Genomic DNA, 144,179 nt, shown 5'->3' on the forward strand with positions numbered 1-144,179 from the left:
TAGAGTTTTTCATGTCAAAACCTTTGCCTGATTTTCATGCCGCATTCTCCATCGAGAAAATGCGTCTTAAATTAACTTACTTTACAGTTTACTAGTAGTTCAGATGGATTTCGTCAAAACGCAAAGGCAATGTGTATGGTAGGCTTACTTCTGGTTTGTTCTGCATACTCCTGCATTCTGCAAAGGATTGGACATAAGATTAGAGGAAGAAGAAAGGATAGTTTCATTTAGTTTTGTGGGGTCATAATGCGAGATTTAATCTCAAATGGATGGCACGGTGGAGTTCATTCGAGACTGAGTGATGGTGCGAAGAAAAGAAAAATATGAATTTCACGCCTGATCCAGCGAGTGGTAATGTTCCACTTCATACTATGAATATGAAAGACCATGTTGATCCAGAGTAGGTTTCGTATCGCAAGATTTTGTAACATTTTAAGGAAACACTTCAGACTTTGTGCTTTGAAGATCGTTTATTTTTTATGGCACCCCAACAAAACACAAGTATTCGAATGAGCTGACTAATTCTAACACGGGTTCTTTTCATGTGTGTTATGTAGACAAACCGAGTTAACGATACGGAAAGATTGTTCTGTTTTAGATTTTATTATACTACGTCTGTATCGCTAGGTTGGAATCGGTATTCGTATCAATACAATCTATCAAAGTATGTTTGAGTACAGTACAAATGCGAAAGAAAGTAAAAAACAAAACAAAACACACGTACTCATTAAAAGTTTGTGATTTTGCTGTTTTTTAATCCCGTAAACACATGATCATTGATAACAGGCCTATCTATGCCGACTGGTTGGTGCATCAAACGTTGACAGAAAAATGGTTTCGCGCTGATCGAGATCTTTTAATGATTTATTGTTTGCATTAGGCCTACTATTTAATTATGCAAATAATGCTTTTCATCATGAATCAAATGGTGGATTGTGGATTTATTCGTATTGCACAAGGAGACTATAGTTCTAGCCATCGATTAACCATACACAGCCCAGTCGCTGTACATGGTACGTCGCTGTTTTCGCATAGCGTAATGTTTCAGCGTCTGGTCGGGCTAGCCATCGATAAGAATTATCAACAGAATTTATTACCAATTCCAGATTAAAAGACAAAAAAAACACAACAACAACAAAGTTGTCGATCGCAAACTGAAAAGTTGTTGCCTTGAACTAAGTTAAGTAGCTTGTATACGCTTTTTTTTTGGGGGGGGGGGGGAGGGAGGGGTTTGAGGGATGATTGCACAGTCGGGCCTCTGGGACGAAGGCTACACCTGGAAGAACGTCGATGAAACAGAACCGGCGGAACCGGAGGGGATGTGGTTTGCCACACCCCTTTTTTTTTTTTTTTTTTTTTTTTAATTGCACCACTGTACATATCTAGGAATATATATAGGTGTCACCATTTTGGCCCACTTTTTTTTTAAAACCCCGGAAGTAGCACTGAAAGAAAAAAAAAAATAGCATGGAACCTTTGAGCTGGTTAGGGCCTTTGTTTTTGCGTTGAAGACCTCTTTTGTTTTTTTGCTTGTTTTTTTGCTTGTCAGCTGACGACACCCAGAAGTAGCGCCAGAAGTTGCGCTGAAGGCCTTTTTGTTTTTGTTTTTTGTTTTTGCTTTGTTTGTTTGCTTGCTTTTTGGCTTGTTAACTAGCTCATGAAACCCGGAAGTGCCCCCCTTTTTTTTGAAAACGTGGCGCCGGCCATGTTGAAGCATTAAAAACAAGGAACATAAGTGGTACATAACAACCATCGTGATGTGTGGATAGGGCCTATAGGCCGACAGAATTAGCCTTGTACAGTAGGCCCTATAGTCTAAAGATGCACTTGGGGTATGACATGATCTTGAAATAGTCATGCCGTGAAGCAGTGAATGTTCCGCAGGCCGTGACTGACTTTAGAGGCCTCGATCATTTGGCCCACCCACATTGTAAGTCCTAAACGCAGCGCAATCTTCTTTGTATTTATAATGATAGGCCTATTGTTTCACCAAGTGAATAGGCCTGTAGGCCTACACAAAAGTAATGTCTTTAAAGCTGAAAAGTTATTTATCTCAATAAGCATCTACCACATTCGGATAGGCCCTATTATACTTGCCCTAGTGATTACTATTAAATTGCATATCGGGTGATGCAAAGGGCCGATATCATGCTTAGGCCTACACGGGGGTCAGGGTCATTTTTGGTAGGCCTATACTACCCCCTAATCTTGTAAGGACCTCTGGTGTTTTCACCCACTGACAGAGCTATAGGTACATAGGCCCTACATAAACTGTAGGCCTACCCTACTGAAACAAAAATAGGGCCTAGGTGGTCGATGGAAAAAAAAATGAATGAATAAATAAAAGTTATTGTTGTTGTTGTTGTTCTGAATAAAACTGATGCCCTCAACGGTATACAGCGGCTCGTATAATATTTACCAGAAAGCATGTCGAGAGCGGACGTTCAAAGAGAAAGTAGGGCTGGTTTTCCCTGCGGAAACCGACATTGAACGTGTGGTAGTAGTATAAACTAGAATAGCTCAGCCACTCTCCCTTGTGTGTCTCATCTAAACTCGAGAAAGTTATACATGTAGGACACCTACGCCATTCACTAAGCACTGCTCACAACGATTATTATGTTCTTATGACCTGATCGGGGGACCAGATAGACACGACGTGATGGGCGTTTGTGGGGGCATGCCGGAATGCTTTAAAGGGATCGTACAGTTTTGGTTGACACCTAATTTCAGGTTTCTAACATTTTTTGGTGAGATATTGAGGAACCTCTTATGAAATATGAATGAGCATGTAATTCTATGAGGAATTCAACGTTTATTTGATGAAAATTGGTTTTGAAATGACCGTCAGATATCCAAAAAAGAGCGATTCTAATAAAGTGTGGGACCTACACTTTATTACGATCGCTTTGTTTTACTTTGTTTTTGGATGTGTCAGTCATTCCAAACCTGATTTTCATCAAATAAACTTTGAATTCATCTTGAAGTGGTATGCTCTGTACTATATCATAAGCGTTTTCTTGGTATCTCGGAAAAAGTTAGAAGCCCAATTCTCATCTCCACCAATACTGTATACCATCCCTTTAAATCTTTTATACTAACTGCCGGTTTGAGTCTCAAGTATTCGAAATGAGAACGAGGCCGGACGGGGGTCTGATAGAAACATACCTGTAAGACGATCTCTTCAAGATAAAGAAAGTCGATTAAGGAGTCAAATATAGCAATCGGAATGTACTCTCTAAAAAAAGTAAAATCGAGTGAAAATTTTCGAATTTCGAGTAAAATTGGAGTGAATTTTGAGTGAAAAAGCTCATTTTCACTCATTTTGGAGTGACGTCAGGGATCACTCCAAAATCTTCGAGTGATCCCTGACGTCACTCCAAAATGAGTGAAAATGAGCATTTTCACTCAAAATTCACTCCAATTTCACTCGAAATTCACTCTTTTTTGTATTCACTCTTTTTAGAGTGAAAATTTTCACTCGATTTTTTTAGAGAGTATAGGCGTGCCAATTTGGATCTCATGTAATGGAAATATTAAACACATTTTTTTTTGGGTATGGACCATCTACCAAAGCATACATGACTTTCATCTGTTGCAAGAGCCATCGAAAAGACGAGATGATTCCCGTCCTTTGCATAATATACTTTTTTTTTTTTCGATTTCGAGGAGGCGAGATCCGAGATCCGAGATCGCGTCTTCTCAATATCTCAGATCATTCTGAGGAGGTTTAAAGAAGGCAAGGCCGGTATAAAGGTGCCTTTATTGTGGTCTTTTCTTCTCGACCTAAACTCTTTAGTTCGAGAAAGCAAGGGGCAAGTCATGGAATTCCGTCTTCTAGACCTCTATTTGAGGTTGCGAGAAGGCGAGATTCGAGAACTCGACGTATAGAGTTGTTAAGACGTCGAGAAGAAAAGCATAATCGTTTTATCTATCTTTCTTGCCTTCCCGCAACCCAAGAGGTTTATACAAGACGAGATCCCGTCCTTTTTAATTAGAGAACGGATATTTTGTTATATAAAATGTAATGAACACGGACAAGCAGAAATAAACTCTATACTGAACCGAAATGAAGATATCATCTTTATCTTCATCTTCATCATCATCTTCATCGTCATCTTAATCTTCATTTTCATCTTCGCGCCTTCCGAAATCTTCGAAAAGATCGAGGGGAGCGAGAGGAATAATAGTTGTTGTTTATCTTGTTTTCTCTGATAAATGTGGCTTTCAGTAAGCTTCCGCGATACTCAAGAAAAGCACAAAAGAAGGTGTGACATTAATCAAGGAAGTATGCAAATTCGTTTATTTTTTTTTTTTTGCTCCACACCAAAGACACTGAGGCATGGTATATCTTCATAATGCTGTTACAAAGGAAAATATCATGGTTCAAAAAGATAGTGTGTATTATATAGGGCCTACAGGAGAAAATGTGAGAGAAGGGAAAGAATGAAAAGAAAGAGGACAACGAGACTTTTTTAAAGATACTGTGCTTTTGTTGTTGTTGTTCTTGTTGTTCTTGTTCTTGTTAAAACGATGCCCTCAACGGCAGCAGCTTGTATAACGTCGACCAGAGAGCAAAACGGATTTTATGACTGGTTTTCCCTGCGGAAACCGAATTTCCTGTTATGTGGTAAACATTCCACCCTCCCTTTTATCACGCGTCTCATCAGAACTCGAGAAAGTTTCGCCTTACACTAAATGTGCACTGCTCACATACGTTTGTCTGACCTGAGCATGTCATGGGCGTTTATGGGGGCAGCTTCGAGTGTTAGCTTTAAACATAGCCATTGTCTTCATCTTTTATATGCTCTATCTGCCAGTTTGAGTCTCGAAAATATAAAATGAAAAAAAAAAAGGAGGAAGGAGGGGGTGGGTTTATAGAAACGGACTGAAGATAAAGAAAGTCGATTAAACTTCTTGACGGAATCAAATGTTGTGTGGGAGTTTACTTTCGGAATATCAAACGTGCCAATTTGGATCTCATGATTATGGAATATGAAAATTGTTGCGTCACCAGTGGATAACCGTGCCGTAATACGGCACCGGTGAATAACAAGTTAATGAGGTGAGTTCTTCAACATTTTTCTCCTTTGAATATTCCTTTGGCTCACAGGCAAAGACTCAATAAGTGAGCTTTGTATAACTGCGATCATTCATGGTCGGGCATCGTCGTCCGTCGCGGGCCGAGCGTCGTGCATGAGTGTAAACTTTACACCTTTTCATCTTCTCCTTGAAACCTCATGACGAATTTTTCACCAAACTTGGCAGGTAGCTTCCCTATTATAGGGAGATAAGTTCTCAAGTTGTCCAGATGGGCACCACCCCCCCCCCCCTTATAGGGCCGCGGGGGGAGGGGGGATGCGACAAACCTCCCAAGAATCTTCAAGAATCTTCAAGAATCTTCTCTTTATCGAACCAGAAGACAGCGATATAGAGCTGAGTTTAATGCCACGAGTATAAGTACACTGATGACTGTAGTGTATGATCACAGTTTCAAGTTTGTTGAACGTGGATCCATAAGGGTGCTCCCTTGTGGCCCTATCAAAAATTAAGGGGTCCAAATTGGAGCCTATGTATAATTTTCATTTTCTTGAAAAAGCAAGGTCGATTTTCACCAAACTTGGCAGGTGTCATCACCAGAGTGTAGAAAATGATATGTGCTGGCAATGGGCACAATTTGGGGCCCCTCATGGGCACAATGCCCCTCCCTCCCCCCGGGGGAGGGGGAGAGAAAGCCTCAAAGTACATGGCAATCTTTACAAAATCTTCTTATTTTATGTTACCATACCTTGACTTGTTTCTATACGACTTCATGGACTCACTGAAGAACAGCCTTTGGCTGAAGTGAGTGACCGTGTCGAAAGAAAATAAACTGAAACTGAAATTGAACTTTATAACCAGGAGTGAATAAGCTAAGTTAGTGCTGTGAACTAGATTGGTGACTGCAGTTTTAAGTCTGATAATGTCTACAAGCATTGTCTTTTTAGTGGGTCCCTCCAGTTTTCGATGTTTTGCGTAATGTTATCGTCTGTATCACTTCAGTCAATCAATTTTCATTACAACGTATTTGTTACCCCAAGGTTCCACAATTATAATGTTTTCTCAATTTACTTTGTTTTGATTATTCCACCATATTCTCTGTCACCAAAGAAAATGAAATGTTTATGTTCTTTTCGAAAAATGAAATAAAGTTTGAATTGAAGTTTGAATTGAATGTTCACCTCAGTTCCGGGGATGAGTCCGGAGATCGATTTGGGGGGACTAAATAGGGGCCTACTATATTCAATTTTTTTTTGAATACATGGTCAATTTTGTCACTTTGAACTTGTGGGCATTGAGTATCATTAATACGGTTACAGATATTTAAAGGACTACAGAATCCTCAGAGAATAAAAACAAAGTGTGATATAAACCAGAAAAAATATATCGCCATCATGAGCAAAACGTTCATAGTGCAACATGCTTTCAATGTTTATAACGGTCGAGCCAGGGGTCGAGCGCGGACGGAATTGTGGGTCAGTATGGGGGCCGAGTCGAGTTTTCTCAATAATGTGGCACTCATAGGCTTCTGTATCATAAAAGGAAATAAAGAAGAGGTGACAATAGATGAGGAAATTGGCTAGATAAACTGTATACCGATGCCCCCTCAATATATAATAAACAACGGGACCCTCCGCAACGATAACTTAAAAAGATAGTGAATCAATCCAAATACAATTTCAGGGTATAGGTCCTATGAAAATTACCCACGTGTTACAGAAAATATCATCCGCGATTTGCTTCAGTGGTCATAGAGAAATGAGGATTTTTGTAAAACATGTCAGGAATCCCTTCCCTCCAAGTTCTGTCCATTGTGTTCACATATTGTGCACTTCCAAGAGCATCCACTGCTTAACTTCGAAGAAACAGACCTACAAAGTATATGACATGCTTTACAAAGATCCACATTTTGCTGTGAACTCTTGACTAAATAATATGGGATTTTCTGCATAATATAGGTAAGATGTTATTCGTTTAGACCCTAAAATAGCATTCAGACAGTTTAATCACATTGTAAATTATCAATGCCAAAATCCGATTGTATTTTGTTTTTTGACGGGGGCATGCTGTATTTTTTCCACACTGACACTGACAATTGTATAGGCACGATAATCTTCATAATATTGTTCGTTTGTTTCCTGGTACATACAAGGGAATATAGAAGGTTCAGAATGATAGCGTGGCATGATAAGAGGGGAATATAAAGTGAGAGGAGGAAAAGAAGAAGAAAAAGAAAAGGAGGAGGAGAAGGAACCGAGGAGGAGGAGAATTACAAGAAGAAAAAGAAAGAGGACAAAGGAGAATTAGAAGAAAGAGGAGAGGCCCGGAGAAAGAAACACGCTGCACAATAAAACAGCTTGAAAGAATGCATTTTTTTTCCGATGTGTTCAGAGACATAAGTTTTCGGTGTTATATCAAGACATTTTTAGTAATAAAACATCTACAAAGGCATTTAATTAAACATTAAAAAAGGTCAGCTCTTGCTTTGTTCTCATGTTTGTAATTGGCGCAAGAAAAAATAAACAGATTTGAGCACAATAAACGGTGAAGGGAAAAAATAATATCATATCTTTATAAGACAAAGATAGCGACAAACAACGAAGAGTTTGAGAATTATCACATTCATTTATGAGAAAACATCACTCCCGTAGTGCAGTATGAAAAGTAGTGAGAAAAAAATAAAGAGGAAGAAAGGAATAATGACGGACGATACATACAAATTGTCAATTTTGAATTGGGAGGTAGACCTATAAGCTCATTGTGATATTTTTGATATTTGTTTTTATCCCATTTATTTACGAGTTCTTTATACGTATAGCATAAGAGAGCAATATATGAACACAGCCCATCATAATTATATTATGCACATCGCCTGCTCGTTGAACTAATAAGTTCAGACGATCAGGGGATGTATGTGGTTTAAATAATCCCAGAAAAAAAAATGTGACGCATCGTCATTGCACATTTCAGTATTAAAAATCAAACAAACATACACAAACACACTATAGTTTTTAATGATTCTTTATTCCAATTTCGTTCTGTGAGACAGGATTCACATTCACACACACAAAAAAACAAAACATTGTACATCACAAAGACAAACGACATTATACAAAAACATTGTCAAATCTTACGGATCTTATCCTACATTCATGACTCGATCTGATTAATAACTAATTCCGGTTTTTTTTTAAAGTACACGATATTGTCGCAAACTGTCCAAAACTGGGGACACGATGTAGTTTGCTCAAAGCAGTTGAGCACATTTCGCCACTTGTTTCTGAAAAATTGATTTTTCTTTCTTGCGATAAACTTATCAGCTGAAACTGAAAAAACAACCATCAGAGTTAACTTCAGCTCAGCAAGTACAATAAAAATAAATAAACAGACACCATATTATAAGTGAAAATTTAAAACGCACATGACGTACACAAAGACAATTTAAGATGTTGTTTCAAAGTTCCCTTGGGTCTTTGACTTGGAGATGTTATATAACAGGCAAATTATATTTTCCTTGCCTATTTGAGTAGCTATCAGGGCATCCAAGCGCTCTGTTGATGCCCCCCCCCCCGCAAAAAAAAAAATGAATAAATGATTTGTTTTTCTCTGAATCCATCTGTTGTCCTATCATACGCATTGTGATGGTTTTCACCTCAAGAGGGCAGTACACTTCAAGGCCAAACTTTAAATCGTTGACAACCTTTGAACGGATTGTCGGACTTTCCTCAAACTTTCTCTGATGTGTTGTCTGCATTGGCTGAATCTTCAAGCACATTAAATGTTGCGGGAAACTTCCCGTTTCTATGTACTATTGACCTCGTGGAGAAGATGGTAGCAATATATCACACGCCTCATTCAGTGACACCAAACAGCAAGAAAGCTATATATGCATCAAACTTGTATGAGGAAACAACAACCAATTTGATTCCTCGATCTCGAGTGCCTTGTCTGCAGCTGTATATAAGCTTCACACCACATGGGTTTCTTCGAACGAATCATGCATACATTAATTTGCATAATACATATTTCTTTGAATGAATCATGCATACAATTATATAATTTGCACAATGTATATTCATGAAAGTACCCATCGTTGAATGCACATTACAGGTTATATTGTGTGGGAGAATGTCTATACCATTTTCTTCAATATTCGTTATCGTTTTTGTTATCTTTCTTTCTTTGTTTTTTTTTCGATTTGCATTGATGAGAAATGTGTTACTTGTATTTTATTATCAGCATCACTGACTAGCTGTTTCTGATGTGCGCAACGTCTCACTCAGTCTCGTATTAGATTATGATCACGTGACAGGTACACGTATTACGATTATTCTTCAAAAAGCATGCACGTATTAATATACAGGACGCAAGGTTGGCATGGCTGGAAGAGATCAGATAGATAAACGTGTAATTAATGGTTTGCCTCATGCTAAACTCGCTCATCATCAAGACCGTCGCTGCCTTCCCCACAGATTCTTCCACGCAGATTAAATTCCTTTCGTCTCGATATACATTGGAGAAAGATTCAATGGAAGTCGTTAAGGTCATCAATGTATAAAAAAAAGAAATAGAATTTCACTGAAATCGAAAGAGTTTGATTAAGAAAATATCATTTAAGCATATTTTTATTTAGAGAGAAATATAACCTTTGTCCTCTAAAACGTGTTCTAAATTTTTTGTTCAATTCTGTATTGTATAAAGTGCATAAGAACAATTCAGGGGTTTTGAAATAATGTGCACTACGGTCAGATGTCTTGAATGACATAATGTATTTCAAATCATATCCATTGACCGTAAAGTGAGCGCGAATCACGGTGTTCATGGTTTGAGAATGCATTCATTATTTGTATGCTACCATAATATTTCGCAAGCGTACACTGCAAACAAATAAAAACAGAACAAAACAAAATCAATGCTAGATTTAACACTGCGTGTGTAAAATCCAACACAAACCAGTGCCAATACAGGATCACACACAGACAGGTGTAGAAAGTGTGTTGTCATGGTGTTGAAAAGTGTTCACCTGGCACTTAATTCGTGGTGTTAATTTGACAGTAGCTTGTTATGTTTTTGACACTGCGCTGGTGCTAATTCAACAATGACACTGTATGGTGTTGATTTGATATTCCTGGCATGCCTGGTGTTAATTTCAATGGTATAACGCCCATCAGTGTGAATAGGAGATAAAATCCTCTGGTGTTATCCTGCGGTGTAAATGTATTCAGATTTTTTTTTTTCCCCTCGAAGATCAAGTATTTCATCGGGAAGTTCTTGTTCGTCTCGTTGAAATTCAACATCAACAAGACGAATAGGAACTAAATGCCTGTTGGAAAAGTTTTATATTTTGAATATTTGAATATTTATATGCCCGTGTACGTTTCGATTGTAACACCACACAATAGCACCGGAAATTTAGCACCAGCTCAGAGTTTCATATTTAACTCCCAACTTTTTTGCACTGTTAGGGTTGTGTGTGTGTGTGTGTGTGTGTGTGTGTGTGTGTGTGTGTGTGTGTTTAAGAATTAGATACTTTCTTCACTCAAATTTGTTTGGGTCAATATGAAATACAGAACTCTTTTAGTACACTTATTCACATAATATGAATAATGGGAAGTCAATATTGCAATACTGGTGGTAAAACACAATCATGACAATAAACAAAAAGCGATTCCTAGATAGTCAAACTAAAAAATGAAATCAGAAAAAAAAATGTCGTAATTACACGTTATCATAATAACAAATAAACAAACGAAACTTTAGGATAGACCGTAATAACATTGAATAATACAAGACTTAGTGTGACATGAGTCAATAATATAAAGACGAAGATTCATAATTAAAAATATAGACAGGATATGAAACTATATATTTACTAGTATGCCATCCGGGGAATGGGAAGTTAAGTTTATTTGAAGTGAGTTTATTTCCACATCATTCATTATTAAAAACAATAATAACATTGGTCATACAAAAAGAAGAAGAAGGAGAAGATACGAACATAATCAATGATAGTGGAGGAATCACATTTAAGAAGCAGACAGTCAGAGGCGTATTCAAAGTGATGCCCTGAATAAAGCAACACGGGTTTGATTTACAAAGAAACATTGTCAGTCACAATCATGTTTAAAATATAGGAAATACTAGTAGTAATGAAGGGTACAGAAAAAGGAATAGAATCAATCGAGATATCTAATATCAATCTCGTAAATAAGTTGCACTGAATTTCAAGTTTATCAAACAATTAATATTTCTAGAATATAATCTCTTGAACTGATTTAAAGACTTGCCTTACTTTCCTGAATTTTATGAATCATTCCAAAGGATTGAGCCATTATAAAAATTGGAAGATTGTCATACCGGCAATCCCTATAATATTAACACGATTATACTCAAAACCACAATTTTTCCGTCGCACAAAGCTTCTTGCAACATACTAATGTTAGTCAGGTATCTCTTGTGCCATAGAAGGGGATTTTCCGAAAAACAAAACAAAACAAAACCAACAGCAACCGACTGAAGCACGGGACGTTCAATCAGCTCAGATTGCTGTCATGACTGAAAACATATAAAAGGTTCTGTTGCAGGACTAACTGTGCGATAAATTGCTGTATATTATAATATACAGTACACAGTCACGACGGTTAGCTGCAGCGAAAGAGACCTCGGCCGCGAGTTTATACATCGGATATGGACGTGCGTGTATCAGGGACGAGGGTTCAGTGGATATACGGCTCGCCGCTCATGCTGCTTCTAATCTGTAAGTTTGAATTTATATTCGTTCTGCTTTCCTGCAGCTAACGAAAATGTTTATGTATAACTTTTGATAGTGTGCTCTGTCTTTCTTTAGTAATTTGATTTGTCATGAAAGAAAGATATTATTCAGCGGGTGCGATTTGTCATATTGCCATCTACTAGTATGTGTGTTGATATATACATGTATAACATCCGGTAAAATTGACTATACGCCGCACAGTGAGGTCACAAATCCTACGCCGAATCTTATACCGTAGCAATCTGAAGAAGGGTCTACGAACAAAGCAGACCAATCATTAAAATAATATGACAGAAACCAAATAAAGTCATTTAGGACTTGGTTTGACATACTATTAGTAAATCTAGTATGGGGCCTATATGAATATAGGGGCGCTGTAAAATAGTGGATAAGACTCCAGACTAGCGGTAAGTCTTCAAATTAGCGGTAAATTTTATAATCCTTGATGCTGATTGGCTGTGACGCCTAATTTTGACGGTAGTTACCATTGAAATTCAACGGTAAGTTTTATGCAACGGGCCACAGGGGTCTCGGTTGCATAAAAGTTACAATTATGGTAACTTTGCCATCCAATGGTAACTACCATGGCAACAATACTCAACAGCCAATCAAAATCAAGAATTCCATGGAAGTTATACCATTGGATGGCAAAGTTACCATAGAACTTTTATGCAACGGGCCCCAGACTCCCAATCGGAGGACCCGAGTTCGATTCCCGCCAACATGACGTCCATGCATGTGCAAGATGGTAACCCATTCACCATGTCCCTCAGCCGACCTAAGTTCAACTTAGAGTTCAAGTTAGAGTCCTCGTACGCCACCTACGATCGTTTCTAAAACATCGTCCTACTGTTCAGCATTTGCGTACGTCGTTAAAGTAATAAAACAGAACGTATATTCAATACACTTCATAAAACCGTCTGTCTGAGCTAGTGTAAAAGGTTCGTGGTGGACTAGGCCTGTCCGATGTTATGATGGACAATCGTGCCAGTGTGCAGATTCTTAAGTTACTGATTATTGGAAGCAGCATTTTATCATTAAATCGTGACGTCAGGCAGTACCAGTTAATATCATTCTAATGCGACTGCGGGAAAAGAACATTCTATCACATCAGTTTTGGAGACCAAGCATAAGCCCAGCCAGGTTTCTAAGGAAGAGATAGCGGAATGTGTTATTGTTACCATATTCCATGAATAAGAACCCGTGGTCAACGGCCGTCATGTGCATCAGCGTCTGCATAATACTGAGCCTACTTTGTGAGTTCTGGTAGTTTGTAATTTTCTGTTCGAGGTTAGTTACTAAGATATATATATATATATATATATATATATATATATATATATATATATATATATATAATATTATATATGTATATTATATATATATGTATATTATATATATATATATATATATATATATACCATATATATATATATACCATATATATATATATACCATATATGTAATCTTGCATGTACGTGCAAGAAAATGTTGTGACCACTTCAAAACTTTCAGGTGGTGGAGACAATCATTATAGGCCTATATACTCTCCAAAAATATCGAGTGAAAATTTTAACTCTTGAAGGAGTGAATAACAGAAAAGAGTGAATTTTGAGTGAAAATATTCATTTTCACTCATTCTAGAGTGAACTTAGGGATCACTCGAAGGCTTTGGAGTGATCCCTGAGGTTACTCTAAAATGAGTGAAAAATGAACATTTTCATTCAAAATTCACTCCAAATTTTACTCTAAATTCACTCTTTTATGTTATTCATTCCTTCAAGAGTGAACATTTTCTCTTTTGGAGATTATAATATGTAGGCCCAAGAAAGTCTAATATTCCACTATGCCTTTTTACAGAATATTGTTTTTTGTAAAGTCATGATGTTACACTTAGTATATCTGGCAATGGCACACTTTGTCATTCTGTGTCTTTGTTTGTATAATACATATCCTGATGAAGGTCTAAAATGGCCGAAAGCTTGAGAACAAAATAAAGGAAAGAGAAAGATATAGCTTTAAGTCTAGACCAGTGGAATATAAACAGTGTCTTACGCCTATTTCATATTATTTCATATATAAAATCATATACTAGTATACTAAAACGATAAATGCTAGCACATCAATAACCTTTGTAATGGTTGAGAAGATAACGTTGCCAATGAATCAAATCCATGCACCTAAGGTATGTCTTTTTTTCCTCAGATTTTGCATATTTTCCCCTTTGAACCTGAGGATTCCTTGCCATTTACTAGTATATAGGCCTACTTAACGCGTAGCTATATAATGATCGGATGAATATGAATATGAATTATGTGTCCGTTCCTACTGATTTCCAGTTTATAGAAAGATATTGTTTCGTAGTCGACATTGCTCTCCATCATGGCATTTATAGCAGGAGTTACACGGTTCCTCACGCCTCGCTAGATCTACGTACTGGAGCATCGCTTTAAACTTTATGATGCTTTAGATAGATAACACGTATTTCTTTTCACCGTCCCAACATCATTTCTTGTACCGGTATACGAAAAGTTGACCTAGAAAAGGTATATTTCCATGCTTTTTTAAATTTTGTGATATTCTTCTGTAAATGCGCAATGTCGTGTCAATCTATAATCATGCCATCGTTGGCATATTGATTATTATCCTTAAAAGCAGTTTCATATCACCAGTATTATTATAGGCCCTGATTTTTGTTTATGAAAAAGTTTGCAATTTTCAGTCTTTCTGTAAAATTTGTAATAACAAATTTAAAAACGAACAAAAAAAAAGCAGAAATGCTCAAATCTTGAAGAAGACACGAATCCAATACCAAATCTTCAGCAATTCAACATTTCGCCTATCAACTCTAAAACCTGTGTGCAGATGCATGATTTGATCGCCACAATGCTAAACATATCATCACCTTATGAATAATGTGAATACACCAGAAGAATCCCTAGCTCCCCAAACAGATAGTGTAATTAGAAACGTTATCACGTTGTGCCATATGCAGAGTCGCCAGTGAAAGATAAAGAAACAGCAAAGTCAAGGGAAAGTCCTAGATTGTGATGATATCATGTTCCTTTTCATGAAAATGAAAAAATCAGAGAAGCAGATCAATAAAAATTATGGTAAGATTATTAAAACAAAAAGTTCATGTAAAAGATAACAGAGCAAGGTAGCAGCTCTCCGTTTTGTTTCGTACGTGCAATTTCACTTATTTCAATTTTCAGAAATATTATGGGCATGCACAGACAAAACTTGTCTGGTGAGGGGGACATGCAAAAACGTAGCCCTTTAATGATTATTCAACAAGAAAATGTCTTAAAAGAAGCACTTCCTCAGAAGTATAAGAATGAATATTAGTGTTTTTTCCCATTTACCGAACGGAGAACTGCATGAAAAGTGAATAAGAAACTATTCGTCTATTCAGCGATAGGCGAACAGGGCATTGAGTTGGCTCAGAGGTATATAAGCGTTTGCCTCACGATCCAAAGGACCCGGGGTCGATTACCGAGTTCCACTGAGCAATGTTATGTGTATACCTCTAGTAAGAGGTAAAATACTGTCCCTCGGATAGGACATAAAAAGATGGAGGTCCCGTGTATCAGTATAGAGAGAGTCACAACTCATGCACGCAAAAGATCCCGCTTCATTTATTTCATCGCAAAGAGCAGGGTGTTTAACCTATATGAGTAACCGAACCGCCAGAAACCGCCCGTCTGGCGTCTTCCTAAAACACCCGAATTGCAGCACGTTGGCCTTTTTTTTAATACTTTTATGCTTTACCATTTTTATTGCTTTCATATAGAAATACGCAATTTTAAAGAGGTTAAAGGACAACAAAAGTGTGTCAGCATCATTTCTTGACACACAATTCTCTTGAAGTCTTACAGGCTTCCAAATTACTGTAACATAACATATTACCAAGACAAAAATAAACATGTTGTGAGCTATTTCGCATTATGGTATGTAATATATATTTAGAAAACTGTCAAAATGAGAGTAATATTGCTGTACCTTAATAGTACGGATTTTTCAATATTATTGCTGAAGGGTTAACCCGGTGAAGTGGTCCCGCCTATAATATTGCAGCTGAATAATATGGGATATCCAGCAATCTTCTCCGACTGAAACAAACAAACAAAGAAACAAACAAAAACATGCATGACAACAACAGTGAGCTATGATCATCTCGTTAAAAAAAAAATGAACAGCCAAAGTTGATACGAGGAAAAATGGAGGGAATTGAGAGGGGAGACGAAAAAAAGTAATGTATACTCTCTAAAAAAAATCGAGGGAAAATTTTCACTCTTAAAGGAGTGAATACAAAAAAAGAGAGAATTTAGAGTGAAATTGGAGTAAATTTTGAGTGAAAATGTTCATTTTCACTCGTTTTAGAGTGACGTCAAGGATCACTCCAAAATCTTCGAGTGATCCCTGAGGTCACTCCAAATGGTTGAATTCACTCTTTTTTGTATTCACTCCTTTAAGAGTGAATATTTTCACTCGATTTTTTTTAGAGAGGTGGTTGGGCTGTAGCCAGCAGCAGCATGTATTGGTATATGAGCAGTATTTAGCATACAGTTTTTCATCATGAAATAACCCATTCATCGCAACTATCATAGGGTGACACCACATTTTCTTTGCTCCTGCGACAATAATTATTCCTCCAGTCTACTTTCCCCCAAGGATTAATAGGGGTAGAATAAGGGTTGTGATGTAGGGCTTTAAGTTGAGTTTGATGTGAGGATTAGGATTAGGTTTAGCTTTATGTTTGTGGGTAGAATCTATGTTTGGCTTTTTCAGTGTATGTGTGTATATATATATATATATATATATATATATATATATATATATTATACGTATTCATGGGAGCAATATTGTCGCAGGACCAAATGTCATGGAACCGCAAACAGGTTTCCGTCAAGTCCAGTGTACAAGAGAAAGGACGTGTCAGGAGGCCGGAAGAGAGAGAGAGAGAGAAGGGGGGGGGGGGGGGTGGTCGGAAACAAAAACAGACTGTGGGTGTACCTGCATTCGTGATTGCACATTGAACAGTATAGCATAATTATGTTTAAACGAGACAAAAGGCCGAGGACTACTGAACAGAAATGAAACTTCATTGAACCAGCATAAACAATGCGATGAATATAAAGTAATTTCGTCACCAAACACAATCATTATTTCTAACCTACGCATGATACGCCCTTTTTCGTTAAATGACATTTAGAATACTTTAAGGATTTACTCTATTTGTTCTACGTGTGTATAATTGTTCCGTTCCTTCCTTTAGTTAAATGAAAATTGTTATAAGGCATGTTATGTTCAGAGGCCGTTGTCCAAGTCAAGCGTTTTGCTTATTGATAGCGGTCTCCTCCACCTGTACACGTAAAGATCTGAAATGATATCTATGTACAATTTCACATGATTATGTATTTGTAATGCGATATTTTGTCTATATTTTCGTGACTAGTGAATAATATGTTCGATATTGTCATACTTATCTTCTGTTACGTACAAGTGAAGAAATAAAGCTTACTGAAACTGAAACTGAACTGGAAAAAAAAACACACACACAAACAAAAACATAAAAAGACGAAAAAAGTTCACTCTATGGGCCAAGGTCACATTACCCATATAATATGAATGAATGACAGTTTCAATTACATTTTCAGCCTCATCATATTATTTTACGGGTTATTTTTATCCTCTTACAGGGTCATTCTTTGTTTTTGTTCACTCGATAGTCAGGATACGATGAGTTTGGGTCTTTGCTCTTTTTCTATGCGCTCCACAAGGACGGGCCACGGATAGACAACCAGTGGAGTGAGACGATAAACGGACGGGAAAACTTATCAGTGTTCATGTATAGGGGTCACAACAAATCATTAGTGTGTGATAGCGGTATAAATAAATAAATGAATGAATGAATGAATGATGAAGTAAATAAAAAAATAAATACGTATACGATAATAATTAAAAAAAAAGAAAAAAAAAAGGTCTGCAATGAGCACGACCGGCTCCACGTTTTCAAAAGTGGGGGCCCGCTTCCGGGTTTCGGCCTTCCCTCGCTCAAAGGTTTCATTCTATTCTTTCACTTCCGGGGTAAAAAAAAAGAAAAAAAAAAGGTGTGTGTGTGTGTGTGGGGGGGGGGGGGGTAAAGTGGTGACACCCTATGTACTCCTTTGTATACGGGTGCAAAAAAAGCCCTCTGCCCCCACCCCCTTACGAGGGCATACAGATGTGACAAGTCTCTAGCTATGACTGTATGATATCTGAAAATGGTTTTCATCAAGTGGGGTTCATCTTACAGCAACTGAGGATCCTTTACTTGTGACGGAAGAGTAACGGAAGTGCTACAGGAGCATAAAGTTCGTCATCCGCAGATTGCGACATGATGCGTGAAGAATATTGTGCAATGACCGAATCGATGTTTGTGTTCGGGTTTGACAAATTTGCAATGAGAGAATGATGACAACATCGAACTGATTTTATGAGAGTAGTGCAGAAGAGGATTCCGAATTATATAGACAACGACGTCTGTATCAAGACTCGTGATTTGGTGTATATGCGTAAAGTGAGAACATGTTCGTGTGTAGAATTGAGAGAAGGTGGGGGGGGGGGGGAGGTTGTAGCCCCTATATAGGGCCTACCCTCGTAACCCCACCGTCACACCAGTTTCTTTTTACTTTGTTGAATACGTGTATCTGAATAACTAATCCGATGGCATGTCATGAATTAATGTCAGTATATTTACTCCCGTTTAGTTTCGTGTTACGTGCATGGTTACTGGATAGCATAGTTGAGTAAAATCCTCCATATTTCCCTGAGGAACAGAGAATTTCTGTTGTTTTTATCATGATTATAATAATTATATACGGTTTTTATTTTAGAGACAGACCCAAGAAGTAACGATATCATATCATGATAAATTTGATTGTTGCGTTTACACCCCCTTCATGAACTATGCTCCTGCCCATAGCAAATGCGTTGTATTTTGCGATGGGGAAAAAAATCATAATTCATATAGTATATGGTTGATATTTATAGGCACTATTTAATACAAACATTCGTGAAACTTCTGCCTCTCGTAAAGTTAGTTGTATATGCGCCAGCTAAACTGGTTGTAAACAGTGAAGGAACTTCCTGAATGCTGGCTGAAGGGGGAAAATATTCACAAAATGCACGGATGACAAACACATGCAGGGGCCCGAATTCACGAAGGTGGTACAGTCTTTGTCCATGGTTCAAACATGGACAAAGACCGCAGTTTATATGGGACGCCAAGTGTCGCATGGCCTAGTCCTTCGTCACAAAATCAGTCATTTCGTCGACGAAATAACCACGACACGAAATAGTTCATTCGACACTATTGGCGCTCCATACCAAACCCCAACTGCGTGAATTCGGCCAGGATGTCATGCATGCACTCCATCTGCTATTTAGATTTGAAATTCATCAGTGGTATTTTATATAGTGTAATATGAAAAGAGATTTATTTCACTGTCATTGATTTGTAATTTGATTCGAGAAAAATAGAAGAAAGTGGGAAATAAATCTAACTTTGCTTAGCCTCAACTCAAGTCGCGTAAAACACGATGCAATTAAATACGAGTACTTTTCTTCTATATGTCTCCGCAGCGGTTGGTGGCGTCCTAGCACAGACGGGTTCAGAGAGCGATGTGACACTCAAGTGGGGTCAGAGGTACACCTTCCGGTGTCTACCTGTGGAGGACCAAGGCAAATATCATTGGAACGAGTCGATTTTTACGTGGACAAGTACCAGTGAGTATACAAATAATGAATCTTTAATGGGTGCAATGGACAGAATATTTCATGAGGTGAAAGATGAAAATTAATGATCCATTCAACGAGGCGCAGCGGAGTTGAATGGATTAAACATTTCATCTTTCACCGAATGAAATATTCTGTCCATTGCAAGAATGAAAAACATTTATTATTTGTTTTATATAACGCCTACAACAGATCCTTGTCATTTGCTGCTTTAGAAACAAGAGAAAATCTGAGATCGCGAGACTGCCCATAATAATTAAATGAGCGCTTTACACTATCACGCGCGCTGTCGCATACACACACTGCAAACGCAAGCGCGTTTTGACAACACGCATGTGTGCCGGGTAGCGTTTTTTTTTAAGACGGCACAGATTGGGGCATGGCGCGTGTTAAACCTATGGGAAAAACGTTGGGTTAGGGTTTTTGGTTATGGTTATGGTTATGGTTAGGGTTGGGGTTAGGGTTAGGGTTAGGGTTAGGGTTAGGGTTAGGGTTAGGGTTAGGATTAGGATTAGGGTTAGGTTTAGGGATAGGGTCCCCGATAGATTTTTAGTTTCCCCAATCTGTGCCGTCTAAAAAAAACACGCTGCCGGGTATCAGCGAGCGTGCAATGGAGCAAATCGTATGGACCCAAACTTGCATGGTGAATGGAGCCACAATTACACGGATGATGATGTCATAGTGAAATGGGCCGAATGATCAATTTCAAACAACCAATCACAATCTCTTCAGACGTTATATAAAAATAGCATAAAGACTCACTCCGTGGCGGTTTTGATTCTAGTAGGATTGTATTCATTACTGTTAACTTTATATCGAGTAGGAAGAAAAGTCGATAGGTCCTAATTCTCGCAACGAGACAAGCTAAGTTGTGAAATCTATTGAACGCCCAACTATAGGGCAAGAAAACAACAATGAGGAGAAAGTCTATGTATGTGCTAACCTTTATCAGGCAGAAATATATATCTGTTTTGTTTTGTTTTTGAACAAAAAGAGAAGAAATCTTATAGAGGAGCACAAGATAGACAGATCATTCTCACAACTCACCTCATCGTCTTCAAGGACTCGAGAAGACGAGATCCTCGATTATAATGATTATATTTATGAAGATTTCCTTTCAAAAAGGTGCTAAATCCACTTTTAATGGTATAAGGAAAAAAAAACAACTCGATTTTTATTTCACAAGCTTCTAACTGGTTTCATGCAATGAATGTATGTCCCATAAATTGTTTAGGCCTTCCCCATTTAGGATTAAGGAAAATGTGCCTATCTACGAGTCCTTCAGTGATTTTTGAAAAAGTAATGTTTTGGGAGGTTGTTGTGGATTTGGCACCTTTTGCACAGCATGTAAATGTTGTTTCGGCAACTGGTTCCTGTGAGTTGATGTGTATTTTTCTGGGACAATTTGTTATCTGTATACACATTCTCCACGTGTTTTCTATATCTCTCCAACGAATTCATATCCATTATACAGAAATGAAATATGTCACAGCTAATCACATAATATAGGCCTATGTGGGTAGTCTGGAAAGCTATAACAGGCAGCAAAGCTGGTCAGCCTGGCATTACTCCGGGTCAAAGTGCAGTCAAACATGCACACTGCGTGGTTTCTGATTGGATCCCCCCTGGATTTAGCATCTGCTAGAACAAAACAGAAATGGATTTTAGAACATTTTGGAACAAAACTCATTTTCATCGCCTGATTTCTCCATTTTCTCACAAGAATGTCAATACTTTTAAGAGTTTACTGTATGCATGCATGGGACTACTAGAAATGAAGGCATTTCTATTAAAAAAACCAAGACAAATGTGATGAAAAATAGATTTAGCGCCTATTGGAAAGGAACTTTTCATATCTTATCTCATCGCCTTCTTGGAGCATAGAAGTGGAGACGGTGAGATCTTATATTTCGGACCCGAAAATGTCGAGAATAAGACGAGGAATAATCATTATCTCGACTTCTGTTAAGGGCCCACACTTATAAATGGGGAGCATAATACTCACGTGTACGCGTGTTCGCATACAATTAGCCTCACATATTATTTTTTTAATTGTTGCTAACTTATTACGTGCAGAATGCAATAGTATAGTGACACCAGTATAATTATGACCTCTTACTCATTCAGAATGATATAATTGTGACAAGCCTGTCAACGTTCCACAGTAGTTTTGATTGTGACATGTGTTAAGTTTTACCTCGCATTGATTGTGAATCATTCCATATTTCCACATCTCCTCTATCCGCACTCCCCCCCCCCCCCACCTCTCGCTCCCTTTCAACAGATGGCGCACATCGTACGTTGTTAGTAAACGCGTTCCCGAGAGAACCTGATGTGAAGGAGTACCTGCCCGAACTTTGGGACTTCAACAGGACAAACGCGGAGCTTGTCTTGCTGAAGGCCGATCATAGGAACACGGGCTCCCTGACCTGTCAATATGGTCTCCACGGCTATCCAGATACTGAAAGAGAAACGAACTACAGCGTTAACGTAGTCGGTGAGTTTACGTCAGAACTAACTGAACATCACTATGTTATACTCGACGAACTAAATATATATTTGAGAGACGCAGCAAATGAGCACGTCGTTGGGGTGGACGTATCTGAGTACTCAAAAACTGATAATTAAGCAATTAGGCCTACATGATTATGCTCTTTATTACCTCTTTTTCTTCTTCACATAATTCACATACAGTGTTAATTAGATTATTATTACAAACGACATCATTTTTGCCGCAAGTACAGATACGTAATATAGGCCTATCATAATTATGTCTACACTTTTAAGGACTGCCATATACTTTGGCGAAAGAACACATGGTGATAGATTATTACGTTTTCCTTTTCAAATGTTTGTATACTCAAGAAATATTATTGGACCCGTTACAATTCCCGGCACCACTCTCCTAAAAAAAGCTTTCTATCACATCAATGCAATTACGTTCCATTTTCATCCGACAGAAAGTAACATTAAATACATAAGACGAGGTCTACACACTTTGACAAAGTATATGCTATCTCAACAATTTGTAAGAAGTAAAAATCACGAAGCATAATACGGAGTAAATTTACAAATAAGTGGAACGAGAAAAAAAAAAAAGGATTCATACCTTACAAGAATGACCAAAATATGAATTCATGTACCGGTACATCATAGCAATGGAAGAGAATGATCCTCCTCTGACATGCCAATTCAAGTCGACTTTAATGAAATGATTAAAATCAAACAGGGCAGTGATGTTTGACATTAATTTGACAACCCAGCGATTGTGGATTAAAATAAGAACTATATAGTGTGAAGTCATCATGTGGCCCATCGTTACATTTAGCGGTGCTTATCGAGAATAGAATGTTTCCCATTGCAGCTAAATGTGATAGCTGAAGTCGATAACGTCTGTAGTAATTTGCGCACATTCTCCGATGTTCCTGTTTCTTTTTGTTTCCACATCACAGACGGACCACTTGCGATCTTTTGTGACGGAAGGTCCAACGAGTCTACTCCGTGCAACACCGCTACCCTCCCGACTGGTACCGTGAAAGTAAACTTCACGTGCGCGAAGTATGGCGCGAGTAATTACAGCCAGCTTAGTCTGCGCGCCACCGTGACAGACGGGAGAGGGACGGTACGTGAGGTGTCGGAACTGCAGAATGAGACAAATGAAGACAAATCGTCGTCCGTTAGTATGAAGTTCGAGGTCGCCATGGACGGGAAGCAAGTCGAAGTCTCGTGCTCGCTGGTAGACAACGGCAGGGAAGTGGAAAACGCAATAATATCAATATCACGTGAGTAGTAGTTGGCATATAGTGTTAGGGACCGGAAAGTTGCGTCACAACCTGATGGGTATATAGGCACTATAGCAAACATAATCACTTATCAGTCTAGTCTGCGTCAGAGCGGTTATCGCCGTGGTGTAAGATTTTTCGTTTGTTAACTGTCGAAAATGCATTGTGCGATGTAAACTGGAGAACCTCTCAGAAGCTCTCATCAAAGGCCTTTAGCATTGTGCTCCAGAAATTGTCCGAAAATGGCGCCTGCTGATGATCATATCCGCAGTTTAATACCAGATAGTGAAGTTAGTTGCAATTTTAATCAACAGTGAGCCGATTTCTATTGCAGTCGGCAACAGTTTCCATTAGGCCTATTGTTTTTAAGCACAAAAGACGAAAACGGAGGCATTTTTGTTTCTATTATTTTTTCAATTGTAAGTTTGTCACTTAAAAGGGACATTAATTTCATGGCACACCCAACTTCGCTTGCATTGCAGTTTTCATCGGTTATTGCTCGCAGAAAGGCTAACGGGTGATGATGATAATGATGATAGAAAATCAAGGAATAATAACGCGTGTAATTACGAGATGATTATGTTGATTTACCTTGGATAGATAGGCTTATGAAACACACAAAGAAAATGTTCTTATCGAGTGTCAATGTCTTAAGTGTGGAGTCAGTGACATATTTGTTTATTAAAATCCCAGATTAAAACAAAAGGATGCATAACCCTTGGTACTCTAAGGCTCGTTAGGGTCACGTGACGAAGATGGCTACGTCACAATCCCGATCGAAGGCCATATCGGATGACTGGAGGCTAATCTGCAGATCTCGTGCAGCCGTTTAATAATTATGAAGTAGCAGATCCTGCAACAGATACATTTAAAACAATGCTTGTAATACACCTCCTTACTTTTAAAGAGGATACCCGGTCCAAACATGATAGTCTGATGAAAAAAAGTAAAATCTTAAGAGTTCAACTGTAAAACTTTAACTGAATTTGGATGAAAAATAAGGAAGTTATGACACTTTGAAGTTTTGCTTATTTCTGGAGAATAGTTCTTTTACATTATATATGAATATGCAAATGAGTGAGCTAACCATGTCATACCCTCATAATTTCCCATTGATTGTGTACAAAAAAAAATGCCAAAAAATTCAATGTTTCTGTAATTGAAGTCTGAAACATGACGTTCTTCCTGGTTGAATAACTTCAAAATATAAATCAGTTAGTGGATGAGGATTTGGGCCTCGGGCATAATTGCGTTTCAACGAAAAACTGGAAATTTCAAAATTTTATGTACGAACTATTATAATATTGGCATTATGGTAAGTTGTGAGGGAACGACATGTTCTCACTTTTCGTTTGCATACTCATATTGACTGTTCAAGAACTGTTCCCCCCCCCCCAAAAAAAAAAAATAGCAAAACTTCAAAATGTCATAACTTTCTTATTTTCCATCCGATTTCAATCAAATTTATACTGTTGAACTCGTATTATTTTATTCTTTCTTATCAGACTAACTCGTATTTGGACAGAATTTCCCCTTTAAGCTGCATGGAACCTTGAAAGAAGCACAGGACATTCCTGCCCCCTTGCTTACAGTATGTTTTATTTAAGTATTATTATAATAAATCACGTTGAATTATCAGATGAAACTGCATGGCTCACCGTAGCAAAATGTTTTCCTTAATTTCTAAATCAATGTATCATAACTGGCTATCATCTTGTATCCCGCAGGGACGGGACGGGACACCGGTGCAAGAAGGGCTGGCATAGTAGCTGGGACGACTGTGTCCTCGTTCGTATTCATCGCTGCCGTCCTCGTTATCGCATTCCTCTTGTACAGAAAAAAGGATAATTAGTTATTGTTCATGAGGAGACTGCAAATTACAAGCTTTGTTTTTAGTAATCTTCCTTATTTTCAATAATTTTAGTTTGGTATATATACTCGAGGCCATAGTATTTATTGTCAGTTCGCAGCATTTTTCTTTGTTACGACATTGTACTGATAATCGTGTTATACTCTATGTATGTAAATGTTTAGTGCTGTTGGAAATGAAGATGATAATGAAAAAAAATGAATGAATAAAGGTCGACATTCCATAGACATGTCCAAATGAAGATGAAAGTCCAACAAGCATCGATTTACACTGTCTAATGAACCAATAATTTGTATATGATTATTATGTATGCCGTATAATTGAATGTGTATGTTACTATATGGACGCCTACTTGCATGATACAATCCCATGCAATATAATTGGCATTTTCCTACATTATACATGAACAATATTTGCACCGCATTCCGCATTTAGACTATTTCACTGCCGCGGATTAGAATTATTTGTTATATTCTTCATCCCTTCGAAGAATTATTTTGCTGATCTGTATAATCGGACTGAATAAACTGTACAGAGTACTGTAAAATGTATACAATACATTGGACCAAAGATCTTCACAAAAATGAACTTAGAAAGAGTGAAAATCAATTACTTTCGTGATGTCATCTGCCCCATAGCCTTTGCATATGAAACTTTATCAGGTGTTTTGCACTTGTTTGTTGTTTGTTGTTGTTTGAACTTACGTTTAGCCATTAAACAGAGGGCGGTTGTACATGCATGCATACACGTACTGACACTATAGCTTGAACTCAGGTATAGCATTAAATTTAGCACTTGAATATAGTAACTCGATGGTAGCGTTCTGTCCTGTTAGTTTTCTTTGGTGCAATCATGGACATAAGTACACACATGGACATTTTGTCGTTCGTTAATCAATTCATGCGCCCGTGTTTGTCAAAAGTATCATAAAACATTTTTACACATGTTTTCTTGCTTTGATCTCATCATCACCGCCGTTAACCGGCCTTTGATAGAAACAGGACGCTGCACTGAGAAACCTAATAAGTACATGCGCAGAAGTACTTTTCTTAAATTAATAAAAATGTTTGTGTACTACAAGTAGCGTATATTATAGGTCCTATACATTGGGAAATCATGACTCGAGCAATTCTATTTGCGAAATGCACGTATCCTTTACAAGAGAAAGCAAATATTTGAAAAGGTTGATCGTGATTTTGTAATCTAGTTTTCCTCATTTTTGCACATTGTTTCACAGTAAACATGGACAGTTACCTTAGACGACATGTTTGTCTTAGCACTTCGCAACATTACATACGTGTCCACAAGACAGTGTCCACTTCAGTTGCTACCAATTTTGTGACAGAAAGTTTATCATATTTTCAGGTTTGCTGCTCCTCATACCTATCATTGATGTTTATTCAAATGCATTCGAGTCTGAAGAGGCACCTCAGCCAAATAAGACGGAAAATAGTAAGGTAAATGGTTCTTTTGTTAGTGACGATGCACGATTGCGCAATTATTGTCAATGTCCAAACATAGATTTGAATGTAGTCATTAAGAGGGACATGATTAGGTGGCGGCGATGATGATGTGATCAAAGAAAGTTATGTGTGTAGGTCCATTGTTTAAAAGTGGGTTAGCGGAGCTGATTTTGTGGGGCTTTTACTCAACGATTATGACTTTACGGTGTTTATTATAGCAAGGTAAATAGTCATCACACGACTCGTCGCCGAGATAATGGAGACTTCAAAATAAATTTACGATATAATGTCACTCCAGCGAATAATGAATAATCAATTTCAGTGCCCTATGTATAGTCCAGAATGAAACCTTTCTGTGCCCGAGACTTCAAACAGTGTGTGTAATAATTATTTCACTGTGGGGTTTATTTCGTGCCAAGTGGTTCTTGAATCACACAAAGGGGTAAGACAATATAGGGATGAAGAAAACCTGCTTTGTAGTTGAAGTCTATTCAACTTTCGAGTTGACTTTGTTAAACTGGCGAAGCTATGTGAAATAGACAGCACCGTGAGGGGTATATAGAGTAACAAGAAGTGTTCGTTTAATTTCCTTGTGCTAAATACTAGTAGGTATATCTTTGAACATTAGAAATTTGTAAAGTGCGTATGTAAGATAGAAAAGATGCTATATGTATAGATACTGTAAGTTATCTATTATTAGTGTAATTTCTTTGTACTTAAATCTTTGTGTAAAAGAAATCAATTTGTAAAGCGCGTATAGGATTGAAAACATCAATTTTTTATCATAGGCTACATTATAAGCACAAGTTATCAATCATTAATATGTTATGATTCTAAAAAAGAACAGGTACTAAAAAAGCGGAACGTCATTTATCTCAAATTGTTGACGTGTTTAGGGACGCCAAAAAGCAAATCACAAGAAGTATTAAATGATACCGTAACTCCACAAGCTGACAAGTGTGTTTGTTTGCACTCAAAGCTTGGTTCAAAATTCCGTTTTTGTGAAGTGATCATCCGAGAAGTTAGTCGTATATTAACATCAAATAATTGTGTTTTTGTGTTTCAACGAGTAAGTACTGATGAATTTATAAATCAAAGAGTCAGAATTTGTCAATAATGGACAGAAATTTGATATAACATTATGTGAATATTGCACTACGTTCGAACTTATACCGACCAAAGCTATGGATGGAAAATCATTATGTGAAATGTCTTCACTTTGTAAAATGAATGGTTCAAAGCGTCCACGCGTTACAGGCCAAACACAGATGAGGCGACAAAAGAACTAACAACAGCGAAATAAAGGGGGATTCCAGGGCAGTTGAACGATAGTCTGAAAAGGAAAGAGTAGGGCCTAACAATTTCGTAACACATTGAAAATTTGATCAAAATCGAATTAAAGATAAGGGAGTTATGACATTTTTAATTTTCGTCATTTTATGCAAATAGTGAAGCGATGATGACTGTCATCCCTCACAACGTGCCATATTGTTCGTATATAAAATTTTGATATTCCAATAATTGTTCATTCAAACGCAATTTCTTTCTTCCAGTTTGAAATCTCGGTCTGCCTCAAATGCCAAATCCTGCTATACGAGATTAGATCGCGAGACCAGTTAACTCCATTTATGTCAATTTTGAGATATTTGCGATTTCAGCTCCTTTAACACTGTTTAAAAGACGGACAAAGAAAGAAAATGATGAGAAAACATAAAACTTTACTAATATTCCTTTTTATGCAACAAGTGAGATATCGATGGAAATATTTAATTTTGCTCTGATGATGGACTCATATTTGAAATTTTTAAAAAATGGCGCTTATCCCGCTTTGCATTGAAGCTCTTCAAATCGTGGAACCTCGTTATACAGAGCTCAGATAATCTAACAAAACCCTCTTATGACGAGGTGGCTTGTCGATGAAGGTGTCAACTCTATAGTCTTTGTTTTTGTATAACCCTGATGTAATTAGAAACCGGAAGATCAGAAAGTACATGTCATGGTTTTTAGGTCTTTGGTACAACATAAAAAGCTTCCCCTGGATCCGGGCCGTATGATAATGTGTATGTATGGTATACTATGGAAAATGTGAAAAAAAAAATGGTGTATGGGGTTTTAAATAATAATCATAAATATTGTCGGTCTTCTTCCAAACAAGCCAAAAGGGCCTTTAACCACTGCCACTGTATGCAAAGACCCTTAACGCCATGTACTCTGTATACAATTAGTGCCCTTTTAGCATAACAGTGGAAGTTCTTTAAGGCCCTTTTGGCATAAGGCCGACGATAGATACACTTTTGCAGCAATAAAGTTTATGTGCCTTTGAATAGCTCGGATTTTCATTGTGTAGGCCTATATAATTCTGAGAGCATAACTACATTGCTTTTACAAGACATCCTAGTACGTAATTGTAAAGACACCTCGAACACTCCTCAAATACTATTGTGTATGCTTTCTTTAGTAATTAGAGTTAGGAAATAGTGTCATGAGAGTGATAATATGGGGCCTTTGTCGCCGCAGGAACTTTCATTGTGATGGAATGGACTTCCCCAATACATTCGAACCTTTAGTACATCATTTGAATCTTTCAAGATCCAACTTGTTCAATCTAGTTTATTTTAGAATGTTTCGTTTGCTTTTTTAAAAAAATGATCCTACCCTGCGTCTTTCATTTCGTTTCTATTTTTTTTTTTTTTGTGGAGCTGATGTGGTGAAGATATCTTAAGCATCTTGTTGTGTTGAGTTGGCGCGTTATGAATAATGAATGGTCAATTATTGAAATCAAGATACTGAAGTTGGGACGCCTCTGTCCAATATACGTATATAGATTTATATATGTATCTCTGTAGGGAACAAGCATTTATAAGCGATCATCACTCTTTGTACGTTCATGAAGGTGTATGCAGATGTGTGTACTTACTGCCTTGCCCATTTTATTGAAAGGGTCAACAGACATTAAAACGATCAGTATACCGAATTCCTGAGTTCATGAGGTCTATTGTTTGTTTGTTTGTTTGTTGTTTTGGAGCTGTTACTACTGATGTTGCTGTTGTTCTTCTTTTTAGTATTATCGTTATGATAATAATGATAATAATAATAATGATAATAATAATTATTATTATTATTGTTATTATCATTATTATCATTATTATTTTGATTATGATTATGATGATGATGATTACTATTACTGTGGTTGTTGCTGTTGTTGATGAAGAACAAACTGGCAAAATCTCATTTATATATTAAGAGTCCAACCTCGATTATCCGACCATCTCTTCCCAACGTTTCTCTGTTTAAATCCGGAAACCTCCAAGCAGTGAAGACAGACACACACACACACACACACACACACACACACACACACACACACAAAGTTATTTCAAACATGATTGAAACTCCTATACAGAACTCACTCAATTTACCTGCGATATTCCCTTCAGAAACATGTTGTACAGTTAATAAGTACTCATATAATTATGTTTCAATAATTGATGACTTTGATTTTAAGTAGGCTAGCATATATTACACTATTGTTGCGTTTAACATTATACCTACGTACACTTGTTAGTTACCGGGGTCGGCAGCCTATATACTTACAATACTGGTGTACAGGCATTCATAGATATTCTTTCTCCTACATGCGACCAAATCGCTTACCCGGACAAAAGGTCCCGACATGATGGCGCCATAACGGAGTTGGATTGTACGTGTATACTCATGCTTCGTCGAGTACGTTCCGCGAACCTTCTCAAACTTTCCATACAGTTATCACTTTAGAAAAACAGCAATATCCAAACAGCTCTGGCGAGTACGTACCACGATTCACCTTCTTGAACTTTCCATACAGTTATCACTTACGACAAACAGCAAAAACCGAACAGCTTTGGCGAGTACGTACCACGAACCTTCTTGAACTTTCCATACAGTCATCACTCTAGAAAAACAACAAAAACAAAACAGCTTTGGCGAGTACATACCACGAACATTCTTGAACTTCCCATACAATTATCACTCTAAACACAACAAAAACCAAACAGCAGCAGCAGTAACGTACAACACGCAAACACAGACATAATCACTGTCCATCCAACCCACACCCACACACACACACACACACACACACACACACACACACACACACACACAGAATAACAATGTACATGTATTACAAACATGAGCTACAACACCATTAGAATTGTGATTGCACTGTTTATTACGAGTATTTGTTTCTGATAGAATTTTTGTTACATAATGCATACAAAAAATAAGAGAATACACCATTCACTTCATTTTGTCACATGAAGTTGGTATATACCAGATGCGTTGCAAGCTTCACATTTGAAGCAATTTCTAGGGAACTTACAAACATGGTCGATACACAAGAGCGAACACAAAGATAAAAACAAAACAAAACAAAAACAACAGAAATCCACCAGATAGCCTCGCTTCAAGACACCATGAACATCAAGTACATTAAGATTTCCAGAGAAAATGGTTCCACATACGACAGGTATTTCGGTCCGCCATATACATGACAAGGACAATACTGCGGCATTCTTCTTTGAGTCATATTCTACATGTAGAAAACGCAGCTTTCGAATTGTCTGGAGGGAACAAAAATAAACCTCTCTTTCTTTCTACAAAATGTACAGCAAGACGGTCGTATCTTCACCACACTGGCTAAGGTTAAACTCCCTCCTTACACGTGCTCGCATTGGCATAGTTGAAGAGAATAGAATAGTGAAGCTCATGTGGTTCTCATTGTCCTATCATACAAGGCCCAAGATATATAAACTGACAATACCATGAGCAGGCAAAAGACATGAAATCTTCTATTGGAAAACCCTTCACTTTTGAGAGATTACAATCGCTCGTAAATTATTTTCCTAACTACAGGAAAGAGAGGGATGTATTAGAGAGAAAAAAAGAGAAGAAATGCTATTGCAAGCTGGTGCCGAGAGGTTGAGTTTGGAGTCAAAATATGTCTTTCTAACTACAGTTACTTGCATCATGCAGTCTTGTTTTCATGCAGTGAATACGTTCAATTGATACAATATTTACAAGCCAACTAAATATATACTACTACAGTATAATGCTCTTTTTCATTTCATAACAAAGGCATCTATAAAACATACAGGCAGATTCTGCAAAGATTTTCTGAGGAAGATGTGGGGCCTCCTCTGCTCTCCCCCCCCCCCCCCCCCCCCAAAAAAAAAATAGCAACATGAAATAACACACTGGTTCATTTTTGCACCAATTTATTAAACTTTTGGAGGGAGATTTGTATTAATCCGAGCAGTTACCAATCTATACATAATAATGATCTGTTCACATTGATATCTACACATCATTTGGTTGCATATGCATGTATATAAAATATATATGTATATGTATACACATATATGTATACATATAATTCATTAAAAAGAGTGAGATACTTATAGTTTCTGGTAGTTACAAAAACAATGCACGGGCTTCAGACTGCACATTGCAAGACTGTCATGTCTCTTCTCTATACAACAATGCTATATACCAGTGGTTTCATGTTTGACGTGAAAAGTCCAACATAAATGTCCTGCTGTTCATCAGAACCAATCACTCTGTTTTAAGTTTTGCAAGGGCACATTAACCACATGGGAGACCTGTGACCTGGTAACTGAACAGGACATGGCCTATTCCGCCACATGGTTCACCTATGATGATGATCCAAATAAGGAAATGTGTCGTTGGTATATCGTGTGAGCACTTTCACAAGTTTTCAGCAGAGCAGCTGGGTAGTTCTATTACATTAATTTTGTTCCTGCTTCCACGAAAAAGCTGCATGCGAAACCAAGCATAAATTCTACCAGGGAGGTCTCGCCTCCCTGATTCTACCCATTAACATAACCCTATTCCTATAAACCCTAATATTAATCCTCGCATCAAACTAAACATAATCCCCTATCACAACCCTAACCTTAGCCCTAGATGCAAGTCTTTGGAGCACATAATAAGACCGGAGAAATTGTTGGAAGAGCAAATGTTGTGTCAGTGGGACACAAACACATAAAAGTAGCACAGTGGGGTCATGTGGAAAGGCATTAGTGAAAATCGAGTGGAAATTATTTCTGCAAAAGACCATCAATAGATGGTGAGAGTAAGATGTTACACATGTCCATAAAAAAGGGAAAAAATAAAAATAAAAATAAAAATGACCGACACTAAATTTTTAATGGGATCAACCTTAGGGCTATGAAATGTTCCTTTTTTTGTTCTTTCTTTCTTTCTTTCTTTCTTTCTTTCTTTCTTTCTTTCTTTCCTGTCGATCTCAATTCAAGACTTAGATCTGCCACATGATGAGGAGGATATAGATCATGTCCCTGAATGACTCTAAAATTTGATCAGAATTCTCCTCAAAACTCTTTTGGTTCTGAAAAAAAAACCAAACCAAACCCTGCTGTCCATCTTGATCTTGCTCCTAGACTTTTGAGTTGACTCAGCACATCACGGTCGGACTTGCCAAGTTCCGCTGCAGAGTGTACAATGCATTGTGCAACACCCCCATACAGTAGTAGGGGATTCCCCCTCTGGGCTTTTGACACATTCTACAGTTAACTTTTCCTTATTTTTCTGTACATTGTATGAGGTACATGTATTCAATGATCAGCAATAGCCCAAAATTTGTTGTATGAAATCCTCGCTGGCATGTTATCATTACAAAGCCTGTTAAAACTTGTTCACTGTCAATTCTTTCCTGCTTCTTCTCATTTCTTTTTTCCCTTCTGGCCTATTTCTAATTGCTCTCTCCCTCTCTCTCTCTCTTCATGTTCTTTCTTTTTTTTTTTTTTTGGTGGGGGGGGGGGTAGTGGGAAGAGACGTGTGAGGAAAAAATCTAACTGTGGTTTTCTTGTCTCATGCAGACACAAACTTCCTTAACTTTAACTGAAGTCTGTATGATGACATTGCTCCCAATTTAGATTCCTCTGCAGTTAAGCATATATTAATTCACACTATCATTTTGTCTTAAATTGATGTTATTCACCATTAAAAAAAAAACAGCTCTTAATCTTTACATCAGCACAACTCTTGCTGCAACTAATGCAAACATAAACATATCATATAAACCATTTGAATTCCCGGTGTTCACATTCCTGATATATTGTTTAAGATTGCCCTTTCTTGTCATCCATTCTAGTGTACAGGGTCAAGATCGTACAATGTTGGGAATGTTTACATGCAAAGATTCTAAATGCACACACAAACACATAGAATCTAAAAAGTAGTAATGATAATATCACACTAGCACAGTTCCAGAGACGGCGGCGTTGACCATGTGGAAATCAGAGGCTGGGCAGATTGTAGGAAGGCGTATGGGAGTCCAACCATCCAACACAACAGAGAGTAGAAAATGGACAATATTAATGATGCTGATGATGATGAGGATGATTAAAGACAATTCTCAGGCTATCGAGAGGTTTCTGAACCCACTGGTTATTATCTGATTCTCTCATCTTAACCAATTAAATGAAGTCACCATGGCATGTCAAAAGAAAGGCGATTCCATTTGTTATAGCGCTGTTATAGCGCTTTTCCAACTCTCTGAACATTTGGCGTTTTTGAGATACAACATTTTGTGGCCCCAACAGCGATATTTAGATATATCTATATTGTAATCTGAATCTATTACCTGTTCACTTGATTTCTCAAAAAGAAAAAAAAAATGTTGCTATGGTGACTGGTATGCCTCAGCAATAATGCAAGATTCTCCTAATAGACCTATAGTACAACATCTTGATAATGTGTGATGACAGTTTCACATAAATGGCACAATCGTAAAATGACAGGTTTTTCACAAATGTGTTGAATGTTCACTTTCCTTGAACTAGGTTTAATTGGATGGATGGCTATGTATACTGCCTAACAGCACAGATATTTTGGGATTTGAGGATCTTTACTTGACTTTTGACCCTGTTATAAGTCTATGCATTTAGTAACTTTCAAGGTATGGAGAAAAAGTGTAATTTCAGTATCAAATAGTAAAATTTTTGCATTTCAACTTGGTCTTTGACCCCGGACCTATGACCCTATGACCCGAAAATTCCCAAAAGAATCACTGTCAGGTAGAAATTGACCTCTGACCTCTGCTCTTGACCTCATGACTAGAAACTCTCTCTGGAGAATCTTTATTTGGTATTACATGTATACACCAAGTTTCAAGAAAAAACTTTCAGCATTGTATAGATATGGGAAAATGGTAAAATTTTGAGCATTCGCCTTCGACCTTTTGACCTTTGATCTTGAGCATGAGTACCCAAAAGTTGATAGGCACAACTTTGTCCACTCGTGCATTAAATACATACCAAGTCACATTAGGATACCTCAAACGTTTTTTTTAGTTACGCTGTCCACAAAATTCATCACAGCCGGACGGAAGGACGGACAACCTAAAAACATTATGCCTCCAGCGACACTTCGTGGCGGAGGCATAAAAAAAATACATATTGTATCTTGGAAAGAAAGAGGCAAGGACAGATACAGTACAGTTAGTTGAACTTGGAATGAATGATGTACTCTCCATCTTAAAATTAATTGACGAGAGGGAATACCCACATGTGGTATCCCTTTGTGAATGGTGCACATTCCACAGCACAAACACGGTACAAGAATAGTTCTATCCCAGGCATAGTGCCAATCTTTCTCCTTCTTCTTTCTCATTCTTCTCTCTCTGCTGTGTGTGTGTGTGTGTGTGTGTGCAGGCATGGTTGTCCAGGCGTACTTGTGTGCCTGCAGTGTGTGTGTGTGTGTGAGTGATCGTGTTTGACTTTTTTCTGGGGACCTACTCCCACAAGCATCTGCTTTTACAAGGTTCCCCGCACATATTCTTAATCATCCAATATGAGTGTAACACACTTGAGACTGATTTACAAATTCAAGGTGTAATGTATCAAATATCATTAGTGTAGTTTCTGAATTTAACAAAATATGTGTTACTTTCATTGATCTCTGTGAATGTATATTACAAATACAACACTGTTTAATTTGTGTGAAAACTTCATAACAAATGAAATCTTTCTTAGGTCCCTTTAACAGCCCGACAACTTTCCACAAAGACATCATGACGTGAGTCAGAATTGCAAATGCATTGCATGAGAACTGGATGCGTCATCACCGCAGCTTACCGCATACAGGAATGTTGCACCATCTGTATGTCATCAGTGCAGCTATGCCACACGTAAGTATATTCATGATGGAAAGAGACAAGAATTGTTCGCAGAGATCAACGAGGGAGAGAGGAAGAACAGAAGGAAGGAAGGAAGGGAGGAAAGAAGGAAGGAAGGGAGATGACGAAGGAAGAGAGAGATGGTAGAAGGGAAAGAATGAGATAAAATGAGAAGGCTACAGTTTGCCTTACCAAAACTTCATTATTTGAAATTGGTATTCTGACAGTTTGATATCCCAAAGGTTCATTATTTGGAATCGGTATTCCGAAGGTTTGATATTCTCAAGCTTTGTAATTCTCCAAATGAAATAAGGTTTATTATCCTGAAGGTACCTTTAATCTGAATATGAAAGAAGGTCATTATTTTAAAGGTTCATTAATCCAAATAAGAAAAAAGGTTTGCCATTCTGAAGATTTGTTGATAGAAAACTGAAATAGGGTTTGCAGTTTCAAAGATTCATTTGTATGGACTTTTTTTTTTTTTACTAACAAACCTTTGGAATATCACACCTCATTTCAATTTTGAACTAACAAACCTTTGGAATGAGAAACCTTCAGAATAAGGCCACAACTGTTTGGTTTAACAAACCCTATTCATTTTCAGTTTAGCAAGCATCTACGGTGTAGGTATACATACAGAATTTGTGTGCTTCAGTGTCAAAAACTTTCGCAGTGACAAACCTTATTTGACTTTCGGATCAACAAACCTTTGGAAAATCACCGGAGAGAATTTGGGAGAAAGAAAAATGGAGGGGGAAGGGGGGAGAAAGAGGTGCCCTGGGTAAATGGCTTTTGACAAGACAAGTCATAACAAAAGACAGCCAGCGTAATAACTGGAACCACCAGACGAAACCGGTCGATATTTGCCCGTGCTTGCAAATCACAACACACATTCAGAGAGGCATTTTCCTGTGTTGTTGTATTGCTGAAATGGTTGTTCAACACATTACATTCCTGATCTGGTAATGGTGGCAGCTCATCTACTGTCCCAGTCAGTTTTCATTCGGATGTTGCGTGTGGCGATAATCACTTGCGCAAGTCTGTCAGCTGACGCAGCTACTGTATTGTCTGCACGTGATTTTGTTAAGGCTCTGAGATACGGTGACTGAATGAGTATCGAGCTGCTCGCAGAAAAACATCCCCCCCCCCCCCTTAACACCAGGGAAGAGGGTCCAGGGATCCATGTAGTGTTTCTGTCCTCCAAAAAAGGGGCTCTCCAGGGCCTGCCGGTGTGTGTCTTCCGGGGGGCCATCTTATTGGGCGTTGCTCTTGAACTCGTCAAAGATGTAAGCAGGAATGTGAGACTCGACCATCTGCAGCAGTATGAAAGAAACGATGAAATGCAATCACTAGATGCTCCTTCGAATTTCCTTGTGGCACAGACAAATAAAATCATGATGTGCACACAAATTTCTTTGCAAAACATTATATCACTACAAAACTTTAGAAGCAGGGATGTTGGTGATGATATTACAGTGATAACACAACAAAAACAACAATAATGACAATGATGATGATGATAATAATAATAATAATAATAATGATAATGATAATAATAATAATGATAATAATAATAATAATAATAACAATGATAATGATAATAATGAAAAAATAATAATCATAATAATGATGATAATAATGACAATAATAATAATAATAATAATAATAATAATAATAATAATAATAATAATAATAATAATAAAATCAATATCATGATCATAACCATAGTAAAAATCATCACAGTGCACTGTTTTGAGTATCCACATGTGATTCTAATGGTCTTGCACAAAAATCCAATTTTTTTTTCATTCTTTTCTACAAATTATGTTTAACATCTAAACATGCCTACAATTTACACAAGCCTTCTGTAATACGTGCTTCAATCACAGGCACCAAAGTACCTCGGCAGGGCTTGAACCCTAAACCTTCTCAAGAACAGTGCAGCACCTGCAATTGTAAATCCAATTATAACTTCTATGACAAGACACATCAAAGTGGTAGGCTATGATATGACAACTGGTACCAACCTGTCTAGGCAAAGAGGCGTAGTGGACAAAGTCATCCAGGAAGGCAAGAATGCACACCACCTCCTGGGGAAGCTCAGAGGATCGGCCACTGCGGGACAAACAGACAAACAGACAAGTCAGTCAGACAGACGTAGAGCCGAGATGAACAGGCACACGAGAAACAGGTATACACAGTCGGAATAGAAAGTGAGAGATTAAGAGGTAGACATGTAGACAGATACAAAAGTGTAGACTGGTGTACAGATAGGAGAAAAAAAAAAGACACACAGATTGACCGACAGACAGGCATGAGGGAAAGAAAGAGACACATACATTGACAGACAAACAGATATACAAACAGGAAAGAAAGAGAAAGATATACAGGTAAACAGACTGACGGCAGATGGGTATATATGCAGGCTTGAGAGAAAGAGAGAGACATACAGAATGAAACATAGACAGACAGACAGACAGATATAGTACGTATAGACAGGAAAGAATAGAAGTGAGGGTGCATTCCAGCATTCAAAAGCAAACCAAAGCGAGCCAAACCAAAATACCGCACTGTGCCAGATATGGAGTGTTTGAATTCTCTGTGGATAAAGCATACCTCATGAGTTATTTTTAGAGGAGGTTACACATTTTGCAGGAAGACGGTCATTCATGTGGTGCACTTTAACTAATTACAGATGTCCTAAACAAAGAGAATGAACTCTTTGCTATTACGACATATGTGCATGTTACGCGCATTCTTCAAATGCAAACTTTTGGTACCCTTTTGGTACCATTTTGGAGTGCACTGGGAAGTGCTTCACTTTTAACTCAGTTTGGTTCGGTATGGTATACTTTAGGGGTGTTCAAGAGCTCCTCTGGTGCGGGTTCCGTACGGTTCGGTTTGGTCTGGGAGAGTGCTGGAACACACCCATAATCACACACACATATGGACAGACAGACAGGTATACAGACAGGAGAGAAAGTGAGAGATGAACATACAGACAGGTATAGGCCTACAGGCAACAGGAAAAAAAGACAAACAGAATGACAGACAGACATGAAAGAAAGAGAGACACAGTCACGAACACATTGACAGACAGATGTAGACAGGATAGAAAGTGAAAGACAAACATCCTGACAGACAGACAAGATAGAAAGAGAGAGATACATAAATTGAGAGACATACATGTACAGGCAGACAGACAGGAGGGAGAGAGGTTAGACACACAGACTGACAGCTAGACAGATAGACAGACAAGATGGACAGGAAGAACAGAGGAGACAACAAGGGGACATATATAGATAAATATACTGTTAGAATAGAAAGTGAGGGACAAACAGACAGACATGCATACAGACAGGATAGAATGAGGGAGACACACAGGTTGACAGACAAACAGAAAGACAGACAGGTATATAGACAGGAAAGAAAGAGACAGACAGACGGATTCATAGCCAGGACAAAAAACCACACTCAATGATGCTACAATTGCATACTTTAGCAATGCGCACTGTGTAGGGCTCACCAGTCAGTTATGAACACACACTCAATCACTTACAGTGTATTTACTGTAAAACAAGTTTATGTTCAGTACAGTGTAGTTCAGAACACACATCTTTGGACATCTTGGCTTTTTCAAAAGCAAGTTTAAAATGTACATTAGCGGACTGGTATTTACCCATAAGGGTAACTGAAAAATAGTTCATAGAACCACTTTATAAAGTGAATAATGAACAGAGTTATATAGTTTGGAACAATAATGGAGAAGCAGACCACTCTAGGGTATTAACAATGTTGTACAACGTACACTCGGCTGTGCCTTGTGCATGTTACACCATTTTAAAGGCATAATTTACCATTTGCAGATGAAACAAAAACCCAGCTTGAGTGCTTCAAAATAATTCTAAAATGTGAGTTTGGGATAGAAACAACCAATGTAAAGATTTAAATCAGTATAATCAATGTGAGGTATTGTTAAATGCACAAAATGTGAACAATAGATATAATAAAAATGTTTCGAGACTGAAACCATCTACAATTATGGTTTAAAGAGAAAAATACAGATATCTCCTTACGTTTTTGGCTTTATTGCATAATTTTTATATGATAGGATATTTTATGATACAACTGACCCACACATATGCATCAAATGTGATATTTCACTCTTCAGACATTTTCAAAATCCCTGCTCCCATTGGTAAACAGTATCTTTAAATATTCTCGAATGCACTTCATCTCCACTAATAATGCTCTCTCACCTACAAGGTATGATTTATTTATACAATATGTTTCTTGTACATGGGAAACAAACCCCATCATTAGTACACTTTACAATTATGTACCACTGAACTTTGAGAATCACATAATATAACCATTTCAACATCTATGTTCTGCATTCGCAGTTATCACAATTATGGAACAAATCACACAATGCTTCAGCTATCATTCAAACCCTCTTTTCTATAAAAATACATCAATGTCATGGTGCCAAAATTTTATTTTACTTGGAGAACAAACTACATCACTGGCATATTTTTCAACTGAACTTTGAGAATTACATGATAGTGACATACATACTCGTTTTAATCCTTTATATCTACTATTTCTTTATAACGATCCTTACCACTATTACCAGTAGAAAAAAAACTAAAAAAGGAAAGAACGACGAACCAAGATAACATTACACATTCTAAACTCATGTGAAATACAGTTTGTGGTGCTCCATTGAGATAACAACTTGGAAATCAAGGAAATGCAAAGACCATCTACGTGTATCATGTGCTACCCATAATTACTTCATACACCTGCAATCTTGGGGAATATCCCAAACACATATCATTACCTCCGCCAAGGGAGGAAGAGGTTAAGTGATCATCGGCGTTGGTTTGTTTGTTTGTAAAATAACTCAAAAATTTGTGTGCAGATTAGAATGAAATTTGCATAAAAAGTCAATAATGACATAAAGAACAGGTCATTCAATTTTGGTAGTGATCCAGGAATTTTTATGGATTTTTGAAGGATTTTTAATCTTTTGGCATATAAGGTCAACGAACGTAGGGTTCAAGCTGTGCATACTACATTTTGTACATAAAGGTTTACATGCGTGCACTTAAGCACGTGCTCTGCTCGGGCAAGACGCTGTGCAATGAAGGAAACAAAAGGCTTCTATTTGGAAAATTGCATGCGTGTGACGGTGGAAATGAGGTGCTGGCTTGGCGGAGGTCTGCGCTCTCCGACTACTTTTCTAGTATTGTACTATTTCATTACTGGGTATGCTCTAAGTTGTAATATTCTCCTTCGGTGCTGTTTAGATAATCATGTTACATTCATTACTTTATAACCAGAAATTTTCCTGTGCATGAAACTTTCCCAAATTTTGCGAGGAGCCAAGATTTGTGAAATTAACTCGCACACACAAGTTTTTGTCTACACATGCACTGAATGCAAGTGCTACTGCGCAAAAGTTTCACACCATGAAGAAGGCTATCGACTCCAATTTACGAAAGTTTCATACCGCGAATGTTTTCAGTTTACGTTACTGTATGATGTCATTCAATTTACTACATGCTGGCTCAGGGCCAGGCTACGCTCGAAACAGGTACAAGTTTCAATAATGCATTAATAACTCTGAGCACTGTATTACTAATCATTTAACTATCCTTTCTTTCTTCATCATTGCGGTGACTGTCATAGCTCAATACATTAGCGCTTTGATCAAAAATAGGACAATCATGATTACAAAATGTACCAAGAACTTCCCACTGCACTGTTCAGGCCAGCTCTTGGGGATGAACCAAAGTTAGGGGGTGAAAAAACAATTTCATGCTACCCACAGTTGCCCCACTAAAACTGTGTGCCCACACAATATTGGAATTCCCCGGCAGTGTTGAAGTGTCTATTAGAATTACGGCGTGAGAGTACTTAAAAGTTTGCAGCAGTCCTTCTTAAAGACTTTTGAAGTCTGTGACTTGATTGTTAACAGGTTGAGGCTTAGTCAGCTCATATCACGCTGAACTTGTAAATCATTTCTCTTCCATAATCACAGCTGTCTCTACTTATTAGCATCAGCATCGCAATCAAAACCAGAATGCTCATAATAATGGTTTGTACATAGTTTTTTTTCTTTTTTTTAACCATTGGCCCGAATTCACGAAAGTGGTACAAATGAAACCATGGTTTAAACCATGGTCAAAAACCATGGAGAGCCAAGTGTCGCACGGAATATATATTTATTACAAAATCAGTCATTTTATCGATGAAATGATTATTTCATTAACGAAAATGGTCATTTTGTCGACGACATGACCAATTTCGTAACGAAATATTCCGTGCGACACTTGGCGCTCCATGGTTTGTGTCCATGGTTTTAAGCATGGTTTCATTTGTACCACCTTTGTGAATTCGGGCCATTGGGTTTGATAGCCATGAGTGGATATATGAGTGGATATTTTCGCATGAGTAATTTTACACACTCAGATGAAATCTTTGAATTGAATTGAGTTGATGGTGGTGCTTTTTTAATTTCGCGGAATCAGGTCATCATACATTGTATACTGGTACATTTGTACATTAATCTTCGCTCTAGCTTCTGGATGCACAAAAATTTCCAGGCAGTAAGCGAAAAATGTCCACTTTAACAGTATATTTTTGTCATTTCTTTGTTCATTTGCCAAATCAGGAATCCTATTAGCATACGTAGAATGATAACAACTAAAAGACACTGATATCATTCAGGGAACACATGTACATGTACATGTACCTGTAGAACCAAAATGACATGGGATGGTCCATAAACAGCACTGTCATCAGGGCAGGCCAACTGTTCTACCATGGGATGCATGGATACACACATAAATGAAATAGACATACACATGTACACCCCCCCCCCCCCCCCCCCACACACACACACACACACAAACAAAGCAAAAAACAACAACATACACAAACACAATCACACACACAAGGCACATAGAGTGATTTATGAGCCGTGATAGTGGTTTCACTTTTGTTCTAAGACCTCAAATAAGTGGCAGGTCACGTGGAATTGTGGGATTATATCAGTGTTAATTTTAAAGGCACTATTTATCATTTGCAGATCAAACAAAAACTCAGCTTTAGTGCTTCAAACTAGTTTTAAAATGTGAGCTACGGATAGAAACAACCAATGTAAAAATGTTTATCACTATAATCAATATAAAGTTTTGTTAATTACACAAAATGTGCACAATAATTATAATAGAAATGTTTCTAAACTAAACCGTCTACTCAGTTATGGTTTAATGAGAAAAATAGTGATATCTCCCTTATATTTTAGGCTTTATTGCAAAATTTTTATATGTTACTCTGTAGGATGTTTTGTGATGCACCTAACCTAGTATACATTATGCACCATATGTGATAGCTTGAACATGTTTGAAATCACTGCTCCCAATGGTAAACAATACCTTTAAAGGAAGTAGGCAAAGTTCATGGATTGAGAGATGACCGAATTGTGCAATGCTGTACCAGTGTAGGAAAGGATGTGTCTAGAGTGTGCCACACATGCACATCATACCATGCCATGCCACAAATATAATACAGCCTACAGTGTACAAATTGTAGATAGTATTTGGATGTTGTGCTTTTGTAAACTATTTACATTAACATTAAAGTTGGTTATAGGTTTGTATTTTTTCTTCTTGTATCAAAAAAAAAAATACAAAGAATATAAAATTGGGTATCTAGATAAACATGTATCAGTGGAAAAGTGAGTAAAGAAAATGGGATTTCATCAGAATTCAAACCCAATACCTTCGGATTGCTAGTCCGGTGCTCTACCAAATGAGCTATAGAAAGCCCTAGTGCAGTGTTTGTCCCAAAACCCTAATTCTCAATGCTCGTGTGGTCAGAAGCTGTAGCAATGTGTGTGTGTGTGTGTGTGTGTGTGTGTGTGTGTGTGTGTGTGTGTGTGTGTGTGTGCGTGTGTGTGTGTGTGTGTGTGTGTGTGTGTGTGTGTGTGTGTGTGTGTGTGTGTGTGTGTGTGTGCGTGTGTGTGTGTGTGTGTGTGTGTGTGTGTGCGTGCATGACACTATAGAACATCACATCTAGAGCATTTTGGCGTTGAGAGTATTGCGAGGTCAAAGGTTTTCCAGAGAATTTTTTTTTTGTCTCGTTGAGTTTTTTATTTCTGTTTTTTTTTTTTACCCTGGGCCGAACTACATGCAAGCCCGTCTATGTAAACACATAAAAAGAATTTTTAATGAAATTCGTGTCTAGCTCTAGTCTTTGGGCAAGCTGTCCCCAAAGTGAATACTTTGTAATACGGTGTAATGCTTTGTGTGGTTGGCACTAGGATGAAATTAAGGGAGCAGACTTAAGACATGGATTAGCAGTGGAAGCTGCAAACCAAGAGGCTCTGCCACTTTTTGAGAACTCACCCAGCCGCTGTGGACTCCACCAGGGACCGGACGTACTGCCCGAGCAGGGCCAGGAACTGGTCTGTGTTCTCCGAGTGGAACTGCTTCAGGAGGGACAGGGTCCCGACGATGAAGGGCGGGCCGTCGATGGGGTCCTTGGGTAGCTTGCCAATGATGCTCCCTGATCGGGTTTTAACGAAAGGGATGATAAATGATGTTCTCACTTTCAATGACACTACCTACAGGTATAATCCCTCTCCAACTAGCACTCAGTATCCCTAAAAATCTATTACCCCATTGAGAATGAGCTGATTTCACTAAAACAAACATTTCCCACAGACACTTGCTCAACTACATGTATACTAGGACCTCGTCTTTAATGGGTCAAAACAAAACATAGGGACAAACATAAGGACAATTGTACATGTACATGTCATTCCTGGATACAATGGGGAAAAAACAACAAGGACAATACAAAACATGCCTCCTGTGCAGAAACTGCCACTAGTTGAGCAAGACGTTAAAAAGCAAACAAACAAAACAGTGAAGGGCTTCAATAAATTTGGACTAAAGAGTCAGGAAGACCTCTCGTGTACTGTACACATTGGCAAGTTGTAACCCTTTCTGTGGCAGGGACTTTGGACAGTGTGTATACTTGCAATGGAATATTCTGTGCCAATCTGCACTCAATGCACGCAAAGGGTTAACAAAATCATGGGAAGCCATTTGCAAAGGGATTTCATTTTGACATACTGTATACTGAGAGTGTGAAATAGAGCTGCAAAGGTTTGCTGTATAATAATCTCACACCACTGGGCTCTCTTGGTTGGATTGAAGTGAAATAATACTCCATGTGAGTGAAAATGAAAAGCGTGGCCTTAGACTATTAAATCAGGGTAAAGTTTCATTAAAATCAGATGAAAATGAGAAGATGGTTTTCGGAAGTTTCACGTGTGCAGAGAAGAGTGGTATCAGTCAAGGACACACATTGCAAATGTGGAAATTTTCATGTAGTGTTTGACTTTGGAAAATGTTTTGCTTTGAGATTCTAGAGCAGGAATAAAACTATTCATTTGTTTGTACAACACAGTGTACATTTTTTTTTCTGAGTGAATTCACTATAATAAGTACATGTAGCGATTGGACTGTAATTAAAACAAACACAATTCATCTATACTTGACTGAGCAACAAATCTGGTAGTTGTGCACAAGTTGCCACTTTTACATTATATGAGGTGATACTGTATACTGTTCATCTCAAACTCTATATGTAGTTGTAATAATTTTGTAAAATTCCTGTCTTAAAAGGGAGACCTGTGACAAATATTACATCATTGGCAAACACTAATATTAATAACTCCACATACCAACCAATAGGAGAATAGTAAGATCATGACACCATCGTGTCCACAAGCAACTTGGGCATGCGACTATAACTGATGTCGCAAGTTTGTGAAAACATATTTGACATTGTCATATCTCAGCTTTTAATACTTTTCTGTCTGATTTCTGTAAAAATTGTAGTTTTGCCGTAAACTTCCCCCGAAGAGCAAACAGGATGTAAAGCCACTTTTTTAAAAAGATTTCCTGTCACTTCCTGAGGCTTGTCATCACGGCCGAAGTCTGCTGATAATACGAAAGCAAGTCTATTGACAGAAGCTACATGTACCTTTGACCTTTGACCTTGGGTGGACTCACCTACTGTCTTGACGTACTGGAGCTTGGGCAATTGGGAGACGACAAAGAGGAAGGTGAAGAGGGAGAAGTAGGGCAACCTCTTGGTGGTGATGTAGATCTGAGAAGGAGAGGAAAAAAGGTAATTAAAAACGTTTCAACATTCAACATTTCAACATTTCAACGTTTCAATAAAACAACCTTGAGCAGCATTCACACACACAAAAGAGACATCGGTTTTTACATCATGACATGTATCAATTTGCCACTGTTCACACACGGCCCAGAGAAAAAATCACTTGGCTACAGATGAAGAATCTTTAAAGAAGCTTTGAAGAAGCTTTGAAAGACTGCACACGCCTAATAAACAGTGACAGGAGCGTGGACCTACACAATTGCACATGTACAAGTACATGTAGTGTGGTGAGTTGCATCATGGAATGTTTATTTTAACCCGTTGAGGATGAGTCCCGAGTAAACTCAAGCCGGTGTCTAAGGGAAATGTGTGTTGTAGCAAAATCAGCCCATCCTCAACGGGCTATAAATGGTTCATTGTGCAAATGGCGATAATACAGTGAGACCTCACCTTGGCTAGGGGATTTCCAATCCCAGCGCACTCCAGGTACGAGGAGAGCTCGTACATGAGGGGGTTGTCTTCCTTGGGATAGGGTCGGGTGGGGTCCTGGTAGTGGACCTCCACATCCGTCATCAGGCTCCTGTATGCATAGAGGAGGGTACATGATTATGTAACAGTACCCATTATTCTTCTTTCTCTCCCCTTTCCTCCCTTCTTTCTCTGTCTTTCTGTCCCCCCCCCCCTTTCTCTTTCTCTATCTGCCCCACCCTCTCTCTCTGTCCATCATCACTACCACTCTCAATCTCTCATCATCTACTGTATAATCTGTTATTTTTGCGAGGGCTTAGTTTTCGCATTTTTCGTGAATCACGGTTGGATCGTGAATTCAACACCATGCAAAAATGTCTCCATGCGCTAGGGTAATAGTGCATTTACGATAGCGTCTGCATCATTTCGCCAAAACAACATCTTGCAAAAGATGTCTATGACCTTCTCATTTGCAAAAATATCTGTATATGCAAAAACAACATTGTATACAGTATTCCTGAGCAGGTTTAGGCTAAATTCCATAGTTACCAAATGCACACTATTCCTTCTGGCACACGAAAAGACACGTACATCATTTGTTTTACAGAACAGTAACAAAATTTTGCCTGATTTCTTCTTTTTTTTAAATCATATTTCTGACAAACTGCAAGACTTTTTTTTTTTGGCTTGCCATAGATGAAACCATGCACCAGTAATTACAGATGCATGAAAATTGTTACTAATGCATGGTACTGATACATGGCTAGCCGTCTCTTGCCAAGCATGCGAACACGGGCTACTTGTTATTACTGTATGAATGGCAAGCCATCTCTTGCTACATGTACTGTATGTGTGCGAACACTTGCTATTAAAGTGTGTGAACTCTTTGTTACAAGTACACGTACACCCATTAAAGGGGGCATATAATTTTGGTGTGAGACCTACATCCCACTTCAGGTTTCTAATATTTTTGGTGAGATAATGAGAAACCTCTCATGATATATGAAAGAGCGTGTAATTCCAAGAGGGATTCAATGTTTATTTGAAGAAAATCGGCTTTAAAATGGCTGTGATATCCAAAAAAGAGCATTCCTAATAAAAAGCGGTACCCACCTTTTATTAGGATCGCTTTGTTTTACTTTGTTTTTGGATGTCGCAGCAATTCCACGACTGATTGTCATCTAACAAACTTTGAATTCCTCTTAAAATGGTATGCTCTGTACTATTTCATTTAAGTGGTTTCTTGGTATCTCACAAAAAGTTAAAAGCCCCATTCTCATCTCCACCAATACTATACAATCCCTTTAAAACATGCATACTGTGTCTATTGCCAGTAATCAAGCATGTTGCCACTAAAAATTGATATATGGCTCATGAAAAATGGTTTGTAGGATTTATTCAACATGTTCAAAAATATTTCTTGTCATGTCTGATTCGTTTTGTCTGATTGTCTCTCTTGTTCTCTCTAGGGCTGCGTTTATCATCTTTCCCATGTTTGAAACACATTTCAATACCGACTAACCACATCGAGACGCATTTTGGATTGCGTTTCATCTCGAGTTGTTGCATCGTAATACCTCTATCATGAGTCAATAGAGGGAGAGACTTTGTCACTATTCAGCCCCATTGAGCAGTTTGACCCGAGCAGAGATGCGGAGTCGGCAGTGGTTGGTGTGGGCGGGTCCAAGCTACAAAAACATTTTTAAAAGACTTTGCGATAATCATTTCCAAAGAAACGCATTCATGTAGCTCAGATGCATTTGCGATCGCACATTGTTTGGCGTTTCACAAAGGCGTTACTAACCCCATATTGAAAACAGCTTTGCACTCATCATCTGCCAAAATCTCCCTGAGGGTTGTTTGGAAACCCTACTTCTATGCCAGAAGTCAGGTGATACCCCCCCCCCCCACATCCCGGTCTTTCTTTCACACACTCTCCAGTACACCTCATCAGCAGCCTTTGTCTGTCTATCTCTGTTCATCTTTGCAACCAGGCTAGACGACAGGTACACATGTATTTGCTCTTTCAATGTCAAATGGTTTCTTGCAGCATCGGCCCTTACTCCCCATAAAAGAGGAAGCAACAAATTTTGTATTGTCATTGAAGATCAGATTACAAGAGTGCAGTGACAAGGCAATTATCAAAACATGAAAATATCCCCCCCCCAAAAAAAAAAAGGGGGGAAAAAAGGAAGTCACATCGCACGCAAGCTCAACATGCAGGAGCAACAGGAGGCGATCACATGTTCAAAGGGTCGATAAATAATGAAAACTTTAACTGTCTGTAGGAAGTTTTTGAGGCCTTGAAGGGAAATGTTAGCAGACTGAAAAATGTGAGACATGGTGCATGGGTGACTAAGCATTTTATAGGCCCGACAGAATCACATAACATGAATATCCTGATTTGTAGATTTAAATGATGTTTCTATGAAAGGCCCTACAGAATCGCATAACATTAATATCCTGATTGTAGATTTAAATGATGTTTCTATCATGGAATGCGCCTTTGGGTTTATGGTATGTCAGTTCAAGTGTATGAATGTGTGTCACACACACACACACACATACTGCTATAGCTTCTGACCACACGAGCATTGAGATTTAAGGGTTTCTGGGACGAACACTGAACTAGGGCTTTCTATAGCTCAGTCGGTAGAGCACAGGGCTAGCAATCATGAGGTCTCGGGTTCGAATCCTGATGGAATCCCATTTTCTTTGCTCATTTTTCCATTAATGAATTATATTCATTTCTGGTCAGTTTCCCACTGTTTGCGTTTGTTCATGTAATTTCAGCAACTCTCCAATACTTGGGAAAAGATGCCCCAAAGCACTACAACATCAGCACTCAATCAAACCATGGACCTATAACAAAACCAAGTTCATCACTCCAATGTGTTTGTGTGTGAATCAAGATGTGTTGCTCATTGAAATGATAGAGTTTTATCAAGCCCTTGACTTGAGAAGTGATTTTCTAATATCATCTTTTGTATTCGTGGACTTCCTTTTCAGGCAAGTGAAATTCATGCTCGGGCAAGTGTTCTGCAACAACTTGAAAATCTGCTTGCCCAACTGAGCAAATGGTAAAAAAAAAAATTACAGTTTTGCAGCACCCTGAACAAGTACATGTATGAATACAGTACAACACTACTTGCTACTAAAGATAACTTTGACCAATCAATACATACTTGAAACTGGTCATAAACTTCACTTGAAGGAGAGCAATACAGAGCTGTATGTGTAGGCAATGCTGATGCATGATGAATTGTATTGATTCATTATACCCTAATTATCACTTGCAACGTGTATGTGGTCAAGGAGTATCCAAAACATGCACTTGGATACCACCACAACAAATCTTCCGAGCCAAGATTCTGTCGATGACACCATCTGCCCATCACCGCTACACCAGTAATTTGATTAACAAAAGACATTGGATCGCACCTTCTCCTATTTAAACTGAGCATGACTTGCAAGTTTTTCACACTACTTAAAGATTCTGTTTACCTTTGGGAGCAGTGATTTCAAAAAATGTTCACGATATCACATTTGATGCATACGCATACAATTTGTAGGTCTGTTGTATGACAAAATATCCTACCATATAAGATTTTTGCAATATAGCCTAAACTATAAAGAGATGTCGGTATTTGTCTAATTAAACCATAACTGGAGAGGTTTAGTCTGGAAACATTTTAATTATAACTACTGTTCACATTTTGCGTCTTTAACAATAGTTACATGTAACTTCGATTATACGGACTCAAATTTTTACAGTGGTTGTTTCTATCCCTAACTCTCCTTTTGGAACTATCTTAAAGCACTAATGCTGGGTTTTTGTTTCTTCTGCAAAAGGTCTATTATGCCTTTAAATGTGACTATTAACAAAAGATACCGTATGCAAACTTGCAACTTACATTGTATGCTCAGCTTCACATGGGGAAAGGTGCATTCCGATGTCTTATGCTAATCAAATTGGTACTGGACACGGCATTGACTGACCAACGGTGTCATTGACAGAATCTTGGTTTGGAAGTTATTGTGTGTGTGTGTGCATGTGTGTATCCAAGTAATGTAAAGAAAAACAACAGAAATATTATTACCTCCGCCAAGGGAGAAGGGTATGTTTTCGTTACCATTGGCTTGTTGATTTGTTTGTTTGTTTGTTTGTTTGTCCCTGTGCAAAATAACTCAAAAAGTAGTTAATGGATTTGGATGAAACTTACAAGAAAGGTTGAGAATGACACAAGTAACAGATGATTAAATTTCGGTAGTGATCCGAAAATTTGGGGGGAATTTATGAAGGATTTTTGATATTTTGACAGGTAGGGTCAATGAACTTGGGAGTTCAAGCTGCGCATTTTTGAGGTTTTCAAATGGGCACTGAAGTGCATGTTCTAGTTTCTGCTAGGGTGAGGCGCGCCGCGCAGCTGAGGGTTTATGACGTACGTATTCTATATTGCGAAATCGGGCGATTTTTCAGCATATATACCTATGGGTGGAAATCACTGATCTCTATGGAAGAGCCCAAAGATCTTTTCCCCAGTGGTGGAGAGGAGAAAAATCTCTTTGGGAAGAGCAAGATCATCAGTGGAAAGTAGCTGTTTGGTGGAGGTCTGCGCTCTCAGAGTCCTTTTCTAGTTATAAAATATGTTTGGGTTTAATGCATTACAATGGGATGTCTATTAAACATTCATTTATATGCTTTGAAATCATGCTTGACACAGCTCTATTGTAGCTGCAAGATGAAGTTTGGAGAGGAAGAACGCATTTCACATTTCACTGCAATACAAGCTATTTTTCATTCACATTTAAAAAAAAAAATGAAATACAAATTGGTTTTAATAGGAAAGAAGTTAATGTTTTAAACCTGAAATTCTGGTCCTTCCTCATATACTGTACAATGTGAAAATTCGAAATGATATGAAAATTATGTCTTCATAAAAACTAAAGAATATTTTTCATGATGTGCACATTTGTGTATTTTATACTTTTTGATCTTTTCATCTGGGATACTGTGATCTTTCAAATAAAGTGCTCCACAAAAGCATGTTCCAGCATGTTTTCAACTTTTTGCTGTTGAAATTACCAGTTTTACACTGCATTTTGATTCTCTGCTCCAATTCTCGGTATCACCAAAACCTAGGTGCCGTGCGCAGAGCAGCTTTTTAGATGCATTATGGGATAGCTCACGGGACAAACTTGCCCCAGTTTTGGCTGCACATGCACTCAGATCACGCTCTGTCTTTCTTCAGAGGTATTTTTTGTTGAAGATTTCTTCGCCTCCCATCGTGTGGCCAGCATATTGAAGCTTTGCAGTAGTGAACCATGACTCTAGTGACCGCAAATCAGTAAAACTTAGAAACTTCTAAACTCTTTTAAGCTGAATTATAGCCAAATAAGAAAGGGGGAACAACGGAAAAGCAGACAAATAACTCTGTTGAATCGTATGGGAACTGCGACTCGCGTGAGACAACCGGAAGCAAACAAGGGCATCAAGGAATCCCACAGTGCATCTGTGACAGAGCTCTTCAGCGAGCACAAAAATTTTCTGCGCATTGGCGATACCAAGAATTCATTATAGACATCATATTCATTTTTGCCACCACATTGAAAGAGAGAGCAAACTGCAGCTGGGGAAAATTTTATTGTGATGTGAGAGTGCTAGTCCAGAGAGTAAAAGTTGTATCTCCCTCTGTAACACCTCCCTGGATATACTGTATACGCTATATATTTCGCGGGGGTTTTATTTTCGCGAATTTCGCGAGTCGGGAGCTATTCGCGAAATTAACAACACGCAAAAATATTACCTTCCAAAATGAATCCCTTGCCTTGATGATACGAACATTTTCAGTACTAGTATACCATGTCACGGCTTACCGAACAGACCATACTGGCTAAGCTTGTTTATGCACGTCCACGTCTACTTACGAATACTGTAGAGAGCCAATCCATTATCGCAAGGGGACCACTCGTCAGAAATCTAGCGCGATGGACTTAACCACTTCAAAAATGTTGAATTCTAACTTACTAGTTCGCATAGTTTGGTAAGTTTTTTTTTTCATGCAGTGTATAACTAGTATCATTCTTATTTGCTAGTAAGTTGAAAATTCACACTTTCTTTGCCACTTCATATTTTCTCTGGTCCCCCAATCGCGAATTTAACCACTCGCGAAAATGTGTGACAGCGGTAATTCGCGAAAATTTATGTACGCGAAAATTATAGCGTATACAGTACTGTATACACCGAAATATTTTGCGAGGTTTTTATTTTTGCGAATTTCGCGAAACAGGTGCTCTTCGCGAAATTAAAGACATGCGAAAATATTGACTCTGATCCCGATGTGGATGTGACGTATGCATGTACTCTTCTCCGTTCAGTACAAGACTCCACAATCGCGAATTTAACAACTCGCAAAATCGTCGATAATTCCCAATTTCGTGAAAATTTAGACTCGCGAAATAAATAGCGTACATGTGTATACAGTACAATGTAGATTATCCCAAACTATAATGGAAAGAAAGCACACACTCCAGAAAAGTGTGTAACACTCCAGAAAAGTGTGTACTACTAATAAGAAAAGAGGCTTTGAAGTTTAGGGTCTATTCAAGCGCTTTAATCTCACCAAGCTGTGCTCTGTGCAATGAACAGGCTATCAAAACACTAAACAAATGAACAAACAAACAACAACAACAACAAACCAACCAACCACACAAAAGCAGGATGTTAACCTCTATAGCAACAACAGCGAAGAACTTATCAGATGAAGCAGAAATTTTACACACTCTTATCAGCATATTCTATTCATGACTAATACTAATTTCCACAGCAGCAGCATCATCCCTTCAAAAGTTATTTGGAGAGTTGAAAGTGAAGAGTATGCAAAGGGTTTCTGAGGAATGAAAAGGATCAGATCAGGCCTCTAAGACATAGTGTACCTAATCACAATATTCTACACAAGAAAAGGTGTTCTTGAAAAACAGCAAAAAAAAACCAAAAACAAAACAAAACAAAAAACAACCCACAAAATTCCATTGGGTTTATGTTCAGAAGTTTTAGAATAAAGTTAAAGAAGAATCACTCTTTCATAGAATGTAAAACAACCTCAAGATTGACTGGGCTGAACTCATTGCACCTATAATTTTGAGTCCTAACGTAGAATCCGGGCATGCAACTTTTTGTTGATTTTGCGATGCACAGTCACATCAGTTTTCGCCAAGTAACCCACGGTCGGGGTATCATAAATCGTATCGTACAGCTCTGGTTGAGACCTAATTTCAGGTTTCTAACATTTTTAGGTGAGATAATGAGAAATCTCATATGAAATATGAAAGAGCATGCAATTTTATGAGGAATTCAATGTTTATCTGATAAAAATTGGTTTTGAAATGGCCCAGATATCCAAAAAAGAACGATTCTAGTAAAGTGTGGGACCCACACTTTGGAACGATCGCTTTGTTTTACTTTGTTTTTGGATGTTTCAGTTATTCCAAACCCGATTTTCATCAAATAAACTTTGAATTCCTCTTAAAACGGTAGGCTCTGTACTATATCATAAGTGTTTTTTTGGTATCTTGCAAAAATTTAAAAGCCTAATTCTCATCTCAACCAAAACTGTACTATCCCTTTAATTGCATTGCATGGGTCCCTTTAACCCTAAAAAGACTGGGGGGGGGCCTAAAAGGCCCCCCCTCGACATTTCGCGCGATTACTCTGCAACACCCAATGCTCTCACCGCGATGCTCTATGACTATTTTCTTTCGAGTTTCCCGCACATTTTGACACCAAATTTGTGATGCCCGGGGGTACGGTTCTGAAGTTACATAACTTTTTGTACATGCTCGCGAGACCAAAAATGGCTCAAAAATGTGATTTTGTGTACAAAGTCAATACAAATTGAGTTTTTTCACATTGTTTATATAAATATGCTTATTTTTACTCTCAATGGCTAAAATTAATTTGTTTTAGTAGAATTATGCTTCAAAAAGGGTCTGCCACAAATTTTGCTGGAAAAAACAACAAAAATAAAAGGTCGAAAAAACAAAGAAATACATAAGAAATTCATAAAACAATAAAATAAATAAGAAATCAATTTTGATACCGAATTTTTTTTCAAGTACATTTGCTAAGAATGCCACAAAGAATATTTAGACCAAAAATGAGCACTTTTGGAGCTTTATTTACTGATTTAGATCAAAAAGTCTGATTTCTCGCATAAATTAGCTTAATTAATCAAAATAAAATAAAAGAAGACCATTTTGGAAAATTTAAATATACGATCTTGTAGATTACATCGCACACTACCATTGTGCAAATTTCCGCGGCGATCGCGCGATCCACGGCCGAGATCTTAAGGGGGGGCCCTTTAGGCCCCCCCCCCAGTCTTTCGAGCTACCAAAATAGCCCAGTCTTTTCAGGGTTAAGATCGCCACATCTTACTTCACAGCCAACTTCCTTTTGCACCTGGATATTGCATCACATGATAATGACGCCATTAGTCATAGATTTGTCTTTTTCACGCCCAGTATCTCTACCTCATAATGAGTTACACCCCCTAACTCTCTCTTCCTCCATAAATATGCAAATTGTGTTTGTTTGTTTGTTTATTTCTAGGGGTGCAATGATTTAAAAACCCTCTTCTTCTTTCCTCACATGCCATCACTTCATAATGCTATGATAGTTTGACGTAAAGGATAAAGCTAAATTTCGTTTTAAAATTGCCGTGTTGTACTTCACAGCCAACTTCCTATTGCATCTGGAATGTACATTACATGACAATGGTGCCATTAGTCATAGATTGTCTTTTTCACACACACACTATCTATACCTCATGATGAGTCACACCCCCTACGTAACTCTCTCTTCCTCCCATAAACATGCAAATTGTGTTTGTTTGTTTGTTTGTTTGTTTCGGGGGGGGGGGGGGGTTACTGATTCAAAAACCTATTCTTCTTTCCTCACATGTCATTACTTCACAATGCTATGATAGTTTGATGTAAAGGATAACGCTAAATTTCATTAAATTATATTAATTAGAAAGAGAAATTCAGGGAAGAAAGTGTACAATTAAGAGCATTTTCAAACAGTCAACTTGAATGCCCTTTTGTGTGGCGCTTCCTTAAAGGTACATACACGTACAATGCGGTGCCAAGATTTGGCTCTGAAAGATATGAAAATGTTTCGAAGACAATCTTCATCAGATGTGTATTTTGAGTCAGATCCTGAAGAAAATTTATACACTGTAGTTGCCTCAGACCTTCAAACACATGGGGGATTTCTTTGACGTAAACTACAATATGATGCAAACACCAAAAAGTGTTTAATGAGGGTATACAATGTACATGTATCAACACTTGCATGCTGTAATTGGCAAAACCAATGCTCATTCACTGTACAACATTGCTGGCACTGGAACATTGACACAATGACACAGAAACTAGTTCACTGACACTATACAGTGTAGTACTCTTGACTACACACATGATACACCTGACACAAACACACTATTAAACAGTCAGCTTAGAAAAAAACAAAACAAAACAAAAACTGACATGTGCACCCACTGACCAACATACATATTTTATGTGTGCAATGTACATGCAGAGACTCCAACCCCAAGCACCTTCTGATCTGGAGATTCTCCCACCTGAAACCCCTAGCAAACGGGAGACTCCAACTTGATGTGTGCAAAGTACACATCACGAGCACGAAGTTCCTTGCGGTCTAGGGTTCTAGATGCTCTCTCGAGCTATCTAAGGCGTATTTTTCAACATACAATGAAATTAAGTAAAAAATCATTTAAAGCGGGAGAAATTAAATCTCAAGCGGGAGAACGGGAGATTCTGCAAAAATGGGCTTTCGGCGGGAGATCTCCCATTGAAAGCGGGAGAGTTGGAGTCTCTGTACATGTACACTGTACACTGATACCACCACACTACATTCAATGCTGTCAATTCAATGCTTTCTACACCAGCACTGTTACAGGGACACAAAGGTGTACAGAAGTGTACTCACTTGTTCATGGTCTCCAGTGCTCCGGCCAGAAATTTGGAGTCAAACTTGCAGGAGAAGTTCAACTCATTGGCAATCATGCGCCTCAGCAGCTGCATCTGACCAACCTAATACATAAAAAAAAGCATGCAAAATAATTTCACCTCATACTGTAACGACGTTGAAATGCATCAATTTTGCAAATGAGGTACAGTGTACTAGTAGCCAAACGTTGGTCTCACGTACATCAAGAAGGAAAAAGAGAAATCAAATATAAGTTAGAATCTCTCTCTTTTTTTTTCATAATTGACGACGAGATACACTATTTTCAACCAGGTTTGACATAAAAAACAACAACATAAGAATGATTGTATTGAAGGGTGCATGTACGATGGAAATTGACATGTACAACACTTCATGGGGAAAAGTTAGAATTTCTTACTACACGTATTAGTACAGAGCAAAAGGGGGGGGGGGGATGATCTTGTGTGTGATATCACAGAATTGCCAAATTGTGACTGATTGATCATAACTGCAGACTCTCAAAACTTTCTGATTTTTCATCAGAAGTTGCTCAAACATTCACTGTCCTGTAGCCCTAATTTTTCTGCTTCTTTTCACACAAAGTACCATTTCATTGGCTAAGAACTAGAAGGCCATTACTGCAAGTTTTTTTTTTTTTTTTTTTGGGGGGGGGGGGGTATTGAGTTACACTGGTATCCCATTGTAGAGCTCAATATCCTTTACATTATGGTTTCATCTTAAAATTATTTCAAATTTCAGTATTAATGTTAAAGGCGAAGGCTAGTAACCGATCAGTGGGAATCAGTGGAAATGTTGGGAGATGATTGTTCCAATCCTTATGGGATTCATTCAAGAGTTCATTATATATCTATTGTTGTGTGAAAATGATTTGCTTCAGAACGGTCTCATATTCAAGTAATGTGCAGATTAATGCTCTGTCACTGACCAGGGACGCTAACCTGGAAGCATTAAACTGCACATTACTTGAATATGAGACCATTCTGAAGCAAATCATTTTCACACAACAATAGATATACAATGAACTCTTGAATGAATCCCATAAGGATTGGAACAATCATCTCCCAGCATTTTCACTGATTCCCACTGATCAGTTACTAGCCTTCCCCTTTAAAAATCAAAACCACAAGGGCACTATTTGGAACAACATTTTTATACATTGTAAATCCATCCACTCTTGGTTTATAGATTAACTTTTCATTCCAGGAAAACTGATTTTGTCTTCATTTACACTCAAATCTTAGAATGCGATAATGCCCCTCTGGTTCTCAAACCAACGATTTGTAGGGTGGGCTTCCCCTTTAAACAGAAATGCAAAAGATGACAGCAAGGAAATGAGTGTTGGGTGAACTCTCTTGAGAAATACAAGTGTATGTTCCCACACTTGACTCATTCAGTGGCTTGCCATGCTAACATTAAAGCCTTGTTTCCTTTCTCATTGTTTCTTCTATTTTTGTTTTTGTTTTTTTGCTAGCAAATGAACAGAGTTCATGAAAAGTGAGAATACGGTATCTTGAATTTTCTGTATATTTTCTTTATATCGTTAGTACATACTGGACCCAGGTTTTGGAATTTGCTTGATGCAAGCATTAAACATACTTCAAGTAAATCAGCCTTCAAGCGTAGGCTTAGGTCTCATCTTTTAAATACTTATTGTGTTGATTCGTGATGTCGTTAAAACAATGTTAAAGGACAAGTTCACCTTCATAAACATAAGGATTGAGAGAATGTAGCAATATTAGTAGAACACATCATTGAAAGTTTGAGGAAAATCGGACAATCCGTTCAAAAGTTATGAATTTTTGAAGTTTTTGTGCAGTAACCGCTGGATGAGAAGACTACTGCAGTGTGTGAATAACTTAGATGTCACATGCGTACAACAATATAAGCAAAATATAAAGAGAATTTCACAAAATTTCATCTTATGAAAAAAGTTCACATTCCCCCGACTCGTTACCGACAAATGTTATGGGTAATATTATTCCCCCTGCCTTTAGAAAGAGCCAAGTCAAGTGCTCTTTTATTATGTGAAAAAAGTGAAAATATGTTGAATTTTCTTTATATTTTCTTTATACTGTTGTACGCATATGACTCACAAGCTGTAGTAGTCTCCTCATCCAGCGATTCAAACACAAAAATTTTAAAAATTCATAACTTTTGCATCGATTGTCCAATTTTCCTCAAACTTTCACTGATGTGTTCTACTAACATTGTTGCATTCTCTCAATCCTTATGTTTGTGAAGGTGAACTTGTCCTTTAATGTCAATAACTGAAAGTAAGTCCTGTATGTTACATTACAGATGCATATACAGTGTACTTTTATGTCAGACTTCCCTTTAAAAAAGAAAGAAAATATTGAAGTAAAGTATTGCTGTATAATATCATTGAAACCCAGTTGTCTTCTTGTCATGTTTTGTTTTGTTTTTTTATGTTTTGATATGTTTTTTTTGTTTTGATTTTTGTTTTGTTTTGTTTTTGTTGGGTGTGTGTGTTTGTGTATGTATTTTATCGTCTCACATAACCCTCTCTTTATCTTTCCTTTCCACCCCCTCCCTTGATTCCTACCCTTGTTTTGTGTAAATTATTTCCCTTCACCCCATTGCACATAGCCTCCCTTGTCTATACCCTGTTTTCGTTTGAGATTGTGTATCTTTTGTTATTTTTTTCTTCCACTATGTACACACATATATATATATATATATATATATATATACATGTTTTTTTTTCTCTCTTTTATTCCTGAGGGACCTTGTCTTACAAGCTATGCTTCATTAAGGTCTCCTCGTTTGCCTTTCTCAAAATATTGTTACCCTTTCTTATCATTTCACATACACATGTAATTATATATTTACGTATTTGCAAAATTTTAGTGTTAGCTGTTGTTGTTCCTATATACTCCTGAAAGAAAGTGTCAATGTTATTGTTATGTTATTGTTATATTGCTTATTGTTGGAAGAAAGACAAATGAATAAATAAACTTGAAACTTGAAACTATCGTTGTACTCATATGACATCACAAGCTGCAGTAGTCTTCTCATCCAGCCGTGACTAAGCAGAAACTTCAAAAATTCATAACTTTTGAACGGATTGTCCGATTTTCCTCAAACTCTCACGGATGTGTTCTACTATTATTTCTGCATTCACTCAATCCACATGTCTATGTACGTGAACTTCTCCTTTAACCCCTTCTGTGCCATGGAGTCAAATGTACACACATTTCATTATGCCAGGAAATACAGAGTAAATGTGGCACATGGAGGGTTAAGGAGATTTAGGCAAGACAATTCTGTAACATACGTGTACATTTAATAAGTATCTCTAAACTGATTTTTGAGGTTAAGCTGATAGCTGCTCACAAGTAGTCATGTCACGCAGATTGCAAGTCAACAGTTATTTTGCCATAAATTAGTACTTTTTGCAGCTCATGTTATCCAAAGAAAAAAAGACACTTCTGCTTTTTAGTAACTTACTCTGAAGTCGGATACTTCCCCAATAGTCGTAGATTATGTACAGTGCATGTACATGTAGATCACATGTAGATGTGCAGATGTCAGCCAAACAATAAAAAAGTTAATGACATGAAATAACTAGGCGACTGGTATGCCTCTGCCATAATGCATGGTTCTCCTGATCGGTCTATGGTACAATGTCTTGACAATGCGTGATGACAGTTTCACATAATTGGCAAAATATTAACTAGGTTTAATTGGATGAACTGCTATATTGTCTAAGAGAGCAGGTACATTGTATTTAGGGATTTGAGGATTTTTACTTCACTTCTTTTATAGGTTTATAAATGCATTGAGTAATTTTCAAGGTATGGAGAAAAAGTGTAATTTCAGTATTAGATAATAAAATGTAAGATTTTACCCTGGCCTTTGACCCTTGACCCTACAATTCCCAAGAAAATCACTGTCAGGCAGTACATGTATAAATATATACTATTAAAGCTTCATGATGATACCTTGGCCACTTCTGAGAAATGGAGGAAGAACTCAAATATTCAGGATTTTAACTTGACATTTGACCTTTTGGCAAACACCTTTCTAAGCGAATCTCTATTGGGTAATACATGTATACACTCAGTTTCAAGAAAAATCCTGCAGGCATTGCATTGACAAGAGGGAAATAGTGAAAATTTGAGGAGTTGACCTTGACATTTAACCCTTGACCTTTGATCCAATGACCCCAAAATTCCCAAGATATCTGTGATCACTGCCAGTTGGTACATGTACATGCATATGTACCAAGTTCTGTGAATATACCTTGAACCATTTCCGAGATACACGATTGTATATGAGGAAAAACTGAAAATTTAATATATTCATTTGACCTTTGACCTCATAGCCCAAAACTCTCTCTAGAGAATTTTTATTGGGTAGTACATGTATAAACTAGTTTCAAGAAAGAACCTTCAGGCATTGCATAGATATAGGGGAAAGGGTGAAATTTTGAGCATTTGACCTTGACCTTGAGCATGTGCACCCAAAAATTGATAGGCATAACTTCGCCCACTCATACATTTATACATGCCAAGTTTCATTCAGGAAACCTCAAACAGTTTTTTAGTTACGCTGTCCATAAAATTGATTACGGCTGGACAGAAGGATGGACAACCTGAAAACATTCCTAATGCCTCTGGCGTCACTTCGTGGCGGAGGCCTAAAAAAATTTGCAGTGTTGTAGGGGACAATTCACAATTTAACCACTTTGTGCTGGAAGCCAATTTAGACTGCAACCAACAAAAGATTTACTAACCTTAAAGTAAAAAATTTACTGATTCTGCAACAGCCTGAATTTTTTAAAGTCTTGCCATTCTTCTGCCTGAACAGTCCCAATGCAATTTCCAAAAAGCTATTGGGCCTAGAGAGCAACATGCGAAAAAACAAATAGCAAATTTTTGTGACCCTCAATTGTCCATGGCTAGTTGTGGTTGTGATGTCTCATTTTGGTATTGCAACATCATGTCAAAACTTTTGTCAAACATCCTAGAAAAAAAGAATGTGACATATTCTAAGCTTCATACCTCAAAATTGTTAACACCCTGAAAGAACAAGACTAATTGTATAAACTAAACATCACTAGAACTGTGGCCAAAGATTTTGATCTTTGGATTGCTGTTCACTCACAGCAGTCAAATGCCCTGAAATAAGATGAAGACAGCAATGAAAGAGCATGAGCTACACTCCTAGAGTGAGAACCAAGAAGCTAGGAATCTTCGCACATACATGTGCATGACTTAAAGCATGAGGTCAAGATTGTGTTTTTTTTTTTCCCATCAACTCTTTATGTGCCACGTTCGCATGCCCAACTCAGTTGACGGCGTGCCAACTTCGCATATTCTGCTCAAACGTACATGTGCAAGCCCGCCCAAACCGATCGACAAATCGCCAGATGCCGCAGTCCAATGAAAGCGTTTCTCGCTATTCCATTCCTATCACATGTAGCATTTTACGAGGTGATTGACTATCAAGGAGTGTTCCCTAGAGGATTTGCGAGTAAATTTTAAGTTTCTATCACTGTTTTGTGTGCAAAAGTTATGCCTCTACAATACTGTATATGCTAGTCATTTGAAAGGAAAGCAATCATAGATTTTTCACACAATTTACATCAAAGCAAAACGTGGCATTTTTTCTACCAATTTTGGCCATTATGTGTGCAGGATAAAAAAAAAAATCTTTAAAAGATATCCCACATCGTTTTGAAAAAAAAAAACCAACCCCCTCCCAAAAAAACCCCAACAACAACAGCAAACAGAACGTTTGTCCAAAGCAAGACTATGTTGCAATCTCAGAATAATGTGGCACACAGGGGGTTTACACCAAGGCACATAAAGCGTTAAAGCCACATGCCCAAAACTGTGGACACCACCTATCAATAAAAATGTGAGGTGACTGTACACCCTCATTTGTGGATCCCTATGGGAAACTGTTTTGTTCCTATAGGAAAATGGACATTTAAAAAAACAAACAACTCTCTTCACCAACTCTGGCTTCCTCTGGCATTGACAAAGATAAATAGGAAATATGAACTGTCAAACACCAGCAATCAATACAATGCACATATCAAACAGTTTAGCAGTTCACAACACAAACCACAATGACATTTCTGTGCCCTACATACATGTGTATATCTCCATACCTATCCACTGTGTAACATATACAGTGTATATTTGTACAACTGTACATAAACTCTTTGTGTGACATGGTGTATACCCCCAGTGTGTACCACATTGTTCTGAGGCTGTAGCCTTTGGGAAAAAGTGTTTTTTTTTCAATGCCATGGAAATTTCTTTATCGAAAAGTTTAAGATGCGGCTTTCAGACACACCAAGTTATCGCATATTGGTACGACATTTCGATATGAGAGCGTTCAGACACAGCATCCTGTAAAACGATAATCGTATCAGAGCATTCAGACCTAGCGCACAGGCGATATTTCTTGAGTAGACGTGATTCTCTTCCATGCACAGTACGTAATTTATGCAGGCTTTGCGCATAGTGTTTATGCTCTGCCTTGGATTCATCCGGTAGTTCGCCAGTTCGCGCCAGATCATTATTATGTCACAATCAATCTGTCAGCCGCCTGATAAGTCCGCACCGCTGATACGTGAACTCGGCGCGCGGTACGAATAAGCCCCACCTACTCATACGACGTATGGATGTGAGAGTGTTCAGACACAAATATAGGTCGTATGGATAAAGGATAATGATTTGAAATGACGCTCAAATCATTGTTTCGATATACGACGTACACTGTATATTGATATGACGTTTCAATATTAGAGTATTCAGACACATCAAAAAGGTCCTATATCCCTACATCGTATATCCATACGAGAACTCTCTAGTCTGAACGAGGGGTTAGACATGCAAGAGAACAAAGTCAGAGAGAAAACTGCAAGGTTTGCTATATCCTGATCAGCAAACAGCAAGTACCGCATTTAAAAACTCTCACAGAGGTAGGGAACTGTAATTCAGTCTGTGAAAAAAACAGAAAAACAAAAAAACAAAACATGTTTATTGCACTCTGTAAAGAATAGTATATTACATTGCATTACTTCATCTCCCAGTACACCAGAAAATATTGCCCTTGGTTAGTACAACATATATGCACTCATCTCAACTCATGTGACGCATTTTGCTCTGGCGCATGCAATATTATCTCAAATTCCTTCCAATACCATCCAAGGTACTACAAACTTCTGGGGCACCTGTGCAACTGTGCTTACAGGACTGATCTCAAGCAATCTTAAGCGAGTCAAGTGGCTTATATGAAAATAGATGCCCTATCGATACTCTCTCTTCACAGAAATCAAACAATCTGGTACAGTATATTGAGCTGAGGTTTCGAATATCTTTAAAAACTTCCTGTCCTTCATGGAATTGTATTTGCGTGGGTGTGAGAGTGAAGGGAGGGGGGGGGGGGGGAGGGAGATAGCATGTGGTTTTGGGGGTTTTCCACACACTCCTCAAACACATTCCACCGTATCCTAGATGACTTGCAACAAAAAAAAAAGTTTGAATGTGCAGAATGTTCCACCTGATGTGTTTGAAATAAGATATAACATGTCCCATTAAAGGTACTGTTTAACATTGGGGGCACTGATTTAAAAAAAAAATGTTTGAGATATCACATTTGATGTATATGTGTAGATCAGTTGTATCACAAAACATCCTACCATGGAAAAAAATATAGTAATAAAGCCCAAAATAGAAGGAGATGTCACTATACATGTATTTCCAACTTAAAAAGAACTGCAGACAGTTTAGTCTTAACCCATATCGGGCCAACACACTTGTGTAAACAAACACCGTAGTGGCCGAGCACCGTTTGCGCACACACGCAGACAACTCTCCAAACAATCGCTCTTCATTAGCAAGCAATGAACAAAACATAGACAAGTTATATGTCATTTGAAAGAATATAAAATTCCCTTTAAAATGGTATATGACGTGTTGCCATTCAATGCACAGTGTAGTCACAGTACTCAGCAGAAGTGAAGTACAGTAATCCAAAAGTTACGAAATCAATTTGTTTGTTTGCTTTCATTCATGGATTAAAAATAACAAATGTTGTAATTTTACACATCCAGTACCAGAAATGAAATGATCAGAGTGTCAGCTTTCTGGACATATAAATATCATGACAATTGATACAATAATTGCAGGTTTATATTCATGTTTATGACGATGAAGCCATTGCGAGTGCACGGGAAATCCATTGTGTAATGTGTGCATCCTATATAGCGTGTTCAAGCGAAACTTGTTGTGATATCTATAGGTCTACAGCTTTTCAGTTTTGACTGATTTATACAGTTGTTGTACATACATGTCGATGTACATGTGGGACTATTATCACAGTCGAATCATTGCCCGGCAAGTGTCCAAACCTTCTCAAAAACTGCGACAGAAAATCCAAAATCGAGCACTCCATACAGTTGTAGATAGCACCCACTGACATATCATGGTTATTGGCATTATTCCATGTAAACACACATTTTTTTTCGATGATTTTTATGACATTGTTGCCGTTCGACTGACAAAATCTTTTTGAATTATCGCAGACAGTGTAGGAAAGCATTCTGGGATATGTTGTCAAAGGTTAGAACGTGAAAGAACTTTGGAATGACGTCGTTTATATGTCATTTCATTCACTACGGGATATTCCGTATGTGGCCTCTGCGGCGTTCGGACGAACTACGGAATATCCCGTAGGTGGCCCGATATGGGTTAAAACATTTTTATTATAACTACTGTTCACATTTTGTATAATATGAACCATTGATTGCACTGATTCAAAGTGTTTTTATCCCTAACTCACATTTTAGAACTATTTTAAAGCACCAAAGCTGGGTTTTTGTTTCATCTGCAAATGGTAAATTATGCCTTTAAAGATAATAAAAAGTTTTGGTACCTCAAAAATTTCCTTGTCTTAGTTTGTGTTTCAGGTTAAAGTACCTTTCATACAACTAACACTGTGAGACTTACTCACCCCAAAGTGCTCTCATGTCTTAGTAATCATGCAATTAACTGCGACCAGCAGCCCCATACGCATAGCGACCAGCAGTCCCATACGCATAGCGTAATCGGGCTTTGCATTGTAGCATTCAGGATCATGACAGATTTAGTATCGCGGGATAAATGTTTACTTAAAATCCCAAAAATTCTTCAATTTGAAGACTTACCAATTAAGGTGAAGTATTGAAAACAGGCTTCGGGCAACGTTTGGTTCTGCCTATAGTCCCTTTCTGTTCGAATTGATGACTGAATGTGACTCGGCCGAGAGGACCTTGGGAGAGCTACATACACCATGTACACTGAATACTATTTATAGTATATAATAGTATCTATAAGTCGCCCTGCGTGGTTGACATGCTCTTATTTTGTGCTCTGACATTTTGTGTTATTTTCACTGTATTTCTGTAAAATATTGGATTTTCGATTGTATCATCCTATTTTGTAACGTACATGGATACAGGTGGCCAAATCTGGAACTGTATTTTGCTGTATTTGGTGAGATATTTTATGCATTATTTTCTTACAAGTTCTGATTTGAGCTACACTGAATTTGTAAACCATTTTGTGTACACAGTGACTATGCACTTCACTTTCATCTGCACCTTATTCATGTTCGCTCAACTCTAACAGAGTGCCCGCCATACTCTAAGTCATTGTTACTCTGGTAGTATAATGGATCTATTGAGACTTTGGCTCATCATTCACATTGTATCTGTTTGTCAAGTCTCAACCACAAACTATCATGTACGTGTACAAGGGTATTCAGGGAATAGAGAGCCCTTTCTTCATTGTAAATACTTTAAATACCGGCTGCCATACTACAGGAATTCCTCTGCAACATTTCAGCTCAATTTACTGAAAGCCGGAGATGTCGCCCCTAACCCAGGACCAACAGCTGAGTATTCTCACTTGAGCTGTCGCACTCCGATACATTCTACATCCTACAATAGACTTGGTACTGGGGAACGCATTGTATACAACAGGGAGATTCTACTGCTGTGCAACCCTGCATGGAGACATTTGAGTCTGGAGACAGTGACTAATGATTTGCCCAATTTTCTTCATAGAACAGGCAAGAACAGGGGCATGCTCAATGAGAATGTATGGAGAAGAATCAAAGAGCTAGGTGTTCAGACACATCTTCGAGGGAAGAGATGGGGACGTCGGAAGAATGTTAAGACACGGACACGAGTGAGCACAATACTAAGTGCCCCTTCATTGTCACATATACCAGTGATCACCTCATCATGTAGGAAACTGACCTACAAGAAACTGAGAGGGATGAACGTCGACAATCTTAAAGTCGTGCCAAATTTAAGTAATACTTTTGTAGAGTCCAATTGTAATGTCTGTTTATGGAATGTACATTCTGTTAGAAACAAAACAATATGCATTGCTGAATATGTTCACGAACATGACTTCGATATCATGTTTATCACAGAAACGTGGCTTAACCCCCAGGATGATGTGATAATTGGGGAGTTGACTCCTAGAGGGTATTCTTTTATAAATTCACCACGAAATACAAGTACACGTGGGGGTGGAATTGGTGTATTGTACAAGTCTACTCTTAAGTTGATGATGAAAAATTCTGTTCTGTCTTTTTCCACTTTTGAGTGGGCACACATTACTGATTTGTCATGTTCGGTCAATTTTTTCATTGTGTATAGACCACCACCCTCTTCAGTAAATAGACTCACATCTTCTAAGTTTCTGAACGAATTTGATGAATTTGTAAGTGAGATATCCTTGTATCCGGGGAAATTGGTGTTATTAGGAGACTTTAATATCCATTGGGAAGACATGTCTAAAAGCGATGTGCTTCATATGAATAATAGTACAGCATCTGCTGGGCTTATCCAACACGTCCAAGGTCCAACTCATAATCTGGGTCACACCTTAGATTTAGTTTTTACCCGAGATGATTTAGTAATATCAGATTGTAATACATTTGAAACATGTATCTCTGATCATCATATGATCCGTTTCTCACTGGCTAAACAGAAATCAGAGTTAATTTCTATTACTTCTTCATTACGCAATTATCGCAAAATTGATAAAGTTCAATTTGCTAATGCTTTGCAGGAATTAGTGTTGTCTCAACCCGCAGGATTAGATAGCGAGTCCTTGTTTGATTGGTATGTTTCTGGAGTTACTAAGGTACTCGATACCTATGCTCCATCTGAGACAAAATCTCGCCCTTTGAAATCACGTATGCCTTGGTTTAATGAGTCCACACTTGTAGCTCGCCAACTTCGTCGTAAAGCAGAACGAAAATGGCGGAAAACAAGACTTGATTCAGATCGTAAACTGTTCATTGCAGCAAATAAAGATGTATGTCGGCTTATTAATGTCTCTAAAGAGAAATTTTTGAAAGACAAGTTGAGTTCATGCACTGTCAAGGAGGTATATCGCATTATCCACTCACTTTTGAATAAGAAAGCAAGTTATCTCCCCTTGTATGATTCTGCATCCATATTAGCGAATCAATTTTCTTTGTTTTTTGTCGGAAAGATAAGAAAAATTAGAGATGAAGTAGATGCGTGCAACAGAATCACTGTAAACCAATTTTGTGATACTGTAAACGTAAATATTCCTCTTTTTGAGAATTTTCAGTCGCTTACACAATCAGATTTATCCAGAATCATTATGTCATCTGCTACTAAATCTTGTCAACTTGATCCCATTCCAACATGGCTCCTGAAAGAGAACCTCAATCATGTATTACCATTGCTTACAAACATAGTCAATCAATCTCTTTCCACAGGTGTTTTTCCCAAAGGAGCACACTCGGCAATAGTAAAACCACTTTTGAAGAAACCCAGCCTGGACCAAAACGAATTTAAGAATTATAGACCAGTGTCAAATTTAACATTTCTAGGTAAACTTATTGAGAAAGCAGTTTGTAAACAGTTAGTTCATCACATTGAGTCTAACAATCTTTTTGATTCTTTTCAATCTGCTTACAGGTCTTTGCACAGTACTGAGTCAGCTTTAGTAAAAGTGAAAAATGATATTATGTTTGCCATTGATTCAAACAAGGTTGTTTTTGCTGTTCTTTTAGATCTGTCAGCCGCATTTGACACGATTGATCATCAAATTTTTCTTTCCCGTTTATATAAACGAACAGGTGTTAGGTCAACAGTTTTGTCCTGGTTTCAGTCATACCTTTTGGGATGGTCTTCTCAAGTTGACATTGCCGGTAATTTGTCAAACCCCACTGTGTTAGAGTTTGGACTTCCCCAGGGATCAATAGTAGGACCCATAGGATACTCAATTTATACTCTTCCAGTTGGCGAGATAGCCCAACATTATGATGTTAATTATCATTTTTATGCTGATGATATACAGTTATATATTTCTTATGACCCGAAGACTCCAGGAGCTTCTTTTAATGCCATCACTAAACTTGAAATGTGTATTTTAGATATTAAGAAATGGATGGTAGCAAATAAGTTGAAACTGAATGATTCGAAGACTGAGTTTTTTGTGGCAGCTTCAGCCCACAATCTGCGCGGTCTTTCGAACATTCAGCTCAATGTTGGTTGCACACTAATTAGCCCCTCAGAAACAATAAGAAATCTTGGTGTTATTTTTGATTGTCGAATGTCAATGTCTCAACATATTTCTCAAATTTGTAGTACTGTTACGTTTTATTTAAGAAATATTGCTAGGATTAGGAGATTTATTGATCAATCTGCATGTCATAACGCAGTGCGTTCTTTAGTTCTATCCCGTATAGATTATTGTAACGGGCTTCTCTCTTCCATTCCTTCAACTCAACTGGATCGTGTGCAGCGACTTCAAAATTGGGCAGCCCGATTAGTGTTTCAGGTTTCTAGGGACTACCCATCTCAGCCACTTCTGAAGTCGTTGCACTGGCTTCCTTTGAAGCAACGGATAATTTTCAAATTAGTTTTGTTTGTTTATAAAATCCTTAACGATCAAGCTCCGAAATATTTAGACGCCTGTTTGACTTTATATACACCTACTAGAAATTTGAGGTCATCTAGTGATCCGCTTCGTCTCACATACTCTGTTACTCGCACCTTAGCCGGTGATAGGACATTTACTGTGTCTGCTTCAAAGCACTGGAACAATTTACCACTTACCGTTAGACAGTCTCCATCAGTCAGTGTGTTCAAAAAAGCCTTGAAAACACATCTTTTCAGTAGCAACTAGTTCGTAGCTGTATATATAACATTTATCCAATTATACATACTGTCGTACATGTTTTGAATTGATTGTAAGCGCTTTGGGCCTTGTGGGAAAAGCGCACTATAAATAATAGTAATAATAATAATAAAAATAATACTACAGCCAGTGCATGCGAACACATCGCATGCGCACAAATTTCAAATCCCATATCAACGGATAAGATGTTTGTGTGCGCATGCGCTGGCCGTAGTAGTCAGTGTATGCATCGGTCCATGGTGTATGTAGCTCTCCCAAGGTCCTCTCGACCGAGTCACATTCAGTCATCAATTCGAAAAGAAAGGGACTATTGGCAGAACCAAACGTTGTTTGAAGCCTGTTTTCAATACTTCAACTTAATTGGTAAGTCTTCAAATCGAAGAAATTTTGGGATTTTAAATTGACATTTACCCGAGATACTAAATTCTGTCATGATCCTGAATGTTACAATGCGAAGCCCCATTACGCTATGCGTATGGGGCTGCTGGTCGCAGTTAGCTATGCGTACAATGGGCTGCACGCTGCTGGTTGCAGTCAGTGGTTTCGTACAATATTTATCGACGCTGTACGGCGACGGCTCTGGTACGAAACCATTATTGCATGATTACTAAGACATGAGAGCACTTTGGGGCGAGTAATTCTCACAGACAACGTACTTTAACGTGAAACACAAACCAAGACAAGGAAATTCAGGGAAACTTTTGAGGTACCAAAACTTTTTATTATCTTTAAACTCCAATGAAATAGTTCTTCAAAGCCTGAGGTTAGGACATGCTATACCTTACATGCTTTATATACACTGTACAGTGTGTTCCTGACAATATACAGGTCTAGGACTGTTAGTCATCATGTGGTCTATCATTACAGTTTAAAGGGAATGCAAACCCAAAGAGCAATGTGGATTGAGTAAAAGCATTAACTTTAGTAGAACACATCAGTGAACGTTTGACGGAAATTGGACAATCGATGCAAAAGTTATAAATTTTTAAAGTTTTGGTGTTGGAATCGCTGGATGAGGAGACTATTTAGGTTATGACGTATGAGTGGACAATAACATAAAGAAAATATAAAAGGAATTCCACAAAAATTTATTTTTCCAGCAAAATGAAAGAGTACTTGACTAACTGCTTTCAGAAAGCAGGGGGAATAAGTGCTACCCCTAACATATGTCAGTATCAAGTTGTTGGAATGTGTAATTTTCTTGAAAAATGAATTTTTATTGAACTCCCTTTATATTTTCTTTATATTGTAGTCCATACGTCATAACCTCTAGTAGTCTCCTTACCCATTAGTTCCAACACCAAAACTTTAAAAAATGCATAACTTTTGCATCAATTGCCTGATTTTCCTCAAACTTTCACTGATGTGTTCTACTGATGTTACTGCTTTCACTTAATCCTCGTTGCTCTTTGGGTTTGCATTCCCTTTAACAGTTTTAGAGTGGTTTGAGAGTAAAGCAAGCCTCGTTTGGATTCGTGCACATACATGAGTACAGTCGTACGTTAACTCACACACAATACACTTGCAACCATCAGTCTGAATAGGGAGGGGAAATGAGAAGCTTTTGGGTTGCAATGAACTAAATAAGATTTGGCTACAGTAGAAAGTTAGTCTGTGGGCTAAACCGACACCCAGCAAAACATTTTCATCATGAAAACATGCCACATATATCTCACTCAAAGTCAAGTGAGCTCTGAGATCCTAGAATCCAAATTCAGAGAGAGTATGTGAAGAATCTTCAGCTTTTTTTTTTTCTTTCAACTGCTCTCCAGCAAAACTTTTCCATCATGAAAACATGCCACATATATCTCACTCAAAGTTAGGTGAGCTCTGAGATCCTAGAATCCAAATTCACAGAGAGTATGTGAAGGATCTTCAGCTTTTTTTTCTTTCAACTGCTCTCCAGCAAAACTTTTCCATCATGAAAACATGCCACATATATCTCACTCAAAGTTAGGTGAGCTCTGAGATCCTAGAATCCAAATTCACAGAGAGTATGTGAAGGATCTTCAGCTTTTTTTTCTTTCAACTGCTCTCCAGCAAAACTTTTCCATCATGAAAACATGCCACATATATCTCACTCAAAGTCAAGTGAGCTCTGAGATCCTAGAATCCAAATTCACAGAGAGTATGTGATAGATCTTCAGCTTTTGTTTTTTTTTCTTTCAACTGCTCTCCAGCAAAACTTTTCCATCATGGAAACATGCCACTTTTGTATCTCACTCAAAGTCAAGTGAGCTCTGAGATCCTAGAATCCAAATTCACAGAGAGTATGTGAAGGATCTTCAGCTTTTTTTTCTTTCAACTGCTCTCCAGCAAAACTTTTCCATCATGAAAACATGCCACATATATCTCACTCAAAGTCAAGTGAGCTCTGAGATCCTAGAATCCAAATTCAGAGAGAGTATGTGAAGAATCTTCAGCTTTTTTTTTTCTTTCAACTGCTCTCCAGCAAAACTTGTCCATGACTCATCACGAAAATGTGTCATAATTACAATGTATGATGAACATCTGACTCAAAGTCCAATGAATTTTTGGATAGATTCTACATGACTGTGAAATTTATAGGAAGCATGTGAAGCATCTTCAGATTTTTCTTCATCAATTCAATCCCAGATGCAGTGTGAATGCAAGGAAAATTTATTTTGCTGATGCAAAGTCAGCAAAATCTCCAGCAAAACTTTTCCATCTAAGATTCATCATGAAAACATGCTGCATATCTCACTCAAAGTCAGGTGACTTAAATCTTTCCATTTGAGATTTGGGAGTGCATGTAGATCACATACAATGTGTACATGTACTAGCAATTGAATTTCTTACAGCTTTCTTTTTCACGCTAAAATCAACAAACACACCTGAACCACTTTGTCATGCCCATATATGTAATTAAGTACATGATGTTATGAAACCAAATGTGTGAGAAACATTCAACAACATTGTCACTCTTGGCTAAATAAATCATGATCTGAAAATCTGAAAATCAAACTCAATTCACATCATTTTTTTTTTTTTATGACAAGCAATCACATAGGTAACAGCCATAAATCCATGTGGCTTTCATACACTTTCTAAAATCTATTTGTACAAACAGCATTTTAAGAGGGTGCTATTTCAAACAGGTATTGCTCATCTACACTGTACATAATCTAAAGAGTACTGTAAAAGTGGATATTTTTGTGTGACTAATTTTTCGCGCTTAGATGGGTATAAAGAGTTTTGCGTGTTTTTAATTCCGCAGAATCAAGACATCCCACACAGGAACATATGGCAAGCAAAAATATTCGCGTGCTTTTATTTTCGTTCTAGTTTCTGGTTGCGCAAAATGCGCCAAAATTTCAACACCGCAAAAATTTCCACTTTTACAGGAGGCAAGCTCTCAGATCGCATTATTAGGATTGAAGGGCAGCCAGCTTCCTCATCAAGTTAGATTTTAGTTTGAAAACAACATACTCATATGTGGGCCACTGTGGCATAGTGGACAAGACTCCCGACTCCAGATCACAGGACCCAAGTTCGAGTCCCACCCAGTGCTTACGTCCTTGGACAAGATGTTTCTACCCACTATGTCCCTCTCAACCCAAATGTATAAGTGGGTATCTGGAAATGCTAGGGTAATAATAACAGCAAGGCCCTCTGGTAGAGCAGTGGAAACACTTAAGAGGGAGCTACCCTGGGTAAATAAGACCTTATTATTATTACTATTAAAAAGAGGCACAGTTGATGAGGAAGCAAACACTAAGTCATGCCACCAGTAAAACCAAACCGAAACCATTTCCAGCTTGTTTCCAAGTATAGGTTAAGAAATCACATGTGGAATAGCTAAATAAAGTTCTTTATATGGGCCTCATACAAGATTGACGAAAGGACTCTTAACGGCCATTTACAGGACATTTTTGTGTTTGAGAATGCATGTGTTTTCTTATTTCAGTTTCCTCCACTTGATCTTTAGAATTTTTCTACACAAGTCTGTGGGGAGAAACATAAGTTAGAGGAACAAGAATTTAAGGCATAATGGAAGGTACATATTATCTTGACTTGTTATAGACACAGGGTAATGTTACTCTCCCTGCCTTCTGAAGGAGGTAGGTCAAGAGCTGTTTCATCATTGTAGGAAAAGAAAATTGTGTGGAATTTTCTTCATATTTTCTCTTCAAACGTTGTACTGATATCACCTACGATGTTCTTATGCAGTCTTGCCATTCAGCAATGTCTGAACATGGAACTGAATGAGGACTTTTAATAATTCCTAACTCTTGCACAGCTTGTCACAAATTCTTCAAACTTCACGGATATGTTCTATCATAAATCAGGCTCAAGAACGTAGCCAATCAGCAGGGCTGAAATGAGTCACATGTGCACTCTTTATTCTCTGATTAACATTCACAGCCATGCAAAAAGTGTGCAACGAAAAAAAAGCATAACAGCACAGAGCTCTATCGTACAGGACATTACCGAGAAAGCATAACCGCACGCTCACTGACGTCACAATGCATACTTTAGCAGTACGCAACCAAATAAGTTGTTACAAGCACGTCGTGCACTCTCAATCACTTATTTCGGTAAACAACTTCTAGTTCCTGCTGTCTTGGCCTTGCGCATGTTTATGCCTACAGCATATGTTGATTGTTTGGAACGAAAATTTTAAGACATCTTGGTATTTGAGCAAATTCTACATTTAGCTGGCTGGTATTCACTAAAAAAGGTACATGAAAAATGCTATTGGTTTTTGACCCATTTTATAAAACAAATAATGAGCAGGTTTATATCTATGATGTTACTGGAGATGCAGCTCACTCTTGGGTATTCACAATGTAGTGCAACATGCAACTCGGCTATGCCTTGTACATGTTTCATCATTGTAAATACCCTCCAGTGCACTGCAACTCCACTATTCAAAAACACACTCTCACCTGTGCATTATTTGAATACTAACTGCTATGCACTCACTGCATCCACATACATGTGTATCTGACGGGAATTCCCTCTCTCATGAAGGACGACTCAATAAATTTGCGTGCCTCTGGAGCCACTGAGGTGCTGGGAGAAAGCCCCATGAGCTGGTATAGATATTACATCATGCAGCTCACATGGGTAAGTCCCTCATCACACATGCAAAGTTTACACAGAGAACTAAATCTTTCGCAGCATGCCAAGTCTCTTACCTTCAGCACCACATTGATGAATGGTAGCCACATCTTGGCAGCCTTCGTCATGTAATGGGTGTACAACTTGCTAGGGTTGCCTGATAACAGAAAAGATAGAGATGTGATAAGACTGGTGTCCAACATCAATTTTGTGAAAGTGCAAACAACAACAGTAAAAGGATCTACAGCTGATAAAAAAAGAAAAAAAAATACAACAAACTGTAACCTTTATGGATACAAACTTGAACTATTTCTGATAATCCCCAAAGTAATTCTAAACCTGTTTAGAAACATGTTCCAGAAACCACAAATGGCCTCGTTTGTAGGTGTGAAACCCCTTCCACCCACCTATTCCCTGATAACATTCCAGTTCTGGCTGTCTCACATTTAAATCTGCATTAAAGGACAAGTTCACCTTCATAAACATAAGGATTGAGAGAATGTAGCAATATTAGTAGAACACATCATTGAAAGTTTGAGGAAAATCAGACAATCCGTTCAAAAGTTATGAATTTTTGAAGTTTTTTTGCAGTACCCGCTGGATGAGAAGACTACTGCAGTGTATGAATAACTTAGATGTCACATGCGTACAACAATATAAGGAAAATATAAAGAGAATTTCACAAAATTCCATCTTTTGAAAAAAGTACACATTCCCCTGACTCGTTACCGATAAATGTTATGGGTAATATTATTCCCCCTGCCTTTAGAAAGAGGCAAGTCAATTGCTCTTTTATTATGCGAAAAAAGTGAAAACATGTTGAATTTTCTTTTATATTTTCTTTATACTGTTGTACGCATATGACTCACAAGCTGTAGTAGTCTCCTCATCCAGCGGTTCCAACACAAAAATTTAAAAAATTCATAACTTTTGCATCGATTGTCCAATTTTCCTCAAACTTTCACTGATGTGTTCTACTAATATTGTTGCATTTTCTCAATCCTTATGTTTATGAAGGTGAACTTGTCCTTTAATAAAATCCATGCAAAAGTGCAACTATAGTAAAACATCCTTGTAACATCCTAGTATATGGGTTATTCATTTGGCTCAGTCTGGTCTATGTTGATGTTTTGACTTGGATGAGGCAAGAAATCATTGCCAAAAGTTGGAAAACTGTGCCAATTGTTCACACTAGAGAAATACCTCACAACTTCATAAACACCGTATGCACATGCCATTTAGTTTTCAAGGTACATACAGTGTAATTATATCTAAAACATGATGGAATGTACATGTACATTTGTATGACTACACGAACATGTCCAATAATATTCACAGCACAAGATATTTGTACAAAGATCCAAACTAATGCGTACCATACATTTGTACCACACTCTGGAGTGTTCAAGCGATGTGTGGAGAAAGCATACCTCGATGATTATTTCTAGAGGGGGTCAAATGTTTTGCAGCCACAGGGTCATGCACCTGGTGCGTTAATACGCTACCTACAGGTGTACGGTACCAAACAGAGTAAACTCTTTGAATTATGACGTATGTGCGTCCTGTTGGCATTCTTCGCATGCCAATTTCTGGTTCAGTGACGGTACGCTTTTGGAGCACATCGGGAAGTGGTTCGCTTTTGGCTCACTATAGTATGGTACGGTACGCTCTGCTTGAAAGCACCCTATTAAGGCACTTTTCTCATATTTTCACATTCGTTCATTCATGAGACAAGCACTTTGCACAGCAGACACAGTGCAGGGTTTCTACATAAACTCAGAGAAGAAATGAATATCTACGTATTACAGGCTGTTTAAATATCCTTGCCCTAGTTACAGGGGAATTCTGGATCAGTTAAAAGTTATCTGACAAGAGAGAGAGAACCAGTTTCAATAGGCGTTTTCACATCAGCCCGATGTTTCGAAATAGCGCGCTATTTTGCTGACTATTTTCTGCGAAAAATATCTCGAGCTTAGATTTTTATCGGGCTGATGTGAAAACGCTTAATAAGCACAAGAAGGACAAAATTTGGTCAAAATTGGATAAAAATGAGGAAGTTATGAAATTGTAAAGTTTTGCTGATTTTTGCAAAAACAATGCTCAAACAGTTTACATTAGTATGCAAATGAGTGAGGATGAGTGAGGGACAAGGATGTTAGGGTGTGTCCACTTACTGATGATCCCCTTGACGGGGTTCAGCGACTTCATCAGGCTGCCAAACATCTCCAGCCAGGCCTTGTCGCGCAGCACGCCTTTCTCGATGATCGTCAGGAAGTTTTGCAGCTCACGCACGATCATGAAGCAGAGGAGACGATCCAGCCCGGTGAGCCCATAGGTCCCGATGCTTTGCTGTGGTTGTGGATGGTTGGGGGAGGGGAAATGGAAAAATATATCAAATGGTCTTCTTAAAGACTGATCGATGATTGGTTAGAATGCAATCGCACGACTAATACAGTAATGATCAAAAGAGTTGTGTGGGCTATGGGAAACAGTGATGGTAGTATAATTCTTGGAATCACCAATGCCTAGGTGCCGTGCGCAGAGCAGCGTTTTATTTAGAAGCATTACGGAATAGCTCAGGGGACAACTGGCCCGTTTTGGCACTCAGATCATGCTCTGCCTTTACCCAGGGGTATCTTTTATTGAAGATTTCTTCATGTGACCAGCACATTGAAGCCTTGCAGTGGTGAACCATGACTCCAGTGACCACAAATTTAGAAACTGTTAGAAACTTTATTTAAAATTTAGAAACTTTCAACTCTTTAAAGCTGAATTATAGCCAAGAAGAAGAGGAGTAACAATGGAGAAGTAGACAAATAATTCCATTGAATCGTATATAGGAGCAGAAACTCGTGTATTACAACTTGAAGCAAACAATGACCCTACCTGACAAAATATCGAAAAATCCTTCATAAAATTGATAAACATTTCCGGATCACCACCAAAGTTCTATCATCTGTTCCTTGTGTTATTCTCAACCTTTCCTGCCAGTTTCATACAGATCCGATCGCAACTTTTTGAGTTATTTTGCACACAGACAAACAAACCAACAAACCAACAGTACAGCTGTGTTTTTCCCATGTTCCCGACGATCACAACAGCCCTGTTTCAGGACAGCATGGACAAAATGGGATGGATTTCAAACAATGCCTTGAGATGAAACAGGCAAACGCAACAGGCCCTGATTGCCGTGGATGCCCGTGCCAGACTTTTAGACAATCAAATAATTTGCCACGGCAGTCCTGGTCCTAATGACAAAGTATGTTGGCAAAGGAACCACTGAAAGATTAGTTCATGCATTTGTTATGTGCTACATTGATTACTGCAACAGTCTTTTGTATGGCTTACCAGACAACCAACTCCAGAAACTACAAGTTATCCAGAATGCTGCTGCAAGGCTAGTGACAAAGACCAAGAAATATGAGTCAATATCACCTATCTTACGTGCCTTGCATTGGCTTCCTATCAGATCACGCATTGAATTTAAGATCTTACTGCTTGTTTATCAGTGTTTCCACAAAACTGCTCCTTCTTACCTTACAGATCTCCTTGTAAAATATGAACCTATGAGAGTTCTTAGATCATCACGGGAGGATCTATACGTAATACCCTCCATTTCAACAAACTATTATGGCAAACGTAGTTTCAGGCATGCCGCCCCAGAACTGTGGAACAGCATCCCAAGTGATATAAAACATGCGAGTTCCATTAATAAGTTCAAAACGTTTTTAAAAACGTATCTGTTCAGAAAGTAACATAGTGATTGTCGATGATGATTTATGCAGCATTCTACTGTTTCTGTAAAATTTTATATTTTTTTGTATGTTTCTTTGTCTCCCTCCAAAGCGCATAGAGACCTTGCCAAAGGTATTATGCGCTATATAAGAACGGTGATAATAATAATAATAATAATGAGGAATCTTGAATGCAACTATAAAACGGGGTGAACATAACGAAATGGGGTGGCACGTAATAGGCCGTAACAAAACTTGGAGGCTGTCCGTAGCGGGACGCGACTGAAAATAGTGATAGTCTAGCCTGACCAGATGCCATGAGAAAAGCGCCTGATGGCAATTTGTTCACCGGGGCGAGCACTGAACCGAAGAAGGCTAGAATGCGAAGGTGGGAAAAACAGGAGAATGTCTCATCTACCCACGGCGCACTAAGTTTCGGGCAAATGGGGCTGCCATGGTCACCAGGAACATGGTGTAAACACAGCTTTCTCTTAAATGAAAACATAACCTCCTCCCTTGACGGAGGTAATAAAAAGTCAAAGAGATGGCTCTAGTGATGTATACAGACCTGGAGTTTGGAGAAGACCTTCATATCTAGCACCTCCTGTCTGGTCTTCAAGTCATACCAGGTCTTCATGGCATCAATGTATGATGTGGTCCTGTGGAAGGAGAGGAGGGTAAGAAGGTGCCAAGAATTTGGAGTACTAAAGGCATGGTTTACCATTTGCAGGTGAAACAAAAACCCAGCTTTACTCCTTCAGAATAGTTCTAAAGTGTGAGTTAGGGATAGAAACAACCAATGTGAAGGAATTAATCAGTATAAAATCAATGTGAGGTATTGCTCAATATACAAAATGTGAACAATAGTTATAATAAAATTGTTTCTAGACTAAACCATCTACAGCTATGGTTTAGTGATAAAGATAGTGAAATCTCCTTTATGTATTTCAGGCCTTATTGTAAAATTTTTATATGGTAGAATGTTTTGTGATACAACTGAAATACACATATGCATTAAATGTGACAACTCGAGCATTTTTTAAACCACTGCTCCCAATGGTAAACGATACTGTAGACTGTACCTGTAAAAGGGGGTAGGTGCAAGTCTCACCCCCCTTTCAGAACAGGCACAATGTTCAACAGGTTTGCCTACGGGCACAGACTAAAAGTATTTTTGAATTTTGGTCTGAAATCCCTCTCCAGTTTAACTTCTGATGAGACAAGTAGGAAATGCTGGTGAAAAGTTATGTAAAAAATCTTGCATTTCTCACATTTTAGAATAATTCTATCAAGTGCTACAGTGTGTATCAGATGTGTAGTTCAGTGGTGGTGCAACTGTGTAAGTTCAGCCAAAAACAACTGGTTTCTTTAGTGTTTGACATGTATTGTACATTGCGTTCCTAATTTCTCATTTCCTCGCAACAGACCAGTTCGTAATTCCACTTTGCGCATGAGCAGAAAAAGTTCATTTGTACTAACAGGCATTTTGGTTTGTTAATTCACTGAGATAAGCATCTGTGATGTGAGGATTATTCATGTGATCCTTATCTAAACGGTGCTTGCCAGCACATCCACCTGACAGCAAGAATGGTATTTCGCAATATGAAAAGAAATAATCTGTTATTGCATTCGATACAAAACAATGAACGGGATACTTGCTAAATGTCATCTGATGGACTATTCTGGTCACCTGGTCTGAACGCAAGATCGTTATTTGTTCGAACACAAATTCCATAAATTGTTATGTTGGGGAAGGTTATGCATTATGCTGCTTTGAAAATGAGCGAAGCGCTTAACCACCTGAGAAAAAGAAAGGTCATTTGTACCAATGTGTACATGAGCTAATTACGAACTGGCTTATTGCAAGGGAATAATTGCTGTTTGGTACTTTTACTAAAATTTCACACTATAAATGTGAAGACAACCATGTGCAAGTCCACGTCTGGATAATAGAAAGATACAGAAAACTGATGGCCTGACAACCAAGATCGGACTGTAGTACAATCATCAGAGCCCCTTAATCCTAATAATACTGCCATCTTAAAATGGCAATGCCATTGTACGTAGACGTGTGGCCAGTGGGGCTGAGAGAGTTAACTGGAGGTCCATTCAGGCAGACTCACTTTGGATCGGTGATGCGGAGGATCTCCCTCACCAGCCGGCCCATGAAGTTGATGGAGCTGTCGACGGGGGGAAACTTGGGGATCGGGATGGTGGTAGACTGGTACACGCTCTGCCAGTCATGGACCTGCATGTAGAAATGATGATATTGAAGTAGAAGCTCATTAGTATTGGTACATGTACTTCATCTGAAATTAGTGTTAAACTTTTTCTCTCAATACACACTATGTTCCTCTTGAAGTTTCAGCTGGCAACATCTCTAGCCCACCACGACAACCTAGATAAGGTGGAGGTTGTACACCAGGAGCCTTGATACTTCGAAAGGGGAATCTAGCAATCTACATCAGGGCATACTCTCTTAATAAAGATGGCAGGCGATAAAACATTCTGAAAGTCTATGACCTGCTTATCGACCGTTATATCATCAAGACGAAGACGGGTCATTCCGCTGATGAAGGCTGTAGTGCTAACAGCTGAAAATTAAGGAGGTAGAGTGTGTATTGAGATCAAAAAGTGAAAATCAATTTCAAGTAATGGTGATAAAATGTACGCATTGGAAAATCAGTTTCATGGGCTACATCAAAACACATGTACCTCAGTCCAAATAGACAGTACTACATTATATTAAATGGGTTAGTCAATACCGAGTTAGTGATTGGCTAAACACAGTCACATGATGGAGGCACATTTGTTATGTTCGCCCATGGGCAGAACATTTTTTGTAATGTTCTCCCATGGGAAAAAATTTTCATGTAACAAATGACAAACGATACCAAACAATTGAACGATCATATTTTTCACGCAATCGATTGTAATGCGTACGAAAGTGTGATTTGAAGGACCCGTGCACAGTGAATTTGGCTCTACTGTGCGAGCGATCGAGTGCATTGTGCTGGTGGTTGACGTTGCGAACATTGCTTAACAGATGATGGTATTTGACAACTTTTGTTGTCGGGAACATGCAACAAACGTTCCACCCTCAGGGTATGAAATACTATTTCGGGAGGTTATAAGTCCCTCAAATTCGTCTCGGGACTTAAAACCTTCCACAATAGCATTTCAAACCCTTCAGGTGGAACATTCGGTATGTTCCCTCCCCCGCCAGTCATCATAGTATATAATGTTCCTCAGACCTGAATCTCCAGCCTTTTTCTTTTTTCTTTTTTTTTTTTTTTCATTTGCAGCACTATGGGGATCTATGGGCACTGTTTAAAAATGTTGAGGATGAGCTGCTGATTTTGCTATAACACGAATATATTTCACATAGACACCTGCCCTAGTATATTCGAGACCTCTGTAAACACAGAAATTTCTGCGGTATGTTAATTTTTGTGTATTATGCACTACATGTAGTTCTGGCCAGCGCGAATTCTAAAACCTGCAAAAATATCTTCACAATTTTCTCTGCACATTGTGAATGGGTTGACAATTGCGCACCACAAATTCAAGAACCCATGAATATGTTTTTGAGCTGCTCAGCGCCAAAAATTAATCATGTGAAAATGTCAACATTTGCAGTAGTCTTCACACAACGTTGGCTCAGTTGGATGGTTGCATTGTGTCATGAACCACCCCTCCAGCCATCTCCCCCCCCCCCCCACCCCCGGACCTCCTGATAACATCAAAGACAGACAGGCTAACAACATGCTAATGACTCAAGCCACCTGTCTCACAGCTCTGATACCTTATAGTGATATCATAATCTAGACTACTTTTTTTCTGATTTTTTTGTTTTTTGTCTTTCCAGCGACAGTTTGTCAGCGTTTAGGTGATCTGGGGCCCGTTGCATAAAACTTACCATTGAATTTCAATGGTAACTACCGTCAAAATTAGGTATCACAGCCAATCCGCATCAAGGATTATAAAATTTACCGCTAATTTGAAGACTTACCGCTAGAAGGGAGCGGTAAGTCCAGCGGTAAGGGTTTTATGCAACAGGGCCCTGGACGGAAATGTGGCTCGATTGATGCGAGTGAGTCATCATTATTTGCTGGCACATTTTCATCAATAGATGTTATCAAAATATTTCACCTTCAAGTTTAATTCATTACTGCCTGGGAGGAGCTTCTAGCCACACTCTGCTGTTATTACACACCTGTGAAAACCATCATCACTGTTGACTCACACATTTTCATCAATAGATACAATGTATTATGAAAATATTTGACCTTCAAGTTTAATACATAACTACCTGGCTTAAGCTTCTAGCCATAATTTGATGTTAACACACCCATTAAAACCATCATCATTATTGACTCACACATTAGGGCTTTTTATACTTAGTCCCATACCAACGGTGGGGCTAAGGGGGGGCCTTAGCCCCACCGTTGGTACCGGACTTTCCTTAGCCCACTTTCTGTTTACACTTGTTTTTGCCAAAGTGGGCTAGCCCCACCGATAGTCCCGTACAATCTGGCCCTGCAAAATAGCAGGGTTAGCACCGCAATTGCGGTGCTAACCCCGCAATTGCGGTGCCAAGCAAGCGAGTGTAAACAGAACGAAAAAATAATCCTGGGCTAAGCAACGGAGACGAAGTCCGACCCCCACTGACCAATCAGAAACGAGGTAATCAAGTGCTGCCGGTGCATGCGTGTACGTGTACAGTACACAGCGTAATCATGAATATTCATGTGGTTTGGAAAGTACCGGACTAAGAAATATGAGTGTAAAAAGGTCAATTTTCTCCTTAGCCCCAGACAAGAGCTTAGTACGGGACTAATTGGCGAGTGTAAAAAGCTGAAAAAATTGGTATGGGACTAACGATAGTCCTGGGTCAGAGAAAGTACGGGGTTAAGAAACACAAGCGTAAACAGGGCTATTTTTTATCAATACAATGTAGATATCATCAAAAATATTTGACCTTCAAGTTTGATTCACTACTGCTTGGCGCGAGCTACTAGCCACGTTTTCCTGTCAGCACGTATCCAGTGAAAATCGTGTGCAAAGCAGTAAGGTATGTAAAAGTGGGGATGAGATGGGGATTAGGGGGAAGTGTGGCTTGTTATTGATGTTCTTATTCTGTGTTCTAGCAATCATTGAGATGAGGTATGAAAAATGGGAAAAGTGAATCTTTAAAAGCACTGAAGAGTGCATTGACCCTATCTGTCAACGAAATAGGGTTTCTGCCATTAAATGAACACTATTTGATGATGGACAACCAATCACATTAATTATGGTTTAAGCATTTTTACTATGTTTATGCCACACAAACTGCCAGCTGGAAAGGAACAAAGGTAATACAACAATTAACATAACATACTTCTCAAATATTGCCCGTAAGCGGGCAGCATAACACACTTGCATTCCTTTCTATGGGGTTATCAAAAATGCATACTGTAAAACAAAATATTTTTGCATCATTAAATTTTTGCCAATTTGAGCCGCCGGCCTTTTTCAATTTTCGTAAGCTACCTCAAACGTTTAATTCACAAAGTATAGACATGAACTTTCACATGCCCTTTCAATTTTGTGAATCTTGGCTCTCATGAAATTAAAATGCAAACACAAACATCCCTTGTTTTACAGTAAATCTTCTTAAGAAGATGGTGCACATAAACACGGACCTTGGTGCGCAGGAAGCTGTTGCACTCCTGCTCCATGTTGTAGTTGATGATGCGGGAGACCTCCTCCTGCCAGATCTTGAGGCCGTGGATGTCCACGTAGTCCTGGATGTACTCGAAGGAGCGGATGAATCCGTCCATGCGGGCTCCCAGGGCGTCCAGCTTGGGCATGAGCTCGCACACCTGGGGTTGGATGGGGAGGGGGAGGGGTTTGGAAGGAGGAGGAGGGGTTGGAAGGAGGGAGGGTTGGAAGGAGGGGGAATGATCGGAAGGAGGGGGGTTTGAAAGACGGGGAAAGGTTGGAAGGAGGGAAGGGGTTAGAAGGAGGAAGAAGGGTTGAAAGACAAGGGGACAGATTGAAGAGGAAGTTGAAAAGGGGGTTGAAGAGCAAGGCAATGAGTAGTAGTAATAGTGGTGGTTGAGAAGGCGGAGGAGGGGGAGTTGGGGATGGATGATGCAGCAGTAAAGGTGGGGTGAAGAGGATAGAGAAAATTGCAGTTGAATTGCAAGGGAACTTAGGAAATTGAAATGTTCAATCGCTGGTGACCAATTTCAAATAAAGCAGTGAATAGACTCGTATAACAGGAGATATTGGGTTCTATACATGTCCACTTTGTCCCATCCCAAGGACAATAGCTCAAAATGTCTCGTTGGATGGAGGTGTATACATCGAAAACAGATACTGTACAGTTTACCTAGCAACAGAGGGTTAATACAAGTGGCATGATTCCCAGGGTAGATTTAAGACCAGAATCATGATTATCACGATCTCGTTTCACACAGTCATAACCCCCTGTAGTATATGTGACTAAAAGGTCGCACATTATGGGGTGATATTACCTTTGCCTTGGGGTTGAAGATGAGTGAACTGTGGAGGGCGCTGGCGACCTGGGCCACCAGCTCCTTGCGGATTCCATCCTCCAGGAGCTGTTTGGGGTCGATCTGTCGAGGAGACAAGAAGACGCAATGACATGAAGCGCATCATAGACCCTTTCTGTCCTTATGCCCTAGGGATTAAAGGGGATGTACAGTACTGGTTGAGGTGGGGATTCTTTTTTTTTTTTACATTCCTCATTGAGATAATGAGAAACCTCTTTAATATGAAATGTGAAAGAGTATGTAATTTTAAGAAGGATTCAACGTTTAGTTGATGAAAATTGGTTTGCAAATGGCTGAGATATCCAAAAAAGTGATAATAATAAAAGACTAGGCCACTCCTTTATTACGATCTCTTTGTTTAACCTTGTTTTTGGATATCTCAGCCATTTCAAAACCGATTTTCATCAAATAAACTTTTGATACCCTTTAGAGTTGCATGCTCTTTGACATTTCATAGAGTGGTTTCTGAATGTCTCGCAAAACATTAACAGCTACATATGTAAATCCTCACCTCGACCAGAACTGTACACACCCTTTAACCTGATATGATTTCTGATAAACATCCAGCTATCTTCCACTCATCACCAGCTTGACAACTGTACTACGTCAAAAAACTTTCACAAACGTCAACCTCAAGAGGGTTTGTCAATCCAGAAAACAGTATTGTTACATTACACACACCGTTTTACAAAGCATCAGTCCCACACATGGAGCACTGTAAAATGAAGAGAAGAAAGGAAGGACTACACTATTTTATACATTTTCAATGATATCTAGTTTTAAACCACCAATCAACGAACTGTCAAACATAGCACACCAGTGGATGAACACACCAGTGGACACATTATGGTGCTGGCTAAAATGAAAAAAAAAAAAAAAATGCATACAAAGTGCAGTTCTTCGAACCACTGCTTACCTTTATGATACCAACTAGAGTTGTCTTCATCATCAGAATTCCTTCGGTGAACACTGAGATGGAATGAGTAAGCCTTGCCACCTGATCAAAAAACAAAACAAAGGAGACAGTCATACAAGAAGAGGGGAAAATAAGTCACGATAACAGCACTAATACTCTGTCCCCTGGGAACACACTACAGGTGGGCATTAACACTCCGCAAAAAAAAAGGTAGCACTCACCTAGTTTCCATATGATGCGAATAGTCAGAATTCAAAGTGCTAAGTACATACTAGAAAGGATGTTTTTACTGAAGCTTCTATTATATTTCTTTAATCCAAGGGTTTTGCAGATTTTGTTTTCCAAGCAGGTAGAGCTATGGGAGCCACCAGCTACCACTGACAAGAACTCCAATATGAGTGTGAGTTGTGCAGGGATGCCAACATTGCACACTGCACTGCAGTAATCTGAGGGCTGAAAACGTGTATTTTGGGTAGAAAAAAAAATGCATTTTTACAATGTACCTTTCCTTGAATAGACAACAGTGAAACTGTAGGATTACAATTTGGGAAAACAGTATATGAACAGTATTTATATTCTATAACAAGAAAGTAAATACTTAGATCCCACGACTATCATCATTAAAAGTCTATAGTCCAAATTCCTTTCCGTTACAACAAAATTTCAATATAACGAAATAAACTGCTGGTCCCGAGGACTTTGTTATAATGGGAGTTGCCCGTACGAAGTTGGGCACCGCGCACCTCGTATCTCTGGTCCAGCTGGGCGTAGTCCCTTAGCTTGTCCTTCTCCAGCCTCGTTGGAACTTCCCTGATGTGGTGGGTCTGGAGCTGGATGATCTGGGAGAGGAGCGAGAACATCGTCTGTGGGATGATCTGCAGCACCTGTTGGGAGAAGCAATTCGTCAAGTTCAAGATCAATTTTCAGTCCTTTATTTCAAGGAGCGTGGAACCCAAATACATCAGACATAAGCTGATTGAGCGAATGCAGAAATATATATATCAAAAATACACCAGAGAAGAAAGTATCCATTCGAAAGTTATTGATATTTGAAGTCTTGGTGCGGCAAATGCTGGGTGAGAAGACTACAACAGTTCATGATGTACCATGTAAATGTAAATCAATACAACAAAAATGTACAGAGAATGCCACAAAATTTGAATTGAACCCTGAAGGCACACTGGCTGGACTGGGGAGGGATTTGAGTGGTAGAGAGTTATGAAATGCCCCTCCCCCCCCCCCAACTCTTTTAGCACCCTTGCAGAGTTCCCTGCACGTTTTGCAAAATGTTAAAAGACAAGTTTGTTCTAAACTACCCTATTTTTGGATGTCAGGTTTTGATAAAGGACACTAAGAACCAAATAGAGCAGTTTCATGTGTTGAAAGCTGTGATTCTAAGCAGCAAATTGTGCCATAGTGCATACAGGGGTGGTCATAAGTTCTTTAAACACTTACCTTACGGACGTACGCCACAAGCTCGTTGGAATAATACTGGGACACACTGACAAGATCTGGGCTGTTGGCTTGGTTGATGCGGATCAGGGGCAAATCGAGAGCGGAAGCGAGCTGCCATCACAAAGAACAGAGAGATGATGATGAAAATCAGAGATAATCAGAATTATGCTAACTTTGAGAAGAACGATCTCTTTCACAAATATGTATACAAATATCGACGGCAATGTGTTCCCATGACTTGAACTATCATAAACTTAGTCAAGGCAGTATCACATCAGATTGATCTATATTGTATACCCATCCAATGAACGCTTACTACCTGCTACATTTTGTAGACATCAAACTGTGACAAGTACACAATTATGAACTTGATGATAGATTTCCAGACATGTCATGACAGAAACCTTGAACTCATACAGTAACCCTCAATGAGCTACTATCATGCCACCTCAGCTTTAAAGGAGAGCCCTGTTCATACAATTTGCTTGAAAACATGGTGGAGGACCCCAACCATAATTATTTTTTATTGACATTATTCATTGGCTATTCCCTTGATTGTGGGAATTATATAGTACACCATATGAGCGACTGATTCCCAATGCCAAGGTAATTCCAACAAGTAAGAAGTTTTGACTTTTGTGGCTGTTGGAAATCTTTTGCTCAAGTCATCTATGAGTTTTTATCTGCTGTGGTGAAATACATTTGCCACTTTAAAGACTGTCACCTTGCTAGTGGTTACAATCTCAACGGGTTTTGAAACATGCATTTTATGGGAATGACTTTAGCTCACACACACAGGATGACCGACTCCTCACCTTGAGAAAGGTTGCCCTGAGTTTGATGACAAGGGCGGGGTAGTTCTTGATGCCCTGCTGCATGAAGGGAGTGTAGCTGGTGGGAAGAGAGGAGCGGTCGGAGATGACACATAACTTGGACACATCACACTCTGAAATTTCTTTTATACACTATATCACAACAGCACAGAGCTGAATCGATATTTCATCATTGGAATAGAATGCATTAAGAAGAGAGGTGGAAGTGGAGACAGTGAGATTGTTGAAAAAGAGACAAAATGAAAAAAAAGAAGAAGAGAAAAATAAAATGGAAAGAGGAAATAAATAGGTAGAGACATGAAAATCGTTTACTAACGAGCCAATTGAAAAAAACAACAACATATGCCTGCATAGAAATAGTTATAATAATAATAACAACCAATATTTATATAGCGCCTCTTCCAGACTCAAAGCGCTTCAACAATTTCAACAAACTACAAGAAATCAACAATATTTACAGAACAAAACAAGAAAGAAAAAACAAAACAAAACAAATAATGACATTTAACTTCTCAGATCATTAACCAGCTATGCAGTGGAACTAAATCAAAGCTGTTAAAAAGTCTTTGGGAACAAATAAACCCTCAGATTGAAGAAAAATCTATCCTAATTGCGAAAATCTAGTGAAAGGAGAGACACTCAGGTGACAGAAGAAACGCCAATCTGCAGAAAAATTCATGCCTTTGAAGCTAGATGTTCAGAGAGCATAGAAATATTAATATACAGCAACAGTCACATGTTTATATCAATAGGAATATACAGACAAAGAGAGTGATTGATGACAGAACAAGAGATTTATATACAAAGACTATATGAGAGAAACTGATAGAAAGAGAGATATGAAGTAAGAAAATTCCTTAAAATTCCCAGAACCTAAGGACTTGGAAACACAATTCAATTTAACCACTGGTGACCCTCTGAACTTCGACCTACCTGTCGATGATCTCCCAGGCATAGGAGACATCGGCCACGATCTGGAGGGTGATGAGGACCTCCTCCTTGATGTTGATGGTGCGGATCATCTGGTGGAGGAACTTCCTCGTCTCCGCCAGGAACTGCCTCACCTGGAGGTTGGCCTCCAGCTGGTGGAACTCTTGCACCTGTTTGACATCGTCATGGCAACGACGGCAACATCAATTAGCAGGAGGATGAGAAGACAAGGGAGAGAGAGAAGACAATATCAATACAATTATGAATGTAAATACTACAAGGAAAGTCGGCGATGTTGTCAGTAGATTGACAAGCCCACATCTGTGTGGGTAATTTTTAGTGCTTACAATTACAAGTCAGTTTCACGATATCTTTGTTTCATTTTCCTATATTTTCAAGATTCCGCTTTTATTTTGCTCGTCCACACCTCCAAGAATACTGTATATCACAAATCTCATTATAACTTTAAATAGAGAACGCTATCTAGCCAGTGTTTGTCTTCAAAATAAATATTTGTAAGCTACAGTTCACATTTGAGGACTGTTCTGCTTAAAAAAGAAGGAAAGAAACAAAACAAAATAACAAACCTCCTCCAGAGCCTGTATAAGCTGGACCATCTTGCGGCCAGCTGCTGTGGAGTCATCGTAGGCCAGGGAGGTAATCTGCTTAGACATCTCACTGAACCAGGCCTGCAAGTTATCTGCAATGAGACGAAGTAATCATAGGGACAAGTCTTTTTATTTCAATTTGTTCATTCATTAATGAATATTTTTTAATATTTCTTCCCTTTTCGAAGGGTTCAAAAGGGTTCATTTTTCAGCAAACACTTGGGTGACAAATGCAACAATGCACATACACATGCTTGGCAAATTCTACTTTTATGCATAGCTCACAGATGAACAACCACAGTTGGTAATAGTGTAGCAAGTTCACATCAAAAAACGGATGATTAGGGATCATAGGTCAAGAAGTATTCAGGGTGTACTATACATATAAATTTACTATTGATGTGAGTGGAAAGGGAGGTGCAAAAATATAACCATAATATCATCTTTTTCCTCACAGATATGTTTTATCTTCCTTTCTCTACGCCATGACCATCTATTCATGACATTCATATTTACCTCCATCAAGGAGGTTTATGTTTTTGCCGGCGTTGGTTGCTTTGTTTGTTTCTTTGTGTGTCTGTGTGCAAAAATAACTCAAACAGTTGAGAATGGATTTGGATGAAACTTACAGGAGACGTTGAGAGTGACACAAGGAACAGATAATTAAATTTTGGTAGTGATCCGGGAATTTTAAAGGATTTTATGAAGGACTTTGGGTATTTTGGCAGGTAGGGTCAATGAACTGGTGAGTTCCAGCCACCATTTTTTTGAGGTTTGTGTGGGCTCTGCTTGGGTGAGACACTGTGCAGCTGGAAGCTGATGACATAACAGAAGACTTCTACATATATATTGGAAAATTGGGTGATTTTCAGCATACATATACGTGTACGTATGAGTGGAAATTACTGATCTCATTTGAAGAACAAGATCAGTGGTAGGAATGAGCTGCTTGGCGGAGGTCTGCACTCTCAGAGTGATTCTCTAGTTTTATCATTATCATCATTTTCAATAAGATGACTACAATCCATGTCACTTGTGTGTTCCTTGGACAAGGTGTTGCACATCTCTACCTCTTTTGACCCAGGTATGTGGAAACAGAAACTGACAATACTAAAGTACTGAATACTTAAGTGCAAATGACAGCTGGACTAGTAGAAGTAGTAGCAGAAGCAGTCCCAAGCAGTAGGAAAGTAGCTTCTCTCACCATTTTTGGCAACCCTGGTCAGCGGCTTGGTTCCCGAGAAGACCTCAGCCAGCTCCGTCATCCTCTCGATGCCCTCAGTCTTGTAGGTATTCCACTTGTCCTCCTTCTCAGCCAACATCTTCTTGAACATCTTTTTTTTTTTAGCGAGAAGGTGTAAACCAAGAAAACACAGAAATGATAACGGTGATAGTAGTAATGACAATAGTAATGAGATTGTTCAAAACGCAAGTGAAAATACTTCTTTAAAAAATAACGATAATCTGCAGTATCTTTTACAATAAAGAAATCATGGAAATGATCACAGTCAGTGGCGGATCCAGGGGAGCGCACCGGGCATGCGCCCCCTTTATTTCTTTTTTCTCAAACAAAAGAAATTAAAAAGAAAAAATGGGGGAGCACCGCACCCCCCCCCCCCCCACATTTCTGGATCCACCCCTGACGGTGACAGTATTGACAACAATAATCATTATACAATGTATTACTCAAGCCACCAGTGGTAATAATCAATAGTGATAATTTACAACATTACAATAATGAAACACTAGCAACGTTAGGAGTACAATGTTTATCTTTCATGTTGTTCCCCTTCTAATGGGACATCGGGTCCCATGCATAAAAGGATGCAATCACAGATGGTGACACAACATCTGTTCCTCCGACATTTGCCCCAGTCTTATTTTCTCCAAGGACTTAGGGTTAGGGTTGTGATAGGGTGTTATGTTTACTTTGATGTGAGGATTACGATTGGGGCTAAGGTTAGGCTTGTGGGTAGAATTTATGCTTGGATTAGCATGCAGATATTTCATGGGAGCAATTGCCACAGGAGCAAATGTTGTAGAACCATCAAAGATACATGTACTTGTAAGTATTTACAAAAAAATAAAATAAAAGAACTTTAAACATAAGCCAGGTGTCAGCCAATCATAACTGAGTATTTACAGATATTTGTTTGATCCCAATTTTCATGCAAAAAGGGAATTGGTGATACAGGTCTCTGTCTCCTGACCCGGAAGTGAAAGTGACTTTTACCTCCTTGAGCTTGAACTCCAGCTGGGCGGTGTTTAGGAGGCACTCAAACATCTTCTGGGGGCTGTACTTGCCCTCCTGGACCAGCTGCTCCCTCATCTGCCGCACCTTCTTGTTGTGGTCCCATGCTGCCAGGGCGGGGCAAGGAGAAACAACAAGGGTATGTTGGAGGAGACACAACAGAATAACATATACTAGCATCACGGAATCATGGCTCCTACAGGGCCCCATTTCAAAGAAGATGCCACGTTGGAATAGCAATTCTTGCAAGAATGCCAACTTCTTGTAGCAACAGCCAATCAGGAAGCCGGTTTCTTGTTATTACCATGACACTTGACATTGCAGCAAGAGTAACTACCATGTCAACTTTTTGTGAAATGGGAGCCTGGTACATTGTAGATACAGTCATACAATGAAAGTGAATATTCCTGCCTGTGTACATCACATTCAAGTGAGATCTTTCAGGTTATTATTTCCACACATGATTTTGACCAAACCTGCATTTAAGTAATACTGTGTGCAATTAAAACTTCCATAACTTTTTTTTCCTGTTGTCTAATTTCACTTAACTCTTTTTGTGCCATGGTGTACACCCGCTGTGTGCCAAATTATTATGAGACAGCAATGTAGTCATGCTTTGGGAAAACTCTCTGTTTTTCAAATCTGTGTAGCTTTTATAGGTTTGTATTACCATGGACACATAATAAGCAAAGCTGTAGAGAAAATGCCAAGCTTGGCTTTGATGTAGATTATATGACAAATCTTTGATCGTTTTTTTTTCAAATGACTAGTAGGTACACTATTGAAGAGGCATAATGTTTGCACACAAAAAAAGTGATAGAAACTAATAATTCACTCTCAAATTCAGTAGGGAACACTGCTTGATAGTCAATCACCACATAAAATGCGAGCTACAAATGTACATGTACATGTGACAGGAATGGAAGTGTGAGAAACGCTTTCATTGTATTGTGACATTTGGGTGATTTATTAATCGGTTTGGGCGGGATTGTGCACATACATGTATAATACAGCTAAAGTTTTTGCTGTTTTTCACTCAAAAGTCAACTTGTTTTGTCGATGGACATCTTGTTGCTAGTAGCTCTGGCCACTAAGGGGCAAGAGGGAAGGGGGGGGGGGTGGTGAGAGGGAGGTGGAACCACTCACGTCCTTCTGCCGAGTGGAGCATGAGCCAGCGAATGGTGACGTTGCACTCCCGCAGGCAGTTCATCAGCTTGGGGATGTTGTCGAGGACGTACTCCTCCGTCAGGTTGCCTTCCGTCAGGTAGTGCTTGGTCATCTGCACCAGCTGCTCCAGCCGCTTGTTGTGCCTTATTGCCTGCCAGAGAGAGGTTGTGAATCACAGTAACATAATGACCTTTCTCCATTACTTGAGCTCAAGACCTCTGACCTCGGTCATGTGATAAGATAATGAAGGGAAGTTGCAGCTGGTAAAAACTCGTATTTCCAGGCTGCAGTGAAAAAAGTTCTTAAGAATTTGGTTTTAAACACTCTTTGTAGAATCACCTCTTGCATTCTGAACTCAAACACCTAATCATTCTATTCACCCATGTTTACTGTGACTGCTTAGAAAGAAGCTCTATGAGGCTATATGAAGTTTTTCAGGATGCTGTGTTACAAAGTGCACATATACATTACCATCAAAAGTTCTGGACTAATAGCGACTTTGGAACATATCATATGACCTTAACAATTGATTTAACTGACCATGCTAGAGCAGCAAAGGGAAGTACAATGTATGATCAGTGGCCCATTGACTGGTTGCAACTTAGATCATACAAGGAAGGTATGCAACATGCATTCAATTGAAAGTTTTGTTCCATTTTAAACTGCAACTGCAACATGCGATGAGCAATGACTCAAAACGCAGTGGTTATATTTGAGGACATACTTACACTTGACTTTGAGAGTTGCAATCAATATTGTAACTTTTCTTGCAATTAAGCCCCTTATTCCACACATCAAATCATAAGTGATATTGCCCCACATATCTTGGACTCGCATATTTTTTTTTTATTTTGAGGGGGGGGGGAGTCTCTTGCATAAAACAACAACAACAACAACCCTCCCAGGGGCGGATCCAGGGAGGACCGCAACTGGCGCACGTCCCCCCTTTATTTTTTGTTGAAACAAAAGAAATAAAAGAAAAAAATGGGGGGAGGGGTGCCTGCGCCCCCCCTTTAATTTTGTAAACGCGCCCCCTCTTTACGAAATTCCTGGATCCGCCCCTGCCTCCCCCCCAAAAAAAAAAAAAAATAATAATAAGTAAAACTACACATGCACAAAACACAAACAGTACTTCAATGTGCAAAGAAACCTACTTACTGTATGAATACAACTACCATCTGTCCTTTTGGGTTTTTTTCCTTACCAATTCCTTGATGTTGTTTAGGTCCAGAGTGTTATTGAGGGCTGTCTTGGCTGCCTTGTATGGATCCCAGGCATCCGCCAGGTTTACCACGATGCCCATGTAGACAGTGATGACCTGCAAAGGAGACAGAGCTATTGTTTGCACAAGTGTGTCTAACGTACAGGAACTGATGGTCATTTGAGGGGCAAAATGACGTAAGTATGTTCTGATGCATTTCAGTTGAAGGCTCTGAAGTAATACTATGTATTTTGATGATCTATTGATTATCATCATCACACCACCCTGGTCATTGTCGTCATCATCATCATCATCTGAGATGAGATGATAGAGTATTTTTTACAAAGCTAGTCCTCATCCCTACTCAGACATATTCTAGTGCTGAAAAGCTGTCGTGGTTAGTGAATTCTAATTCTCTCTCACGGTGACAGCTGTTTGTTATGTTTTTGTTTGTTTCATTTGAGAAGTGGGAATCTGTTGTCCATTGAAATCAAAGCTGATCATTAAGCTTCAACTCATCCCCTCATCATCATCACCATCATCATTGTATCATCATCATCCTCACCATCATCATCATCATTGTCATCATCATCATCACTGCATCATCATCATCATCATCATCATCATCATCATCATCATCATCATCACCATCATCATTACTGTTACAATAATAAGTCATCATCATCTTCATCCTTGTCATCAGCCACATCCTAACCATCATCATCATCATCATCACCACCACCACCATCTTCCTCATCACCACCATGACCATTTGATCATCATCATCATCATCACCATCACCATCACCACAATAATCATCATCTTCGCCCTCACAGATGCCCTCCACTATTTCCAATACAAATGTAGATGCAATCCTCACCCAGTTGTCTGGGAAGTGCTTGTCCACGATCTCCCTCATCTTGGCCTGCTGGGAGTGAAGCGTGTCCGGGGAGAAGAAGAGAATCACGTAGAGCATTGCCGCCTGGGTGGAAAGGGCGGTGCTCCGGTGCTCCGGCAGGGGATAGGCCGAGATCTGTATAGTGGCAAAGAGTCAGGATAAATGCCAAGTGTTTGTTCGTGTGTTTCATTGATACATCTGAGAAGATAGTTGGATAGTCCATATCCAGCTGCAGGAGCTGGTCCAGTTGGGTGCAAGGCAGAACCAATTCACTGGGTTATGCATCCCGCTCTTTGCAATAAATCAAAGAAGCGGGATCTTTTATGTGCATGAGTTGTTACTCTCTCACACACAGGACCTCCATTTCTGTCCTATCCAAGGGACAGAGCGTTTTGCCTCTTACTAGAGGGGGTGGTATGATCACACCAAACATTGCTCGGTTAGATTTGTGAATTGAACCTAGGTCATTTGGATCTGGAGGCAGACAGGCTACCAACTGGGTTCCATGACATTTGTTCCTGTAACAGTTGCTCCCACAAAATATCTGAACGCTAGTCAAAACAAATTCTACCCTCAAGAATAACCCTAACCGTGATCCTAATCCTCACATCAAACTAAACCTAAAACCCTAACACAACCCTAACCCTAAGGTCCTCGGAGAAGGCAATACCGGAGCAATTGCCTCAGCAGCAAATGTTGTGTCATCATCAACAGAGCCAAATCATCAGTGGTAGCAAATGCAGTGCAATTCTATCTCCATAAACATCACATGTTGGAATCATTCACGAGTCTCCTTGATGTGATATTATGTGTGACAGAAATGATCAGGACCTTTAATCTTCTTATCAGGTGTTGCCAGTTTAGAATCTGTTACAACCTTTGCAATTGATAGGTTCCTGGAAATTCTGCAATTGAAGCAGGCAATGCATGAACACCAACAGTTTCAAATCAAAGATAGTTGTTGTACTCTACATTATTCGCCTTTACACAACCAATGAAAAACTGAAATTAACTATAATATAAAGATACAGATTAAGACACAAAAATATGGTTTCTTGGATTTGGTTAGTTAGATATTACTGAAGCATTTTATGCCCATTCTTCACTTACCTGATTATAGATGTCATCTGAGCGTAGGCGGCCAATGACCATCTCTATGAATGTTTTGCTAATGGGAATGCGTCTGTTTCAAGTCAGAAAACACACAGAGAGATAGAAATAAAAAATGGTTGGAAAATGGGCATCGACAGAATTACATGCTGATGGAATGCTGATGGATGGGACGTGGATAGACTTGAATAGACAAAGACAGACAGACATATAGATAGAAAAACAGAACGAGAGCTATCTATTTCTTGTCACATTTTGGGAAAAGATACCCATTCCTACCTGCTTCGGCGTCAATAACCTCAAATAACCAGGAATATCCTTTATTTTTTACGCAACATAGCACAAGATTGAAGAGTTTTAGAATAGAAATCTATCCAGTCACATACAAGAACATGGTAGCATCATCTACATTAAAGGCATAATTTACCATTTGCAGATGAAACAAAAACCCAGCTTTAATGCTTCAAAATAGTTCTAAAATGTGAGTTAGTGATATAAACAACCAATGTAAAAATTTGAATCGGCATAATTAATGTTAAGTATTATTAAATATACAAAATGTGAACAATAGTTACAATAAAAATGTTTCTAGATTAAACCTTCTACAGTTATGGTTTATTGAAATGAATAGTGATATCTCCTTATACGTATTTTAGGCTTTATTGCAAAATTTTTACATGGTAAGATGTTTTGTGATACAACTGACCTACACATATGCATCAGAAATGTGATATCTCAAATACTTTTTAAATCACTGCTCCCAAAGGTAAACTCTACCATTAAATCTATGACGGATTTGTGTCTCTGACACTCATGGTTGAAGTGATTCTTGTGACTTGGAATTAGTGTCCACACGGTCCACAAGCAAGGTTTATTTCAAGAATTGCATGGATATGAAAATGATAAAATCAAATACAGAGTTTGAGAAAGATTTCTCATTCAACTTAGTTTTACATTTCCCAAATTTAGCATAGTGAACAAGTATGGATGACCAATATCCTGAACGAAAGTAGCATGCATGTTGACTTTGATGGGGAAAAGACACGATTTGAAATTGATTATGTGACTAACTTGAAGTAGTCTTCGGGGTAGTTGGGTGGTCTCTTGGCCGTGGGCGACGGATGGTAGCCAGTACTCCTCAGCAGCTTGCATACGTCATCCATGTTTGAATCAACTGCCGCTCTTGAGGCACTAAATGTGGAGGAGGCAATGAAAAAAAAAAATTGTGAAGGTAAGTCTAGTTTAACCCTAAAACGGCCGGGGGGGTTTTGAATCAACTCCCCCTTGACATTTTCCACAACCATTCCAACATACAAAATTTTTGACTGCGCCGCTCACTGACTTTTTGCTTCAAAGTCTGGCACATCTTATGACACCATTTTCGTGAAAATCGGGCACAGCTATGACGCTGCACAACTTTTTATACATATTCGTCAGACCCAAAATGGCTCACAAACGAAATTTCAAATTCCTGAAATTCTTCTGTTGAGTATGTATGCCCATGATTTTTTATCATGGCTACTACTAAAACACTGATCAATTCAGTGCTCATTTACATCAATGTAGGGCAATTTTTCAATCAGTTGCAAGCATAATTTTGTGTACAAAGTCAATGCAAATGAGCTTTTCTTGCCATATTCAAATGGATATGATTATTTTATCATTAAAATACAAACATAACTAAATGCTCTTTTCTTTTTTTAATGGATAACCAGTTCAGATTCACACCCTTCATAGCACAGTTGGTCCTAGAATCAAATGCCATGTGTAATTATCAGTCCTGTGTTATCAGAAAGGTACCCAGTAGTCCTCTTTTTATTAGTAAAGTGCACAACAAACCACTGGTCCACGCTTTCTTTTCCATGACTGTAACAACCTTCTACAGGTTTTACAAGCTTCAAGAGCACCAAGTCTCATTAAACACGGTCACACTGCGCTAAACTATGTATAGCTTATTTTTCAATAACTTTCAGAAGTTTGAGCATGTGGTCACACTACTGACAAAAGTATGCATATAATGCAGTTTGTGTGATGCAAAACTACTCATAGTTTCAAACTCCACACGAGCAAAAAATGTGCGTCCTTCTTGAATATCAAAATAGGCAAACATGTAACAGCAGGCAAAAAAACGTGCTCTGTGCGTAAACAACATAAAGTGGATCTAATCACATGACAAACTCCTCCAAGCATCAGCCGTGCCATGGTCAGATTACACAAAGCTATGTTTAGCTTTGTGAGATGTGAGAACCTTCCCAAGTGCAAGCAGGCAGTTTCGCTAGAAACTTGACAGGCACTTCTCAGGAAGTTTGCAGTCACACTGCCCAAACTATTAAAGCGAAGCAAAATACCGGGTGGTGAAACTATGCATACATAGTTTTGCAGAGCGTTACAACAGCTATTGTCATCATTGGGATTTTCCAGCAATAGGTGAGTGTGAACGCACCTGTATCTGTGATAGGAGACGAGCATCCTCTCCCGAACCCTGCCTTCAATTCTCATATCAACAACAAGCAGCATGCAGCCATAGAGGTAGAGCGCTTCACACTGAAAAATAAAAGAGGTCAAAATCGTCAATATTTGAGTATGATGGCAAAATGCAGGGTGTTTTCAAATTATCGTTCTAGTGCTTAGATTCCTCACTGATGTACATTTGTATTCCTAAACAAAATTACAAATAAGAACTTAACCTTCAACATTCACGAAAGCTATGAGTAGAATACAAGTTGTATCATTGAACATACACTGTTTGCAATGATGCACTACCTAAAATGAACTCAAAAATAAATAAACACAAACATCTCAACATGGATAAACCTAGTACATATATGTATTCGCAAAGTTTTATCTGCAGATTGCTGCAAGTGCTGCATTTACAGCTCTAATTCTGCACAGGCATATTATTGTAAGTGGAAAGAACAGTACGAATAGAATTGTGAATTTTCCACCAATGTCAAATTTACAGGCACTTCTACTCACTGTGAAATACAATGTATCAACTGGCATGGAAAAAAAAAAGCTAACTACATGTAGGTTCTGAGTGGGTACGTATTCCACCATATCCCGGCAATTACCCCCTGAGGGCAATTGCCCCCCCCCCCCCCCCCCCCCCCCCCCCCCCCCCGAATACTGGTTAATGGTTAGGTAAGAGTAAAGATTAGGGTATGGGTTAGGTTTAGGGTGAGGAGTTTGGGTTAGGTCACGATTAGGTTCAAGATTAGGATTAGGGCCACGGGGAGGGTCCGAGGTAACTGCCCAGGGGGTAATTGCACTTGACCCGTATTCCACAAATAGAGCAATCAGTCATCTGTTCTTTCACCCTCTCCTCCTCCTTCCTTTTCCTTTTCATCTTTGTCTTCATCTTCATTTCATCTTCATCCTCTTCACTCTCTTCTCCATCATATTACCTTCCTCCTTCATCATATTCATATCATCTTCCTCCTTCTTTGCCATCGTCTTCAAATACGTTTAACCCGTTGAGGACGAGTCCCGAGTATACTCGGGCAGGTGTCTATGGGAAATGCATGTTGTAGCAAAATCAGCTGGTCCTCAATGGGTTAAAAGAAGACATCTACATGGAGGGCACTAAAACTCACCATGAGTTGTTTGCCATCTTCATTCAGTAATACCGTCTCAAGGGTCTGCTGGATGAACACTCCTTCATCCAATTCCTCAAGAAATCTGCAGAAATGGAAGCAAGAAGTTAAAGGGCAATGTCTGCATGCTTGGAAAAGACTTCAGATAAAATCTGACACAATGATTTCTGAAACATTCCACAGTACCTTTCGAATGGAGCCTTTTGGTTACATACACCATGTGGTACTGGATGGCAACGAATGGGATACCACGGAATGTTGGCCCCAATGAGTGCAGTATTCCCTGGTATTCCACAAACTAAAGCCATCAAATACAATTATTATCTATAAAATTGTCTAGGGAAGGCACAGTGTAAAAAAAATTCTGTACTTCTACTAGACTTTGAAGCCAATACTATAGTTACTAAAGTGCACTAAAGTTAAATACATTGCACATTGAACTGATGAAGTAATGTACCCAGTATTATGGGAGATGAGAAAAGGAAAAAAAAAACATGTAATGAAAACAATATGAATTGCAATTTTGTTATAATTCAAATATTGCTACACTTCATCTAGGAAAGAAACAGTTTGATCATTGATTACATGCACTGGAACATTTTCAGCACTCAGCACATCAAATAATCTTTGATTGTCTACTCTTGCTCTCTCCAAAGCGAAGCCCACAGGAAAAAAATTAATAAAAACCACACACACACACACACACACACACACACACACACACACACACACACACACACAAAGAAAAAAAAACCAGAGTTTGTAGTTACTGGGAAGTTGAAATGCATGGGAGATACTACAACACCTTTACTCCTTGGCATAATCTCTTACTACTCTGATTATTTGTTGTTTTTTTATTTCTGGTTCTCTGAATGTGTTAATTTTTCCTTGTAGTTGTTGGTTTTTTTTTTAATTCTTTTTATTGACTGATTGATTTGCATATACCTGTTGAGGTCCATGACATATTTGTGGATGCTCTCAAAGGCGAGGTAGAAGCGGCGGAGGATCTCCATGTGGTTCTCCCTGAACATCTCATCCAGGTCTTGCAGCTCCTGTCAAATTAAGTACATATGGTAGCACGGATTCAGAAAACTTAACCATTTCATACATCAGATCACGTGATAGTCATTAAAGAACGGGTAATCCTGATATCTCATTGGTTGAGAGTGGTATGTTGATTTTTTATGGCCACATGCTGCCTCAGTGACAACAGCCACTGCACTGTAAACATGTATGTTTTCATGCACCTGTAGGAAGAGTTCGCGCACTAAGCAAGCGTTTGCGCACTCATTAACCATGCATTCATACATAAATTTGTCCAGTAGCTAAAAGCACGCATCCAGTAAATTTTGTCCAGTTGAAAAAAAAAAGAAAAAAAAAAGATGCCATCTATGGCAAGCCACAAGGAAATGCATCCAGTACATTTGCCATCAAGTTACATGATAAAAAGAATGGATTTCTGGCAAAAAAATTGTCCCCATTTATAAGTTTATAAAACAGATGATGCACAAGTTTTTCATGCATCAGTAGTAATAGTGTGCATGCGGTAACTATGTAATTTAGCCTAAACCCAAGTGCTTGGCTTTGCCTTGTCTCATGGGAGAAGCACTCCATAATGACCTTATGCACACAATTCCTGAAGCACTCAGACCTGGGCATCATTTGTATACCATTTAAGGGCTAGAATTACAGTACTTTTAACAAAAAATAGGGAATTTCAGTTTAAATTACTTCATGCAGCAATATAAATAGAGGAAGGTCTCTTGAGATTTGGCCATGCTGATGATAGGGATGCATGAGAGTCTTGTTTGTTTTATATTATTATCGATTTTACATTGTTCAAGCTATTGAATGCTTAAAGATAATCATGCTCACAAAAGAGTGTTTCTGTCACCTGTGTTGTAGTATCAATGAATGCATACGGTAATTCTTTTGACTGCTAAATAGACAAAACTGTCTTGAGCAGTATGTAAATTGGGGTGGGGTAGGGGGTAGGGGAGGAAAATGTAGTTTTATGCAAGATTTCAGTCTCATTTTCTTATTGTATTCTTCGAAATGAGTTACAGTATATCTTGTTTTGTATATTCACACATGCGTGTCAAATGTACATCAAAAATGAAATTGAAATTAAAGAAGGTACATGTAGGAAAAATAATTAATAATGAGATAGTAATTTAATGAGCTGAGGCAAATATAAAGTTGCTAGTGTGCTTACCGGCCTGGAGTCAATGCGATGGTCATAGTAATCAAATGACTTGAAATAGGAGAAATCAAATAGAATGTCTCCATATTTCATCTGATCATGCTTATTGTCCAGACGGAACACTGGCGGCACAAAGACAGACAAGCGTAGCAGTTCAGCTATGATGGCGTTCCCTCGTGACACAAGCTTTAGTATGGTCTGGCCACACTGATTGTTTTCTGCCAAAAAGTCAGCCATTTTCTGGATGGAAAACGAGAGCAACAATTCATAACTAAATAATGATAACAAATTTTGACCTGCTAAATACATTACCGGTACTATACAATAGATCATAATACTTAGTTGATCCTAGTGGGTTCAAAGGTTTCTGGCACTTAAATAAATATTTTGTGTCCACATATAGATACATGTATTGTATCTTAATTTCCACATTGTAATTGTTGTCTATAATAGGCCCTATACAAGTGTATGATGTCTCTGATGTTGCATTTATTGCTGATAAAACTGCAGACACTGATCAAAGTCAATATCTTACAAACTATGTTTTATATCTAAAAACATGTCAGATTTTATTCAGACTAATGAAATTATGAAGTTGCAATGATTGATATTCATCTTAAATTTTGACAACCATCTTAAACTTAAAGTCTACCCATGAATGATACTGGAAAATAACTTGACTCAGCTCAAGGGTGTTAATTACAATGGTGTAGACTGTCTTTAATCTAATTCTGTTAATAATCAGCTGTTCATGAGAAATTAAAATGTAGGCCCTAAATTCTAATATCTAAAGTTTACAAGTTACAACAAATAATTAAATTTACGGCAATTGTGCACTTTACGGCCCTATATTATCGGTGCGAGATTTTACCCTAATCGAGCAGTGCGGGCGAATTCGAGTACCTATCAGGCACCGCGGGTCGACAGTGGGTCTTCCGGCACTGTACTGTGTACATGTGTGTGAGATTTCGCGTTGGGATGCATGCAGTGTGTGTGGATGACAGAGGTTCTAACCTCTTTGGTGTGGATGTGTCAACGTGCGTTGTGCGTAATAAAAGCTCTTACGGTACGCCACATGGTTGCTCTAACGCCCTTCCCCGTGCGGCGCGGCGTGATCGAGTGCGAGCAGACCCTAGACAAACAGGGTGCTGTGCATTGGCACACAACGGAACACAACGAGTGGTAAACTTCCGTGCTTCAATCATGATTTTAAATGAATGAATTTTGCGTTATATCTTAAGCAGGAAATCGCTAATTAACCTATTGCAGAGAACATATGTCCACTCGTGGCCTCGGTGAAATTATTCTGCGAAATGATAATAAAAAAACCAAAATCTTACCCCGATTCATCAGTCTGTTAGTGTTAATTCCGTCTACACAGTTACCGTTTAACGAGCCTTACCAGACGCTGTGCTAAGTGTGTATAGCTACCGATTTACGGGCAGCCACTACATGGACACATACACACACACACAAGCCTCGCCCGTGTGGTTGGTTTGTGCGATTTGTGATGGGGTCGGATCGGGATGGATGGGGATGAAGAGGCATGAAAATATTCACGTAACTGTTGTGGCGAGCTGGCGCGAGCTAGGAGTAGGATGTTCAAAAATTGAATCTTTTATCACAGACTACTGCCAACTTTCTCACACTTTGCGCCATGATCATGGCAATTTTCTGCGATGGAATATGTAATAATGTACAGCTCGATAATCCTGCAGCGGAGCGAGCAAAGGAACGCGAAATCACGTTTGCACAGTGTTCGATGCATCAGCTAGCTCTGCAGAAGAGCAGTGAGTGAGGCATGAGGCGGGCTTTTAGTGACCTTATCACTTGTCAAACGGCGGTCCATGAAGCAAGAGAAGCTCACCAGCTGATCAGTGCGTGGTGGTTCATGGGATATCACCCTGGCATACGGCGAATGAGGTACCGATAATATAGGGCCGTAAAGCAAAGTGCACAATTGCCAAATTTACAAGATGTGCACTGCACCACTGCTGCAAGAGGTGGAATCTAACGTTAAATTTACAGCAGATCTACACTCTAGCTAGGCCTACTACAGAAAGGTAAACAAAAGACTAACAATATCATCAGTCTGAATAAGTGTTCAGTCTGTGTCTGTCGGACTAGTCTAGTCTAGAGGGTCTAGCTGTGCTGATAGTCTGTGATAATGTTACTCATAATCATTTTTTATTTATTTATTTATTTTTTTTTTGGCCCGTGGCCTGTGCGTTGAGTTTATAATTATCAAGAGCCACTTCAAGCTTTACACCACTCGCAATTCAACGAGTGGGACTGAACTACAAACGACTTCCAGGTTACGCCCCCGCAAACTGACATGCCTAAAACTTATTCAGATATCTTCTTATTTGATCAAAAATGAGTGAATTTTGCCAAAGAGGCAAAAGGTACTCACAGCTAATAATCGGACGTTCTTCTAACTCTCCAAAAGACACCTCGGTAGACAAATTCTGCGAAAGACAAAGACTATCTCCTAAGTCTCCAGGGTGCAGCCATTTTGGGTCATGTGAAGACAAATCACCGATAAATCGATCATCTCTGTTCTGCAACGATCGATTCAATCATGAGATGCTTCAAGTTCAACTTTCCCTCCTCTCTTTCCTCTTTCTTGTTCATGTTCTTGCTCTCCTCCTCCCACTCTTCCTCATCTTCTTCTTAATCCTTCTTCTTATTGAACTCTTCTTCTTCTTCTTCTTCTTCTTCTTCTTCTTCTTCTTCTTCTTCTTCTTCTTCTTCTTCTTCTTCTTCTTCTTCTTCAATTCTTCTTCTTCTTCTTCTTCTTCTTCTTCTTCTTCTTTATAAGCTCTTCCTTCTTGTTCCTCTTCAACTTCTTCACCTTCTTCTCCTCATTTCCATCTTCTCCTGATCCATGTTTTTTAATTCGATCCCTTAGATGAACAATAATGCTCTGAACGTAATCAAGAGCAGCTGAAATGCAAACAATATTCGCATGTATGTGTAGATGAATACGTGTCTTTTTTTATATAGTGTTTGGGTGTTGCATGTAGGTGTATAATAGGACAGTATCTTAATTGGGTATTGCGGGAACTCAACGGAAACGTTAGAATGTATAGGCCTAAGCATCACGTGTGTTTATTGTTTACATAGAAGGGAAAGAGAAATTTCGCAAATTAATAGCACGAAAGCAATCATTAACTTTTCTCAGAAATAACACCAAATATTGGAGGTCTAATGGACTTTGAGATCACTCACTCTATACATACCGCATCTTCATGGGCGTCACCAGGGGGGGTGCGTTGGGTGCGAACGCACCCCCCTTCAGATCCTTAAAAAAAAAAAAAAAAAAAAAAAAAAAAAAAAAAAAAAAAAAAAAATCAGTCTGCGAGCGACCTCAACGCCGGACGCTAAATAATTACTCTTTTCTATTTTTTTTTTTTTTAATATTTTGCACCAGGGACACACACACACACACACACACAAAAAAAAAAAAAAATCAATTCGCACCCCTGGTTCTGGCAGCACTGATTTTATACATATCTATTAGTATTCTACAGTGTTTACTATTTATCGACCGTACTGTACATCCCTACGATACCGAGCACTTATACACGTTTGCATGTACGTGTGCTACTTATAGTAGGGTCTATGTACATTACTTCTGACCAATCCATATTGCCAGCCCAAGAGCGAGCCTTAGCCTCATTAAAAAAAGATGAAAAAAATGGAGGGGCAAGCATATTATTTTGCCCGTCCCCCCCCCCCTCCATAATTCCAGAGACGAGAAGATTTTCTTATCTTTTTTTTTTTGGACCGAAAAACAAAGTTACCCCCATAAAATATTGGAGGGGCAAGCATATTCTAATTTTGCCCCCCCCCCCATAATTAATAATTCCCGAAATGAGAAATTTTCGTGCTTTTGAAATAAAACAAAAATGTTGCCCCCATAAAAATATTGGAAGGCAAGCGCACCATTTGCCCCACCCCACATGATCATAATTCCCGCGATGAAAAGATTGTCTTGCTTTTTTGTTAGAATTTAAGAAATCTGTCCAATTATTTCACCCAAAAGCAGTGGCGTAACTACGGGGGGGGGGGGGGGGGGGGGTGCGCCCCCTCATAATCCGCTGGTCAAAAAAAAAAGACTTATACCGAAATAGTAATTCAAGTGTTAGTAAACTGCTTTTGAATGAAAGGGTGATCAAGAAATAAGATATTTTTCTATGATTTCTTTTAACCATAATTAGATAGGTATATAGTGTGAAACATTGTTCAAAAAGCCCGGACCCGACAAAAGATTGTGATTCAGCGTGATTCCTGGTTGGCATTCTGCATATAAGCAGGATGTGCGCAGTGTACTCAGTACATCCGAACGAAGAGTCGCTACAATGTTGCGCAATGTGATGTAGAATGTACAGCACCTTTGTACCTTAAGCTTCGTTATATCAAAGCTAGATCACTGCTTTTGCAGTGTTGCTTTACATACTAGTCTATATATGTAAAAATGTCTTGCATTGCCAATAAAAAGACTTGACCTGGGCTAATTCCTAACTTTTCCATGTACATATAATACACACACACAAACAAACACGCACAATTAGTTTAGGGGATGCTCTAAAGTGCAGATTTGGATATCCTTTCCCCGCTTGGTCACTTCGACGCCACCTCGCTGGTCATACCTCCCCCAGTCATGAACATAAACCCACACCCTTGACTACCAGTGGCGGATCCAGGGGGAGGGGCGCACCGGGCGCACCGGGCGTCCGCCCCCCCCCCCTTTAATTTCCAAAGCGAAAAAAATGATAATATAGCTTCAAACGGCAGTTTTTGGACAGTAAAATGTCAACATTTTCAAGCTCGCTCGCTCCTCTCGCTCGCATTTAGTCGTAATGTCATTCTCCTGAAGTTGCTGCCAGTAATTGCCGGCAGTTGCGCCTGGTGCGCCCCCCCTTAATTTCCAAAGCGAAAAATTATAGCTACAAACGGCAATTTGGGGACTGAATGTCAAAATTTTCAAGCTCGCTCACTCCGTTCGCTCGCATTTAATCTTTATGCCATTCTTCTGATGTTGCTACATAGCCTACCAGTAATTGCCTGCCGTTGCGCCCGGTGCGCCCCCCTTAATTTCCAAAGCGAAAAAATGTGGCTAAGAACGGCAGTTTTTGGACTGTAAAATGTAAAATTTTCAAGCTCGCTCTCTTCGCTCGCTCGCATTTAATCGTTATGCAATTCACCTGATGTTGCTGCCAGTAATTGCCAGCAGTTCCGCCCGGTGCCCTTCCCCCTTAATTTCCAAAGCGAAAAAATATGGCTAAGAAAAGAACGGCAGTTTTGGGACTGTAAAATGTAAAATTTTCAAGCTCGTTCGTTCTGCTCGCTCGAATGTAATCATTATGCTCTCCTGATATTGCTGCCAGTATTTGCCAGCAGTTACGCCCGATGGGCCCCCTTAAATTCTAAAGCGAAGAAAACCTACAAACGGCAGTTTGTTTTTTACCGTAAAATGTCAAATTTTCAAGCTCGCTCGCTCGCATTTAATTGTTACCCAATTCTCCTGATGTTGCTGCCAGTAATTGCCGGCAGTTGCGCCCGGTGAACCTCCCCCCCCCCCCCACCTCCTTTATTTCCAAAGCGAAAAAATATGCCTCCAAATGGCAGTTTTGGGACTGTAAAATGTCAAAATTTTCAAGCTCGCTCTCTTCGCTCGCTCGCATTTAATTGTTATGCCATTCACCAGATGTTGCTGCCAGTAATTGCCAGCAGTTGCGCCTGGTGCGCCCCTTAATTTCCAAAGCAAAAAAAAAATACGGCTACAAACGGCAGTTTTGGGACTGTAAAAATAATGTCAAAATTTTTAAGCTCGCTCGCTCGCATTTAGTTGTTATGCAATTCTCCTGATGTTGCTGCCAGTAATTACCGGCAGTTGCGCCCGTTGCGCCCCCACCCCTCCTTTATTTCCAAAGCGAAAAAATATGGCTCCAAATGGCAGTTTTGGGACTATAAAATGTCAAAATTTCCAAGCTCACTCTCTTTGCTCGCTCGCATTTAATCATTATGCCATTCACCTGATATTGCTGCCAGTAATTGCCAGCAGTTGCGCTCGGTGCGACCCCCCTTAATTTACAAAGCAAAAAATTATGGCTACAAACGGCAGTTTTGGGACTGTAAAATGTCAAAATTTTCAAGCTCGCTCGCTCGCTCGCTCGTATGTAGTCGTTATGCAATTCTCCTGATGTTGCTGCCAGTAATTACCGGCAGTTGCGCCCGTTGCGCCCCACCCCTCCTTTATTTCCAAAGCGAAAAAATATGGCTCCAAATGGCAGTTTTGGGACTGCAAAATGTCAAAATTTCCAAGCTCGCTCTCTTTGCTCGCTCGCATTTTTTTAATTATCATGCCATTCACCTGATATTGCTGCCAGTAATTGCCAGCAGTTGCGCTCGGTGCGCCCCCCTAATTTACAAAGCAAAAAAAAAATATGGCTACAAACGGCAGTTTTTTGGACTGTAAAATGTCAAAATTTCCAAGCTCGCTCGCTCCGCTCGCTCGTATGTAGTCGTTATGCCATTCCCCTCATGCCCCTGCCAGTAATTTGTCGTTTCACACCGTCATTCCATAATCCATTTATAAGGGATGCAACCCTCTCCGGCACTTCCACACCCTCCCCCCCCCCCCCCCCCCCCCGATGAACTACCGGCGCGCCGTTGCCCTTTCCCCGCTTGGTTTCCCTCAAAAAACAGTAAAAGTCTAGGGATTGAGAGCTTCCTATATTAATGTCTGTCCAAAAAAATCTCGTAAACATTAAGTGTCAAAACGCACCCCCCTTGAAAAAAAGCTGGTGACGCCCCTGATCTTTGATTACAAAGCATTCGAGTTTACGGTCCTTCATACATATTATGCACGCTAAATAATCCTATAATAATTATGTAAATAAGGCGATCCTATTATTTATTGGACACAACCTGTAGGCCTACATAAACGATTCTATTATGGCATGTTTCCCCAATGTCCTATTCTTCATATAAACTTCTCTCTTTCGTGGTTAAGGCGGCAGACAGTACACACTATACCGGTAAGAATGCAGCACGGAAATGACTCCTTATCGGCCTATATCATGAATGGGAGCTAAACCCAAAGTTAGCTTCTTGTCAATTTTATGTACCTTAAGCCTACATAGCGCATTAGCTTGCAAGGAAGTGTTCATAATGTTTATCAGCAACAGCATTACGGAGATGCGAAAGAGCTATAGATAGGCCTATTTATCTTGAACTTATATACAATTCCCAAACTTAAATTTCACGGAAGAGGCATATTGTTGAAGTAACTCTTTGTCATATATCCAAGATTACTGAAAAACAAAACAAAAACAAAAACAAAAACAAAAACAAAACAACAAACAAGCAAAACAAAACAAGCAAAACAAAACAACAAACATAAAACAAAAACAAAAATAAAGTTGAACAAAACAACAACAACAACAAAACAAAACAAACAAGGAAACAAATCACCAAAACAAAATAAACAAATAGCAATGCAAGGAAACGAACTAAAAAAAAAAATAAAGTCTAATGTCTGGCAGAGCCTCATGCTATATAGAAAATCTGGGACGTTAGAGTTACGAAGTTTGATGGTTATAAACGTTTAAATATAAAGAATGCTTATCGTGTACTGAATACAGTGTCCAGCAACGACGAAAGCTGTTCCTTATTTTTGGGGAAGGAAAAGACAATTACTAGTATAATGTGTCTATCGCTTACTGCAGTTGAGGAAGAAAAGGAGAAGGAATTAGAAGGAAGTGAGGGAAGGAGGAGGGAAAAGGGAAAAGTACAAAGAGAAGAGGAGCGGGGGTGAAGTAGGAGGAAGAGAAGGAGGAAGAGGAGAAGAAGAAGAAGGAGGAGGAGGAGGAGGAGGAGGAGGAGGAGGAGGAGGAGGGGAGGAGGAGGAGGAGGAGGAGGAGGAGGGGAGGAGGAGGAGGAGGAGGGGAGGAGGAGGAGGGGGAGGAGGAGGAGAGGAGGAGGAGGAGGAGGGGAGGTGGAGTCAGGAGGAACTGGATAAGATGCCTGGAAGGCTAACTTGCTTTTCGGTACATTCGTCGTTCACGAAAGGAATTAACAGTGGACAAAATACTCCCTCTATGATACGAGCATTGACGAGATACAGGTTGTAATTGTGATAAAGTGTATTGTATTCTACTAAATTATCATGTGCTCCCCCTCCCCTCCCCCTCCCCCTCCCCCTCCCCCTGCACAGCAATTCGTTCTTTCCCTTACCCTGCTTTCAAACCGGATGTGGTATCATCAACTAAAAAAAAACGAAAAAAAAAATAACACATCAGGTCCTTTTCTTGCTGTAAGACCAAAAATTATCTCATCACAATTAATTGGCCATCAGGCACAAAAGATGGAGTTAAATGAAGCTGAAATTTATTTTCCAATCGCCCTGGCACCTTTCCATGCAAATTATACAACACATGCAAGTTGCATGTTTATTACCACACATGAGGTTAGTCCAACGTGCATAGCATAATATACAACAATACAAGCTGGTTACTATAGTATGTGCGAAACGGGTCTTAGGGCAATTACCCCCTGGGCGATTACCCCAGTCCTTTCCCCTGTCCCTAATCCTAATCCTAATCCTGAAAATAATCCTAGCCCTATAACCCAACCTCAAAACCCAAACCTTAATCTTTACTCTAACCTCGTCACTAACCAGTAATTAGCTGGGGGATTGCCCTGATAAGTTATTATCACACATAATGTGCATAAGATACCTCAATGGGTAGACACAACAATACATGCTGGTATACATAAAATGTGCGAAACATTATCTATAAGCCCATGTATATTATGCAATTGCATCTTACTAAATAATATGCAAATTTCTTGCCCAGCTCGAGAATGACGCCTTCTGGTTATTCATTTTCCACACACACTTCCGACTCAAAGACTCATAGTTCGTTACCATGGTGACCATGACGAATAAACCAAACCAGTCAATATCATTCGAGAATTTTCTGTGTGTCTTTATCTTCTTGCTGTTGTTTTATCGTTGTTATTGATGCACGTTTTAATGATAATAATAATTATAATTATAATTATAATAATAATAATAATTTCATTTTATTTTATTTTCATTTATTGTTTCTGTATGGCACAATATAATCAACTCTGAACACTTTCAGAAATAAACACATGATTCATAATAATTCATGGCTGATTTTGCACATGACAGGTAATCAAATCATTGTGACAAAGAGACATAATGATAATAAACAAAAAGTCAAGGTACCATACAGGAGGATCCCCAGTAAGCCGAGCTTGATATTGGGGTCTCATACACAGATAAATAAATAAACAGTTTCAACCAACTGTCGGTTTACTTAACTACAACAAGACAAACTAGTTTTACACAACAAAAACAGTTACACAACAAAACATACACGGACATGTACGCAGGTGATGCTAAGAAAGAAAAATAAAGAAGAAGGGGACAGCGATAATGAAAGATGTTGAGAAAGAACAGGAGAGAGGGAAATAGAGAGACTCCTCGTTCACTGCACAATAACACACTGTGCAAATACAACACTATTGCAGGTGCATACACCCTGTTGCCAGGTAACGGCTGGGTGTAGCAACGTACGGACCAGTTACATCTGTATATAAAAATAGAGAAACATTCCATGTCATGCCTAAAACAGAAGGCAGAGTACAACATAGAATGAAGACGCTCCAAGTAATAAAAGAAATTCATGTTCTGGATTATGTTAATTAAGTCACTGATAGTTAGGAACAATAATAATGATAATGATAATAATAATAATGATAATGATAATGATAATGATAATAATAACAATAATAATAATAATAATAACAATAATAATAATATTAATTATTATTATTATTATTATTATTATTATTATTATTATTATTATTATCATCATTATTGTTATTGTCATTATTATCATTATTATAATAATTCACATGAATATTATCCTACACTATAAATGTCCCTAAAAGAAAAACAAAACTTAGATATAAATGCTGTTTCAAGAGTGAGAGCAGCAAAATTATTTGATCTTATCAGTGAAAGTTTGAGGAAAATTGGACATTCCGTTCAAAAGTTATGAATCTTTAAATTTCCGGTGCCGTCATTGCTGGACAAGGAGACTACTACAGTTCATGACATCATCAAGGACAACATCAAAATAAATGATTTTTATATCAAAATTTTTATATCAAAATAAATGATTTTTATCATCAAATATTAAATCAAAATAAATGATTTTTACATCAAAATAAATGATTTTTATATCAAAATGTTTATATCAAAATAAATGATTTATGTTTAAAGCAGGTTAATAACACAAAGATTTTAGGGCTTTGGATTGACCAAGAATTATCCTGGAAAACTCATGTTAATTTTGTAAGTAAAATTTTGTCTAGAAATATTGGGATTTTGAATAAGCTCAAACATTTCTTTCCTGTTCATATTTTGCATAGTATATATTCTTGTTTAATATCTCCACACTTCAATTATGGAATTTTGGCGTGGGGAAATGCAATTCAATCATTACTAGATTCCCTTCTCCGTATTCAAAAGCGTGCAATAAGAATCATAAACCACGCCGGATATTTTGCCCGTACCAATTGTTTTTTCCATCAAAACAGAATTCTGAAAATTTCAGACTTATTTTATTATAATCTCGGAATTTTCATATATAAACTAACAACTAATGAATTACCATCTGTTTTTATCCACATGTTCAAAAGGAATCGTTCTATTCACTGTTATCCCACTCGCCAGAGTGACGACTATCACCTTCCCCGTACTCGCACTATTTTTGCAAAGAAGACAATTATATTTACTGGACCCAGATATTGGAATGATCTCCCTCTAGATATTACTTCTTCCTTATCTTTATTCACCTTCAAAAGCAAATTAAAACAGTTATTACTTAGTGGATACACACTACCAAGCCTTTAGCAACCTTTTTATGCTCCCAGTCTTTTGTCCTTGTCCGCAGCACCAAGTTATTTAAGTGATTTCATGGTACCGATACATCTTTTAATAATATACCATTTTTGTTATTCAAACACTGCGAGATTTGTATGCAGTCTGGTTTGTGCGATATCTATGTGGTTCATTAGTTTATTACTCATCGATTTTTTGTACTGGTGTAATTTTAGTTGGTCAAGACAAACATATCCGTTCTCCGTGTAAAATTATATGCCTATGAACTCGGGATCCTATAGTTTTACAAGCTTTAAAGCTTTTATGGAGGCCCCATCATATTTCTTATACTTACTAGTGACATTTTCATACGATGTGACCATGTACATTTGTGTCAAGTATACTTTCTTTTTCTTTTTCTTCTACAATCAAAAGACATGATTGTATATATTTTGTACTCTTGTTTTGTTGTCAATAATTTTGTAATGTCATCATTGAGAAAATGGAAATATGAAATAAATTTGAACTTGAACTTGAACAGTGTATAGAAAACATACCGAAAATTCAACGTAATTATTTGCATTTTTAAAGCATTATGAAAGAGCACTGGGCTTACCTCTTTCAGAAAGCAGAGAAAATAATATTACCATTACAGGGGCGTCACCAGCTTTTTTTCAAGGGGGGTGCGTTTTGACACTAAATGTTTACGAGATTTTTTGGACAGACATTTGGAATATAGGAAGCTCTCAATCCCTAGACTTTTACTGTTTTTTGAGAGAAACCAAGCGGGGAAAGGGCACCGGCGTAGCTAGGATTTCATGGGGGGGGGGGTGTTAGTATGCGAGGGAGCGAGCAAGGGTGGGGGGATGATGGTGTGGAAGTGCCGGAGGGGGTTAACTGTACCCCCTATAAATGGATTATGGAATGACGGTTTGATACGACAAATTACTGGCAGCGATATCAGGAGAATGGCATAATGACTTGTATGATGCGAGCGAGCGGAGCGAGCGAGCTTGAAAATTTTGACATTTTACAGTCCAAAAACTGCCGTTTGTAGCCATATTTTTTTTGCTTTGTAAATTAAGGGGGGGCGCACCGGGTGCAACTGCTGGCAATTACTGGCAGCAACATCAGGTGAATGGCATAATAATTAAACGCGAGCGAGCGAAGAGAGCGAGCTTGAAAATTTTGAAATTTTACAGTCCAAAAACTTCCGTTTGTAGCCATATTTTTTCACTTTGGAAATAAAGGAGGGGTGGGGGGGGGGGCGCAACGGGCGCAACTGCCGGTAATCACTGGCAGCAATAACATCAGGTGAATGGCATAATAATTAAATGCGAGCGAGCGAAGAGAGCGAGCTTGGAAATTTTGACATTTTATAGTCCAAAAACTGCCATTTGGAGCCATATTTTTCGCTTTGGAAATAAAGGAGGGGTGGGGGCGCAACGGGCGCAACTGCCGGTAATTACTGGCAGCAATAACATCAGGAGAATTGCATAACAATTAAATGCGGGGGGGGGGGGGGGCGCACCGGGCGCAACTGCTGGCAATTACTGGCAGCAACATCAGGTGAATGGCATAATACTAGTAATTAAATGCGAGCGAGCGAAGAGAGCGAGCTTGGAAATTTTGACATTTTACAGTCCAAAACCTGCCATTTGAAGCTATAGCTTTTTTGCTTTCGAAATTAAGGGGGCGTACCTGGCGCAACACACTGCTGGCAATTACTGGCAGCAATATCAGGAGAATTTAAATGCGAGCGAGCGGAGCAAGCGAACTTGAAAATGTTGGCATTCTCACAGTCCAAAAACTGCCGATTGTAGCTATATATTTTCGCTTTGGAAATAAAGGGGGAGTGGGGAGCGCAACGGGCGCAACTGCCGGTAATTACTGGCAGCAATAACATCAGGAGAATTACATAACAATTAAATGCAAGCGAGCGAGCGAGCGAGCTTGAAAATTTTGACATTCTACAGTCCAAAAACTGCCGTTTGTAGCCATATTTTTTTGCTTTGGAAATTACGGGGGGGGGGGGCGCACGGGGCGCAACTGCTGGCAATTACTGGCAGCAACATCAGGTGAACTGCATAAAGATTAAATGCGAGCAAGCTTGAAAATTTTGACATTTTACAGTCCAAAAACTGCCATTTGAAGCTATAGCTTTTTTGCTTTCGAAATTAAGGGGGCGTACCTGGCGCAACACACTGCTGGCAATTACTGGCAGCAATATCAGGAGAATTTAAATGCGAGCGAGCGGAGCAAGCGAGCTTGAAAATGTTGGCATTCTCACAGTCCAAAAACTGCCGATTGTAGCTATATTTTTTCGCTTTGGAAATTAAGGGGGGGGGGCGCACCAGGTTCAACTGCCGGCAATTACTGGCAGCAACTTCAGGAAAATGGCATTACGACTAAAAAAATGCGAGCGAGCGGAGCGAGTGAGCTTGAAAATTTTGAGATTTTACTGTCCAGAAACTGCCGTTTGAAGCTACATCATTTTTTTTTTTCGCTTTGGAAATTAAAGGGGGGGGGGGGACGCCCGGTGCGCCCATCCCCCTGGATCCGCCACTGGTAGTCAAGGATGTGGGTTTATGTTCATGACTGGGGGAGGTATGACCAGCGAGGTGGCGTCGAAGTGACCAAGCGGGGGAATGATGTCCAAAATCTGCACTTTAGAGCGTCCCCTAAACTAATTGTGCGTGTTTGTTTGTGTGTGTGTGTATTATATACATGGAAAAGTTAGGAATTAGCCCAGGTCAAGTCTTTTTATTGGCAATGCAAGACATTTTTATAATCATAGACTAGTATGCAAAGCAACACTGCAAAATCAATGATCTAGCTTTGATATAACGAAGCGTAAGGTACAAAGGTGTACATTCTACATCACATTGCGCAACAGCGAGCGACTCTTCGTTCGGATGCACTGAGTATACACTGCGCACTGTACATCCTGCTTATATGCAGAATGGCAACCAGGAATCACGCTGAATCACAATCTTTTGTCGGGTCCGGGCTTTTTGAACAGTGTTTCACACTATATACCTATTTAATTATGGTTAAAAGAAATCATAGAAAAATATCTTATTTCTTGATCACCCTTTCATTCAAAAGCAGTTTACTAACACTTGAATTACCATTTCGGTAGGTCTTTTTTTAACCAGCGGATTGGGAGGGGGCGCACCCCCCCCCCCCCCCCCGTAGCTTTTGGCTTTGGCTTTTAGCCCCTCCCTGCTTTTGGGTGATATAATTGGACAGATTGCTGGAATTCTAACAAAAAAAGCAAGAAAATCTTTTCATCGCGAGAATTATGATTATGTGGGGTGGGGCAAATGGTGCGCTTGCCTTCCAATATTTTTATGGGGGCAACATTATTGTTTTCTTTCAAAAGCAAGAAAATCTTCTCATTTCGGGAATTATTAATTATGGGGGGGGCAAAATTGAAATATGCTTGCCCCTCCAATATTTTTATGGGGGTAAGTTTTTGTTTTTCTGTCAAAAAAAAAAGATAAGAAAATCTTCCCGTCTCTGGAATTATGGAGGGGGGGGGGGGGGTGGGCAAAATGATATGCTTGCTCGTCCATTTTGTTTTTCATTTTTTTTTAATGAGGCTAAGGCTCGCTCTTGGGCTGGCAATATGGATTGGTCAGAAGTAACGTACATAGACCCTACATACTTGTAAGTAGCACACGTACATAGCTGCAAACGTGTATAAGTGCTCCGTATCATATGGATGTACAGTACGGTCGATAAATAGTAAACACTGTAGAATACTAGCAGATATGTATAAAATCAGTGCTGCCAGAACCAGGGATGCGAATTGTTTTTGCCGACGATTTTTTTTTTTTTTTTTTGTCCCTGGTGCAAAATATTAAAAAAATAGAAAAGAATTATTTAAAATTTTATTCAAATAATTATTTATTATTAATTATTTAGCGACCGGCGTTGAGGTCGCTCGCAGACTGATTTTTTTTTTTTTTTTTTTTTAAAGGATCTGAAGGGGGGTGCGTTCGCACCCAACGCACCCCCCCTGGTGACGCCCATGCATTAATATTATGTCAGTAGCTTGTTGAGGGAATGTGTTTCCATGAAAAATGAAATTTTGTGGAATTCTCCATATTATATTTTCTTTATATTCAATTCAATTCAATTTTATTTTATTGTCCGTTTCTGGAAATTTGTTTTGTTTGCATGCATATCCGGTTACATCGATACCTTATACATATACAAGGCACACGTATGCATTGTAACATAGATACATAGACATGATAGACATAAAAGATATACATCAATACAATATCACTATCATTGTCATAAATATTGTCCACAATGACGTCATGAGCTGTAGTAGTCTCCTTATCCAGCAATTACTGCACTGAAAATTAAAGAAAAAAATCGTAACTTTCGAATTTACTGTCCGATTTTCCTCAAACTTCGGCTGATCAAGTATGATCTACTACTATAGTGCTATTTTCACTCAATCCAAATTAATGTCTGGGTTTGGGTTTCCTTTATGCGTTCACCTTGTGTAGGCATCTATACTTCCCCCGTACTAGTAGGCCAGACGTATTCTTCAGGAATCATTGTCTTGTCAGAGAGATGGGTGAGGGAGGGGGGGGGGGGGGGGGGGGGGGAGAAGGAGAGAGAAAGCCAACAAACAGGAAGTTACAACCAAAGAAAAAAACTACACCGCCCTCTATTGTTAGTTGTTACACACACATAATTACCTCCTTGGTCTGACATGCAGGCCTACCCATTGTGTTGAGACATTCCATGATGTACCACTACCCTCTATTCTTTCATACGTAGATAACAGATTTGGATTTAGGAAAGGGAAAACCCCTGTGAAATGGACCCCCTGGAAAACTGCCTGTGGAAATTGTTCGGGTCTTGGCTACTTTCACTTTGCGTTAGATTGGTTGAATCATTCATCTGGTATAGATAATAATTGGACTCTAAAGTGACAATAAAGAAGAAGAAGAAGAAGAAGAAGAAGAAGAAGAAGAAGAAGGAGAAAAAAAGAAGGAGACTACCACCACCACCACCAACAACAACAACAACAACAACACCTACAAGAACAATATGAAGAAGAAAATTACGGGATGATGATGATGATGATGATGAGAGATGATAGATACAACTTCTACTTAGAGTAATATTGATGATAATGTAAAACAATGTATGGTGGAAATAATGTTAATAATGACAACAGTCATGTATCGCACTAATAATGGTGTGTGTGCGTTTTTTTAAAAATCTACCTTATAAGCAGCCTCGTCAGTGTTTATAAAAAACAAGAGGCTCCGCAATAACATCCATATAGGCTTACCCAAGCATTCATGAAAAAAACAGATGTGACGTCATCAGTGCTGTCAATCATTGCCAGAATATTGATATGAGTAACAAAAGACGCATGATAATACATCGTTCGCTGTAGACCGAACATTATTATTGCATGTTTTCTTGTTTGTTTGTTGTGTGTGTGTGTGTGTGTGTGTGTGTGTGTGTGTGTGTGTGTGTGTGTGTGTGTGTGTGTGTGTGTGTGTGTGTGTGTGTGTGTGTGATCACATTAGTACTTAAGCAACGGTTGTCATGTAATGTCACTGGCAGAATTTTAGAAGGATTTTTGTGGGCATATCAAAGTACCGGTAATCTGAAGAAAAATAGCAGAAACTTGTTATAAAATATAAGGCACGCTTTAGATCTTCATTTTGGGGGGCACTCATAGCTATAAGGGATGTTGAGGGTATCGTGAATCAACACAAGTCAATATGCATTTGCAATGCACATTTTTCTTTCAACAGGCTATCTTCCCTATTATGTTGTCTCATTATGTCGGAATGATGTGGAAATGATTATCACCACCTACGCAAATAAAAAGAAAAGATAATAGAATAAAGAGTAATGCATTGTATCTCCAAACCACATCGAAACAATCGTTAACATTGTGATCAGCTCAATCAATCAAGATTTCCGAACTTTGCTGACATAGTCAAGGACAATAATCTTCAAAACTACAACAACAACAACAACAACAACAACACAACAACAACAACAACAAAAACAATCAAATTCGCAATTGTTTTGGGAATTCATGCCAAAGAGATTCCTGTCCAACAATATCTAACACAAAATGATATCATCATGCTTTATAGACAAACAATTTCTGTCATGCTTTACCAGATAATACAATGTTGGTTGAATTTGATGTTGTAAACCCGGCAACTCACATAATATCCAGAAGCACTGTTTTTCAATGTTTCATCTTTTTCACAATCAAGGCACTATGAAATAACTGCTGAGCAAATCTTCACCGTTAACTAACTTTTTAATATTGCGGAGAGTTCATTTCATTTCATTTATTTCATTTCCAACAACATTTTCATACACAAAATAACACAACATCAATGCAATGTAGTAACAAAGAAAAATACGTGAAGTTGACAATACTATGCATCACAAAAGCAAAGTAAACAATGGAAATTGAATTGAAACTAAAGTTGTAGGAAATGGAGGAGACATGCTAAAAAGCTAAGCTTGTATTTTGCAGTCTCCTCGTGGCACAGTTTATGATTCCCTCCAATGAAATTACTACACTGAATCGTTCGTATCAATAGTGATTATTGTTTTTGTTTGTGTATGTATGTGCATGTATGTATGTATGCACATATATGTATGTATGTATGTATGTATGTATGTATGTATGTATTTATGTTTGTGTATGCACGTATTTGTTTATTTATTATTTTTTTATTTACTTATTTATTTATTCATTCATTCTTTCATTCTTTCTTTCATCCATTTATTCATTCACTTCTTCCTTCCTTCTTTCCTTCCTTCCTTCCTTCATTCATTCATTCACTCATTCATTCATTCACTCATTCATTCATTCATTTATACCGCCATTACACACTAATAATTTGTTTCCCGTCCTGTTATCACCTCACTCCACTGGTTGTTTATCCGTGGCCCGTCCTTGTGGAGCGTATAGAAAAAGAGCAAAGACCCGAACTCATCGTATCCTGACTATCAAGTGAACAAAAACAAATAATGACCCTGTGATAGGATAAAAATAGCCATTAAAATGACATGATGTGGCTGAAAATTTGATTGAAACTGTCATTATGTGGGTCATGTGACCTTGACCCGGAGTGAACTTTTTTCATCTTTTTTATGTTTGTGTCTTTGTTTTTTTTTTTTTCTTTCTTTGTTTTATTCATTTGTGTGTGTGTCTGTGTGTGTGTGTGTTGTTGTTGTTGTTGTTGTTTTTTTTTTGCTCCCTTTCTGAATAGTGATGCGACAGTCACAAACTCAGAAATCTCAATACCTTGGCAACAGAATGTAATCAGCACACAACAAACAAGCCAAGTACTCAGTACTGCTGATGCAATAACTGACTTGCGAATCATTAAGTGCATTTGGCCCAGGATTGAATGTTGATTTTAATGTGAAGGTATAAATCGTCAAAACGCAAACGAAGAATTCATGACAATTCCGGTATATTACATTTAATACGCATACCCGTGTCTGGTAAATATACATCATCTTGATAATTTTGAAAGATGTACAATATTGCTAATTTTCACACCTTAAGAGACTCTTTCCCGTAGAACTCACAGGATGATCTTAAAACAACCTTCTTTCATGTCATTTCAAAGCCTGCTAAATTTCCTTGCAGAAAATGTATGAGTTATTGGACAGGTATACTCTTGCCTGATATTTAGTATTTGACAAGGACTTACAACGTCAAAATACAGTATTTATATAACACGCTATTTGTGCTTATTCAAACCAATGATATGACTCTTTATAGGTTCGTGACATCTACCCACACTATCTGGCTGTGTTCTGCATCTGTGTTCTACATACATATCTTGGGTATGTACCATAAAAATATAAGAAGTCTATGAACACATACATACGACTGTACAGGTACATGAACAGAAATGTTAATGATTATAATGATAAACAGAAAAAAAGGTGATAATAATAAGGACGCGATGATGATAATGATGACATAATGATGAAGCATGAGTATGTTTGTTAGAGGAAAACGAGGAAGAAGCAGAAGAAGAAGAAGAAGAAAAAAAAGAAGAAAAAGAAGAAAGAGAAATAGATGAAGAAGATGAAAAAGCTTTAGAGCAAGAAGGTAAGGAGTGGGAGTGGAATGACTTGAATGAAGGAAAAAAAATCAGTGTGTATAATTATTATTAAAAAGAAATTATGCAAACATAACTTTTATTGCTGTCTCGAGAAAACAAAAAGCGGCGTGGGGAAGCGGTGGTCAATGGATATTTTGCAAGAGAGGGGTATCATAGACTGGGTCTGCGTAGTCACATGTCTTTGTTAGAGAACAAACAAAACAGTTTCTTACGTAATTCGGTATAGAATAGGTCATACTTCCTCATACGGGGATTTAAATATTTGCGAGTGGAATCGACAGACTGAAAGGCACCAATAAACATCATCAACAACAACAGCCATTTAGTCCAAAGTTTCGACATTCGGGCTGGATGGGCGTTATGCACCACTGGCATCGATTGTAGTGCACGGATATCATTTTTTTTTTCATTGTACGCACCAGAAAACTTTCGAGGGCTTTTATTGGAGGCTTTTTGTCTTATAGTGACAACGTAGCATAGTAAAGAACAATGACAAAGCATAGGGGCCTATCACAGGCCGTCGCCTTTATTGTCTTATGAGCACATTGTGCAGCGGGAGGGCGGCGCTTGTGCTAGTACAATGAAGGGTCATATAGAACGAGGGGATAGTGAAAGAGGGCCATATCAGTATAACCGTCTATGGGTGTTGTCACCCCTCTTTCTAGACATTTCCGCGTGCAATGAAAACGAAAACATCGAGTTGCTGATCCGTCAGCTATAGAATAGGTCACTTGAGAGCGTACTGTGCACTGATATGTTCGGCCTCAGTGCTTTCTTGTTCACCACCTCTACCAACCTGGCTTTTTTATTTTGGCCGCTTACTCACGATAGAAGCATGGAATCACGATAGTTCCGTGATAAGGCGTCTTCTTGCAGGAAAAACTACCGGAGTGTGTTCCATGACAGACTGTTCAATTTTTTCACCACGGGCAAGGCATGAATTGGGGACCGGGAAGAATATCCAGAGATAGTTACGCAAGAGTAACGCCTGCAAAGTTACCACATTCCTGTCATGGGACGATTTTAAATTTCAGGTGACTACATGTACATACGCACACACCAAAGGTAAGCACGTTTTCTTTCTTTTGTTAGGCGTCACGGGGGTAGCATGATGGTGGGTTGATCGTTCCTTTTAATACACTGGGATCCCATTTTGTGGATGGTAATACGCGGTTCAGTTTGCTTGTATTGAAGCTGACTGTCCAAACTGATGAAAAACAGTAAAATAAAAAGACATGCTGTGCGCGATCGGTCACATTTTGAAATGATTCAATAAAGCTGCAACCATTTTAATTATTCTTCATAAAATCCGGCAATTGCTGAATTCGTCTCTACAAACACGATTTACCGATGATCATAAGTGTGATTTTCATAAGTATTTATTATGACACTCTGTTTTCTATAAGAATGTCTGGAAGTATTCAGCCTTGTTAACATCGCTCGAGTTGATAAGGGGCGCCTCTTTCCACTTCTTCTTCTACATCTACATCTACATCTACATCTACATCTACATCTACATCTACATCTACATCTACATCTACATCTACATCTACATCTACATCTACATCTACATCTACATCTACTTCTACTTCTGCTTCTACTTCAGTACTCAACAGGATCTATCACTCTAAAATTTTGTGGCTGCACTAAGTGAGCGTCCCATGCAGTGCAGGCAGACCCCCTCTTTGGATCCCCACCTCTTTGGCCGCACACACAACTCTCCTCGGATAGAGACTGCGTCGTGTACACTGTGTTTATCTACCTATGTACAATGCCTATATTGTAACCCAAACTCGTTAACAGGTTGCGGTGCAGTGGGCTGTACCCCCTTTTCTTCATGTCACGGAGTCTGCACATTGTGATTTCTGTACTGCCAATGGTGTGTACCTTGGTCATAAGAAATGGTTCGCTATGTTAATGATATGTTGAAAGCGATGACAATAATCCCTGTCGGAAAGCTGATGCTATTTATACATGTACGTCGTCATCTATAGCACCAGCAATTTGGTTTGTACAAGGTCAACGGCATGTTGCTGTCGCCTTCCTGAAGGGAAGTAAACAAACACGAAAACAAAACGCCCACCATTAACTTTTTTTCCCCTATACTAATTTTCTTTTCCATGTCGGAATATATATCAGCACTCAACAAAGTTGAAGAGATGAACAAACCGTGATTAGACTGTGGCCCTTGACGATTTCAATAATTTTAGATAAGTTCACCAAAACTCACGATTCATATATCTATAATAGGGTGAAAGATAGTATAATTGTTGTTATTAAATTATTATGTACATGTATGTGTGTGTGTCATAAGGTTTTAGCCATTGTCAATGGGATCTACATCTTTACTTCATGTTACAAGCAGAATAGATGAAAGTGACAAATGTGCATACATTGGTCACCTACACACTGCGCGCGCACACACACACACAGAGAAAAGATAGAAAATACAGGAAAAGGAAGAGATATCGTGACGGAAATTGAGTGTATGATAGGCCTATATACATGTAGGCCTATTCAATTGCAAATACACTGACTGTATAGTATACACAGGAATATCGGAGTACACATATACAAGATCATGATGATGATGATGATGATGATGATGATTATCATTATAATTAATATTGTTATTTCAGTTTTATTTCAACAGGGTAGCCCTTTCAATTAAAAAACTGCTCTACCAATGGGCCCTGCACAATAAAAAGATACAAAAACATATATTCAAATACACAACATTACAATCAAAACAGAAGAACCAGAAAGCAAAATAGAGAATATGTGACAAAATAATACCGCCTACCCCAAGAATAAGAAAGAGACCGAGAGAAACATAATAAGCTCATTCCAAATTAACAACAAAACATAATCATGATGTGCCAGTTCCTGATGTCACAGAAATATATATATTGCACTTTGTTTATCCCAAAAATTACCATCACGTTAAACATGTGAGAGATAAAATTCTTCTCTGCCTTTTAAATACAGGAAAATATGACAAAACTTGCATGATAGATGTAGTGTAAGTCATTCCAAAGGTTTATGACCCTTGATAATGTAAAGATCTCTTAAATGTATTGATTTTTAGTGGGTAAGAGAGTGCACGAGTTCGCAAACTGACGATAATTTCTTTTAAATACACTGGTACCATATCCATTTACACGTACATGTACATAATAAGATGCGTTTGGCATCATATCCTTTGTAAAATCGTTTGCCAGTTAAATTGTCTGACAAGAATAGTACTGCATATTGAAAAATCAGCATTTACACCAAACGCGCATACATTGTATCTATTTTGAAGTTTTTGTCATTTCTTGATATTGCACATTGTACTTAAATTCTGCCTTATAGATTACAAGACAATAATCAATATGAGGCAGAATTTATGTAATACAGCAAAATCAGACTACTTCGTGGCATACTCTGTCTCAACTGTATAAAACACCCAATATATTTTTAGAAACATTCATATACCTCTTCGATTTGTTTATTCCATGTGAAACACTCATCCAATATACAACGCCCAATTATTTGAATTCACGAACTTGGTCAATTATTTCTTTGTTTTATATTTGATAATAATAATAAAAAAATCGTTGACTCTCCGTTTTGTACCAATCAACATACGCCTACACTATTTTCTTAACATTCATTTCCAAATCATTAGATTCCACCATTTGCACATTTTCTTTAACTCCTTTTGAGATGATTTAGAAACACATGATGCACATGCGCAGAACCATCTTCAACACCAGCATTCAAAGAGTGAAAGCCGATCGTTTACACTTCTGTTGTTAGAGCTTTTTTCCAAAAAGATGGTGCAGAAAATCCAAAACAGGGCTTTTTTTTTTTCAATCTGCCCGTAGTGTTTTTGTAGATATTTTGATGGCACTGTGGGAGAAATCTGCACCATGCCGCTGCCGGCACACTCTAGTGCGTTGATGCACCTTCCGTGGACTGCATACTACATGGAAGAAGAAGAAGAAGAAGAAGAAGAAGAAGAAGAAGAAGAAGAAGGAGGAGAAGAAGAAGAAGAAGGAGAAGGAGAATAATAAGAAAAAGAAGAAGAAGAAGGAGGAGGAGGAGAAGGAGAAGAAAAAGAAGAAGAAGAAGTAGAAGAAGAAGAAATATGACTCATACACACTGTAGTTCATCGCGACTTTGACAAACTCAAACACCCCTGATGAATCAACAGAAGTTTATGGACTCGGACTTAGTGCAAAATGAATATGAGATCATGCCAATCTAAATGTTCGCGTGTGTTCTCGTGCGAACGTCCCTACACAGGATGTTCGTCCCACAATGTCCATTTTGACCCGAAGGGTAAACAATAGTGTGTTCCTGACACTGTTTGGGTAATGATAAACTCTTGGGCCTTCTGTCTTAGGCGGAGGACAGTGCTTACACTACACAGGCCACTCTGTAATGTATAATTTCCAAGGCTATTGCTATTACTGTTAGTATTGTTATAACAAGTATGATTATGATTATGACTGTAGTGATTATTATTATTATTATTATTATCATTATCATTAATATCAATATTATTATTATCATTATTATTATTATTATTACTACTATTATTATTATCATTATTACTTTTTTCATTACATTATTGTTGTCATTACCATTGTAGTAGTAGTAGTAGTAGTAGTAGTGGAGGAGGAGGAGGAGGAGGAAGAGGACAGATCCAGAGGCAGATCGGAGGGGGGGGGGGTGGGCATCGGACGCACCTTTATTTTTGGTTAAAACGAAGAAAGTGAAAAGTAAGTGTCAACCGATGAAACCCGGAAGTAGTACCACATCTTTTTATTTTCGCCCCCCCCTTTTTCGGAATTCCTGGATCTGCCCCTGTTAGAAGTAGTAGTATAGTGTAGTACCTAACATCATTGCTATTTTATATTCATTACTGTTACTATTACTGATGTTATCATTAGGTGTGGTGTTGCTGTCCCAGTTGTTGCCAGGATATAGGTGCGCCGATTAACTCAGGACTGTCCATCTACAATTGGGACCACATGAGGCTCGGGGACGGGCGGAGTTGGCAAGATGGCTTCTCGGTGTCGCCTGGTATTTGTGCTTGTTCTCCTGGTGATACGAGTCACGTATAGCAGCATCACCGGTGAGTAGCCACTTCGGTTAGCTGGACTCAGCTACCCCGCCAGTTGTTGAATGAAATGTTGACCTCCGGATGATTTTCAGATTTTTACATTTGAGCAACTGTAACTTACAGAATTCAGAGTTTATAGTGATTGGGATAAGGAATAAGAATGTTTTCAAAAATTATAAACAAATTGCAATGAACAAGGATGATGACATGCAGCCTCAGCATAAGAATGCATGAGATGGGGCTCAAGGAAGCAGAACAAAAGAAGAAGGCATGCATAGATTCTACACAGGTGAACTTGTTACGCATTCGGTATTGTAATGGAATAATATTACACTGCGACATTGTCTGAAATGTGACGCTCTGTGTTGTTATCATTGTTCAGTGTAATTTGTTAAAGATTTTTTTTTCGGAGTATTGGTTTCTTCGACCACAATGAATTCCACAAATCATACACGGAGCTGTCGATTTATGTACTACATGATGTGAAATTATGAAAATTAATGTAGAAGTTGTATCAGCTCTTCCTTATTAAATTGCCAACGCTGATTTTGCTTCGTTTCTCGTATCATTAATCGTTACGGTAGGAAGATTTCATGGACGTCGTTGCATTCAATAAGCTCGTCAATTCTGCACAAAAGCCAAAAGAAATCTTAACAATTTTGCCATCTTCAAAGAGAAACTGAACTTAGAATCACCTGTAAAATGTGAAGAGTTTGTTCGCAAAAACCGATATGTCAATTTTTGAAGATTTTGAAGTAATGTCTCTGTTATAAAGTACAAAATAATACCTTTTAAATGATATATTGGTCACTACATTTAAAGGTACATTTTTGAAGTTATGGTCAAAAGAAGCAAAATTTTTCTTATTATTCTCTTTATTTTTCTTTACTTTTAATCGCAAATACCTCCATTTGGCAAATATGGACTTATCGGTTTTTGCGAACAAACTCTTCATGTATCGCCTATAAAGAAATATAGCATTCAGGGCACATTTTGAGAGTTCTGGAGATGAAGCAGTCAATAACATAATGGTATGAACAACACCGGGCTCGTGATTATGAAAGAGAACTGTATATTCTCTAGCTAATGAAACACTAGCAGTAAGGAATCAAACATTATAATGAAAAGATGTATCCTGAAATTATAGAAATGTGATTTATTGGATATGGTAGGTACAACGTGAGTCTTTTTCCTCTCGCAGATATAAGACTTGTTGGCGGGTTATCACCGCATGAGGGCACTGTTGAATATAAACTGGACGGAGGCAGCAACTGGGAGTCGACGTGCGGAGTCAACCTCGGCATCAATGACGTAATCCTTATCTGCAATCACCTGGGCTTCCCCGGAGGTAACCGGGCAGTCTCGGCCACCCCCTTCGCCGCCCCCTCCACGCCTCCGCAGTCAATTCTTCAGTGTAATCCAGGTATCGGAGCTCGTCTTTCATAATCACAGATTCGATATGACTATGAATCAATGTAAATCAAATCAACCTCGACTCGAACCGATTTGACAATGATTTGACTTAGGCCAAGTAAAAAAAGAAAGTAGTTTCTCGTCCGGGTTTTTTGAGCAAGGCGATGAGGGAGGTCCTTACTATTTGATATCTTACTATTTTTTCGAGGATTGTCAAAATGAAAGTAATATGTGTTTATATGTGTGAATACTGTGATATAAACCACTTATCATTTGAGTGATGCACAATTAATACCAAATATTGCTGTTTATGCATGACAAGTATACCAATTTAACTACACTGTGACTGTATTCATTCAGTCATATCAAGGGTATGGAAAAAAAACAAACGTTTTTTTAACATAAAACATACACATTTATGCATCACTTGTTGAATCTATGAATCCAACCATTATCTCTGGAAATGCATAGCATTATTTTTGCCTGTCAACACAACACAAACTTACTAAGTTAGATCTTTTCTCATATGAAAACTTATTCGCTCAAGGATTTAAAATGCCGCAGACAGTACTGCCAATTGTCAACTCTGTGAAACAACCACCTGATTTCCTTTTTACTGAAAGACAGAATACGAACCAGTTGAATACTATTTTATTCACTATTTAAAGCCGTTCGCTGTGCACACGTGCGCTTGAGATCGGTTCTCTCCATCACTCCACGATTTTTTTTTCCAGCTCCAGAACGCATGCTATGCTGGCTGGCTGGTCTCCTCTACTACAGGGTAACCCCGTTATAACGAGTTCGTTTATAACAAGGAACCGCTTATAACGAGGTGATCGCGTCGGTCCCGTTTTCCTTTGCGTGTAATGACAGAACGAATCGGTTATAACGTGTTCGGTTAGAACGAGATTCCGGTTATAACGAGGACAATTTCGGTAAATCATGATAAAGAAAAACATAAGCAATTTGATCGGATACAACGAGGTTCCATTTCTTGACCAAATTGCCGCTTTCAAACACGCGACAAATGAAACATTGGAAACCGAAATCTCGCTATCCACGTCTTTTCCCGTTTTGCAGAGAACCGTTCCTTCCATGCTTTCTTCTTAATCACGCGATAAGACACAGGAACACCTTCCGATGTTCCTACTAATTGTTAAACATAATCATTCGGTTTTCTTTTTCACGAGAAACGCGTGCGTGATATGAGGTCAGACCACAGCGCAACGAGAAAAAAATATAAGATAACGCATTCAAAAACTTTTCATGTAGCGGCAATAAAATTTGACCAAATATGGACAATTGGAATGCGTGTGCAACTCATCATTATATCCTTTCCAATTTTAGTTCCGACTTCCAGTTCTTTTGCTGGTTTTGAGCAAATATGAGTTTGGATGATTAAAGGCGAAAAACAATGATAAAATCATCGCCCCGATCCCGCCGGGTGACAGTAGCGTTAAAATAGTTGAGTAACGCATGTTAACCTATACTTAATCGGTGTTCAGAAAAAGAAGCAAACGCATTTATTAGTTTGAACAGATCTGGATTTGTTCATTATCATTTAACAAATGATAATTTAAATATGAGTGTGTATGATCAAAGCAGAAATAATTAGTGAAATCATCGCGATCCTGCCAGGTGACAGAAGAGTAAAAATAGTTGAATAACGCATGTTAACCTACTTAATCGGTGCTCGGAAAAAGAAACAACGCATGTATTAGTTTGAATAGATCTGGATGTGTTCATTATCATTTAACGAATGATAATTTAAATATGAGTGTGTATGATTAAAGCCGAAATAATGAATGAAATCATCGCGATCTCGCCGGTTGACAGTAGCGTAAAATTGTTGAATAACGCATGTTAACCAACTTAATCGGTGCTCGGAAATAGAAACAAACGCATTCAACAGTTCAAGAACGGATGTACAAAACGCGAAGAGATTTTCGGAAGAAAATAAAGAACCCATTTTTAATCCCTTCGAGCGCAACGATCATACATTGTATAAAATTGCACCCAAATGATTCATGAAATTATCGAATTCCCGCTGGGCACCAACAGCGTAAAATACCTCGCAAGTTAGCGGTAAACAACGGATGTGTTCATTATCATTTAACGAATGATAATTTGAATATGAGTGTGTATGATTAAAGCCGAAATAATGAATGAAATCATCGCGATCTCGCCAGGTGATAGTAGCGTAAAAAAAGTTGAATGACGCATGTTAACCTAAATCAGAAAAAGAAACAAACGCATTTATTAGTTTGAATAGATCTGGTACAGATTTGACAAGGATGACAACCTCCCACATTCAATCCTGTCACATGTTTTCAAGAACGGTCGTACAAAACGCGAAGAGATTTTCGGAAGAAAATAAAGAACGCATTTTTAATCCATTTGGGCGCAACGATCATACATTGTACATGTGTACAAGATTACAGCCGAAATGATTCATGAAATCATCGCATTCCCGCTGGGCACCAACAGCGTAAAAATACCTAGCAAGTTACGGTAAACAAGGCCTGTATGTTACTCTACAGTATATATTTGCCCCCATATTTGCGCTGGTGTTTAGAAAAAGCTTAACAAACAAGAATTACAGTAAAGAATTAACTTATCATTTCAGCCTCTATTTCTTCGTCTAATTCACAAAATCTCCCTTTATTCTCTCAATAATAACGCTCAATAATTGTGTAATAACAACGCAAAGGATATGTTTAAGTTTCATTGATGGGGTATATGACGTCATGCTTATGTTTTTCTTTGTTTTTAATGAGTATGGTTATAACGAGGTACCGGTTATAACGAGGTAATATCGCCGGTCCCACGGATCTCGTTATAACGGGGTTTGTGGTTACATTGCGCAATCAATCTAGCAGCACATGAAGCGGGCAACAGCACGAGAGAAATGTACAGAAGGTGCTCAACGTCCTGTCTACATCACGACGTACCGAGTGCGCTGTACATCACAGCCCAGGACCGCCCATCCACCAACTACAGTTCAACTGCTTTGTGGGTCATTCCTTCTTGCCGAGCTCGCAGTGTGAAATGCATGCGTTATTACATACGCACTACAGAAGCTACAGCTGTACTACAGCTATTTATAGAGGACGCAAGGCATAATTAGAAATAAGACATCACGATTGGTAGGTGAATTGTTGATTTTTTTTTTTTCGGCGGCCGAAAAAATAGTAAATATCAAAAAAGTCGATGCGGCAACTGAAAGTCGATGCGGGCGGGGAGCGGGCTGGGACGAGAATTATGAATTTCTTGGTATTTTCAGCGCCATTTTGAAAATAGTAAATAGTAAAAAAATCGATGCGGCGGCCAAAATCGATGCGCGCGAGGACGAGAAACTGGTTTCTTTTTTTACTTGGCCTTATCGTGATTTGGAGATTTTATTTATTTTTTATAATAATTAATAATAATTAATTCATTAATAATTGACAGTATTTATATAGCGCATAACACATAGTGATAATGTCCCTATGCGCTCAAAAAATGAAAAGATTGTAACAAAAACATACAATTCCAATTACAGTGATGGTACCGAGCTTCATGTTTGCTTACACTGTGAACAAATGCGTTTTCAAGGCAGACTTGAATCTATTTCTATCAGTGATTTGTCTTAATTTCTGAGGTAAATTATTCCATAAGGTAGGGGCACTAAAAGCGAAAGTTTGTTCTCCGTGAAATTTGGTTCTTCTGTTTGGAATAACAAATAAATCTTTACTTTTTGATCGTAGGTTTCTCTCGTAGGTCGTAGGTTTATTTATTTATTTATTTATTTATTCATTCATTTATTTATTCATCTATCTATATATTTACTTAGTGGTTTATTCTTTTATCAACGTATTTATGTATGGATTTTATTTATTTTTCTATTCAACATTTATTTCTTTATTTATTCATTTACTTAGACCCTGTTTACAAAGTATACAGGGCTGGGCCAAGCCCGGCCTCAAAGCTGTTGATATTTTGTCGTAGTGGCACTCTGGTCATATACAAACCAGTGCCGATTGTCTGGGAGCACGCCGGTTTGGTACCGCATTTGGCCCAGATTGAGTTTACAGTTAGAAAAGGCCAGGCCGAGACCGGGCCGAGACGGTCCTCCGATGCTTGGCCAAAATGTGCGGCCGTTTTTTGGTACCAAGTTTAGCTTTTTGAGCGTTTACAGTGAAAGGAAGGCCGGGCTGAGCCCGACCTTTTCACTCATTGTAAACGGGGTCTATCTTCCTTATTTTGCTTTTAAAGGCTTCATTTTGCTATAATTAGGAAATTTAATACATAAACATTAGGCGAAAATTGTTTTGGGGATATCTAATTCTAACTGGATTGTTGTACTCATCAAGCCATACGTGAACATTGGGTGGGACTGCACATTAAATCGACATTGATGGCCACATCGTGTTTTTTTTCCTTCCTCGAATACCCAGGTGACGTCACACTGGCGGACTGTGACGTAATCCAAAACTGCGGTTCAGGGAACGCAGGAGCTGCAATCTGCTACGGTGAGTAACAATATGCGAACTTTTCCACGACAAAAGGATGAATGACGGAATCGACGTCACACGAATAATCATAATCCTGAAAAAGTAATGATTATCATATTGGTGACAATGATAGTTTGAATTAATAATCATGATGATGGATATGATTGTGATTATGAAATGGTTCATAACGACTATAATTCTTACACGCATATGTGATGTCATTTCGCTGTTCTCGTCTCATGTTTAAATCATACATCTGTCTTTCTTTCGCTGTCACCAGATAATGGTAAGAATTAGTTGGAAAATGAAAACGGTTATGAAACAATGCCAAGACCTATATGATACCTAGCAGTCACCATTTCGCATGTAAAAACGGAAGTGATCATTTTACGTGTATCTGTTGTAGCAAATTGTACCTCTTCGGGTTTTTTTACCACCTACACATCTACAAATTGAGATTTGATGAGAAACCCTTTTTTAATTCGATAGCATATGGCAATATTTATGGTTGCGGAAGAAAGCCTAGCATTCATTCTATCGATCAAATTCCTTCGTCGTACTTTTAAACATTCGATGTTGAAAAAGGCGAATAAAACAATACAAACAACAATAATGACATCACAGGAGACGGGTATCTCGGGTGCTTCCTAGACTCGCCAGCGGATCGGGTTCTCGACGATGATAGCCTAATTGATGATGATTCGATGAACATCAGCCTCTGTTTGGAGTTTTGTCGGGCTTCGGGAACCAAGCATCAGTACGCGGGACTGGAGAACGGAGAAGAGTGTTACTGCGGGGCACCGGGCACAGACTACAGCCGTCTCGGGGAGGGAACGGAATTAGACTGTCAGACAAAGTGTGCTGGGAGCAGCGAAAGCTGTGGTGGTACCCCCCACATCGCCGTATATGATCGTGAGTTGATAGTCCTATATCGTTAACTCATAATGATTATTCATAAACTGAATGCCTGACTATAAGAAAGACCAAAGACAATAAGAGGGAATTTCGAGAAAAGTAACATCCTAATATTATCTTTAATCCTTCATTTATTGGAATGCTAGGACCTATATATGCAGGTTGAAATGTAAAATAATTAAATGAATGATTATTAATATCCCAATTACTTCGTATGGGGTCCCCAAATATGATAGCCAAATTTGGATTTGGGTCGTTCTCATATTGAGATATTTAATTACTTTCTTATTTTGTTCGTATATTGAGATGTTCATCATATGTTTTATTATCAATCTATTAATTCTGCTTATCTATTTCCTTGTTTATCCATTACTAACCAACCATAAACACAAAATATTCTTACGTTCACATCGAAACGTTTGTATCATACATTGTGTTCAGATTGTCTTGCCGGGCCTGCCAGCTTTCATACGTCGTTCTAAACGAAACAAGAAGCACGATTTCGGGAATATCGGTCGTAATTTTGTTTCTTCGGCAAATGGTAAATATATGTACTGCCTTTGAATTTTAGGTCTGAATTGCATAACTAAACCCACACCAAGGAAACAACTATTCCATGAAATTTGTATTTTCAGTATTCGAGGACGAAACAACAACAACAAAAACTACACCACAAATACTGGGTACCAGGGGTACCCGTGTTGTTAGAACCTCTCCAAACCCGGAAATGACGTCACCAAGGTCAAGGTTCACCGTTCCACAGCCGATGCCGAGAGGGAGTAACATAGGTGTGTGTTCTGAAGATACCTCGAAGTCTTCCCCATTACTGTATCATATACCATACAGGGCCCTATTTCATAAAGCTGTTCGTCAAGTAACACATGACGTCACGAACGCTTGGAATATAAAGTGCCAACATGTATGCTCATTTTTTTTTACCTCATGTTTTAACAAAGTACGACTGTATGTCAATATTTCATCTACATTGGGGCAAAAATACACTTCCAACTAAAACGTGTGTTAACATATTATAAAAATAATCATTATCATCTGCAAATTTCAACTTTAGCTATTGAAATTAACAATGATTAGGAAACCCACATGGCTTGCCATATTTCAGTCGTTCGTAAAGTCGTGCGCAGTAACCACTGAACCGCAGCGGTAGTAACTTTACGAACAGCTTCGTGAAACAGGGCCCAGATGTACCTGGGTGTTTTATGACGTCACAATAGTGAAAGTCTCTGTTTTCGTTGTTGGTTTACTTTTGCTTTTCTTTGCAGACAGTGATTTGTGTGTGCATGTGGGGATGGGAGGGGGGGGAGGGGAGTGATGGGTTGATTCTGTGTCCATATCCCATCCGGGATCGATGCTTTATAATGCCCATCCATATAATCGTGTATGGTCTTCTCGTCTTATGTGGTTTCTATGTGATTAAGTCATCAACAAAGGAAGAAAGCAAAGAGTGCATTAATATCAATATCGAGGTCTTGTCCAGGGTAGCCTCTACACTGTCGCCATTGCCATTGCTCTACCAGAGCGCCCTGCCATTATCATTACCCCAGCGTTACCAGGTACCTATCCATACACATGGACCATCAAGAGGGACGTGGTGGGTAAAAACATCTTGTCCAATAAGGACGTATAAGCACTGGGCGGGAATCGAACTCGGATCCTCCGATTCGGAGTCGAGACTCTTATCCACGCGATGCCACAGCGCCCCAAAGCACAGAAAGCAAGAAGTGCAAATTTTATCCATCGGATATTTATCCATCTGGAACTATCAACAAACCAACAAAGAAAGAAACAAGTACGCAGATGATTAACTCTTTCCCCTTCGCTGGTTCTCTTTCTAGGTCTGTACGCTGGTGTCGGAGCCGCCGCGGCAGTGGTGATCATCATCGTAGTCGTCATCGCGATCATCTTCATCCAAAAGAGGTAAGATCTCCGCTGATAAATATCGACGAAGGTTTTGCATTTCCTGCGCGAGTGGAAGTGTGCGATTTAATGGAAGCTCTGGTATGGCTCAGTGGAATAGGAGACGGGATCTCCATCTTATAAGGTCTACGCTTCGATTCCCTTGGCAGTTCAGCGGTATAGTGTCCCTATAAACAGTCAAGACACTTTATTCTCTTCTCCTACTCTTTGTTTGGGGGGGGGGGGGGGGTGGTAGGGGTCATCACACGAGCCCGACACCCACGAGTCATACAACCCACGAGTTCGACACTGGACAATGATAAGGCCCGTGAGTCCGACACTAGGCCGACAAGACCCACGAGTTCGACATTATATCACGTGGCTTAATGTGTCGGTCTCGTGGAGGACTTGTGAGGTTGTGAGATCATCAGCCTCAGTACATTGGTACATTCACATCAACTACATTCGAGAACTGTTTTGCATAAATTAGTGAAACCTCATGATTTCATAGCCTTCCTTAATTTTCATCTGATTTGGATTAAATTTTCATTGTTGTGCTTATAACATGTAATTCTTCCCGTCAGAATAAATTTGCAGCTGGTTCATAGTTGCTCTTTCAATAATGTGTACTGTTTGCCCTCCTCCATACTCTCGAGATTAAGCTATCAATTACCAAGATTTCAAATACCCTCTGATCTTTGTCCTTTGTCTACGTAGGTCCAGACCTCGATATAAGGATACGTCGCAGAAGACGGTACTCTCCAGTCCAACTCTTGCAACGGAAAACATGGAAAACGTCTACGACGGGATATACAACGAGGTCGAGGATCATGGTGCTACTGTGTATACCGAAAAGCCACATCAAGACATGGACCAGAGTGGAGATTTGTACTATTCCTCCGTACATGACGAGATTCGCAACGGTCCAACAGCCAAGAATGCACGTGCTAGTGAAAGGAGTGCACATGCGGATGACGACGTGCAAATGATACACTTAAAGCTAGAAAATAATGGAAAAGCAATGAACGCGGATCTATCGGTCCTGTATGCCATGCCGGATAAGAATGATTTTGGCGCGACGGACAGCACGCCCGTGCACGCGCTTTACGCGATGCCTGATAAAAAGCGAGACGCCGACAACGCACCCAGTTCGGCAGATTTCGGGGACCTGTACGCGAAACCCGACAAGAGTCGAGGCGGAACCGATGCGCCTGGTTCGGCGGATTTCGGGGACCTGTACGCGAAGCCCGACAAGAGTCGAGGAGGGACCGATGCCCCTGGTTCGGCGGATTTCGGGGACCTGTACGCGAAACCCGACAAAAGTCGACCGGCTCCTGAGGGGAAAGAGGACATCCGAATGGACGACCTCTACGCCATGCCGGACAAAACGAAGCCCGAGCACAGTGTGGGTGACGATGTCTACAGCACTGTCGATGCTCCCAATGACACATTCAGCTTCTCGCTGGCGAACGATCACAGCGGCATGTATGCCGAAGCTAGCGGCGAGACTCTCGACGAGGACGGGGACGTCGAAATGGTCGAAAATGAACTCTACAAAATGTGATTTTGCCCGTCGCAAATCAATCACATTCTTCCCTCTCATATTGGACAATGTACACTGGATGTAGAATAATATGATAATGTTGATGATGATTACGACGATGATGATGGCGATGATGATGGCGATGATGATGATGATGATTGTTCTGTGATATGTAAGTCATTCATCTTTGCTTACAATTCCACTATCAGTGGAATTCCCATTTTCCACCAGTCAGTGCCAGTGCAAGAAATAAGTCCTGCAGCTCTCTAAACCCGCAGATGCAAAACAAGTTTCCTTTCCTCTCATTGTGTGACGACGTCACCCTGATTAAAGTCGCGGTCATGAAAACAAACAGATACCAACGAAAAAGATAAAAAATTGATAAAACTGTAGTTTTGTCGGCAATGTCGAAATTTGATGTTTTTTTTTTTTTTTTGTTGAATGTTTTCTTTTTTTTAGAGGGAGAGAAATTCAGTGTTTGGCCTTTCATTTGTACCTCACCATCCAAACAAAATGTCTGCAGGATACGTTCCATGTTATAGAACGTTTTGTTTTATTCGTAAAGCGCATAGCTGCGGTGTTACGAAACGACCCATTCTATATTCACACGGATACCTAATCTGGCGCCTCAGCGCTTGACCGCATTCAGAATTGCAGATCTACATGTATCTTCTCAGAACTGTGTAATATCTCTATGGCCAGTGTAGCTTTCTGTCACAATAGGCACACTGTATAAAGGCGCAGCTATTATGAAGTTGAAAGCTTAGATAATTGAAATTCGCTGGACATGCCGAAGTTTCATGTTTTGTTTCATCTCTAAGTCAAACTTTCGCCATGAGAGGACATACAACTCATACAGATTATAAAAATGTTGTTCCACATTATCATTTCACGTGCTTCACAACTAAATTGTTTACTTTTTGTGTGACTACGTAACAAATATCAATATCTTTTTTTTTAGATACTCGAGTATCTACGATTGGATATGGTTAAAATCACGGATAGGACATAAAATGGAGGTCCCGTGTATGAGAGAGTCACAGCTCATGCACGTAAAAGATCCCGCTTCATTCATTCATCGCAAAGAGCAGGGTGTCTAACCCGGTGAAGTGGTCCCACCCCACATCCAACTGGACCCCATGGAAGACCAGCTTAGTGTAGCTGAATATGGGCTATCCAGCCATCTTCACAGATGGAAAATGGACAACAAAACAAAAACAAAAACAAAATAATATTATGTGTGCACTTGCCTCCAACCAGAGTTATGCGAATATATCAAATTGCTTGGCATTTCGGTAAAACTCGGACAGTTATGCTCGTGAATCCAAATCATATTACTTATTGTTTTAAGTCGCTGACTTATATTCTGTCATGAAGGCGAGAAGGGGTATGCTATTAGGCATTTTGAGCTCCACAATGGTGCGGAAAAGGGGTATACACGTGAGAGAATACAAGCAGCCATTACTACGTGTATGAATTGTGAATTTTGTCCATATGCTAGGAATTGTCACGCTGCACGCAGATGTGAATTTCATAGGCGCAGGCACCATTTTTATCATCATATTTTTTAAACCAGTCGTGACAGCTTCTGCACCCTGTCATTTTACTGGGAAGTTGGTATACTGTAGTTCATTGTCGTAATCACGTGACTCAAGATAACGTCAAAGTCATGAAATTGTGCTGTGACGACAGCAATAACAAAATGCCAAGATGAATATTCAAGATGCTATTTGCATACACGCATGCTCACTATTACGTCACTTCACGGTTCATTATACAAAGCACTGCTTGTGAGTGTGTGTGTGTATGTACGTGTGTCTGTCAGAAAGAGAGGGAGAGAAAGGGGGGGGGGGGAGGTGAGCGAGTGTATACTGTAGTCATTCTTTTCTCCCCAATATACGTAATGTTAGACTCTATGGTGGCCTTCAGAAGCACACAAACACCACACACAGGGCAAAATTCGTGAACGTCCTCGGTGGTCGGAAAATGGTCGGGTGGTTGTCAATTCACAAAGGAACTTTGGTGATTAAGAACTCGGATTCGAAGATGATAAGTGAATGTTTCCGAGAACTATACATGATTGTTTTTAATCCTTTCTTTGATGTTAACCACAGGTAGAGAGGCAAATTTATTATAATAGCTTTTAATGGAAACGCTCTTCCTTGTGGGTTGCTCTACCAAACTATAATTCATCCCCTGTATCCTATCATTTGCATCCTGCGTATTTCAGAGCGTTGCTTGTGGTACTTATCGTTCGTACCGTCTTTTAAAATGTTTAACGTATAACATATTGCATAAGTTGATTTGACGATATGGAATGGTGCTCAATCTATTAATGCCAGTAAAGAAGTATTGATGTCGACTTTGGTCGCTATTTTATTCCAAATATGCAAATGTCGTTCGTCTTTTTTTAAACAAACTTATTCAATTATGTGGCGAAAATTTATTTTTATTTGCTTTTGTATCTCACTGGACTCTGTTTATGCATACTGTAACTGGATTGATACCAATATATCAATATATACTCCACCTTGGTTTGATGATCGCTATGCTCATTTTGTTGTTTTTATTGTGTCAGCTTATTTCTTCTGTCAGCAAATTTTTAAGCAAGATAGAGAATGGAATATATCGAAATTGTACATTGGCAAGTAAAAAATAATGTCCTTGATACACTCTCTACATTTTGATAATGAGGAGGAGCCCAAGCTGACGAAAACAAATAAACAAACAAACAAACAAACAAACAAACAAACAAACAAACAAACAAAAAGTAGCATCATGATACTGCACCAATTAGTGTCGAGCTTGTAGGACGGAAATTTCGGGTTTTTTTTTAAAATTTCAGACATGTCCTTCAATTCAACACGGCAACGATCATACAGTTGTAATTATGGGGACTCAGTTCATCAACAGAGTGTCTTTCTATGCTACTTAATCATTGCAATAGTTACACTAACGATAACACAACGCTATAGAGTCTAACATGTTGTACATGTACAAAAAGCAGCAGACACAACAACAAACAAAAGTAAGATCCATAAGAGCAACAAGGGAGTTCAAATATGAACATAATTAGCAACGTGAGTAAACAACGTTACCGTTAACAAGAGCGCAACCACTTAACCCCAGACATTTGGGCAATGGCCATTTCAATCGCAGTAATCGTGAAAGCAACAACATAAAATAACAACGCAGGAGCAGCCACACTAACTGAAATGGTATGCAGTAAAAAGGTATGGCTGTATATAACCTAACAGAAACAAAGACAAGAATTGCAGCATGAATCGTCGAAAAGAGCAGAACCAGAAGCAACAACAACAACAACAAAGTCTGGCGATGATCAGCACAGCAGCAACAATATCAACAGCTAACAACCAGCAACAATACCTGTGGCAATAACAACGCAACATCATCACCAGTGCCAGGAAAAAATTGAAAAGGCCATTATCATCATTAACACTGTAGATACAAAGTTAGCACTTTTGGAAAAAAAAAAGTATGCCCACGGCTCTTGGTTGTACGATAGTCAACACTCTCAAGAACAGATGAAAATACGGACGAAATTCATTCAATGAAAATCCAGTTACATGTACCAATAAGAGAGTCTTCTCGATATCTTTAAAAAAAAATGGAAAGAAGAAAGTAGTTCTCGTCAGAAGTAGAATATCGATAGTTCATGCGAAGGAATGTCTCCAGTAGATTTGAGTGATTACCCCGAAAAGATTTGCCATTAAGTAAAATCCAGTCGTAAGTACCCTTTTGAATACCTCAACAAATAACATTCAAGACTACTTAAGTTTTTAAAGACAGTTATCAGTCATCAAGTATTCATCTTCGAGAAAAGTGTCTGTGAAAAATGAAAAAAAAAATCACAACACGCCATTATTAAGGTGCTAATAGACCTTCACATCTGCGTAAAGCTGTTGGACTCGTGAGTTGTAGCTTATGATCATTACAATTATTGCATTGATTTAAGAATACATATACACGCTTTTGTGCTGGGAATTGTATTTGTTCAGTCCAATGCTTGGTGAATTACCCACGTACTGTAGTGGCAGAAAATTGGGCACTCCTACAAATAATGCCTAAAAGTTTAGTGTTGACACAATATACGCAAAATCTCGAGCAAAGTCTAAACGAAGTTTGTTTTTAGACTCTGTGAGTGACAGCCTTCTTTTGCAGAACTTTTCTTTCCAATATTGACACTACGAATGCAGATTTTCGGCGTGGTCTCATGGCATTCGACATAATAAAAGCGGAATATTATAGTCCTATTTAAAATGTAATCGCTTTGCTTGTGCAAGACCTGCGGTTAGATATGTGAATCAGAGAGATGAGATATTGCGTGTCATTTATTCTTTAAATGAAAAAAACAACAACAAAATTTCCTTGACTTGTTATTGACATTATGTTACGGGCAATATCATTTCCCCCTGTTTTTTGAAAGTGGTAAGTCAATCGCTCTCTCAAGTTGCTGGGTAAAATCATGTGTTGAATTCTATCTGTATTTTCTTCATTGTTGTCCTGTTGTGACGTCACAAATTGTTTTAGTCTCCTCATCCAGTCATGACGACACGTACAATTTAAAAGTCTTAACTTTTGAAGAGTTTGTCCGATTTTCCTCCCAACTTCTCCCATGATTTCTACTAATATTGCTGCGTTCACTCAATCCACATCATAATTTGGGTATGGTATCTTCAGTTTTCATACTGCTTATTGCTCTTCGTCGCCCATGCAAGAGTAAAGATTTACATGATCTCCTTTGAAGGATTATTTCCCAAATATATCCTCTTCTTTGATATTTCCACTGTTTGGTATTTTTTTCTACTTGCTTTGCATTGCCAGGCACACATATATATTTTGCATGCGTATCCTTGTTACAATTTTGAACGCTTTTCAATCAAACGACTGGAACATGATAGTATGTATGTACGCTATTTTAAAGAGACATTCGGTTATGGTCGCATTGTCGCTCTTAATTGAAGGGAGAGTACATTTTTGGTTGAGATGGGACTTCAAGCAGTTTCCAACTTTTTCTTGGGGATGAGTTAATGAAAAACATAGAATATGAAAGAGCATGTAGTTCCTAGAAGGATTCAAAGTTTATTTGATAAAAATTGGTTTTGAAATGGCTGAGATAATATTCAAAACAAAGGGATCATTATAAGGTGGAACCCACTTTTAATGAGGATATCACCTTGTTCTACTTTGTTTTTGGATATCTCAGCCATTTCAAACCCGATTTTCATCTAATAAACGTTGAATTCCACTTAGAATTGCATGCTCTGTAGCATTTCATACTTGATTTCTTAGTATCTCGCAAAAAGTTAAAAGCTCAATCCTCAGCCCAACCAGATATGTCTTCATACCGTGAAGCAAACTTACTGTGAAGCAAACTTATCATTCTTTCACAGTTTTATCAAATAATTATGAATATTTTTGTGTGTATATTATCATTATTGTTTTAATGCAATAATGATATTTTACATTTGATTGTATACTCAACTGTATGTCACTCCGCAATTCAGCCACTAGGCTGCCATGGCGGTATTGTGGATAAACCAGAATGAATGAATGAATGAATGAATGAATGAATGAATGAATGAATGAATGAATGAATGAATGAATGAATGAATGAATGAATGAATGAATGAATGAAAAACCAATACAATGCCATCCCTTTAAGGGGGATATCTGAATGTTTAACCTTGAAGCTTTGTCAGACGATTTGGTCAGCAGACATAATTGCGGTTGTATGCACCTTACTCACGGATGTTCAAGCTGGTGCATTCTAACATAATATGATTTACCGAAAGAGAGTTCAGAGCAGTGTCAACTGCTATACCACAGTGCTAATCTGTATTTGCCATTTCTTTTGTTGCAAAGTCAGATCGAACTCCAATTCGCGTTTGCTAAAGCGTCATATACACGAAACCTTCAGAAACGTCGGAACGCTTGTTAAAAATTAGTTAAGAATCGATAAATACTCCAAACACGGAAAACTCCACATTCCAAGCTGTACATTCAAAATCAAAGTGCGCATCTGTCTTTATAGAAGAAATTGATTTGAGAGAAAACTAGGACGAATTTTCACTTGAGTTGACGACCTTACTTACTATAATTAATTATCTTTTACGGTGTCGTATCTTGCTACACTCAATATTCAGCATACTATACACACCATCAGCGGGTTCCAGGAACTACAGTGGGTTCCAGGAACTACAGCAGCTGATTCAGAGTGATTGTCCGTTGTCAGGATGTGTGTGTGCCGACAGTCGATCTGTTCCAAAGACAAGACATTCGGAGCCGCTTTTTAATTCCTGGAACTTTGGTTAAGGAACTATGCAATGTAAATGTATGTTGACCTGTATCGATACATAATACCCTAATAATATAATGCGACTAAAGGAATTTCTACATAGGCCTGTGTGACATATTTTATTTTTATAATATTTTTCTACAATTTTTCTTCAAATTACTTGGATACACCCATAAAAAAAAATCGTCTAAACTAAGATTCTGTCAGTGACATCATGATTCTGTCAATCACTGGAAAATTACTGATCAAATATGTTTAGAAAACACATTGTAACCCACTTTAATACCCTAGAGACTAGACATATTTTTGCATATATCCCTGCAATGTCTTCTGTCAGCCATATTGGCAACGTGGAAACGTACAAGTTAAACATGCAAAACACGCACGGAGTCCAACGGCGTGGGCAGTTTTGTCCGTCCAAGGCGTACTCGACGAACTCGCGGGGTCACCTCGTATTGATCCTTCATCCGACATATCCCGACGCGTGAGGTAAACAAAGACCACCGCGCAGACTATCGACTATCGACTGAATCCGCGATGGGTAGATACGGATTTCATCGTGCGGTATTACCCACGTCATCCGGCGTCGTCTTTCACTACCACAATATCGTTATTTTCGTGATCACGTGACAGAAGGAGAGTTTCGTCGCTGATGTGGATAACTGTCAGGACAGGTATATAGCTCTGTCGGAGTCGTGATCATCGCATTGGTGCTGATTTATCTGAACAAACCTGGTGGCGCTGCATTTTGGAACTCTCTGTTTAGACATCACTCTCACATGTACACGCTCTTCATAAAGAGCAAAATAGAGCTTCACGGCCACTGACCGCATGAACTTCAAAATACGCGACATCTGCTGACAAGATTTCAAGGATCCTCGCCAGATATCGGACAGGTAAGTAAATATTAAATCTGTACTTTTATTCCACCCATCTCCTATTTATGAACAAGAAGGAGATGATTTGAGATATTGTATGACTAAAGTGTATGTAGGGCCTACATGTTGTCTCTTTTGATAACCGGG

General features: G+C 38.7%; 2 protein-coding genes across 2 annotated transcripts; one reads left to right on the forward strand and one right to left on the reverse strand.

Annotated features, from left to right (window-relative positions):
- Positions 1-12,532: 12,532 nt before the first annotated feature.
- LOC139715886 (uncharacterized) lies at positions 12,533-25,581 on the forward strand. Its single transcript, XM_071627439.1, has 5 exons — positions 12,533-12,638; positions 19,436-19,579; positions 21,873-22,085; positions 23,041-23,370; positions 25,098-25,581. Exons 1-5 carry the CDS (start codon positions 12,533-12,535, stop codon positions 25,220-25,222), a joined length of 918 nt encoding a protein of 305 aa, XP_071483540.1. The 3' UTR covers positions 25,223-25,581.
- Positions 25,582-35,765: 10,184 nt separating this feature from the next.
- LOC139716205 (WASH complex subunit 5-like) lies at positions 35,766-104,886 on the reverse strand. Its single transcript, XM_071627770.1, has 30 exons — positions 104,775-104,886; positions 102,374-102,601; positions 101,104-101,210; positions 100,159-100,243; positions 99,009-99,109; positions 97,637-97,756; positions 96,566-96,638; positions 95,438-95,590; positions 94,561-94,674; positions 93,336-93,507; positions 92,172-92,296; positions 91,143-91,272; positions 89,918-90,030; positions 89,334-89,500; positions 88,383-88,458; positions 87,568-87,678; positions 86,856-86,996; positions 86,113-86,193; positions 85,158-85,259; positions 84,321-84,500; positions 80,760-80,884; positions 79,205-79,295; positions 77,077-77,251; positions 74,980-75,059; positions 56,586-56,689; positions 46,556-46,685; positions 45,994-46,090; positions 44,317-44,476; positions 37,927-38,014; positions 35,766-37,212 (listed from the first exon to the last, which is right to left on the reverse strand). Exons 2-30 carry the CDS (start codon positions 102,596-102,598, stop codon positions 37,153-37,155), a joined length of 3,486 nt encoding a protein of 1,161 aa, XP_071483871.1. The 5' UTR covers positions 102,599-102,601; positions 104,775-104,886; the 3' UTR covers positions 35,766-37,152.
- Positions 104,887-144,179: the final 39,293 nt, after the last annotated feature.

This window comes from Diadema antillarum, unplaced genomic scaffold (genome assembly GCF_040938485.1).
Source record: "Diadema antillarum isolate AM-2024a unplaced genomic scaffold, OU_Dant_1.0 scf00000006, whole genome shotgun sequence".
In the NCBI taxonomy this organism is placed as follows: domain Eukaryota; kingdom Metazoa; phylum Echinodermata; class Echinoidea; order Diadematoida; family Diadematidae; genus Diadema; species Diadema antillarum.

Coding starts and splice junctions, on each gene's coding strand:
- LOC139715886 (XM_071627439.1), top strand. CDS start 12,533: ATGACGTCCATGCATGTGCAAGATGGTAACCCATTCACCATGTCCCTC. Junction 12,639..19,435: donor CTCGTACGCCACCTACGATC/GTTTCTAAAACA, acceptor ATGTCTCCGCAG/CGGTTGGTGGCGTCCTAGCA. Junction 22,086..23,040: donor CTACAGCGTTAACGTAGTCG/GTGAGTTTACGT, acceptor TCCACATCACAG/ACGGACCACTTGCGATCTTT.
- LOC139716205 (XM_071627770.1), bottom strand. CDS start 102,598: ATGGCTGACTTTTTGGCAGAAAACAATCAGTGTGGCCAGACCATACTA. Junction 94,675..95,437: donor AGCACTTCCCAGACAACTGG/GTGAGGATTGCA, acceptor TCTCCTTTGCAG/GTCATCACTGTCTACATGGG. Junction 89,501..89,917: donor TTATACAGGCTCTGGAGGAG/GTTTGTTATTTT, acceptor GATGTCAAACAG/GTGCAAGAGTTCCACCAGCT.